This window comes from Cervus elaphus, chromosome 32 (assembly GCF_910594005.1).
Source record: "Cervus elaphus chromosome 32, mCerEla1.1, whole genome shotgun sequence".
In the NCBI taxonomy this organism is placed as follows: domain Eukaryota; kingdom Metazoa; phylum Chordata; class Mammalia; order Artiodactyla; family Cervidae; genus Cervus; species Cervus elaphus.
In genome coordinates, this window is record NC_057846.1 from 42118806 (window position 1) to 42260342 (window position 141537).

Here is a 141537-nt window from a genome sequence, read left to right on the forward strand (position 1 = left end):
AGTTTACTAATCTGTAAAGTAGATTTGGTAGTACGTGGTTCATAAGTAAAGTTACCCATTTTAGAGGTCAATTTTCAAAATATGTTTAATAAACATGGAGGGTTAAACAAATGATACATTAGGTTTTTCTTGAATTTGTTAATATCTGCTACCTTGTTTGTCAAACTTCACGAAATATATATTCTCTGAGTGTCACTGAAGTTTTAAAAAAATTAAACAGTATTTCTTAATGTCACTCAAAGTAATTATAATCTTGGAATATGCTGTTCAAACTACACACAGAACCCTTCAGAGGTTCTGATATGCCTACAGAGTCCTTTCCCCCACTCTACTCATGGCAATCACTGACACATCTGTCTGAAAGTAACTAACTTCTAGTTTTAATAGTTTATGCCCAAGACCCAGTTGTCAAAGTTCCTCAGGGACCAGGTTCCGTCAGAGTGTTTGGGATCAACAAAAACTCTTGTTTATTTCCCTTTTTCTAAAGAAGAGCCAATTTGTCTCTGGGTTTAAAATCAACCTTCTTGTATTCACATGTATGAAAAGAAATTTTTGTGTGTGTGTGTGTGTGTGTGTGTGTGTGTGTGTGTGTGTGAGACATGGTTTTGTGTGTGTGACATGGTTTTGTTTGCCTGTTTGTTTTAACCAGCAGTCTTTAACTGTTTACTCAGCTTTGTGTCAGAGAAAGTCCATGGTAGTGTGGAATTCAACCTCAGAGCAAGGTACTCCCCTATTCCTGAGACAACCAGACAGCAAACTGTGAGGAAGAGATGTTATTCTGAAGCTCCCTGTGTCTTTGACATATTTGGAGCAGTTGTCTCTTTGGTAGCAGTCTCGGCACAGATACTTCAAACAACATTATGGAGCCTCAAAGTCAGAATTTGAAGACAGCACCATTCTTGACTTTAGGAAGATTTCACATTTCTGAAGATTATGGCTTTCTTCTCCCAAATCCTCTGGTAAGGCTAGGGTCTTAGAGCAGGTCAGTATAGTTTTCTTGAGATGCTGGTTTGTGTGTGTGTTTGTTTAATGATGTAGTCATTAAGAGAGATGCAACATAAATGCCAAGTCTGTGATGTGGGATGGATAATACAAATAAGTGCAAGTTGCTCTTTGTGACCCCATGGACTATACAGTCCATGGAATTCTGTAGGCCAGAATACTGGAGTGGATAGCCTATCCCTTTTCTGGGGGATCTTCCCAACCCAGGGATCAAACCCAGGTCTCCCGCATTGCAGGTGGATTCTTTACCAGCTGAGCCACCACGGAAGCCCAAGAATAGTGGAGTGGGTAGCCTATCCCTTCTCCAGTGGGTCTTCCTGGCTCAGGGATTGAACCAGGGTCTCCTACATCGCAGGCGGACTCTTTACCAACAATACAAATGAGGCACAGGGTGATTACCAGCAAAGGCAAGTGACAGCTACCGCAGGGAGAAAGCAAGTGAAATGTTTTAATGTCAGGTTTTTTGTTTGTTTGTTTTTTAAATGGATTGCCGATCATTCCACTGAATTTATGAGCAAATGTGCAGTTATCAAAAAGAGAAAGGGAGAATTAGATAAAGATCAATTATATGATCCCTGGGTCTGGAAGATCCCCTGGAGAAGGGAATGGCTATCCCTCCAGTATCCTTGCCTGGAGAGTCCAGTGGACAGAGGAGCCTGGTGGGCTACCCCAGTTCATGGGGTCACACAGATTCAGACACGACCAAGCGACTAAGCACTAAAGCAAGAAATTCAGTTTATCTTGCCTGGCTAGAGGTAGAGAAAAGAGAACACAGTGGACCTCAGGTGTGCTTGAGGATAGTAGGAGGGATTAGATGTTCACAGATATTGCCGTGAAGAGAAAAGAATCTTTGAGAACAAACTGCAACTATTTCTTGATTGTTCTTAATGCAGTTCCTTTTCAACACTGTTTAATCTTTGAATGTGGTTGAGATCGAAAATGTTAAAACTGGAAGAGTTCTTAGAAACTGAAGACCAGAAGTGGCTTGCCCAAAGTCGTATTACTAGAAAAAGCAGAAGTAGTACCCAGGACTCTTGATTTTTTTTCCCCACTATGTTATAAATAAGGGCCAAGACTACTCAGCTAAAAATCTAGAGATCCAATGTTACAATCACTGCAATCTTTTATTAGATTCAATTTTCCCTTCTATGGACCTAATTGGTGATTTAATCGTGATTAATGATTGACCTAGAATTTAATGAACTTTTATGGAATTCCTACTTCTGAGTGTGATAGAGGAATACAGATGAAGATAGGATCTATTTGCTGATCCCCAATGCTACTCTGTAGAGCTTTTAGTTTTGAAATCAAGTCACAGATCTGCAAGAAACTTGAGCATTAACAGTAATGACTCTAGGGTGTTATAACAGACGACCATTGTGGCCCAGAACACTGGACTGTATTCTCTGACCCTGCCAGTAGGGTGAACAAGAATGTCCATTTGCTAGAGGCCAAAGGGGATTCCAAGATGCAGGATTTTCTATGCTAAGTCAGGAAAGTCCTGAACACACCAGAATACTTGAGTCATCCAAAGTTTTACTTACTAACTCTTGTGACCTAGAATGAATCATCAGCATTGCCTGACCCTCAGTTTTCACAGGCACTGAAAGAGGTTTAGCCCCACCCTTACTGGACTGCTATGGAGCACGGAAGCACTTTCATAAATCCAGTGGAAGACTAGAAGCCAATTTGCCTGACCCTCGGTCCAGAGCCTATTCAAAATTTCATTCTGTGTATATAACTTGATTCAGGCATATTCAGATCATCTCTAATTCACAAGAAAGAGTCAATCTACAGGCCAACACTCTCTTATTGGGATTCAATATATACACTGAACTGAGAAAAATAGTATTAAAATTATTGGGTTGGCCGAAAAGATTTTTCGGGTTTTTCGATAACATTTTGTGTGTGAACACTGAGTGGGGCCACCATGATTGTGTTCCCTTCTTTGTTGTTTCCTTTCTTATAAATAAGAAAACCAGATGAGAAACAATAACAACATCAAGTGGTTGTGACTTTCTGAGACAACACAAGACCCCATCTGCCCTGTGGTCTGGCTCATGCATACTCCTTAGAGGAAATTTCCATTCTGGAGCTCAGATAGAAATTTCCTGGCAAACTGGATCTGTTCTTACAGTCATTTGCCAGAGTTCTAAAGATCGCAAGTCTTTGTTTCACTTTTAGTGTTCCCTCCTAAACACCTCCCTTTCTGGGAAGAGGTAGGGGAAGACGGTTGACACCAGAATCTGTCTCAGGTTACTCAGCTGATCAGAAGATCACCCATCACCCCTGGTGTGATCTTCACCCATCCTCAAATAGCAGTGGTGTCGCAACAGATCACAAATTGAGAAACATCAGCCTGGTTTTGCTAAGGGCTTTGTTTGCTTTTAGGGAAGTGATGGGGTGGCTATTCCGTTATGTCAGTCAGACCAAAGATGCTCTTCCAGCAAGCTTGGTTGTTTACCACAAATACTTACAGCATGTGAGTATAATCATGTACCACAGGTAGTAAATATCACATTATGCTCCAATGATTTTATGGATATTGGACCCATCTATGTGGGATTTCTAATAGCGTTTTTATGTTAAGCTAATAAATACAAGAAATGGTTCTGATTTTTATCAATAACAAAGAAGAGAAGAAAGCACAGTTAAACTAATGAACAAGCAACCATTCTGGCTCTGCAGGAAAGGGCTGACTTGGTTTAACATATGCTACCCTACTGTTTCTATAAACTCTCAAACATCTGTAGGGTCTAACATTTCAGTGAGGAAAATGTGTCTCTTTTAGTCCCACAGGGAAGCCCCCCAAATCACTTGCCAATCATGTAATCTGTGCGTGCCTGTGTTTGGGTGGATGGGTGGGGAGAAATTTTTCTTTAAAGAATATAAGCAAATCAGCTGGGCAGGAAAAAGAGGGACCAAGATAGATGATAGCAGATTAGATTGGGGTGGGACCAAGGGAACTCAAATGTCAGGCTCAGGAATTTGGATTTCACACATCTGGTAAACGACTTATGCATTGACATGTGACTGTATTCCTAGCAGAAAGTTAAGCGCAGGCAAGGTTCTGACAGGGGTTCCTGGATTGTGTACCAAAATTAGCTGGGGAGCCTAAATACTGATGCCAGAAACCCAGCCAGGAGTGAAATAGGAACCTCTAGGCTAATTAGGTCCGTACCTGACAGAATCTATAAAAGACAGTGGAGGTTCACATGAGCAATGAGGGTTTTTGAAGGTTGTTTTTGGAAAGAAATGTGTTCCTAACTATGAGAAACAGTGAGACGGGCTTGTGTGCATACTAAGTTACTTCAGTCGTGTCTGACTCTTTGAGGCCCCATGGACTGCAACCCACCAGGCTCCTCTGTCCATGGCAATTCTCCAGGCAAGAATACTGGAGTGGGTTGCCCTGCCCTTCTCTAGGGGCTCTTCCCGACCCACGGACCAAACCTGGGTCTCTTAGGAAAAATAAATATACATATACTCTCCTGTGAAAATTTAAAGCACTTGCGAGAAGCACTGGACTCCAGCTGTTCTGAAGGAAGAGTAGAAAAATAATTAACACGAGACTATAGTTTTCGAATGGAAAGTAGAGGTAGGAAGAAATCTAATATTTCCTTGAGAAAAAGCTACCATATCTGCTGGTATCTGAGCTATATGCCTGACCATGTCAAATGAGATTTGAGGCAATGATGGTTATATTTAGTTTAGTTCAGTTGCTCAGTCATGTCAGACTCTTTGTGACCCTATGGACTGCAGCATGCCAGGCTTTCCTGTCCATCACCAATTCCCGAAGCTTGCTCAAACACATGTCCATGCTTTATTTTATTTATTACATATTATATTACATACATATACATGGTTTATTACATACTATATGGCCATATAAATGGTTATATTACCAATAGATATATTACTATTAATACATCTGCTGTATTGCAGAGATACACCCAAAGAGATCAGATTTCAGAACACTGAGCGTAGATTAATAAAGAAAGGTGAGTTTGGAGCTGGGGAGGGCTGGACAGGATATGGATTTCCATGCCAAAGTTAAGAAACCAAGAAAAAGGTGAGGCAAGCTGATGGGGAAGTGGTTGGACAATGAGGATAAAAATGGGTAAAAAGCAGCCAAGATGGTCCTAGAAACTGGAATCCGAAACAATGAAACCGCTCAGAGTTTTTCACCCTCAGGGTACCCAAGCTGTAGAAAAGCTTAAGACAACATGGGGAGAGCTGAGCTGAGTGATCTAAGAAAGGATGACAAATCATGCATCAGGGAAATTACATATTTGCTACTCTCAGTCAAAATGAGGCTCTGGAAGTGAATTAATTTCCTAGGACTGGTGTCAAAATTACCAAAAATATGTTGATGGCTTAAAGCAAGAGAAATGTACCTTCTTAGACTTCTGGAGGGAAGAAGTCTGGAATCAGGGTGTTGGCAGCACACTCCTCCCCCCGCAAAGTCTCTCGGGGAGAATCCTTCTTGGCTTCTTCCACCTTCCTGTGGCTCCTGGCATCCTTGCTCTCAGCAGAAGGACTCCACTCTCTGCTCCATCTTCACATGGCCTTCATATCTGCCCTGCAATCTTCCTCCCTCTCTCTCTGTCTTCTCTTATAAGGGCACATGTCATCACATCCAGGCTTCCCAGGTGGCGTTAGTGGTAGAGAACCTGCCTGCCAATGCAGGAGACATAAGAGATGTGGGTTTGATCCCCTGGGTCTGGAAGATCCCTTGGAGGAGGGCATGGCAGTCTGCACACTCCAGTGTTCTCACCTGAAGAATCTCATGGACAGAGGAGCCTGGTGGGCTACCATCCACAGCATCGCAAAAGAGTCAGACACAACTGAAGTGACTTAGCACACATCATCACAACCATGCTAATCCATGGTGTTCTTATCTTGTGGTGACTAACTAAATGGTATCAGCAGAGACCCATTTCCAATTAAGGTCACATTCACAGTTTCCAAGCGGACATGTCTTTTGGGGAGAAAAGGGTTGGCACAAGCCATTCGGCTCACTATAGGAAGTGAGGCAGAAAGATGAACAGCTAGAGAAAGGGAAATCCTGGGCAATGGAAACCAAAGCCTTGTTAATTTTTTTTTTTTAATAATTATTGATTGATTTTTTTTTTTTTTTTTTTTGGCTGCGGTGAGTCTTCACTGCTGTCAGAGCTTTTCTTTAGCTGTGGCAAGTGGGTTTCTCCTTGTGGCGGCCGCTCTTGTTGTGGAACACAGGCTCTAGGGCGCTCAGGCTTCAGTAGTTGCAGCCCACAGCATCTAGAACCCAGGCTCAACAGTTGTGGAGCACAGGCTTAGCTGTGTCACGGCATGTGGGATCTTCCCAGACCAAGGATTGAACCCACGTCTCCCGCATTGGCAGGTTGGATTCTTTACCACTGAGCCAACAGGGAAGCCCCAAAGCTTTGTTTTGCCCTGAGATCCCCAGAGCTGACCAGACAGGAGGGTAAAGGGCAACAAAATGTGAGGGCGCAAAACACGAAATGACCAAGGAACAAGGAAGGGACTGTTAAATATTGATCGGTTTTGTCAGCATATTATTAACTCGTGTTGGATCAACACTCTATGATCTCAAAGTGCTGAGAAAGACTGAAGAATATTCACAGGCTCTGCTGAAAATTGTAGCTTTAAGCTCAGAGAAAAGCTGGAATATGAGAAAACACCTTATGAGCAAAGGGTAGACGGCTGAGCTAGCCCACATGAGCTCAAAGTCCAGTCTTGTTTTTCAACTGTGAGCACAGTATTTACCTGACCAGTTATATGGGAAAGCAGTTTCCATGCCAGCAAATTTGGAAAACTCAGCAGCGGCCACAGGACTGGAAAAGGTCAGTTTTCATTCCAATCCCAAAGAAAGGCAATGCCAAAGGATGCTCAGACTACCGCACAGTTGCACTCATCTCACACGCTAGTAAAGTGATGCCTAAACTTCTCCAAGCCAGGCCTCAGCAAGATGTGAACCATGAACTTCCAGATGTTCAAACTGGTTTTATAAAAGGCAGAGGAAACAGAGATCAAATTGCTAACATCTGTTGGATCATTGAAAAAGCAAGAGAGTTCTAGAAAAACATCTATTTCTGCTTCATTGACTATGCCAAAGCCTTTGACTGTGTGGATCACAAGAAAATGTGGAAAATTCTGAAGGAGATGGGAATACCAGACCACCTGACCTGACTCTTGAGAAACCTGTATGCAGGTCAGGAAGCAACAGTTAGAACTGGACATGGAACAACAGACTGGTTCCAAATAGGGAAAGGAGTACGTCAAGGCTGTATATTGTCACCCTGCTTATCTAACTTATATGCAGAGTACATCATGAGAAGCGCTGGGCTGGAAGAAGCACAAGCTGGAATCAAGATTGCCAGGAGAAATATCAATAACCTCAGATATGCAGATGACACTAGTCTTATGGAAGAAAGTGAAGAAGAACTAAAAAGCCTCTTGATGAAAGTGAAGGAGGAGAGTGAAAAAGCTGGCTTAAAGCTCAACATTCAGAAAACTAAGATCATGGCATCTGGTCCCATCACTTCATGAGAAATAGATGGGGAAACATGGGAAACAGTGACAGACTTTATATTTTGGGGCTCCAAAATCACTGCAGATGGTGACTGTAGCCATGGAATTAAAAGACACTTACTCCTTGGAAGGAAAGTTATGACCAACCTGGATAGCATATTTAAAAGCAGAGACAGTACTTTGCCAACAAAGGTCCTTCTAGTTAAGGCTATGGTTTTTCGAGTAGTCATGTATGGATATGAGAGTTGGACAGTGAAGAAAGCTGAGTGCCAAAGAATGGATGCTTTTGAACTGTGGTGTTGGAGAAGACTCTTGAGAGTCCCTTGGACTGCAAGGAGATCCAACCAGTCCATCCTAAAGGAGCTCAGTCCTGGTGTTCATTGTAAGAACTGATGTTAAAACTGAAACTACAATATTTTGGCCACCTGATGCGAAGAGCTGACTCATTTGAAAAGACCCTGATGTTGGGAAAGATTGAAGGCAGGAGGAGAAGGGGATGACAGAGGATGAGATGGTTAGATAGCATCACTGACTCAATAGACATGAGTTTGGGTAAACTCCCGGAGTTGGTGATGGACAGGGAGGCCTGGGGTGCTGCAGTCCATGGGGTCGCATGGGGATATGACTGAGCGACTGAACTGAACTGTCCTGTATAAATATTGTATTGGAATATAATTGCATTGCAATGTTGTGTTAGTTTCTGCAGTACAATAATTAGCCATATATATGCACATATATATGTATGTATTTATATATATATATGTATATGTATGTATATACATATATATCCCATTCCTTTAGAGCTTCCCTCGCATGCCCCCATCTCACCCCTCTAGGTCATCACAGAACACTGGGTTAGGAACCCTGTGCTATAGAGCAGTTTCCACTAGCTCTCTGTTTTACGCATAGTAATATATATATGTCAGTCGTACTTTCTCAATTTTTCCCATCCTCTCTTTCCTCTGCTGTGTCCATAAGTCCATTCTCTGCATCTGTATCTCTATTCCTTCCCTGCAAATAAGTTCATCAGTACCATTTTTCTAGATTCCATATATACATGTTAATATACTATATTTGTTTTCCTGACTTACTTCACTCTGTATAATAGATTCTGTATTCTTGCATGTCAGTTCTACTGACTCATATTTGTTCCTTTTTATAGCTGATGATATTCCATTGTATATATGTACCAAAGCTTCTCTATCCATTCATCTGTCAATGGACATCTAGGCTGGTTCCATGTCCTGGCTATTGTAAACAGTGCTGCAATGAACATTGGGGTATGCCGGGAGCCGTTATGGGGGGTCCCGCCAGTGACGAGGTCATGAAGAAAATACAGGGCAGGCAAGGCCGTCCGGGACCCCATCCATGACGAGGTCATGAGGAAAAAAACTGACAGGCAAGGCCGTCTAGGATAAGGGACCCTCCAGGTTGGCCTTGGCCTCTGCCCCACCCTGTATCCTCCCCCCTTTTCTGCTGTTGTTCTTGTTTGCCCTGCTGCGGATTCTTGTGTTGCCTGCCGAGAGCTCTCCTGCTTCTCTTTCACTGAATAAAGACCAACTTAAAACCCTAATTAATAAATCTCCTGGACGCTTGTACCCTATGAAGGGGCCAGGGATGAAGGAAATGCTTCAGTTCAAACCCTTTTCTGGCATTCTGGCTTGTTTGATAAATGTGTGCTCTCATTGCACAAAATGCTCTTGATTGTTCTAAACATCCTAAGCACAGTACGCTAACAAAAGAAACTATTAAGCATAGGCCTCTTCGCGGGGTGAGAAAAGCTCCACAAATACGATAGCCACAAATGTGCCTAATAGAAAATATTTTAGATAGAGATTAGCTGGCGACTTCTTGCAGTTAGTTAACTTTTAGACTAAGAGCCTGTTTTGTGCCATATCTGCTGTTTTTGCAGTCCTTCGCATTTCTGTTCTGTAAAAAATGGAATCCTATCTAGTTTCCATAGAGATGACACTTATTAGAAAGAAAATAGATTAATTATAAGAAAAACAGGGTTGGCTGCTGAAGTTGCTTAAGTCACACCAGGTGCAAGGCATAAAATGTTAGCAAGCCTGAAGGCCAAATGATAAGAAAGACTCTTGTGAATGAAAAGTATGTGGGCGACATCCTGTTTCTGTTGCAGGTCAAGTTGCTGTAATGTTTTGAGATGCCCTGTGTGTAAGCAATATGCACTTCCCCCAAAGATGTTGTTAAGGGTATAAAGGGGCCGTGCAAAAATAAACTCCAAACTCAGCCCCGAGCTTTGTCTCACTCACTCTCTCATTTGCCGACACTGTTCATCCTGAGGGTTCCCCTGGATCCTGCTGGGGCTGGACCCCGGCAGGGGTACATATGTCTTTTTGAATTATGATATTCTCCGGGTATATGTTGAATAATGGGATTGCTGGATCATACAGTTGTTTTATTCCTAGTTTTTTAAGGAACCTCCATACTGTTCTGCATTATTGACAGTATCAGTTTACATTCCCACCAACAGGGCAAGAGGGCTCCCTCTTCTCCACATGCTCTCCGGAACTTATTGTTTGCAGATTTTTTGATGATGGTCATTCTGACCAGTGTGAGGTGATACGTCATTGTAGTTGTTCTCATTTCTCATAATGAGCAGTGCACATCTTTTTATGTTTTTGTTGGCCAACTGTATGTCTTCTTTGGAGAAATGTCTGTTTAGGTCTTCCACTCATTTTTTAGTTGGGTTTTTTTGTTTTTCCGATATTGACCTGTATAAATCTAAAAGGATAATCTAGAATCATGTTTCTGAAACTGTGGGTTGTGGAGTAGGGAGATAGAAGAGGAGTAAATATATGCTTCTAAGGATGCATAAGTGCTAAGATGTTTAGTGTTGTGTTTTTAATCTCTGACTAGATATAGAAAGAAATGTTTTATATCACAGAGATAATTTGCAGTGAAAAAACATTTTCCATAAAAAAGATTTTAGTTTCTTTCTTTTTTCCGACTCAGGTCTTTGAATCTTTGGGAAATTATTCTCTGGGATTCATGAAAATTATTCCTCAAAGGCAATTTTTTACATTCCTCTAGTTGAGAAACAGTAGATGATTAACATTACAAATTCTGGTTAACAGCACCGACAACACTATAATAGTCATATTGATTTGAATTTGAAGTCTAGATAAATCTGTTACTAGTTTTAAAATTAGCAAGTCATATTTGCTCTCTTTTTACCTGCTTTACTTGTGTGAGGATAACATGTCATGGGCATATGAGAAGGATCAAATTAAGAAAACCCCTCATAATTCTGATACTCTGTGATTTCAGTCTGAAAATAAAGACTAAGCCAGGCCCAGCTCCAGGTCCTGTTGACAACAGGATAAGTTATTTCTATATAATATAGATTTTCTAAATCATGACCAATTTGAGAAGGAATATCTTATCACATTTCATACCATCATTATGTCAATATTTATTGAATTATGTTCTAATTCGATTTTGAATCATATAATTACCATAATTATCTCTTAACTGCTTTTAATCACAACTTAAGACCCCACTATTGATTAAAAAATTCTTTCAATTATATATAATATCAGGTTAATGTGTACTATAAATTGACCATCCTCTGCTTGAAATCTTACCACAAACTCCTTTTATTGAATATTTATTTTATTATTAATCTTTAGAAATTAGGAGACTACTAAAATTCAGTGGCACATCTTTAGTGACAAGATTTTTTATGAAAAAAAATCTAAATGTTACTATTTTGTTACTAACTTAATAAATTCACATCAAGTTCACATTGGAAGATTCTTAAAAGTAGGAAATTGATTATTCACAACTCTACCATAAAATCAATATGCCTTAGGTATCTGGGGATAATTTATCTAAGGGTGTGTATGTTTAGCTATATATTTGTCTCCATCTGCCCCCAATCCTCCCCAGCATCAGGGTCTTTTCCAATGAGTCAACTCTTCGCATGAGGTGGCCAAAGAATTGAAGTTTCAGCTTCAACATCAGTCCTTCCAATGAACACCCAGGACTGAGCTCCTTTAGGATGGACTGGTTGGATCTCCTTGCAGTCCAAGGGACTCTCAAGAGTCTTCTCCAACACCACAGTTCAAAAGCATCCATTCTTTGGCACTCAGCTTTCTTCACTGTCCAACTCTCATATCCATACATGACTACTCGAAAAACCATAGCCTTAACTAGAAGGACCTTTGTTGGCAAAGTACTGTCTCTGCTTTTAAATATGCTATCCAGGTTCGTCATAACTTTCCTTCCAAGGCTTAAGTGTCTTTTAATTCCATGGCTACAGTCACCATCTGCAGTGATTTTGGAGCCCCAAAATATAAAGTCTGTCACTGTTTCCCATGTTTCCCCATCTATTTCTCATGAAGTGATGGGACCAGATGCCGCGATCTTAGTTTTCTGAATGTTGAGCTTTAAGCCAGCTTTTTCACTCTCCTCCTTCACTTTCATCAAGAGGCTTTTTAGTTCTTCTTCACTTTCTTCCATAAGACTAGTGTCATCTGCATATCTGAGGTTATTGATATTTCTCCTGGCAATCTTGATTCCAGCCTGTGCTTCCTCCAGCCCAGCGTTTCTCATGATGTACTCTGCATATAAGTTAAATAAGCAGGGTGACAATATACAGCCTTGACGTACTCCTTTTCCTATTTGGAACCAGTCTGTTGTTCCATGTCCAGTTCTAGCTGTTGCTTCCTGACCTGCATACAGGTTTCTCAAAAGACAGGTCACTCTCTCTAGTGTCAGAATAATGTACCTCCCCGATTCACTATTTCTTCAATTTTTTTTGGTGGAATTTTTTTTATCATTTCAGTCCACTGCATAATTTTGCACTGCTTTTAATGTTTCAGAACACTTAGTTTACAGATGTGAATTAATGTGAACTCTCTGCTCCCAGCCTAGAAAATAATTTTGATAGAGGATGAGACCAGAACAAAAGATGTAGTTCCCCTAGGTGGATGAATCAATTTGTCATCAATGAAAGTTTTTAACGTTTGTCCAATCTTCATCATAGAAACGCCTGAGCTCTTATTCCAAATGGAGACAGGTGGGTAGAGATGGTGAACCCTTCTCTGTAGCACCTGCTGTCCAAAGCTACAGAACCTCAGTCCCAAATCTGTTTACATCCTCCAGGAAAAAAGACAAGCAAAACGAAACAGTTAGAAAGAAAAAAAGAAAATTTATCATTGCCAAGTTCCACCTTGGAGGGCATTTTAACATCCATTTATTGTTACTTTGGGGCTTCCCTGGTAACACAGATGGTAAAGAAGCCACCTGCAGTGTGTGAGACCTAGATTTGATCCCTGGGTTGGGAAGATTCCCTGGAGAAGGGAATGGCAACCCACTCCAATATTCTTGCCTGGGGAATCCCCATGGCCAGAAGAGCCTGGTGGGCTGCAGTCCATGGGGTTGCAAAGAGTCGGACGTGACTGAGCAACTCAGCACAGCTCATTGTTACTTTGGCATGCCCTCAAACAACTTATCAAAATATTCTTTCTAAACCTTTTCTGTACTCTTTCTTGGCCTTTCTGATTTTATGTTTCATAACAACTTTCCAAGGGCCTCCCTGGCAGCTCAATGGTAAAGAATCCACCTGCGATGCAGGAGACGCAGTTTCAGTCCCTGGGTGGGGAGGATCCCGTGGAAGAGGAAATGATGCTCCACTCTAGTCTTCTTGCCTGGGAAATACCACAGACAAAGGAACTTGGCAGGCTCCAGTTCATGGGGTCGCAAAAGAGTTGGATACGTCTTAGCAACTAAAAGACAACCAAACAACATTTCAATGTCAAAATATACTCACAGTAATGCCAAACATGGGTTGGTCTTTTATACCAATGAATTCAGTTTGATAATATTTTATTTAAGAATTACCTTTTTGTATTCATACACCACAGTAGTGTTACTGTTTCAGGGGTTAGTCCTGAGGGTCTGTTATCTTCACAAATTGCATTAATTGCTTTCTCATCTTCATCTATGCTCTGGAAGAGATAATATATCATAATTCTTAAGAAAGGACAGATTTTAGGTGAAAAGTTTTTAATTATATTTTTCATTTCCTCTTTGCTTTTTGTCTATTTAGATTTAATACTTCTGGGCAAAAAAACAAAAGTTTTTTTTTTGTTGTTGTTGTTTGTTTTTTTTTCAATTGGGGTTCCAATTCAGTTTTTCAATCGGGGTTTCAATTCAGATTTTCAAAGTATTAGCAAAATTTATTGATATCATTCTTCTATATTTCATTAAGAATGGAATATTTTTTTAGTTCCTACAATAACCCCTTTATAATATATAGTTATTTTATAGTAGTTGAGTGACTGAACTGAACTATTGTTTAGTCAGTGTTCACTTTGTTCTAGACCTGTGTTACCCTTAACTACATATTTTGTAATTGAGTCTTGCAGTAATCTTTATTATTCTAATGACTCCTGTGATAATGAATGAATTCATCCCTGTCTCTGAAATCTATCTCTTAGCTGCCCACCTTTCTCTTTTTCACCCTAGTGCAATCCACCACCATTTCTTCCTGGACTGTTGCTTTGTAAACTGTCTTTATTTCCCCTCTTGCCCAACTATAATACACTCCTGCATGGCAATCAGAGTAACCCTTAAGTTAAAAAAATCAAACCACGTAACTCCTCTCTTTAGAAAAAAATCCTATACTTTGGTGTTGCCTCAGAGCCCACTCATGCTGCCTACCCATCTCTTCAAAGTCATCTAATATTTCTGCCTCCTCTTTACTTGGCAGCTATGTCACACCAGCCTCTTTCCATTTTTCCAGTCTTTTATTTCCCTAAAAATCATCTCTTTCAAATTCTACTCAGTCCAATAGATCACATTCTAATTTTTATGATACTAATGTTATCACCCAGCTTTTCCTTATTGACATTTGACTGGTATAATTTCACTTAAACCTTTAAATTTTTTTTTTTTTAGCTTTCTGTACTATTTTCTTAACCAGAAGTTGATTTTGTGAACCAGTATAATACAGTTTGGTATTTCTATAAAATACATGATTTCTATAAAATCTGTTCTTTCTTAGATTATAAATGTATTGAGAAGAACTATCCAAAGCAGAGCAAAAGGAGGGCTGAGTTTTAGTCACTATCACCTGGAGCCCTGTCTAATTAGCAGTCTCACTTTAGGATTACTTAATTACCTTCCTTAAGAACGATGCTCCTTTTTTGACATGCTGCTTACTATTGAGTCAGACTGAATCTCTGAAACTACATGTTAACTTGCAAAATTTTGTTCAAAAGAGCTGCAAGTGATTTCTGTTGAGTAGAAAATATAACCCTAAAGTTTGTGACGGTTGTGCCACATAGGACATTAACCCATTACCATGTTTTTAACTTAGCAATTAATTTTTTAGCATTCATTTTTTAAAAACTCTATAAACACTTCAGTCTATCAAGTGCTTTTGAACTAACTTGGCCATCCTGTTGAGTTCCTCATTAATAAACTAAATTTATTTTGGACATGCATTCCATATTTGCATGAGTCATTTTTCAACTTTTGAAAACTATACTTTGACAGATATAAAAGTCCAGAAAAACAATAATATCAAATAGGAAACTGAAAAAAAAAAATAGAAAAGAAGGCCACAGATTTTATTATTTCTGTCCATCCAATGGTCTTCTGATCATTGGAATAAGGGGAAGAAAAACATGTCAGGCTTCTCTGGACTTCTTATCCCCTTGCACTAAACATCCCCCCACTTGCCATTCTGTGTGTTTACTCTCAGGTGGTGCTGGAAAGTACACTGAACTTTGAGTCAGAAGTGGTTTGACCTGACCGCCAATGATATGGGTAACCTTGGGAAAGTTACTTAATTTCTCTGGCTTGAACTTCCTCTATTTTGAAAGGGCACTAATGAGATAATCTATCCTAACTCACGACACAAGTGTAGATAGATTAAAGAAGTAATCATCAACAGATAAACTAGAAATATTCTAAAAAGAAGTAATATTGGGACAAGAAGAACTTTCTAAGTATAACCAAAAACCCAATGCATAAATGAAAATACTGGCTCATTTGACTACCCCGATGTGAATGGCAGTTTCACACCTGCACCCAAAATGCAATACGACAAAAACATAAGACAAGATATTCAAACTCATCAGTAATCACAGAAATGTAAACAATACAATGATAACATACAAAATTTCTGGAAAACCACAGAAATGTCCAAGGGTCATTACTGCTAGAAGAGAGGATGAGAACAAGAGTAATTTTACTTTCCACCTTCTAAATTCTGTGCTTTTTGACTGTCTTGCCATCAACATTGACTACATTATTTTAATCATCATTTTTGAGAAAGGAATATTTTTGGATGTTTATCTTATTATTGAATATTAAAATAACTATAGAATTTTAGTGCAAAGAATCCAATGTATGTACCTTTAAAAATAACAACAAAAAAGTTTGGTAATGCTCAACCTTGTTAGACTCATAAATAAACTGGCACTCCCATTATATATTACATATTATATAAATGCAACTATCAATTCATGTAACTTTTCTGTAAGAAAATCAAGAAGAGGCTCTCAACCATTCTAGGTGCAAAAATATTTCATTCAGTAAAATCCATATTTATAAATTTGTCCTGCTAATGAGACAACACCTAAATATGCATGTAGAAGAATGACTGTTTCAGATTTGTTAATGATAGCCAAAAATTGTAAGCAATTACCAATATTCATTCACAGCACATTAGGATTGTCTGCAGGTTTTGAAACAGATGAGACAGAGAAGTATTAACTAACACCAAAAGGGATGTTGTGTAGAGAAATACTCATCGGCTGGTCCTGCCCCCCACACTGTAACTTAAAAAAGAATCTGGCAGTCAGAAAGTAATGAACATGATTCATTATTTTATTCAGTTGCTAGAGGAAAAGCCCACAGGAAGGGTGGGTGGTTTTTTTTTTCTTAGAAAGAGTGATTTGTTTATTTAAGTTTTATTTTTGGTTGCTCTGGGTCTTCATTGCTGTGTGTGGGCTTTCTCTAGTTACAGGGAGTGGGGAACTATCCTTCCCTGAAGGGTGCTGGCTTTCTACTGCGGTGGCTTCTATGGTTGCGGAGCACAGATTCTAGGCACCCCGGGCTTCAGCAGTCACAGGGCACCAGCTCAGATGCGGTGGAATATCAGCATGTGGAATATTCCCGGATCAGGAATCAAACCCGTGCCCCCTGCACTGACAGGTGGATTCTCCACCAGGAGACCACCAAGGAAACCTTGGTGGATACATTTCAAATGGATTGTGAACTAGCTTTAAAATCCTTTCTCCCTTCACTTTTGAGGTCCCCACACCAGTGGTTTTCAAACTTTTGGTTACATTAGCTTCAGCTATAGGGCTTGCTAAAGCACAGAAGCTGGGCCCCAGCCCTGAGTTTTGGGTTCAATATGTCTGGGGAAGAGCCCCCCAAATTTGCATATCTAACAAGTTTTCACATCATTCCAATGCTGCCAGATGGGGACTGCACTTGGAGAACCCAGAGGTTCTCAAAGCTCACTGTTTTCTTATATTTGCGGGGTGATACCGGAGTCCACACACTTGAGCTGTTCAAAGAAGGGAGAGGATGAGAAAGAGGAAGAAGGGTAAGAAGCATTGAGGCGTCTAAGGGGAAAGGAGGTATTAAAGAATAGAGGGTGGCTCAGGTTGAGGAACAATGGAGTATTTAAAGATTTCCATGCAAGCCCAGAAACAAAAATCCAGGATGCTGTATATTTATATGTATGCTGTATATATATATATATATTTGGTTGTGCCACGTGGTTTGTGGGATTGTATTTCCCATACCAGGCATTAAACTCAGGCCACCAGTGTGAAAGTACCAAGTCCTAACTACAGAGAATTCCCCAGGGTGCTTTTGTTCTCAGAATACGATCCCTTTTCTAGGTATCAGTGAAAGAAAGCCAGAGGTGATGACTGACTTACAGCTTTTTCTCAAACCCATTTTAAAAAAAAACTGGAAATAGAACTGCCGTATGACCCAGCAATACCACTTCTGGGCATACACACTGAGGAAACCAGATCTGAAAGAGACACATGCACCCCAATGTTCATCACAGCACTGTTTATAATAGCCAGGACATGGAAGCAACCTAGATGCCCATCAGCAGATGAATGGATAAGGAAGCTGTGGTACATATACACCATGGAATATTACTCAGCCATTAAAAAGAATTCATTTGAATCAGTTCTAATGAGATGGATGAAACTGGAGCCCATTATACAGAGTGAAGTAAGCCAGAAAGATAAAGACCATTACAGCATACTAACACATATATATGGAATTTAGAAAGATGGTAACGATAACCCTATATGCAAAACAGAAAAAGAGACACAGAAGTACAGAACAGACTTTTGAACTCTGTGGGAGAAGGTGAGGGTGGGATATTTCGAAAGAACAGCATGTATATTATCTACGGTGAAACAGATCACCAGCCCAGGTGGGATGCATGAGACAAGTGCTCGGGCCTGGTGCACTGGGAAGACCCAGAGGAATCGGGTGGAGAGGGAGGTGGGAGGGGGGATCGGGATGGGGAATACGTGTAACTCCATGGCTGATTCATGTCAATGTATGACAAAACCCACTGAAATATTGTGAAGTAATTAGCCTCCAACTAATAAAAAAAAGGAAAAGATCAGTTAAAAAAAAAAAAAGACCTCCTGAATACTGAGTCTCCTTCTGTGATTTTCTTTGAAAATACTATATTCCCTTGTCTCTGTTACTGCATTCAATTGCTGTTTGTAAAACAGGAGAAAAACAGATTGCTGGTTCAGAGTCAGTTAACCGTAAATCTCTGTGCCTCTGTGAGTGCGAGCATTCTTAACTCTGCCACCACTCTGTAAACCCCCAAACTTGGGTCAGTTACCAGCTTTCTTCAACTCTACTTCACTGCTAGGGAAAATGACCATTATGCTTATAAATGTTTTTTACCCTGGGAGAATAGAGGAGTGTAGTGGACTCTACCTTTGAGAAATTGAGGGACTGGGTGAAGAATATATGAGGAGAAAATGGTATGGTTTCTTCTTTGTGAATACCCATATTGTTGGGGCCCTGGGCAAGTTAACCCTGAATATGCCTCAATCATACTGATTATTTTGTCTTCTGTTCTTTACATTCTTTCTTCTTTTTTTAAATTTTTTTTGATGTGTACTACTTTTAAAGTCTTTCCTTAACTTTGTTACCGTATTGCTTCTGTTTTATGTTTTGTCTCTTTGACTACAAGGCATGTAGGATCTTCGTTTCCCAACAAGGGATTGAACCCATACCACCTGCATTGGAAGGCAAAATCCCAACCACTGGACCAGCAGGGAAGTCCTTCATATTGATTATATTGAACTAAAGTTACTAAAGAAACAGTCAGGGTGGGAAGCAGGAAGGAGGTTCAAGAGGGATGGGACATATATATATATACATATATATCTATGGCTGATTCATGTTGACATATGGCAGAAACCAACGAAATATTGTAAAGCAATTATCCTCCAATTAAAAATAAATAAATTTTTTAAAAATAAAAAGACCATTTAAAACCAGAAAGAAATAGTAAATTCAAAAGGAACTTTGACCCTCTTTTCTGTCTTCCTAGAAGCAGGGAAATAAATCTCTCCTATGAAAGATGTCCTCCTTGCACATGGAGATAGGAAGACACCCTTATCACCATAGGTAGGGAATTTGAGCCGAGAAGCCTGAATAAATAAAACCCTGTTAGTTCTTTAATTGATGACCCCAGGACAAGACTGTATAGATTCTTCACTAAATACATGAAGCCCAAGTTTCATCATCTTGTCCTTTCATCACAGATTTATTGTTTCCTTGTCTAAAAAGAATAAAAGTTGCCCGCTATGGTCACTTCTCAGGTCCCATTTCTGAGGTCACATTTCTAATAGTCTGTATGCACAAGCTATTAATAACATTCCTTTCTTTTTCTCCTCTTAATCTCTTTTGTGTCAATTTATTATAAGTCCAGACTCAAGAACTTAGGAAAGGTAGAGGGGAAATCCCCCCCTGGCAATATCTATATTAAAAAATTTAAATTATGAAATTATAATAATCTGATAAATTTAAGAAAGCTACCAAAGGGTGCCCTAGTTTGTCCTGAATTGATAGAAGATAGAAAGCAGAGGATTAAATGAAGTCTATAATTTTCGCAGGTTGTGCATTGGATGTTAGATTCTTCCAGTTTTATTTTACGTTCTAAGAAATAAGTGACTTATTGGTAACTTATAGACCTACAGCTCTCCAAACTAATTGCTTTCAAATTTCCCTGGGTTTTCTAACTCATGATAATGTGTTATAATATACCTACTATGCATTGTGATATATTTGCATTTTGTGTTTCATTTCCTGTTCCTTCTCCTATAATGAAGATAACACTCACCTCTCTCCTCAAATCATACTACCTGACTCTTCACTACCATTTGCTGAGAAATTAAGTTCATAAGAAATGAATTCCTTCATACTCCAGACTTTCTTATTCTCTTTATTAAAAAAGAAAAAAAATATATATATATGTCTATTTTTATTTTTGGCTGTCCTGGGTCTTCAGTGCTGCACAGGATTTTCCTAGTTGCTGCAAGCAGGGCCTACTATTCCTTGTGCTGCACAGGCTTCTCATTGCGGTGGTTTCTCTGGTTGTGGAGCGCGGGCTCTAGGATGTGTGGCTCAGTAGTTGTGGCTTCCTGGCTCTGGAGCACAGACTCAACACATGGACTTAGTTGCTGTGAGGCATATGGGATCTTCCCAGACCAGGGTTGGAACTGTCTCCTGCATTGACAGGCAGATTCTTTACCACTAACCCACGGGGGCAGCCTTCCTATTTCTTTAAATGTGTTCCATCGGGGCTCTTTCTCTCCTCCTCCCCTTCCTCATGATTCTTTTCTTTTTTATTTCCTCTCTCCTTTTTCTGCAGTCTCTGCCTCTTGAGTAGCAGACTGTAAACCACTCAAATCTTTTATTCTTCAGTGGAAACAGCTCTCAAATACAAACTTTCCCCTTGTTAATGCCTTATCTTGTTGTTTCACCGCTAAGTCATGTCTGACTCTTTTGCAACCCCATGGACTGTAGCCCACCTGACTCCTCTATCCATGGGCTATTCCAGGCAAGAATACTGGAGTGGGTTGCCATTTCCTTCTCGAGGGGATCTTCCTGACCCAGGGATCGAACCTGCGTCTCCTGCACTGGCAGGCGGATTCTTTACCACTGAGCCACCTGGGAAGCCTTAATGCCTTATGGTGCTCCCAAAATAGTAATTCATATATTCAATCTCTACACTCTTACCTCTTCAGCACACTATATTTCAAACCCTGTTTCCATGACCCCAATCTGCATTGCTATATATGTGTTAGTGATGTTTCAGTTTTTATTTTAAAGAGGTAAACTTACTTAAAATGATGCATTTGGCCATTTGATAAATAAATCCCTGTTGCTCACTCACCCAGTCATGTCTGACTCTTTGGACTGCACGCAAGCCAGGCTTCCCTGTCCTTAACCATCTCCCAGAGTTTGCTCAAACTCATGTCCATTGAGTCAATGATACTATCCAACCACCTCATCCTCTGTTGCCTCCTTTACCTCCTGCCTTCAGTCTTTCCCAGCAGGGTCTTTTCCCATGAGTCAGCTGTTCGCACCAGGTGCCCAAAGTATTGGAGCTTCAGCTTCAGCATGAGGCCTTCCAATGACTATTTTCAGGTTGGTTTACTTTAGGATTAACTGGTTTGATCTCCTTGCAATCCCAGGGACTCTCAAGAGTCTTCTCTAGCAACCAGTTCAAAAGCATCAATTCTTTGGTTCTCAGCCTTCTTTATGGTCCAACTCCCACACCCAGAAAAGCCTGACTACTGGAAAAGTCATAGCTTTGACTATACAGACCTTTGTTGGCAAACCAATGCCTCTGCCTTTAATATGCTGTCCAGGTTGATCATAGCTTTTCTTCCAAGGAGCAAGTGTCTTTTAATTTCATGCTTGCAGTCACCATCTGCAGTGATTTTGGAGCCCCGAAAAATAAAGTCTGTCATTGTTTCCATTGTTTCCCCATCTATTTGCCATGAAGTGGTGGACCGGATGCCATGATCTTAGTTTTTGAACGTTGAGTTTTAAGCCAGCTTTTTCACTCTCTTTCACTTTCATCAAGAGGCTCTTTAGCTCCTCTTTGCTTTCTGTCAAAAGGTGGTGTCACCTGCATATCTGAGGTTATTGACGTTTCTCCCAGCAATCTTGATTCCAGCTTCATCGAGCCCAGCATTTCTCATGATGTACCCTGCATATAAGTTAAATAAGCAGGATGACAATATTCAGCCTTGACATACTTCTTTCCCAATTTGGAACTGGGTGCTCCATGTCCGGTTCTAATTGTTGCTTCTTGACCTGCATGCAAATTTCTCAGAAAGCTGGTAAGGTGGTCTGATAGTCCCATCTCTTTAAGAATTTTCCAGAGTTTGTTGTCATCCACAGAGTCAAAGGCTTTCACATAATCAATGAAGCAAAAGTAGGTGCTTTTTTTTAAATTCCCTTGCTTCTTCAGTGAGGAAACAGATATTGACAATTTGACCTCTGGTTCCTCTGCCTTTTCTGAATCTAGCTTGTACCTCTGAAAGTTCTCAGTTTGTGTACTGTTGAAGCCTAGCTTGAAGGATATTGAGCATTACCTTGCTAGCATGTGAAATTAGCACAATTGTAAGGTAGTTTGAATATTCTTTGGGATTGGAATGAGAATTGACCTTTTCCAGTCTATGGCCACTGCTGAGGTTTCCAAAATTGCTGGCATGCTGAGTGCAGCATTTGAACAGCGTCATCTTTTAGGATTTCAAATAGCTCAGCTGGAATTCGATCATCTCCACTAGCTTTGTTCATAGTGATGCTTCCTAAGGCCTGCACACTTGACTTCACACTACAGGATGTCTAGTTCTAGGTGAGCGCTCATGCCACTGTGTCTGTCTGGATCATAAAGATCTTTTTTGTATAGTTCTTCTGCATATTCTTGCCACCTCTTCTTAATATCCTCTGCTTCTGTTACGTCCATACAGTTTCTGTCCTTCATCGTGCCCACCTTTGCATGAAATATTCCCTTGGTATCCCTAATTTTATTGAAGAGATCTCTAGTCTTTCCCATTCTATTGTTTTCCTCTCTGTCTTTGCATTGTTCACTTAAGAAGTCTTAAAAGATGTCTGGCTCTCCAAGAAAACCCTCTAATGTCTTGACTTCCATAGGGTGGTTCTTTTATGGCTCATTGAGCATCTGTGCATGTCTTCATAATCTGAATTGCTGGATTTGTTTCCTCTGCCCGCCTTGTAAGATCCCCGAGTGCACTGATCTAAGCCTTCTCTTTTCACTTTGCAACGTCTCCTGAACTACCTTTGTATACTCTTCGTTTTAACCACAAAGTAGAATTTGCTCTACAGTGATACTCTACAGTTGCACATTTGTAATGTAAATTTTCTCCTGAACTCCCAATTGTATACCCAGCTGCCCAGTATACAGCCATATCTTGACATTCCATGGATATTTTAGGTGACATTCCATGGAATTTTTAGACAGATCTAACAATAAATTCAGTACTGTGTGCCCTGTCTGTGACTTCACCTGTATTTCTGCTTCAGTTCATGGTGTTCTCACCAATTCATCCAGTCACTTGATTCATAAACATGGAAATCATCCTCACTGCCTCTACCTTTTTTCCCCCAATTTCTTTTAAATCGGAGGATAAATGCTTCACAATATTGAGCTGGTTTCAGCTGTAGAGCAGTGTGAATCAGCCATAAGCATACATATATCCCCTCTCTCCTGAACCTCCCTCCCGCCTCCCCCCAATCCCACCCCCTAGGTCATCACAGCATGCCGGGCCGGGCTCCCTGTGTTATACAGAATCTTCCCACTAGCTTTCTATTTTATGCAGAGTAATGTATAAATATCAGTGCTACTCTCTCAGTTCATCCCACCCTCTCCTTCCCCCGCTGTGTCTACAAGTCCATTCTCTGTATCTCGATTCCTGCCCTGCAAATGGGTTCATCAGTACCACCTTTTTAGATTTCTTATATATGCGTTAATATATGGTATCTCTTTTTCTCTTTCTGACTTACCTCATTCTGTATAATAGACTCTAGGTTCATCCACCTCACTAATGAGTGAGTGACTCACATTTGTTATGAGTCATTTGTCGTTAATCTGTCATTTCTCTTAAACTTTAGATTTGAGTAACACTGAATGATCTGTAATCCCAAGAACAGATGATTTATCCATCATCTGCTCTGTTTCACTGCCTTCTCATCTTCAAATTGCCAACCTGAAAAGTCACTTTCAGACCCTAATGGTGGCCCCAAATGTCATGTTTCTATGACCATTTCTCTTTGATCCCCTAGAATAACCGACAGAATTAACCACTCCCTCCTCTGCTAGTTTTTAATGGTGCTGTGCCATGCTAAGTCACTTTAGTAGTGTCCGACTCTTCATGACCCCATGGACTATAACCTCCAGGCTCCCCTGTCTGTGGAAATTCTCCAGACAAGAATACTGGAGTGGGTTGTGACTCCTTTCTCCAAAGGATCTTCCCGACCCAGGGATCACACCCATGTCTCCTGCAGCTCCCGCGTTGTAGGCGGATTCTTTACCGCTAAGCCCCCTGGGGAAGCCCTTTCTTAAGCTTACACACATCTATAATCGAATATATTATACTGCATGGGTTATGTCCGATGACACTATACTTATCCCTTAGTAGTCACACGCTCCTAATCACAAGTACTGTATTTTAGTCACCTGTGTATCTGGAGTGCCTCACATAGGATTCAGCGAATTCTCAATATTTGTTGAATAGAATTGACCTGAATTCTGCCTTAAGGTTGAAATCTGAAAGTAGCATTGAGGCTGCTTCCCAGAGAGGTCTAACATACTGAGACATTTGTATTTTTTGGATGCAGAGAGAACTCCCCGGTCACTATCGTCCTTGGATGGAAATTGCCAACAGACTTCCCCAGTTAATTGAGAACCATCAGCTTCGAGCTCAAGTAGATGAGGTATAACATCTTGTGTTCTCCCTGACCCTTTCTCACGACCCTGTTTTCATCCTCTCACCACTTTTCTTTCTCCACATTGTAGACATGGGTCAGCTGACCACTCACTGAAGGTGGTGACTTTATCCACAGAACTGAAACAATCTCACTCTTGGTGATGAGTGGAATAACACTTGCTTCTTGTATGATGTGTGTTTCCCTAAAATTTCCAGAGCATACACAGAACAATTCCTGGACTATATTATATTAAGCACTCAACAAATATTTGTTTTGTTTTTAAAGAAGGCAATCTGGTTGAGAATTGTCAGGAAATTGATGGATAAGTTGTATCTGGGTCAGGATAGGCATGGAATTCTCACATCAAGCCCCATGGTCAGGGTTCCCTGAGTTGGGAAGAGCCTCTGAAGAAGGGAATAGCTACCCACTCCCAGTTTTCTTGCCTAGAGAATTATATGGACAGAGAAGCCTGTCAGGGTACAGTCCAAGGGGTCTCAAAGAGTCAGATACAACTGAGTGACTAACACTTTCACTTTCACTCATAGACAATTAACAATGTTATCATAGTTTCCGGTTAACAGCAAAGAGACTTAACCATACACATACATGTGTTCATTCCCAAACTCCCCTTCCATCCAGGTGGCAGATTCAAATAAAGAATTACTATACAACCCAGCAATCACATTACTAAATATTTACCCAAGTAAACTGAAATTTTGTGTTCATGGAAAAGCAGATGTGTAAGTGATTATCTAAACCAGAAACCACCAAGATGTCCCTCAACAGGGGAATTTTATTTGTTTATTTTTTAACAGGGGAATTTTAAACTGAGTACAAAGGCCTGAACATTTGTGTGGTTCCCAAATTCATGCATTGAAATCCTCATCCCCAATGTGATAGTGTTAGGAGGCGGAGCCTTTGGAGGTGATTAGTCAGAGATCTGCTGAGAAACAGACTTTTTTTTTTCTATCTATATAGGAAGAGACTTATTAGGAGGGATTGGCACACATGATTACTGAGGCTGAGAGGTCCCACAGTCTGCCACCTGCAAGTTGGAGGAGGCCCAGGAAAGCTGAGAACCCAGGGAGCCAATGGTGCAAGTTCCAGTCTGAATCTGAAGATCTAAGAACTAGGAGTGCTAATGCTACGGGTCAGGGGAAGTGGCTGTCCCAGCTTAAACAGAGCAATGCCTCCCTTTCTCCATTTTGTTCTTTTCAGGCCCTACACAGGGCAGTGATTCCACCTGAGCTGGTGAGGTGAGTTCCTTACTCAGTCCCCACATCTCTTCCAGAACCTCTTCCAGAATCTCTCAGAGACACACCCCAAAATGTTTACCAGCCATCTGGGCTTCTCTTAGCCTAGTCAAACTGACACCTCAAATCAACCAACACCTAAGGTAATTGAGTCATGAGAGAAGAAGGGGATAGTTATAAATGGGATGAGTGCCCTTATCAAAGTGACCCCAGGGCTCTATGACACTCTGTTGTTGTCATGGGAAGATACAGCAAGAAGACAGCAAGACAGTTCTCAATAGAACCCCATCGTGCCGGCACCCTGGTCTTGGACTGCCAGCTTCCAAAACCAAAATAATTAAATTTCCATTGTTCATAAGCCCTCTAGCCTGTGGTACTTTGTTACAACAGTCTGGAAGACACTGAGTTGTCTTCATATGAAGGAATGCTATTCAGTGGCAAAAATGAATAAGCTATTGGTTTATTCAACAATATGGATAAACTCTATGTACATTTTGCTAAATGAAACTTGTCAGAATCGAAAGGCTACATATCCCGATTCCATTCATGTGACATTGCAGAGAAGGTGAACCCTATAAGGACAGAACACAGGTCAATGGTGATGAGAGACTGAAGAGAAAGGATTACTAAAGGGGGATTTTAGGATAACATAACTGGAGTCTATGGTATTCTGGTGGTGGATACGTGATTCTATGCATTTGTGAAACCCATAGAATTGTACATCACATAGTGAAGGGTCCGCAAATTTTAAAATATTAACCAGAATGTTGGGAGATGCTGGAATGGAATGCAGACAATCACACCTAGGTGAATCTAGCTGTCCTACAGATGCATGACATCACTTTAGGAAAGAGGGTAGGGAAAGGGAGATGACCTAGGTTACTCAGAAAAGTGATGCTGTGACTGGTGCTGGGTTAAAAAAGAACCATTTGTAATCACTGCGCTCAAGCTGGTGAATTTGTTTTGCAAAGCAGTACAGTTGAACAATTCTGAAACCATTGTGTGTGTGTGTGTACACACACTAGGCTGAGCAAATAAATAAATGAATTGTGGGTGATATTTCACTGTCAGAGAGGCAAGTTATAACAAGGCAGGAAAATAAGATCAACCTGTGACACCAGGTTAGAGCTGGAGACATCTGATATGTTTAGCATTTTAGCATCATTTATGTGGGTTCTTTGGAGAAGGAAATGGCAACACACTCTCATATTGTTGTCTGGAGAATCCCACGGACAGAGGAACCTGGCAGGCTACAGTCCATGGGGTCACACGAGTCGGACATGACTTAGTGACTAAACCATCACCACCATGTGGGTTCTTTTCCACTAGCGCTACCTGGGATGCCCTTATATACACGTACATGCACACTGATACATAGATGGACAAATAAATTTATGTGGATAAACAGTGTATATAATAGGTGTATGGGCTTGCCAGGTAGCTCAGTGGTAAAGAATCTGCCTGCCAAGCAGGAGATGTGAGTTCTATGCCTAGGTAAGGAAATACCCTGGAGAAGGAAATGGCAGCCTACTTCAGTATTCTTGCCTGGGAAATCCCATTGACAAAGGAGCTTGGCGGGCTGTAGTCCATGGGGTTGCAAGAGGGCTGGACATGGCTTAGGGACTAAACAGCAGCGGCAGCATAACAGGCGTACACACACACATCCTGCTCCTTACTCATCCAGCCGTGTCAGATTCTCTGTGACCACGTGGACTGTAGCCCGCAAGACTCCTCTGTCCAATGGATTCTCTAGGTAAGAATATTGTAGTGGATTCCCATGCCCTCCTCCAGGGGATCTTCCCGACCCAGGGATCGAACTCAGGTCTCTTGCATTGCAGGCGGATTCTTTACCCCTGACCCACCAGGGCATACCCCCACCCCCCATACACATGCACTATTTCCTAACTTGGCCCACTGTGAGGATCTAGAAACAGTGGCATTCCGCTAGCAAAGAGCAAACCCAGTGCCCATTTATTTGAACTCTTTTCCAATCAACGGAAGTAGGGCTCCTTGGAGAAAGAGTTGATTATAAATCCTGAGCTAGGAAAAAATAGAAGGTGACCCCAGAACATCTTGGAACTTTATTCCCTTACCTTGAGGCTGCATGGTAGGTAGCCAGTAGCCACTCATGGCCACTGAGCCCTTGAAATATGACTGGGGACAAATTAACATGTCAGATATCCACTGGATTTTGAAGACTTACTATAAAAGGAGAGTGTAAAATATCTCGATATTTTTAATGTTGATCGTGTGTTAACATTTTGCATATATTAATCTCGATAAAATGTTATTAAAACCAATTCCACTTCAGTGTTTTCTTTTTATCTTTCCTATTTTTAAAATGTGGTTGATAGAATGTAAAATGACACATATGGCTTTCAGATTTTCATCTGGCAGAGAGGACTTTATAGTGCAGGGCAGTGGCCAGCAGAACTGAACTATAACCCTGGCTCAGTACCTCCTGGCTCTGTGACCTTGGGCAAATATCTTACCCTTGCTGATCCTCAGTTATGGCCTGTGAGTCTTGGGAGAAGATGGGATACCAACCTGAGTGAGACGCTTTTAGCATCAAGGCTTGGACATTTTAGTAACTTCCTTAGAATAAATACTGAATAAATAACTCTGGTTGTAATTTTCAGGCTGGTTCTTGTTAAAATGCAATATCTCAGTGGTCCTCCCAACCCCGCCTTTCCCCTCTTCCCTCCCTTCCTCGCCCACACCCCCCTAACGCACAGAACTTTCAAGATTGTATCTCAGTCAATTTTTAGGACAAAATGTGGAATCTGGTACAAAGAGGAAGACAGGGAAAGGCTGTCCATAGAGGACCGCATAGGAAGGAGTCCCATCCCGGAGGCAGAAGCTTCTACGAGGGCGATAGGACCCCTGGTCCCATCCCACTCCTCTCTCAAAGAGATACATGCCATTATCACGGCCGCCCTTCTGGCACTTGGGACCCCAGAGAGGTGCGCCTGGAAGGACCTAGATCAGACTGTGTCTAGAACTGGGGGCAGGATGGCGGAGATGGGGGTTGGGGGGAGGAAACCCAGCCGGGATGTGCAGGGAAATTAGAGCTCAGAGGTGTCATCTGAAGCAGCCAGGGCTATCCTGAACTAAACTGAGAAACTGGTACTATTTGCAGAAGCAGGGCTGTCAGGAATAAAATATTTGTGCACAGGGTGTTGCTTTCAATAGCAACTGTGGCCTCCACACTTCCCTATGACTCATCTTGAGGAGGAAGCCGGTGGAGAAGTGAAAAGACCCACCCAGGGTCACCGGGAGAGTTCGGACAAGGACTGAACAGCCTTTGGGCTCCCCACAACCACCCCCTCGTAGGGAATTTGTTGGGTGGATTCCTAATTCCGTTGGACTTCGTTTACCTTTTCACCTAGGAATTATACTGAGAGAGTCACGCCCGCAGCAGGTGGGCTGATACTGAAGTTCAGTGGTACCCATTAAGCAGAAGGTGTTTGATAAGGCAGGATTGTAAAAGTCGCCCTGGGAGACTCCCTGTTTGATACATGATATCAGTCTTGGGACTACCTTATTCTGTTAATATAACACTCCAATCAAGTTGCCACTTCAATAATGGTGACCAGTGTCCAGACACTACCATGGGGACAATTTGGGGGCTTGCATGGGATGTAGGTATTGGCATTTCATGAACAATATCATGTGAAAGACCTCTCTTACTGCAGTGTCCTGAGATTAGGGCAGAAATGAGTGTGTGAGGATTGCCTTAACTGAAACATAACCCACCAGTTACACCCAAAGGACCCTTCAAGCCACAAAACTCCCATGGCCATTACACCCCCACAACTGGTAACCTCCGGACATTTCTCCTGAACAGATGCCGCTCTTGAACTGCCAGTTCCTCACAGGTTACCGAGAGTGGCGCCTGGCACGCCTCGTCCTGAGCTTTATCACCATGGGGTATGTCTGGCAGGATGGGGAGACGCAGCCCAAAGAGGTAGGGACAAAGGAACTCCTGTCTTCTCATCTGGCAGGTTCTCTGTCCCTGAAGAACACTGTCTACACTGTTTTCCTGGAAAATGGCTCCTTTCACGGTCTTCTTTTGGGTTTGAGATGAAGGAAGCACAAAGGCTTCCCGGGTGGGTCAGTGGTAAAGAATCTGCCTGCAATACAGGAGAGATGAGTTCAATCCCTGGGTCGGGAGGATCTCCTGGAGAAGGAAATGGCAACCCACTCCAGTATTTTTGCCTGAGAAAGCCCATGAACAGAGGAGGCTGGGGGCCTATAGTCCGTGGGGGTCTCAAAGAGTCAGACATGACTTAACTATTACCCAGCAGCAGCAGTAAAATGAAGTGCAAAAGGCCCATTTAAATGAAAGACCATTTCTCCCCACCTGGCCAGGAAGTTAATTTTCTTTAGCACTGGGAGCCCTTTCATTTGTTTTTGAATTGTTTTTCTTTTCTTCTTTCTGACCCGCACTTTCTTCTAGAAATGTTAAACTGGTGCATTTGAAGGCAAGTCATAAGATATCATGAAACCCTGAATGACCCGTTTTACAGCATTTTGTGCTCTTCCTCACATCAGTAACCACAGCATTCACAGTCTCATACGCTTATAGCAATGCTGTACCCATTTTACAGACAGTCAAGGACTACAGAAGTTAAATTTCTGGCCCAAGGCTAGGTAGCAAGTTTGTGGAAAATCCAGGGTCACAACCCAGACCTTCTGATTTCACTAATGCAGCCTTCATTCCCCAGAGACACACATTACCGTTTATAACACTGTGCTTATTTTTTTTTTTTGATGTTGCTTGTTATCTACCAAATGCTGGTCTGTCTCTTAACATTTCATGCAAATCTCTTCTGACTCCTTGCATAACTTTTTACGGTTTCGACCTGAACCTCAGAACATGAAGTCTTTGAGCTTCACTTACCACAGTATAAATTACTATTCGTTTCACTTTTTTATAAATGGACCTTTTACAGAAATCAGGATGTTATCCTTGTTTTGCTTCTGCAAGCTTGAGTGAGCAACCTGTTCTTACTTTGTTTGCCTGGGTTTATTCTACAATTTGTCTATCAAGTAAATAGAGGAGACTCCCAGTGATGAAAGCAAGGCTAAGTGAGATAAGAAATGGGAAGGAAGCAGAGAGCTACTGTGGACTGTTTAAATGTCAGGGCATCTAACTTTAAAGAGTCATGTGTCTGATGTGGAAAAGTTTGAAGTCTAGGCACACATGATGGAACATCCCAATGGATTTTTCCTCCTCTTTCTGTTCTCCAGACCAGCATCCTCGCTTGGGGAAGGGATGAAGTAGGTGACAAGGGAGGGAGACACCAGCTTCCGGTGTGTCTGTGACCTTCCAGATCACCACTGAGCTCCCTACACCCATTCCCACACACCACCTCAAACCATCTCTACTTTCCCTGTATTTCCTCCTTTAACTTTTCTACTGTGGAGACACCTCATTCCTGCACTGCCCTCCTCATCCCCTGCCTCCCAAGGGAAGCTGGCCTTAGGCTTAAATTTGAAAACTATTATTGTTGAGTCGCTGCCACATCTGACTCTCTGTGACCCCATGGACTGCAGCACCCCAGGCTTCTCTGTCCTTCACCATCTCCAGGAGTTTGCTCAAGCTCATGTCCATTGTGTTGGTGATGCCATCCAACCGTCTGGTCTTCTGTCCCTCCCCTCTCATCCTGCCCTCCACCTTTCCCAGAATCAGGGTCTTTTCCAGTGAGTCAGCTCTTCACATCAGGTGGCCAAAGGACTGGAACTTCGGCTTTAGCATCAGTCCTTCCAATGAATATTCAGGACTGATTTCCTTTAGGATGGACTGGTTGGATCTCCTTGCAGTCCAAGGGACTCTAAAGAGTCTTCTCCAGCACCACAGTTTGAAAGCATCTTCAGTGCTCAGCCTTCTTTCTGGTCCAACTTTCATACCCATATATGACTACTGAAAAACCATAACTTTGACTATATGGACCTTTGTTTCAGATTTTTAATACGCTGTCTAGCCTTGTCATAGCTTTCCTTCCAAGGAGCAAATGTCTTTTTAATTTTGTGGCTGAAGCCACTGCAGTGATTTTGGAGCCCAAGAAAAGAAAATCTGTCACTGCTTCCACTTTTTCCCCATCTATTTGCCATGAAGTGATGGAACCAGATGTCATGATCTTAGTTTTATGAATGCTAAGTTTTAAGCCAGCTCTCTTTCATCCTCATCAAGAGGCTCTTTAGCTCCTCTGCACTTTCTGTGAATAGATATTTTTACATTAAGGGGGAAGGAAGTTGGAAGTGGGAGAAAGGAGGCATAAGAATATTCTTTTCAATCTATTTAGCCTTGTTGATGGTTAGAGTCCCCCACTCCCATCCCCATGGGTCCTGGTAATTTTTCTGGATATTTGGACAAAGAGGGTTCTTTAGAGAGGTCCTCAGATTACTCAGGGATTGAATGGGGACTGTCCTAAGGTGACTTACTTGAAGTTGTTATTGGGTGTGATGAAATATTCTAGTCTTCCCATCTGTCTCCCTGAGAAAAGGACAAACACACACATATATACACAAACACATACACATATTTGTTCCTAAAACTAAGACTATGCAGAAAACACTTGTATGCAGGTATCTACATTATCTGTCTGGATATATATAGGAGATATATATATATATATATATATATGTATATATATATATATACATATATACACACACACACACAGAGGGATATTTTCTCACAGCTCATCAACTCAGTCCCCACTTATGCCTCAACATTTGTTCATACTCTTAATTGTACAATTTTTAGAGATTATTTTATACTATATATGTACATGCATGGTCCAATTTTGTACTTTTCACATATATTTCAGACCATACTCATAAATAATATATCCACTAGGTTGTTAAAGAATAAATATGAGAGTGAGGTGTGTATTATATTTATATTAATTATATGGATATGTGTTAATTAATTATATATATTAATTACATGGATTAATTATATGATTACTCATATGAGTGAGTGACTGAAGTCACTCAGTCGTGTCCGACTCTCTGCGACCCCATGGACTGTAGCCCACCAGGCTCCTCCATCCATGGAATTTTCTAGGCAAGAGTACTGGAGTGGGTTGCCATTTCCTTCTCCAGGGGATCTTCCCGACCCAGGGATTGGACCCGGGTCTCCCACATCGCGGGCAGGCGCTTTACCATCTGAGCCACCAGGGAACCCCACTCATATAATTCCATTTTTATTCTCAGGTTATTTCTTTACCACATGATTTTTAGGAATAAAAAACCAATTGACATAGTTGCTCAGTCATGTCCAACTCTTTGAGACCGCATGAGCTGGGGCTCTGTCAGGCTCCTCTGTCCAGGGGATGCTCCGGGCAAGGATACTGGAGTGAGTTGTCATGCCCTCCTCCAGGGGATCTTCCTGACCCAGGGATCGAACCCACATCTCTTATGCCTCCTGCATTGGCAGGCAGGCTCTTTACCCCTAGCACCACCTGGGAAGCTCACACACTACTGATACTATGTATAAAACAGATAACAAATGAGAACCTACTCTATAGCACAGGGAATTCTACTCAGTGCTCTATGGTGACCTAAATGGGGAGGAAATCCAACAAAGAGGGGATATACATATACGTGTATCTGGTTCAATTTTCCACACTAACTACACAGGAACTAATTACACAGAAGCTAACACAGCATTGAAAAACAAATATATGCCAATAATAAAAAAAAGACAAGATTGCTTCCTCCATTGCATTCTTTCTATAATGTGCTAACTGTCTGCATTTATCCGCAAGATTCTGCCAAGAAACCTTGCCCTGCCCTTTGTCGAGGTCTCCAGGAACCTGGGGCTCCCTCCTATCCTCGTTCACTCGGACTTGGTGCTGGCCAACTGGGCTACTAGGAACCCAGGAGGGTAAGACCAGGAGAGGGTGCTTGGGATCTGAACAAATGAAAACTGGGTAAGGGAGAGGTTTGTGATTTCTCTTGTTACAGGAAAAGTCCAAACTTTGTCAGCTCTTTTGGTTGAGAGATGCTCATATTTATTACCTGGGGCCTTCCCTGGTGGCTCAGATAGTAAAGAATCTGCCTGCAATGTGGGAGACCCAGGTTCGATCCCTGAGTCCGGAAGATCCCCTGGAGAAGGAAATGGCACTCCACTTCAGTATTCTAACCTAGGAAATTTTATAAACAGAGGGGCCTGGCAGGCTACCATCCATGTGGTTGCAAAGAGCCGGACACGACTGAGCAACTAACACACTTGTGGTGTCAAAGAAAGGGTGAACTTAAACCCAAGTTCAAAATTCACAGTTCACAGGAGTTTCCTCTCAACCCACTCTGAACATGCGGGGACAGGTTGTTACAAAGATATGAAAGGAACAAGATAAATTGTCTGGATGGCCACAGGCTCAGTGTTTTGGGTCTGATATGTACGTTGAGACTTGGCTCACTCTTTGTTACACCAAGACCTGTAGGGAAGAAAACATTGCCCTTCTTCACATCTAGGCTCCTTGGCTAGTCTAATCATCAAACTGACTTAAGGCAGATGAACAGAGGGGGCTTCCCAGATGGTGCTGGTGGTAAGGAACCTGCCTGCCCGTGCAGGAGATGTAAGGGATGGGAATTCAGTCCCCTGGGTCGGGAAGATCCCCTGGAGGAGGGCATGGCAACCCACTCCAGTATTCTTGCCTGGAGAATCCCGTGGACAGAGGAGCCTGGTCGGCTATGGTCCATAGGGTTACAAAGAGAGAGACACGCCTGAAGCAACTTAGCACTCATGCACGCACAGATGAACAGAAGAAAAACAAATTTAATTTTGTATATGTTGGAACTCCATAAAAATATGAAGCTGAAGATGTGACTGAAGCAGGCAGCTTTTATAACTTCTAGACAAGGAAACAGTACATTTGTAAAAACTTGACAAGACACTGGGGTTTGGGCTTGGGGTAGCTAATTAGGGGAGAGGTAGCAAGGTTTGTTTGTACAAGCTCCTCAGCCCCACATTCCTGTCTCTGGTGATAAGACTCTTTCTCTACCGCCTGGCACAGAGAGGACGTCCTTCACATGGAAGATTTATTTCCTACTTTCAGGGGCACAAAGAGGTCAGGGTGTCCTTTTGGCAACTGCTGTTTCTCAAGTACCTTTAATTCAAAATAATCCATCAAAGTGATATATTTGGGATGATGTATTCTGCTGCCCTCAGGCCCATAGCCTAGTAACAGCCCCTGACATCTAAACTGTGTGTGTGTCTGAAGGTTCATTTGCTCACAGATGCACATGCCTTGTGTACACATGACCCTGGATGGCATATCAAGTTTGCAAACTGATTTGTTCCTTTCTTTTCTTTTTCTTCTGTCAATCACTGAAATTGGACTAGACCCCTGGAAATCAGGTAAGCTATCAGAAATCCTTCACTCACTTTAGTTCAGTTCAGCCGCTCAGTTGTATCTGACCCTTTGTGACCCCATACTCACTTTAGGATTCTCGCTAACTGTAAAAATTTACAATAAAATAAACATACAAAAAAGAAAGCATCCCATATTGCATGTATAATATATAATTTATAGAAATGCATGAAAAAAAAAAAGACTAGAAGAACATATGTTTCAAATCAACAGCCCCAAAGTTAACAGTAGTTGTCTCTGCTATGTGTAAATTAAGGAATTAATTTTCTTTGCTATATTTTCCAATTTGTACATTAAAAAAAAGTAAAAGCCAATGCAATAAGAGCAAACAAATAAACCACTCCTCACCAAAGCTTCACCAGTTCTCTAATTCTCTGTGATTTTTTTTCAAGTCTAATGCTCTAGTGGTAAAGAACCCGCCTCCAATGCAGTAATTCAGGAGAAGTAAGAGACGTGGGTTTGATCCCTGGGCCAGGAAGATCCCCTGGAGGAGCGCATGTCAACCCACTCCAGTACTCTTGCCTGGAGAAACCCACAGACAGAGGAGACTGGTGGGCTACAGTCCATGGGGTTGCACAGAGTTGAACACAACTGAATTGACAGCACACACATGCACGCAAAATCTGAAAAAGATCTCTGGTCTCACCATAACTTCTATGAAAGGACACAGGGCAGGCTGTGGCTGCTACAGCTACAGAATCCCTTTGAAATATTACAGAGACTGGAGCTGGCGGGGCAAATCTGGTTGAGATGTTTTTAGACTCCTCTTTCACTAGAGAGCACAGTTAACCTCTAAGTTGGCATTGCCTCTCTAATCAACAAACCTCAGCTCAATAAGGGGTTCAGCATAAAAGCTTTGGCTCGGAAGATGGAGAGATGAAGGGTGAAGACCCCATTTTGCACAGAAATGTGACTCTGCTGAAATTATGGGAGTCCCTGACTTACTTTTCTTTTGTGTTTTTCATTTCTTCTTGTTTTTAAAATGTTAGAGGCAGAGGTGATTTATGGAATGAAGTTTGCATGCTTCATAGACTGGATTCAGCTCTGGGGTATTTGAATCCATGTGATAACAGGTCATTTAAGAATGATCCTCTATTACAGTCTTCAGCTTTCATTACTATAATAGAGAATTTGGTAGGGGATGGGGGGAGAAACTGATTAGAGAGAGTCCCAGCCTGAGTTATGAAACGGCTCCAGTGACTAAGCAACTGGATGAACTTGGGGAAGTGACTTTGCTTCTTTGGGCTATATTTTTCTGTCTGTAGAAAAGGGGCGTGGAGTTAGCCATGGCCTGGGCCTTCCAGGTGGCTCAGATGGTAAAGAATCTGCCTGCAGTGTGGGAGACTCAGGTTCAGTTCAGTCCCTGGGTTGGGAAGATCCCCTGGAGAAGGGCACGGCTACCTAATCCAGTATTCTTGCCTGGGAAATCCCATGGACAGTGGAGCCCAGCAGGCCACAGTTCATAGAGTCCTGAAGATTCAGACATGACAGAGCAACTATCATCTTATGCTCCCTGTAGCTCTATGACTCTGTGTTCCTAACAGGAAGGGTGTGTGAAGAATCAACCCTACTTGTCCACCCGTGCTGTAGTGGTTTCCTGAGGTTGGAGTGGTGGTCTGGGACCATCAAGGCTGTACCAGACTTTGGGAGTTCAGCTTAGGTGCACTTGGGCTGGAGCAGATGTGTCCCTTTCCTTCCTGTATGCTGCTGAAGAGATGTTTGTCCTAGGCTGCCCTGCGGAGATGAGTAGCTTGGCCGCTGGTTCCACCTTGGACTAGCAGTTACCTGACTGGAGGCCACCCCTGGGCCCTGCATACTCACCGTGCCCAAACCTCTCTAACCACGTGGTCATCTCTCCCTCCCAAGGAACTTGGATACCATTGTCTCATTCCCTGGGGGAGAAAGCCTGCGTGGTTTTATACTGGTGACTGTTTTGGTGGAGAAAGCAGCCGTGCCTGGGATTAAGGTATCTTTCCACCCAAAGCACTTTTTTTTTTTTTTCTCCTAAATGAGAAATCTGTGAGCTTTCTTTCCCACCCACACCCTTTCTCTACAGTGACAGAATCAGTATAGACTCCTGTTTTGGTTAGTTAAGCAAAGAGATTGACGTTCTAGCTCCCATTCCTCAACTACCACAAAGCTTAGAATTGACCATTTGCCCACGGTCAAAACAGAGACGTATTGTTCTAGGCAATGGGAGATCTGGGGGAATAAGAAAGACATTGCTCTGGCTTCCAACTGAGGCTCAGGATCCAGTGGGGGAAGGTGGGTTGATATCGGGTATAACGAGGAAAAGAGTGCTGAGTTTCATGGAAAGACATCTAAAATCTAATTCAGACTCAACAGGTTGGGCAAAACTTCCCATGGGAAATGACAGGTCTGAAAGCTAATCCCTGAGTAATGTAGACAGAGAGACAGAGATAGAGAGACAGAGTCTGATCTCTGGCAGGAGGAGATGCCATACAAAGGCTCTGAGTTCAAATGAACCCTCCTTGAGAACCAACGAAGACCCCCTGTGTAGCACAGGGAACTCTACTCAGTCTTATGTGGCTGCCTGGATGGGAGGGGAGTTTGAGGGGTTAATAGATACACGTGTATGTATGGTTGAATCCCTTTGCTGTCCACCTGAAACCATCACAACATTGTTAATTAGCTATACCTTCAACAGAAAATGAAAAGTTAAAAAAAAAAACTAGCTAAACTAAAAATGTATCATCCTTGAAGTCACCTAGCCCTTGGGGGTTGTAAACTTGTATCCCTTTAAGGCTCAGGCAGGTCCCAGGAAGGTCAGGTGTCCACAGAGCATCCATGTCTTGCCTAGAGATATTGGAGTTAGATTTCTGTCCTTCCTCACCACCTTCCCTGATAAGCATATTTTGGGTGGCTTCCGTATCTAGAGTGGGGTTATTGGGCTACCAGATTGGGCTACTGCTCCTTCCTTCACTCTGAAACTATGTGGTCACTTTACTCCTCATCCGTGTGTTTATTATGGAAACAGGATCAGATACTGGTAAGGGGTTCAGATAAAGTGGAGGCTGCTAATGACAGGACTCTGGAACTGAGCGGTCCACAGATTCTGATTTTCCATCAGACAAGAGTTGAGGAGTGAAGGTGTCCTGATTCAAGACATAGAAGTAGGAAGGATGCTCATGTGTGATAACTCCAGAAGAAGGAAGGAGGGAAATGAGGGAGGGAGGCCCCTGAGAGGGACAAGAAGGAGCAGCCAGGGGAAAGATCCAGAAAGACCTAACCAGGTCCATCCAGCAGTTGACCAGAGAGACTGTCCTCTCAGGAGGACCTCACGGCCAATCTGGTTGAGGACCACTCCCCGGGGGAGCCTCGCCACGCGGTCCAGCAGGCAGAGGGCTGCCCTTCCTGGACTCCCCACCTCAGTGGACCGTAAGTGAATGCTCGTGCACTGAGGGACTGAATCTCGTCTCCAGGCCCTGGTTCAGGCCGTGAACGCCATCTTGCAGCCCAGCCCACACTCCTTGCTTCAAGCCTTGCAGCAACTGAGGGTCTCCATCCAGGACATCACCGGAGCCTTGGGACAAATGCACGGTACATGCGCCTGATGCCTGAGGGCTCTCCTGGTGGGGAAAAGGGCCTGAAGGCTGGGAAGCATCCAGGGGATGGTGCTGCTGTGTTAGCCTGGATTTAAGGTAACTGCCTTTCAGACTGTTGGAAAATGACCTCTCAGTTGGCAGGGATATTTCTGTGCTTTTGGACTCCTTTCCATTTGCTTGCAATTAGGCTGATTTCCTATCTTGGGCGGTCACGTTTCTGTGCATTGAGGTCTCACGTGAAGCTTGGGAAAAGGGGAGGGGCACATATATGGCTTATACCTGCTTTAACCAGCAATGACCCTGGTCCCAGAGAACATGACTGACCTTGGCTTCTTCAGTTCTCCTTTTCTGTGGCCAGCGAAGGGATAGGTTATCCCAGGAGTGGTCACTTAAAGGTCACACCCTTCGCCAACTGGTTAAACATTATTCTGGTGATCACATCACTCGGTAATTTCTTGGCAGCTATTTAACTTCCTCTCTCAGGAGAAACTCCAAAATTAAAATGGAAGAGGGTGTGATCTTTTTAATAAAGGAAAAACAACTGAGTATCCGTTCCTTCTGCAAAACAAAATCGATTCTAGTAAAAGAGAGTGTTTATAGGAAATGGAGCAGGAGGGAGGGAGATGGAAACCAGATGTAGCTCAGTTTTAGCTTTTCATTAAAAGGATAGATTGTCCTCACAGACTCTGCGAAATTCATCTGATTACATACTCTTTTCATTCAAAGGTCTCTTTTTACATGTCAGAATCACATCTCCCCATTTCTCCGAATTTTAATTTTAAAGGCCTCCCGATCACATCAGTAGGTCTCTTGCCAAACCAGCTCTCCCAGCTTAGTGAGATGGATTTCAGTTTTGCCAGGGTGCCCTCAGTGTATTACTCAGGATGTCGGGACAACTAGCGAAGCATCGCAGGTGCCCAGATCATATGAATGAACTGGAGTGAGTGGTTCGGAAGGTCATGGGAGGCCCTCCAGCCTGTCACGGGTATGTCCCGGCAAGGTGGCCTTAGCCCTGTCTGGCTCTCTCACGTTTCCCTAGTTCTCATTCTCAAAGTCACTTCTACAGCCTGGGCCAACTTTTAGCTTTCTTCATCACCCTCTGCAGGAGGTCTGATGGCCTGGGAAGGTGATGGGATGATTTCTCTTGGGTCACCCCAAGGCAAATTTGCCTACACAGACATCCTATGCAGGTGTCTACTATAAAAAGTGACTACTAGTCACTGCAGTGAGAGACATCATGGTCTCAGCCTGCAACTTCCAAAAGCAACCCCAACAGCATCTTCCACCCTCTACACTCCTTAAACATGTGGCCTGGATTCTCCTCTCCTCAAGGGGTGAAGCCTGTGTGATGTATGTGGGCTTGTGACATGCCTGTGACCAGTAGAACTCAGCAGAAGTGACACGGCATGACTTCCCAGGCACGGTTAGAAAACATGATGCATCTGTCACGGTGTGCACTGAGTCATGATGAAAAAAAAGTCCACTGGAGTCACCGGGGCATTGAAGAGGATGTCAGACCACACAGAGAGGCCAAGTGTACCCCATTGGGCACTTGGCACAGGGGTGAATAAGCCCCTGGGAGAGTCTTAAGTTCCCACTGCCCAGGCACCTTCAGCTCCATCTCCTCGGCTGAGGACCCAAGCACTGTGAAGCAGATAGCCATCTCTGCTGGGTCTGGCCCTGATTCCTGCCCTGCAGGGCCGTGCACACAGTACAATGGTTATTCTATGCCACTGAGTCTGAGTGATTTGTTACTTAACCATGGTAACCAGAAAAGTGATATCATAAAAATGATCGATAATAGAAAGTGCAAGGTGTAAGGAATCACATGAATGTTTTAGTCATTGGTTGAATTTCTTTTGTAGTTGAATTTCGTCTGCCTGATAAGTAGAGCTCAGCTTCACTGCTTTCCTCCCCCAAAGGGAGCTTTCCAAGATTCCTTTTTTTTCTGAGCTCAGCTTTAGCACAAGTTGCTTCTTCCTTTTCTCCACAAAGTCCTCTTTTCCAGGAATTTTCTGGCCTGGAGTCACGCCTGAAGCAGTGCCCAAGGCAGGGGAGGAGGCAGGGCCGAGGCAGAGCCTCTTTGCTCCAGAGCTGCAGTTGGCATATGAGAACCGTCCGCGGTGACTTTTATCAGCAGTCTCCTTCCAACGCACACAGGGTTTTCCCTTCACAGTTTTACCCAGTTCTCACTGCTGACTGGAAATCAAACCCAGACAGTCCTATTTCCATATCCTGACTCTCCCCAAGACAGAAGTCCATCACCACGTCACACACATGGACCTTCACACTGCACACTCGCAGGACCCAGGTTCAGCTCTCCTGTTCTGGTGGTGAACAAGCAAATCAACCAGGTCAGAGCTTTGGGCTCCATTGGAAGGCTAAACTATGCTCTGATTTCCAGGCTTCCAAAATATGAGTAAGTCTGGATTTCAAGCCCGTGTGGTTATTAACGGCCCTTGTTCTCCGAGTTTAACTCTCAGAAAAGCTGAGGGATAATTATTCTCTCTGAAAAGCCGTGGAAACTGTTGCCTTGTATTTTCTTCTGACACAACACCACTTCCAGCTTACCCTTTGTCAACTGCAAATTGGCACTTACCAAGAGCATTGCCAGCAAGTAAACAATAAAGGCATTTGCCATCTGCCTCCACGGAGATTGAACCCCATGCTGCTATAGCTGTTGACCTTCAACAACCCCCGAGGGAGTTCAGCGTGGAGTGAGGCACTCTGTGCTCCTGGGAATCCGGTGGGACAGATCTTTAGATAGTTGGATGTTTTTAGGAACAGATTTTATGATCTAAATCCTTGTGTCTCCTCATATCTAGAGAAACTCTAAATCCCTTCGTGATGACATCAGATCCTCATGACTAACAAAAACCTTTCGTAAAATGGGTGCTTCATGGCCTTGAATTCCCCCTTCACCAAAACCTTATATATTGACTTTCCCCCACTGCCGCTTTGGAGCAGCCTCTCAGGTATCTGAAGTGCTGCTTCCCCAGCTGCATTCCTCACTTTGCCCCAAATAAAACTTAACTCACAACTCTCTAGTTGTACATTTTTTTTTAGTCCACACCTTAGTAGATGTAGGGATTGTTCTTTGATTAGTGATGAGGGGGTCAAAATGTTTGCCTCTGACAGTTTGGTACGTGTGAATGCCCTTCACATTACTGATTACTTCTGATTACTTCATTTAGTTCTGTCTAAGATATTTTCCTTCTTAACTTCCGAATTTATTTTTTAAGTTTTTATACTTTAAAATTTTTCTTAATTTTTAAATTAGAGGATAATTGCTTTAGAGTGTGTTATGTTGGTCTCTGCTGTACAACACCACCAATCATTCATAATTATTTATATATAGATATGGGCTTCCCCGCTGGCTTAGCTGTAGAGAATCCATCTGCAATGCAGGAGATGTGGGTTCAAACCCTGGGTCAGAAAGATTCCCTGGAGGAGGAAATGGTAGCCCACTCCAGTATTCTTGCCTGGCTAATCCCACAGCTACAGTCCATGGGGTTGCAGAAGAGTCAGGCACGACTTAACAGCTAACAACAACAGTGTGTGTGCATGCTAAGTCGCTTCAGTCGTGTCTGACTCTGTGCAACCCTATGGACTGTAGCCCACCAGGTTCCACTGTCCATAGGATTCTCCAGGCAAAATACTGGAGTGGGTTGCCATGCCCTCCTCCAGGGGATCTTCCCAACCCAGGGATTGAACCAGTGTCTCTTATGTCTCTTGCATTAGCAGGTGGGTTCTTTACCACTTGGGCTTCCCTGATAGCTCAGTTGGTAAAGAATCCATCTGCAATGCAGGAGACCTGGGTTCAATCCCTGGGTTGGGAAGATCCCCTAGAGAAGGGAATGGCTACCCACTCCAGTACTCTGGCCTGGAGAATTCCATGGACTGTATAGTGCATGGGCTGGCAAAGAGTCAGGCCCTGAGCGATTTTCACTATCACTGATATCACATGTTCTTTTACTTTTTCTTTACCACTAGTGCCACCTGGGAAAGCCGCAACAACAGCCATGTATATATATCCTCTGTCTCTTGAGCCTCCCTCTCCCCGCCCATCCTAGTCCTCTAGGTCGTCAACTTGTGAACTTACTTTGTCTAAATCCAGGTGGAAGAGAATTAACACTGGAAATCTTCTCTTCAAAGAGCATACAATTATATGACCAAGGGACCAAGTTCATGTCTCTAAAGTTGTTTTCACTCATGGACTAGTGACACAGAGTAATCTGAGTAAACCCAAATTATCTGAGCCATCATCTCTTCCCTTAAATATAATTTCATCCTGTGAGTGCAGCACATCTTAAGGCAAGCACACACATATATACACAGGATACTGAAGAGTTTTACAAATCTTCACAGAAGATTTCTTAAGGCTGTAAGCAGAAATATGCATTGCACATCATACATTGAAGATATCTAAAAATCTACAGTGATCATTACTGTTTTATATAGTGAAAGGTCACTCAGATTTGCTTATATATACATTTTAAATTAAAAGAAAAAAAATTTTTTTGGCTGCAATGCATGTGGAATCTCAGTTCCCCGACCAGGGACTCAATCCGAGGCCTCTGCATTGGAAGTGCAGAGCCTTAAACACTGGACTGTATATTTATAACCCTTGCTCTTCACTCCTTTGTATACATTTATTTTTTTGCCTATAAGATTTGCTCTAGTGAGAGTCTCTGTTGCTGGCAAGTTCATCTAAAAATTGCCTTATTTTTCCATTTATTTATGTTTTATTATTTTTATGCTTATTTATATCTTGCATTTTTGCTAAAGGAAATGGCAACCCACCCCAGTGTTCTTGCCTGGAAAATCCCATGGACAGAAGAGCCTGGTAGGCTGCAGTCCATGGGGTCGCAAACAGTTGGACACGACTGAGCGACTTAATTTCATTTTTTTTTCATTTAAATATTCTTCGGTGTTGAGTACATCAGTAGTAGTTCCCTTTGTTGCCTCTGAGAAGTCTGTCTCCTGTCTTCTTCCCTGTCTTGTCGTTTAGTCACTCAGTCACATCCAACTCTTTTTTGCGATCCCGCAGACCGCAGTCCGCCAGGCTCCTCTGTCCATGGAATTCTCCTTGCAAGAGTACTGGAGTGGGTTGCCATTTCCTCCTCAGGGGATCTTCCTGACCCAGGGATTTAACCCCTTGTCTTCTGCTTGGCAGGCAGATTCTTTTCCACTGAGCCACCAGGGAAGAAGCCCTTCTCCCTGTCTACTTGTCTTCTTTAGTCTGCCTATTTTCTGTGTTGTTCAGTTTATTACCCCTTCACAATATTATGCTTCTGTACTTGATAGAATTCATTACCCTAGAAAATCCTCAGCCATGAAACCCTCACAAACTCCCACCTCACTCCCTTTCTGCCTCCTACTGGAACTTTTCTTTTTTTTTTTTTTTTTTAATATATCTAAACAATTTTTAAATGTTGTGTTGTTTCTGCCCTACAACAATGCAAATCACCTACAATTATATTAATACATACATCCCCTCCCTCCCTCCCTAACCTCCCCCACCACCCATCTCATCTCTTCAGGTCCTCACAGAGCACCAGACTGGGCTTCCTGTGTTACACAGTAACTTCCTGTCAGCCATCTTACACCTGATAGAGTATCTCTGTTGATGTTACTTCCTCCATTGTTCCATTCCATCCCTGTGTCCACAAGTCTATTCTCTACATCTACTTCCTACTGGAACTTTAATTCCAGGTGTTAGACCATTCCTCTTTGTCTTCCATTTTCCTAAAAATCTTGCTGCTGTTTTCCATTTCTTTCTTTCTCTGGGCTGCATTTTGGACTACTTCTTCCCATCTAATTAGATTCTTTACTTTTCAAACTGCTTCTGACCTACTACTAAACACACACCCTGAATAGGTTGTTTGATTTTTCATTTCCAGAAGCTGTTATTCTTTTCAACTCTCTTTTCTTTTTGTAATTTTCTGTTTCCTATAAATGCTTTCAAGCTTGCTTAAATGTGGGTGAGTGTGGTTCTTTATAATCGATAGGTGTGGTAAGTATGATAAGTTTAATGTTTGGCACTTGTTTCTGTTTCCTTTCTTTGTTCTCACAGTGGTTGTCATGTCTTTTTTTTTCTATGCGTGACCTGTTTTCTTTTTCTACTTTGTAATGTTGTTCTTGAAATATCATTTGTAGGCAGGCTTTTGGGACTAGGATAGAGAAATATTTGTATTTGGTTCTTTCTGGCTCTTGGGAAAACTAAAATTCTGGATCATCATCTTAGATCAATTTGAGCAAGTAAAGACCCATGTGTCAATCTGTCAGCTGAACCTGGGCTAAAAATATGCAAAAACTATGGTCCCAGCTTCTCAGGAACAGAGTTTTCTTTTTTTTAAGTCCTGTTTTGCTTGGTGCAAAAGTTAGCTCTAATGCTTTCTCCTGTGGCAAGCAGGAGTGAATTGAGGGCCTGACTCATACAGAATTTGAGGGTACAGCATCTGGGTCTCCCTGGATAAGATGAGGAGAGTGTGGAGTAAAATTTCTCACCAAGGCTGGACCCAGGGCTCCTACCATAGCCGCTAAAGCAGAGCCCGGGTGAACCTGAATTGACAGATGCTTTGAGGGAAAAGTGTCTCTCCAGTTCGGTTTTCTGCATCCCTGAGTTTCTCCTTTCTTTGCATTTTTGCTTAGTGACTCCTTGCTGGTTTTTTGGCTCTTTAATTGTCTTTAGGATGCTTTCACATTTATCCAGCTTTTCCTGTTTGTTTGTTTTCAGTGGAAGGATAGGTCCAAGTAAAACACCATTCTGTTATCACAAAGGGAAGTCTCTTTTGGGAGTACTGTTTGTGTCTCTTCCTTCCCTTGTGTTTCTCCATCACTTCCTCTGCACCTGGCTGTCATCATCTCTTGCCAGGACTCCTACAGTAGCCTTCTGCATCCTCTCTCTCAACTGCTTTTTTCCAGTCTAATCCACACTCTATACACAGCCTGAATTGATGTTTAGGAGTGCAAATCAGGTTGTGTCACTTTAGTTCTGAAAACTCTTCAGTTTCTCTCCAAGCACAGTCCAATATGGCAGCCTCTAGCCACCCATGGCCGCTGAACACTTGCTACATGGCCGGTGCAACTGAGGAGTTAAAGTTTTAGCTGCATTTAATTTTAATTCATTGCAATTGAAATTTAAAAAAAAAAAAACTGAATCAGTATAATTACTTTTCTGTTAGACACAACTTTAATGTTAGAAAGATTCACTTTCACTTAATTGTTGAAAATTCAGCATCCAAATTAAAATACACTCTAAGTATAAAATAAAATTTAAGTCTATAAGAATGTACACAGAATTTCAAATAATTATTTTTAGAACCCTCATTAATAATTTTGTGTTGGACACATTTGAAATGATAATATTTTGGATATTTGGAGTTAACTAAAACATGGTATGTTATTAATTTTTCCTTTTTTTTTTTTACCTTTTGAAATATCTCTAGTAGAAAATTTAAAACTGAATGTATCCATCAGGCTTCCCAGGTGGTTCAATGATAAAGATTCCACCTGCCAATGCAGGAGATGTGAGTTCGATCCCTGTGGGAATTACACACACACGAAAAAGATACAGTTCGGATGGATAGTTCAGTTATACATCTATAGGGCTTTGTTTTGGATGTTGGTAACAGGTGCTTTCTTTTCTAAGTTGTTTCAGTCACGTCTGACTCTCTGCAACCCTCTGGACTGTAGCCTGCCAGGCTCCTCTGTCCATGGGATTCTCCAGGCTAGAATACTGGAGTGAATTACCATGTCCTCCTCCAGGGGATCTTCCTGACCCTGGGATTGAACCCATGACTCTTGGGTCTGTCTTTTATGCCTACGTGTCTTGCATTGGCAGGCGAGTTCCTTATCACTAGTGCCACCTGGGAAGCCCCTTACTGACCTGCATGGGACCAGCATGAGCATTAATAATGTCATGTGAAAATGCTGCAGTGATTCTGGGTCTGTGGCTTTTAGTACTGACCCAAAGCAAGGATTTGCTGAATTTTGTTTTGTTTAAAAGCCTCTTCTCAGTATAAAACTCAGATATTCTACCTCTGAAACATAGAAATAGCAAGTTTCCTTTGGTTTTCCAAGCAAAACAAAAATAGGATAAAATTTTCACGAAATGAGTGTGAACTAATCAAGAACAGACATTGCATTTCTCTTCAGATTCACTTAAATGCAAAAGAACAAGATACTCAACCAAAATGGTTTGTGTTTTTCAGAACAACAACAAGGAAAGCTTTGAAAGACATGACCCCCCTTCACTAAACATACCTGAGCTTGGCCATCAGGCAGAAGCTGCCGTCCAAGGGTCATTCTCTGCTCTCCTAGGACGACAGAGGGAAGGACACGGGGGGAGGCTTAACTCAGCTGTGTCCTTGGAGCTTCTGTGCTCCCTGTAGGATAATGTCACTGGCTTTCCGGAACCGGAACTGCCCTTCCTAGTGCAAATGTACACACATATGATCCAGAAGTAAGACTATTTACATGGCTTTCATCCCTCACCAGTCCCATGTTAATAGATGCTCTCTGTCTGGTTTAGAGAGAAATACCATCCATCAGCCTTGGTAGGGATTCTAAGGCTTTTCCACACTGGCTATGGATACACCTGCTCCAGTCTTCTTGCTCCCTCTTGTGGCAGAATTCCTTTAAGCGTTGTGCCTGCCTTCTTTTGATCTCCCAAAGACAGGCCTGGAGCTGATATTCTTCTCTAGGTTCCCTCTGTGCGTGTGTTCCCTCAATGGCTCAGTTGTGTCTGACACTCTGCAGCCCCATGGACTGTAGCCCGCCAGGCTCCTCTGTCCATGGGATTCTCCAGGCAAGGATGCTGGAGTGGATTGCCATTTCCTTCCCAGGGAATCTTTCTCACCCAGGGATCAAATCTGGGTCTCCTGCATTGCAGTGGGATCCTTTACCCACCGAGCCACCTGGGAAGCCCATCTTATCCATGGGTGACTGTCTAAATCAATGTTCTTTGTGGGGAAGAGAGAAGAAAACTCTTATTCAGCCATGAGGATGGCATAACTCTTGCATTTCCCTGATTTGTAATGAGTTAACTCTCTGTGTATCTGGGACGGAGGAGTGGAGAGGCCCATGTTCTTGTGTTTACTGAGCATGTCCCTGTTTTGTGAAATGCATGGCTTTCCTTAATTTTGGAAATGTCTTTTATCCTTAACTCATTGCTTTTAGTCAGCTTTTTGGTACACTCTGGAGGGTGATTGTTGTTAGTTACGTGTTGCAAATGCCTTGGATTGTCTTATTCTGCCTTTTGAAAGCCAACATTCTTCATTTAAATAGCCAGAGTATTTGCCCTTTCTTTACAGCAGTCTATTTTTAGGAAGTCTTATGTAAGATATAAATTCATAATCAGAGGTCATAAATATATTTTTCTATGTTTTCTTCTGAAATTGTTTATCTTTCACCCTTCAGCCCTTAATACACATTTAATGATTATCTCTATAGAGCATGACATAGGAAATACATTCAATTTCCCTTCTGTGAATCATCACTAATCTGCAATATTAGCATCGTCTTACACCAGATTTTCTTAAACAAGTGGATCTCTTTCCAGGCTCCCTATTCTATTTCATTGTTTCTTTGTCTTTCCCCATATCAAAACCATCTGTCATAAGAGAACTGTAGCTTCACAGTATTTCTCATTATCAGGTAAAGAACTGCCCCCCACACACACCTTTGCTCTTCTTCTCCAGGGATGCTTGTCTTACCTTTGACACTTTGCCTTTCATATAATTGTAGAATCAGCTTGTCAGATTCCAATTTTTAAAAAAATCTGTTAAGAACTTTGCTCAAATTGCATTAAATCTATATTCTATAATTTGGAGAAAAATGACATGGTTTTGATGTTCTCTCTGGTCCTTCTGATCAGGGCAAGTGGAGAGATGGAGACTGAACACACGATGTCAGCAGTCCCAACCATTTTGGTATTAAGGAACTGGTTCATGGAAGACAATTTTTACACAGGCCGGGGAGATGCTAGCAATGAGGAGTGGCCATAAATACACGTGAAGCTTCACTGGATCACCTGCCACTTACCTCCTACTATGGAGCCCGGTTCCCAACAGTGTACCGATCTGCACCTGTGGCTCAGCAGTTGGGGACCCCTGCATTAACATGCTCCCCAAATCATATCTTTACATTGCTGGGTATTCCTCTATTGTCACAGGGCCTAAAATTTACCCAGAGAACTCTTCTTCAGATACATTTCTTCTTCTAGATTTTTCTTTAGAAAAATTTTCTTTAAAAACTTCTTCTAGAGTTTTATTTCCCATCAACAAAGACATTTCTTAAACTTCTTTGATTTCTTTCACAATATAAGAGATTTAGATATCTTCTACCTTATGGTTACTCTATGTTTTTGTTTCTAGTGAATATTATCTTTGAATTAGGTATAATATAGTCCATTATATCTACTACTGTGGGCAGGAGTCCCTTAGAAGAAATGGAGTAGCCATCATAGTCAACAAAAGAGTCCGAAATGCAGTACTTGGATGCAGTCTCAAAAAAGACAGAATGATCTCTATTCATTTCCAAGGCAAACCATTCAATATCATGGTAATCCAAGTCTATGTCCCAACCAGTAACAGGGAAGAAACTGAAGTTCAGTGGTTCTATGAAGACCTATAAGACCTTCTAGAACTAACACCCAAAAAAGATGTCCTTTTCATTGTAGGGGACTGGAATGCAAAAGTAGGAAGTCAAGAAACACGTGGAGTAACAGACAAATTTGGCCTTGGAGTACAGAATGAAGCAGGACAAAGGCTAATAGAGTTCTGCCTAGAGAATGCACTGGTCATAGTAACCACCCTCTTCCAACAACACAGGAGAAGACGCTACACATGGACATCACCAGATAACCAACACCAAAATCAGATTGATTATATTTTTTGCAGCCAAAGATGGAGAAGCTCTATACAGTCAGCAAAGACAAGGAGCTGACTGTGGTTCAGATCATGAACTCCTTATTGTCAAATTCAGACTTAAATTGAAGAAAGTGGGGAAAACCACTAGACCATTCAGGTATGACCTAGATCAAATCCTTTATGACTATACAGTGGAAGTGAGAAATAGATTTACGTGACTAAATGTAATAGACAGAGAGCCTGATCAACTATGGATGGAGGTTCATGACACTGTACAGGAAACAGGAATCAAGACCATCCCCAAGAAAAAGAAATGCAAAAAGCAAAATGGCTGTCTGAGGAGACCTTATAAATAGCTGTGAAAAGAAGAGAAGCAAAAAGCAAAGGAGAAAAGGAAAGATATACCCATCTGAATGCAGAGGTCCAAACAATAGCAAAGGGAGATAAGAAAACCCTCCTCAGGGATCGATGCAAAGAAATAGAGGAAAACAATGGAATGGGAAAGACTAGAGTTCTCTTCAAGAAAATTAGAGATACCAAGGAAACATTTCATGGAAAGATGGGCTCAATAAAGGACAGAAATGATAGGGATCTAACAGAAGCATAAGATATTAAGAAGAGGGGGCAAGAATACACAGAAGAACTGTACTAGAAAGATCTTCATGACCCAGATAATCACAATGGTGTTATCACTCACACTCACCTAGAGCCAGACATCCTGGAATGTGAAGTCAAGTGGGCCTTTGGAATCATCACTACAAGCAAAGCTAGTGGAGGTGATGGAATTCCAGTTGAGCTATTTCAAATCCTGAAAGATGATGCTATGAAAGTGCTGCACTCAATATGCCAGCAAATTTGGAAAACTCAGCAGTGGCCACAAGACTGGAAAAGGTCAGTTTTCATTCCAATCCCAAAGAAAGGCAATGCCAAAGAATGCTCAAACTACCACACAATTGCACTCATCTCATACACTAGTAAAGTAAAGCGCAAAATTCTCCAAGCCAGGCTTCAGCAATACATGCACTGGGAACTTCCAGATGTTCCAGCTGGATTTAGAAAAGGCAGAGGAACCAGAGATCAAATTGCCAACATCTGCTGGAGCATCAGAAAAGCAAGAGTTCCAGAAAAACATCTATTTCTGCTTCATTGACTATGCCAAAGCCTTTGACTGTGTAGATCACAATGAATTGTGGAAAATTCTGAAGGAGATGGGAATACCAGACCAACCTGACCTGCCTCTTGAGAAACCTGTATGCAGGTCAGGAAGCAACAGTTAGAACTGGCCATGGAACAACAGACTGGTTCCAAATAGGAAAAGGAGTACATTAAGGCTGTATATTGTCACCCTGCTTATTTAACTTATGTGCAGAGTACATCATGAGAAATGCTGGGCTGGAGGAAGCACAAGCTGGAATCAAGATTGCCAGGAGAAATATGAATAACCTCACATATGCAGATGACACCACCCTTATGGCAGAAAGTGAAGAAGAACTAAAGAACCTCTTGATGAAAGTGAAAGAGGAGAGTGAAAAAGTGGGCTTAAAGCTCAACTTTCAGGAAAGTAAGATCATGGCATCTGGTCCCATCACTTCATGGGAAATAGATGGGGAAACAGTGGAAACAGTGTCAGACTTTATTTTTCTGGGCTCCAAAATCACTGCAGATGGTGACTGCAGCCATGAAATTAAAAGACACTTAATCCTTGGAAGGAAAGTTATGACCAACCTAGACAGCATATTAAAAAGCAGAGACATTTCTTTGTAAACAAAGGTCCATATAGTCAAGGCTATGGTTTTTCCAGTAGTCATGTATGGAAGTGAGAGTTGGACTATAAAGAAAGCTGAGCGCAGAAGAATGGATACTTTTGAATTGTGGTGTTGGAGAAGACTCTTGAGAGTCCTTTGGACTGCAAGGAGATCCAACCAGTCCATCCTAAAGGAGATCAGTCCTGAGTGTTCATTGGAAGGACTGATGTTGAAGCTGAAACTCCAGTACTTTGGCCACCTGATGCGAAGAGCTGACTCATTTGAAAAGACCCTGATGCTGGGAGGGATTAGGGGCAGGAGGAGAAGAGGACGACAGAGGATGAGATGTTTGGATGGCATCACCAACTCAATGGACATGGGCTTGGGTGGACTCCGGGAGTTGGTGATGAACAGTGAGGCCTGGCATGCTGTGGTTCTTGGGGTTGCGAAGAGTCAGACACGGCTGAGCAACTGAACTAAACTGAACTGATAGTATCGTTGGATCTCTCTTTGTTCCTGGTTTCGGATGAAGTTGATATTTAATATGAAGCTTGAATCTTGCACTTTGATAACCACTAATTAATTCTAATAATGATTTGTTGACTATCTGGGTTTTCTATGTAGAAATCACATTATTTGAGAATAACATTGTTTTGTTATTTCATTTACCATCCTCATAATCTTTTTTTTTTAAAATGTTTTATTGATTTTTAGTTACTTATTTATTTTGGTTGCATTGGGACTTCATTGCTGCATGTGGGCTACTCTCTAGCTGCGGTGCATGGGGTTTCGTTGCGACGGCTTCTCTTGCTGTGAGCACGGGCTCTAGGGCGCGCAGGCTCAGTAGTTGCGTCTCCCAGGCTCTAGAGCACAGGCTCAGCAGCTGTGGCACACAGGCTCAGTTGCCCTGTAGCATGTGGAATCTTCCCAGACCAGGGATCGAACCCATGACCCCTGCATTGGCAGTCGGACTCTCAACCACTGGACCACCAGGGAAGTCCTCATAATCTTTCTTTATTTTAATTTTTGTTCTTATTCTTCAGGCGAGGTGTTGCCTAACATAGTGTTGAATGGAAGTACCGTACTTGGTTTTGGCTCACATTTTAAAAGGCACTTTTAATATCTCACTATTAAGTATAGTATGTCCTGAAGGCTTTCTGTGGATTCCTTTCATCAGTTTAAGGAGGACTTTCCTGCCTATTCCAAATTAGCTAATTTTTTGTTTGTTTGTTTTAATCATGAAGGGACTATTTATATCTATTGAAAATTTTAATATTAAAATTATCTCACATTTGGATTTACCTAATGATCCAGTGGCTAGGACTCTGTGTTTTCACAGCAGAGGACATACGCTCCATCCCTGGTCTGGGAACTAAGATTTTACAAGCTGCGGGGCATAGTCAGAAACAGAAAAACAAATTATCTCAGGTTATTGAAATACTCATTTGACTTTCCCTCCTTAAATATGATAAGATGGGTAACACATTAAACTGCCTCCAGTCATTATTGCTTAGCAAAAAATTGTACGTAGTACTCAGAGGATCTGTGGGAACAGAGCACCAAATGGAGAAGACCCAGAAATAGGGCCCAGAGAAGAGTCCAGCACGTGGAACCTTGCTGCAGATGAGCAGGGGGGCTGTGGCAGCCCTCCGAGGCCCTGGGAAGCCCCGAGGCTGATGCAAGACATGAGTTACCTGGGCCCAAGGGGCTTCAGAGAAAATGGAGATAGAGGACCAGAGACCAGGTGTGACAGTGGAAAAGGCAAATTGATGATATACAGATGTCATTGATCTACAGATGACCCAAACTGATGTCATTATTTGGGTTTCATAAAAAAAAAAAGTTCCTTTTTTTTTTTTTTTTTTTTTGCTCAGAAACAAAGAAACATAGACAGGAATCTGGATAACAGAAACAGAGAAAGAAACAAGTCAGATCCCAGAGGGTAACAAGCATGAAGAAGAGAGAGTAAGGGTCAAAAGAGGATGGACAAAGCGGACTTCCCTGGCGGTCTAGTGGTTAAGATTTCGCTTTCCAGTGCAGCGGGTGCAGGTGCCCTGGTTAGGGAGCTAAGATCTTATAAATCTCTCTCGGCCAAACAAAAAACAAAAAAACCAACGCATAAACCAGAAGCAATATTGCAGCAATCCGCACAGACTTTAAAAATGGTCCGCATAAAAATAAAGTGGATAAAAAAGAAACCCGAAGGAGCTCAGTATAAATGTGAGGATGTGCTTCCTTGCATACCAGTTAATGAACTAGTTAAATCAGTGAGCCCCACTCCCTGACTTAGGTTCAGAGCAAACTGCACAGACTAGGGAATATAGGTCGGCGAGCCTGTGTCTGTCCAGGTGTGGCGGAGCCTGGGTGGAACACCCTCCACGCTCTGTCCAGACACGGAGGGGTCAGAGGGCAGGTCCTCTCTGCTTTTCTCCTTTCCGCTTCCCATGTTCTCTCAAATATCATGTCTCTTTAAAAATATAACACTAAATTTTTTAAAGATGGGCTTGACCTCCCTTTTTGGTTGTTGTTCAGAACACGGAAGAACCACAGATGGAAAAGGCCAGTTGTGCAGCTGTTTAACACTCCCGGAAGCACCAGCGAGGGGGCGACAGAAGGGGACATTCCTCCCGCTCCTGCTGCGGGGCTCCTTCCAGATTTCTCTGCAGATCAGATAGGGGAGGGGCCCGGGAGGGCTTCGGAGCCCGAGCACATGGAACCTATTGCTTTCGTTGCCTGTAGTAAAGTTCACATTTTGATTGCTTCTCTAGATTACGTAGATCCAGACATATTTTATGCAGTCATCCGGATCTTCCTCTCTGGGTAAGTACAGTTCAGCTCCTCTCTGGCTTGAGACATCTGTAGCCTTTCCCAGACTTATGAGGGGGAGAAACAGGCAGAAACTTGCCAGAGAAAGAGACATCAAGTAACAAAAGAATCACCCGGGGATCCACTCTTGGGTCAAAGCAATGGGGTGCCATCTGCGCGACAAATGACACTGAAAGGTGACTATTTAGAGTGATTGTCTTGAGGCCATCCCTTTAGATTCGATTTGTATTCACCTTTCTTAGAAAACCACCTGGAGGAAGGAGGGAGAAAAAGCTCAATGTGCCACCCACAAAGCTCGACTATTTATATCCCTTTTCCCACTGCCCTCCACCCGCCCCCCCCCCCCGCCCCATTATCCAAGCTGGTGAAGGCAAAGGCCTTAGCTGAAAAGCTTTCTTCTAACATTCCTGGAATAGCTACCCCATGACAGGTTTTTCATATTCCTGGTATTCTTCAAGATGAGATACATTTCTTACTTATATCAGCCATAATTTGACATATTTTAATGAGATGGCTTCCTATTCACATCAACTGAGAGGAATGAAGATTTTGTTTCAAGGATGAAGAGTGAAAGGGGGGAACAGTGGACGAAAGAGGTGAACGTGAAATAGTCATCACCTAGCAACCAGTCCATCCTAAAGGAGATCAGTCCTAGGTATTCATTGGAAGGACTGATGCTGAATCTGAAACTCCAATACTTTGGCCACCTCAGGCAAAGAGGTGACTCATTGGAAAAGACCCTGATGCTGGGGGGGATTGGGGGTAGGAGGAGAAGGGGATGATAGAGGATGAGTTGGCTGGATGGCATCACTGACTCGATGGGCATGAGTTTGAGTAAACTCCAGGAGTTGGTGATGGACAGGGAGACCTGGTGTGCTGCGATTCATGGGGTCCCAAAGAGTCAGACATGACTGAGCAACTGAACTGAACTAAACTGAGAGACCATCTTGATAACTAGAAGGTGCTTGAAGCACTGTTGGTAGAAAGTATGTTAAGCTGTGTCTGGATGTAGCAAGAGTCATACCTAATACCAACATCAGTAGATGTACTGATTCATCAATAGCTTTAGTGCATGGAGTCACCATGTGCATTAAGTATTTTCTCTAGATCACGTGAGTGTGTGGTGTGAGACAGTTTCAGGGAAGGCCAGCCTGGGTGTGGACCCCTCACTGTAGGGACAGAGAGTGGGAGCAGCTTTTCCAGAGAATAACTTGACAGTAATGGATACCTGGATTATGGGGGAAAGAGAAGGACAGGGGAAGAGCAAAGGAATGGAATTGAGAGTGTATCTCAGAATTTAGACATTTCCTGTGTACCCTTCACTCCTGAAACCCCCACAAAGGGATTATCCATCCTGTGAAAGTGTTAGCTGCTCAGTCGTGTCTAACTCTTTGTGACCCCATGGATTGTAGCCAGGCTCCACTGTCCATGGGATTCTCCAGGCCAGAATACTGGAGCAGGTTGCCATTTCCTTCTCCAGGGGATCATCCCAACCCAGGGATCAAACCCAGGTCTCCAATATTGCAGTGAGATTCTTTACCATCTGAGCCACTGCAAACCCTTAAACTATGAAAGGTTGTTGCTGAATGATAAGACGCCAGGATTCTTGGCCTCTGGAGGAGACAAATTCAATCCAGGGCCAGAGACAAGGCTGGATCACTCAGAGCTTTTGTGTAATAAAGTTGCATTAAAGTATAAAGGAGATAGAGAAAGCTTCTGACATAGACATCAGAAGGGGGCCGAAAGAGTACCCCTCTACTAGTCTTCAGCTGTATGTTATATAGTCACTAGCAGTCTGTTAATGAAAAGAAAGCAATGTCTTAAAACTCAGAATGGCACCAGGCCCCTCATCCATAAGATGCATTTTGGGCTAATCTTGGCACCAGACGATTCATCCCAGGCCATAAAATGATTGACTTGAATCTTGTAGAAAGGCAGATAACCATACAAATAGTTTTGTTTACATAGATTAGGGGAACAATATCTGAGTATAATGTACTGGTTTGTCAAGTAGGTTCTGAGTCATTAGGCAGAACCGACTTGAAGACAGAGTCTGGGGTAAATGCATAGCACAGTAACATAGCTTAAGACAAACAGTTCCATAAGAAAAATGTATTGGTTAACTCAAGGTTTGAGAGTAGTTAGCTTCAGGTGAAACCAGGTGTCATTATGGCAACACAGTATTTTAAGAGAAACCTCCTTTTAAATTTGTATAGAGAAGGAAAAAAATATTGCTAGTTTGTTTCCTCCTGCTGCTTAAAAGAGATAAAAATGTCTGACACTTGCAGCCTATTTCCTCCATTTGGAGACCCCTGGCCTTCCTGCCTGTTACCCTCTCAACTACGTCTTAAAGAGGTCACAGGGGCAGTCGGCCCTGGGTGGGCTCAAACCACCAGTCTCTTGGTTAACAGCTGAAGACTCTTCTTGCTCTCCATCTTTAGCATGTAGCATTATCAGGGAGGCTTCCTGGGTGGCACTTGTGGTTAAGAAGTCACCTGCCAATGTAGGAAGAGACTCAGGTTTGATCTCTGGATCAGGAAGATCTCCTGGAGTAGGAAATGGCAACCCACTCCAGTATTCTTGCCTGGAAAATCCTATAAGCAGAGAAGCCTGGTAGGTTAATTCTATGAAGTTGCAAAGAGTTGGACATGACTGAGTGACCAAGTACACACACACAAAGGTTAAGACAAAGATCTGATTGTAGAATAGATTCTAGCAACAAATATTAAGCAAAACATGTAGAGAAGTGTTGGTAGGATTAGAAGGGAGAAGAAAGGGCCATAAAAAAAATTTTTTTTGAAATAGCCTGGGATTTAGGAAGATCTAATTCTGGAAAATCTCTTTGTGCTTCACTTTTCCCTTTGAGTTTTTGTTAGTCTCCACCATTCCCTAACAAATTATCACAACTGAGCAAGGCTCTCTTATGATCTCACCTTCCATTGGGTCACAAGGCCAGGTAGGCTTGGCTTGCTTCTCTGCTTGGGACCTCAAAAGTCAGAGGGTCTGCTGGGCTTGAGCCCTGATCCTAAGAATCTGGGGAAGATTCCCTTCCAAACTCATTCAAGTGTTCAGCAGAATCAGCTCATGGTGGTTTGGGAACTAAGGTCTCTTTCTCTCCTGGCAGACTCTGCTCTCAGCTTCTAGAAGCCTCCAGAGTCCCTTTCACACACGTGTGTTTTTGTGCCTACTGAGTCACTCAGTTGTGTCCGACTCTTTGCAACCCCATGGACTGTATCCCACTGGGCTCTTCTGTCCACTGAATTTTCCAGGCAAGAACACTGGAGTGGATTGCCATTTCCTTCTTCAGGGGAATCTCCCCGACCCAGGGATTGAACCCTCATCTCCTACATCTCCTGTATTGACAGGCGGATTCTTTACCACTGTGCCTCCTGGGAAGTGGCAAAGTTCAGTTCAGTTCAGCCACTCAGACGTGTCCAACTCTTTGCAATCGCATGAATTGCAGTACGCCAGGCCTCCCTGTCCATCGCCAACTCCCGGAGCTTACTCAAACTCATGTCCATCGAGTTGGTGATGCCATCCAGCCATCTCATCCTCTGTCCTCCTGCCCCTAATCCCTCCCAGCATCAGGGTCTTTTCCAGTGAGTCAACTCTTCACATGAGGTGGCCAAAGGATTGAAGTTTCAGCTTCAGCATCAGTCCTTCCAATGAACACTCAGGACTGATCTCCTTTAGGATGGATTGGTTGGATCTCTTTGCAGTCCAAGGGACTCTCAAGAGTCTTCTCCAACACCACACTTCAAAAGCATCAATTCTTCGGTGCTCAGCTTTCTTCACAGTCCAACCCTCACATCCATACATGACTACTGGAAAAACCATAGCCTTGACTAGACGGACCTTTGTTGGCAAAGTATGTCTCTGTTTTTTAATATGCTGTCTAGGTTGATCATAACTTTCCTTCCAAGGAGTAAGCATCTTTTAATTTCATGGCTGCAATCACCATCTGCAGTGATTTTGGAGCCCAGAAAAATAAAGTCTGACACTCTTTCCACTGTCTCCCCATCCATTTCCCATGAAGTGATGGGACCAGATGTCATGATCTTAGTTTTCTGAATGTTGAGCTTTAAGTCAACTTTTTCACTCTCCTCTTTCACTTTCATCAAGAGACTTTTTAGTTCCTCTTCACTTTCTGCCATAAGGGTGGTGTCATCTGCATATCTGAGGTTATTGATATTTCTCCTGGCAATCTTGATTCCAGCCTGTGCTTCCTCCAGCCCAGCATTTCTCATGATGTACTCTGCATATAAGTTAAATAAGCAGGGTGACAATATACAGCCTTGACGTACTCGTTTTTCTATTTGGAACCAGTCTATTGGTCCATGTCCAGTTCTAACTGTTGCTTCTTGACCTGCATACAGGTTTCTCAAGAGGTGGGTCAGGTGGTCTGGTATGCCCATCTCTTTCAGAAGTGGCAAAAGGCCCCTGCTATTCAGCAATGGCACTCCTGACTCTTCTTATAATTCAGACCTCTTAGAGGTCTCCTTCTGCCACCAGCCAGAGAAAACTCCCTGCTTTTAAGGTCTTGTGTGATTAATTTTCTCTAGGTAATACAGGATAACAGCCTATATTAAGGTTATTAATTAGTGACCTTAATTACACCTTCAAGATTCCTTTCGCTTGCCATGTATCATATCCACAGGCATGCTGTCTTATAATATTAACAGTTCTTGGAGTTAGAATGGGAATCTTGGGGCAATGTTTTTAGAATTCCATCTCCAGTAAGTCCCTTACATATGAATGAGTCCATTCTGAGAGTCCATTTTTTTCCTAAGTCCAACAAAGTTTACCTAGGTACCCAATTAACACCATCCAATATATGGTACTGTACTGAATAGGTTTATAATACTTTTCACACAGATAATACATAACAAACACATACACACACAAATTAAAAAAAAAAAAAACAACACTTTTAATCTTACAGTACACTACCTTGAAAAATACAGTAGTACAGTTGGCATCCAGGGGCTGGCATCCAGTGAACAGGTAAGAAGAGTTACTGACTGGGGGAAAGAGAGGAAGTAGGGGATGGTAGAGCTGAAGGGTCATCAGCAAATAGGAAACAGAGGGCAAGCTGTAGCATCTTTGAAAGTTTGTAACTGGAAGGTTCCTATGTTGGGGACTTCCTGTGTCATGATTAAATGGACACCAGAGGGTAACTTCATTTTCATTAAAATAAGTTTCTGGGCCGCTGATATACTTTATCTCTGATCTACATAAATACCTGCTTTCTGTTTGTGAACCTCAAAATTATTTCCCACATAGCTAAATAAACCAAGTGGCCAGTAGCCATACCTAAACATGTTGGTGGCCAAAAACATCTGGATTGTTGAACGTTCCCAGTAGACTTGTCTTGAAAAATCTAAATCTGTCCCTGTGTTCTTGATTTGTTCTATGCATGATTTATTATTTCTGTTGACTTAAAAAATTTTTTTACTTACGAGTTTTGAGAGATTCCATCTGTAAATGAAACAGTTCCCTTTATTTCTCATTCACTTTAAATTTCTCAGGGACGTTATCAGTCCCCTTGGAAAAAAAAATGGCATCGCATTTCTTTTTTCCTTTTTCTGTTTAAACATCCCCCTTTCTGAGGTTTACTAGAAATATGCTACAAAAAAGGCTAAAAACAAACTTGCCTATAGAGACTTGAAAGGAAAATAATTCCTTTTCTTCACAAAGAACAATTTGGGCCTAAGAATGCATGGGAGCAATTCTTGGGCTATTGAGAGGAACCCAATTTTTCTTCCTCAGATTAATCTCATCATAGATGGGGAATATGGGGTTTTGAAAATAGATGCCTTCTTTTTATTTTTAACTTTCACACTGTTTTTCTTTTCTCTATTATTTTCTGTTAAGCTGGCCAGATCCTTTCAAGAAGTACACTTGGATTTACATATTCTGGGGCTTCCCTGGTGGTTCATAAGATAAAGAATCTGCCTGCAGTGCAGGAGACCCAGGTTCAATCCCTGTGTCAGGAAGATCCCCTGGAGAAGGGAATGGCAACCCACTCCAGTATTCTTGCCTGGAGAATCCCATGGACAGAGGAACCTGGTGGGCTGGGCTGTATAGTCCATGGGATCACAAAGAGTCAAACACGACTGAGTGAATAACATTTTACATATTCTAGATATTTAATGCTTAATTATATAAAGTTATTTTTTCATCCCTTCATTGATCAAATACTTAGTGAGGGCTAAGTCAATGCGAGGCACAGTTCTATTAATAGGTGCTGGGAATGAAGCAGTAAAACAAACAACCAGTTCATTCCTGTGGAGCTTACATGTTAATCATAGCACATATTTATTAATATATGAATAATTAATGAACAAATTATAATTTATTATAATTATAAATAAATTTATATTTAATGAATAAAATAAACATTTTATTAATATAAATTAATGAATAAATAAATATAAGGAAGGCAAGTATCATACTCTATGTGTTACAACAATAAAAGCTATAGAAAAATTTAAAGTAGGATAAAAGCATTACAGAATGTTATGAGTGGTGGCCGAAGTTCTTATTTATTTATTGTGGTCTGTGAATGCCATGTTTCTAAAGCGTGTTTAAGAAGATACGCGAAGGAAGTGAGGAGTAAGCTACTCAGATACCTGCTCCATGCAAAAGGAGCAACATCACAGTGACCCAGGCATGGGAAGACTTTTGAAGGAAAAGCTGCCCTGAGCCCAGAAGTGCTCTCAAGGAGGAAAGGAGGGGAGAATAAGGAATACAAGTGATGTGGGGGTGGGGGGCAGACCGTGTAGAGGTTCCTTGATTTCCTTTCTGAGTGTGATGAACAGCACGGACAAGTTCTGAGAAGAGTGGCATAAGCTGTCTTAAGTTTTGGGTCATCACTCTTATCTTCTGAGTGGGGGACTAGAATGGACCCAGGAAAGCACTTAGGAAGCTCTGACTGCAAGATAGGGTGGTGGCCTGGGCTTGGATGGGAGCAGTAGAGACACTGAGAAATGGTCAGTTCTGAATAGATATGGATTGAAGGTAAGGTTGACAGGACCTGCTCTTGGATTGCACATAGAATGGAAGAGAAAGAGGTCCATCAGCGAGGACTCTAGGTTTGTGGCTGGACCCATGGAAAGAATGGAGCTGCCATTGGCTTTTCTCCGAGGGTAGAGACATGGGAGGAGCCACCCTGGCAAAAGGAAGGGGGAATGGAAAGGTCAGTTTGGGGTGAAGCCCTTCCTATGGAGATGTCTAGTAGGCAGTTGAATACACGTATCTGGAATATAAGGAAGAGACTGAGGTCCAGGTGCACATTTGTCAATAGTCCCAGTAGAGCTGGCTTTGAAATCCACGAGGTGAGATGAGATGATGAGGGAGTGAGAGTAGTGACAGATGCAAGGACTAAGTCCTGAGAGTGTCCAGCACTTAGAAGTGGTCATTAAGGGAGGGAGCTAGGGAAGGAGCCCAGAATGACCAAACAAGACCATCAGCAGGATTACAGAGAACAATCCAAACCCATACTGCCAATGTTTGGTCCACTTATCACACAATAGCAGTCTGGTCTTCAACATTTCTGCCCCATAAAATGTTGTTTAGAAGTTTTATTGGACCAGTGTCCTGAACTCTGATGAGTCATCAGACCTTTCTGGAATGCACTTGATGCTTTCAGCAGCTCTAGGTACTAGGTACAAGTCAGGAGGAACTTCACAGGTGGCTTAGTGGTAAAGAATCCACCTGCCAAGGCAGGAGACGCAGGAGATGTGGGTTCCATCCCTGTATCAGGAAGATCCTCTGGAGGAGGAAATGGCAACCCACTCCAGTATTCTTGCCTGGAAAATCCCATGGACTGAGGAGCTGGGTAGGCTACAATCCATAGGGTCGCAAAGAGTCCAGCACTGAGTGACTGAGCTTGTATGCACAGGTCAGGAGAACTGAGACTAAGAAGGGCTTGTATAAAGTCACCAAAAAATGAAAGGGGGGAGCTGAGCTTACAATTCAGTGTGAATAGTATGATAAAATGCCTAATATTTATTGAACACGATATTTTTCAGACACCGAGCAGGTATTATTTTAATTAGTTCTCCCAACAACCCCCATAAGATTGATGCTAATATTATTCCGATGAAGAAACTGAGGCTTTGGAAAGTGAATTAACTCAGCCAAGGCTCAGAGTTACTAAATATCAAAGCTGAGATTCAATTCCACATCTGCCTAAGACAGAGTCCTCTCTCCTAAGAGCCACGGCAGGTTTTGATCTTAGACTCAGAGCCTCCCTGGGCTCCTCCCGTTCACACCCGGCTCTTCTGTCTGTGTGTCATCTCCTGTGTGGTGAGATTTCTCCAACTGCAAAGGCCACTGTGATATTCATCCAGCAAAACCGCAGAACAGCCAATGCAAAATGGTCCCCAAAGAAAATAAGAGCATTTCCTACTCAAGGAGGTATTTGAAAAAGGTCATGGATGCCAGCTGAGGCCATCTGTCTGAGGTTTCTGTATGTGCATGATGTGTGTGTTTCCCTTCTCTTGAGCAAAATGATCTTTAGAATTACCGGAAGGACGGGAGACATCAACGTAAGTCTGCTATCTGCTATTTAAAGCATCAACAACAGGGTTCCCAGCAATAAGAGGAGAATATTTTGTTGTCAGCAAAAGAAATTAACATGTGGGTGGGTGGGGTCTTGGGAAGTGAAACTAGAGAATTACAAATCTAGGGGTCAAGTTCTAGTTGCTTCACTAAGAATGGTAGTCCTGGAGACAGCCTCTTGAGACTGTTTCTCTATTAAATGGGTTTTAAAATGCCTGCCTGGATCTACTCCAGGAAGAATAAATCAGAAAATGTAGGTGAATGTGATATACAAACTATATTCTCCCCTGGAGAATTCCATGGAAAAAGGAGCCCGGCAGGCTACAGACCATGGAGTTGCAGAGTTGGACATGCCTGAGTGACTAACCACACACACACACACACACACACGGTGTATTCTTGGGGTTGCTGATTCTGTCTCATTGTGGAATTACCCACATACACCCCGAGAGCGTTCAAGACCCTCTAAAATATCAGAGAGTGAAATGAGTAAAATGGCTGGGGGACTCAGAATGAGGGAGACTCAGACAAAAAGATGAGGACATGGAATCAGGGGTGACAGAAGAGGAGAGAAAAGATAGGAGAGGAACGTGTGTTTTCTTTCTTGCTTGATCTATATCCTGATCAGAAAAGACACCCTTAAATCCTAGTATGCACTTCCGTCTGACTTTGTTCTTACCTAGATGGAAGGATAACCCAGCACTGCCTGTGGGCTTGGTATACGAAGGTGTCTCCAAAGAGCCCCTGAGTTACTCTGGTGGAAGCGCTGCTCAGAGCACGATACTGCATGCCTTTGATGAGTTCTTGGGCGTCCGTCACAGCAAGCAGAGTGGTAAATCAGACATTTTTCTTTTTTCTTGTTTTTTTTTTCCTTATCAGAGAGGAAGAGCGGAGCTGTTTTTACCAACTGATAAGTCCAACTATAAGTCAGAAAGTCTATACTCCTCCCGATTAACCAGGAGACTGTGTGCCTACCATCTGTGATTTTATCAAGCCAGTTGGTATCAGAGCTCAGCGGAATGTTGGGTTTTACTTCCAAACTTTAAAACATTGCTGAATTTCCCATAGTCTCCTGTCACTTTATTTGGATCCTTAGGCAGTAGATTGCTTTTTCTAGAGTGGGGGAGTGTTCTGGAGACTGAGGATCAGACACTAGCTGCCAAGTCAGGATGTAGCTGCTGACAGAAATGGGTTCCTCCACTGAAGCCTCTTCCCATAAAAACAGTGCAGCCTCAACCCACATCCCTTTAGACCAGGACAGGGTTCTGCCATCTTGCAAGCTTGAAAAGGTGCCTTTCCTTACCTGCCATCATCAAGCCAAATGCTCAACAGCTGCAAAAAGACATTTCCTAGCATGAAGTTTCTAAACTGGATTAAGAAACAGGAAAAAGATAAAACCAACTAGAATTTGGTCATAGAATCTAGTCTCACCCACAAAAGGCAATTCTCTAGAACTATGATCAATTTTCATGGGTTTCTTTTTTTTTGCGGGGGGGGAGTACAATTGCTTTACGATGTCATGTTAGTTTCAGCTGTACAATGAAGTAATTCAGGCATATACACACATATATCCACTTCCTCTTGGACTTCCCCATCCCCTGCCCCATCCCACCTCTAGGTCATCACAGAGCACCGAGTTGAGCCCCCTGTGCTACAGCAGGTTCCCATTAGCTATCTATTTTGTACCCAGTAATCTACATATGTCAGTCCTACCCTCCCAATGTGTCCACATGTCTGTGTCTCCCCTCCTGCCCTGAAAACAGGCTTGTCTGTACCATTTTTCTAGATTCCATATATATGTGTTAATATATATTGTTTTTCTCATTCTGACTTATTTCACTCTGTGTGACAGACTCAGAGCCCATCCACATCTCTGCAAATGATCTAATATTGTTTCTTTTTCATGACTGAGTAATATTCCATGGGCTTCTGATTTGGTGATGTTAATCATGTACCATGATTAATATTAATACCATAATGAATTTCCTATAAATGATCTCTCTTCTATCTATATTTCCCATAAATATCTATTGACCCGATTTTTCAGCAGTTTGACTTTGAGGCTATTACTAAAACAATTATTCATTCTTTATCTTCTTGCCCTCAGAAACTTTTATCACTGTCCTCTTCCTTAGCACTCCCTCTAAAATAAAGCACTTGAGAAACAAAATTTAGCGGAATAAATAGCTCCTCCGTTTAAGGGTCTGTGCCTTACCTTTGTGGATACACCTCATGTGACTAGTGAGATATTTTGCCCACATTTCAGAGATGATAACTATTTATACATTGGCTGGTAGAGCTGGTTCCAGGTTAGTTATCTGAAATGGGGCTTGCTTCTTTTCCCTTCCTCATTTCCAATCAACATTTGGAGGCTTTGGGAATTCCCTGGTGGTCCAGTGATTAAGACCCTGTGCTTCCTATAGGGCGGGTGGAGCTTCAGTCTCTGGTCAGGGAACTAATTTCTCACATGCTGAGTGAGGGAGCCAAAATATTTTTTTAAAAAAATAAAAAAGAGAAAAAGCTTTGGAGGATGTGATGTCTGTAAGCGAAAGAGCCGGCCAAATGGACTGGATACTGTTAGGATGAGTAGTGAGGATCAGGGCGCCATAATGTCTTAACAGACAGACAGGTTTGCTCGTCTTTCCACGGGGAGTTACAGCCTTGTCCCGCCATCTTTCTTTCAGCTGAGTTTCTGCACAGGATGAGGGATTACATGCCTCCTTCGCACAGGGCCTTCGTAGAAGAAATTCGCGTGGCTCCTTCCGTGAGGGCCCACGTCCTCTCCTCTGGGAACGGCCAGCTTCTGACGGCCTATAACCAGTGTGTGGAGAGCCTGGCAGCGCTGCGCACCCACCACCTGGCCCTGGTGACCAAGTACCTCATCACGGCCGCATCCAAAGCAAAGGCCCGGAGGACGAGCCACCTCCCGAGGCCCCCTCGGGCCCTCGAGGCGAGGGGCACCGGGGGGACGGCCGTCGTGAGCTTCCTGAAGAGCGTCAGGGATAAGACGCTGGAGGCACGGCTCCACCCGAGCGGCTAAGCGAGCGCCCTCTCCCCGGAAACGCCAACCCAGCAATGGCGGGAGGTCTCCCCTTGGCCTCCTCTGGCGGCACAGCGGGCGGGCCTGGAGAATGGGGCCAAGGCTCTGTCTGGAATAGTCTGAAAGGAACCTCAGTGCCGTTGTTCATGTCCTTGCTCCCCAGAACACTGCCTTCTCCTTTACTGAGACCTGTTCTCAGAAGAGAGTTTTCATGGCCTGAAACTTATCTTTCCCTCTCTAGTTACTGTTTTATAGCAAACAGCTCTGGATTACCCCTTTAGAACCAACCACCACCCCTCGCCCTAACCGGGAGCAAGTATACTCCTATTCTGTTTGTCCAACTATAGAAACCCAATCTACATTTCACTAATCAAATAAAATTGCTTATGCATGGATCACCTTGCTGATTTCTCAAAAAACAAAATCAAAACTTGCCTGCCTCCATTCATGTACTCACCAGCTTATTAAGTTCCTACCGAGTCCTGGCTTAGGGGCTGTGCTGCGCTGCGCTTAGTCGCTCAGTCGTGTCCGACTCTTTGCAAGGCCACAGACTGCAGCCCACCAGGCTCCTCTGGCCATGGGATTCTCCAGGCAAGAATACTGGAGTAGGTTGCCATGCCCTCCTGCAGGGGATCTTCCCAACCCAGGGATCGAACCCAGGTCTCTCACATTATGAGCAGATTCTTTACCATCTGAGCCACCAGGAAAGCCCATTAATACTGCAGTGGGTAGCCATTCCCTTCTCCAGGGGATCTTCCCAACCCAGGAATCAAGCCAGGGTCTCCTGCATTGCAGGCAGATTCTTTACCAGCTGAGCTACCAGGGAAGTCTGGCTTTGGTGGTTGCAGAAAGGCTTTTCCAGGCCCCAGGCTACCACTCTCCCCCTGCATGTGCGGAACTTGGGGGCAGAAAGTTGGAAACACTCCAGGGGAGGTGAAGAGGGAAGAGGAAGTGGAGGACAAGACTCTGAAATCACCAGCGTGGAAACGGGTACTTAATGTTACGGGAACAGATAAGGCATAGCCACACAGTTCAGAAGTTCGTAATTTCTATTTCAGTTTCCTTCTTTATTTTTAGAAGAATGATTCTTTCTTCTTATGCTGAAAGTCTGTATTTGTAAAATGGATGAATTGATCTTTCTGGACTCTCCTCAATGCCCAAGACCCTTGATAAGAAACCAGTACAATTTTTGGGGTGCCAGGAAGGCCCTACATCCTCTGAGGACTTGGTCTTGCCAAAAATAAAAAATAAAAAGGGAAGGTGTGGATGATGCAGCCAAGAGCACGTGGTCTGAGTGGACCAAGAAAAACTCTGATGGTGTCCTCTCTGTCTACAGTTTAGGTCAGAGTCTAAGCTCAGAAGGCAGAGGCTCTCATCACTCATAAAGCCTTTTCTATCCATGTACCATCCTTGTGTTTGACAAGTCAATTGTAAAACTTAAGAAATGTGCTTGGATATATTTATTTCTCTTTGATTTGCTCTCCTAACTGCTCTAACTTGGTATCAATAAACCCAGACCGCTTGTACACCAGGTCCAAGGAGGCGGATCAAGTAGAAACACCATAGCTGGTGATTCAAAACATCGCCCATCATTGCTGTCATTCTTGTTCAAAAAGAACATAACATTTAAGATACGTTTGAATTCTGACTTTGAATTCTGACTTCTCCATTTTGAAAATTTATTTTGCTTAATTGATGTAGAGTTGATTTGCAATATTGTGTTAGTTTCAGGTGTACAACAATGTGATTTTGTTATACATATAGCTATGGATGAATATAGATACATTGACCAAATTCAGAATATCCTTTATTCTCAGCTTCCTGTTTTTTTTTTAATGCACTTTCTTTCCTTAAAAAAAATATTTATTTATTTTAATTGGAGGATACTTGCTTTCCAAAATTATGATGGCTTTTGCCATACCCATACATCAGCATGAATCAGCCATAGGCATGCATGTGTTCCCCTCATCCTGAAGTCCCCTCCAACCCTCTCCCCACCCCATCCCTCTAGGTTGTCACAGAGCACTGGCTTTGGGTTCCGTGCATCATACATCAAACTCCCACTGGCGATCTATTTTACATATGGTAATTATATGTTTCAATGCTTTTCTCTCAAATCATCCCACCCTCTCCTTCTCCCATGGAGTCCAAAAGTCTGTCCTTTAAGTCTGTCTCCTTTGCTGCCCTGCGTGTAGGACCATTGGTACCATATATAAGCATATTTCTAGGTTTCATATATAAGCATTAGTGTACGGTATTTGTCTTTCTCACTTACTTCATTCTGTATAATAGGCTCTAGGTTCATCCACCTCATTAGAACTGACTCAAATGTGTTCCTTTTTACAGCTGAGTAATATAGTCCATTGTGTATAAGCACCACAACTTCCTTATCCACTCATCTGCTGATGGACATCTAAGTTGCTTCCATATCCTAGCTGTTGTAAATAGTCTCAATTTCTGTTTCTTATAGTCAAGATGACCTTTCATAATCAAGATTGGTCTCAGGGTGGTTATAAGTCACAAACGTTATAGTTCTTGTCATGGAGGAAACATTAATGAAAGTTTGGTTGTGGGGTGAGGTTGAGAGCATCGTACAGACACCAGTACAAGAGAGAACACTGTATTCCTCCAGCTTCTTGGATTCACGGAGCCTGCTTGGCAATAAAAAATGACCATTTATCATTTATCATTTGGGGATCCTAGGAAGTAGAAAGTGACCAAAGTGTGGATTTAAAGAGAGGAAAAAACCTGGGTCCATATTCCAGTTTTGTCACATTTCATGACAGGCGAATTATTTAATCTTTCAGAGCCATAGTTCACTCACTTGAGGGGAGCTAAACTAGAGAGTGAGTGAAAAACTGGTGGTTATGGTATTTTATTATGTGACCTTGAACTAGGGGGAGCAGTGTCTATGGCTTCCTGAGAACTAGAAGGAAAGTTGGACCTGTCTCTATCCTGCACTTGGTAAAGAAAACAGGTACATGGCCTCAAAACAGGCAAGCAAAGTGAGACAGAACCTGGAATTTTCTTGAAATAAGTAGGCCTGAGTTGGGAGTTATGAAGGGCTTTGAGAACTTAAAAAAGAATGCCAGTTCAGTCTAGGTTTTAAATTTAGGCTTATATCAATGAAAAAATGTTTTTCCACTGAGAGCGACCAGATTCACAAAGAATCGTCTTCCCTGGAATCCTTTCAACAGATCCAAGCCCACACAAAGAGACCACAAGGATTGACTCTGAGCAGGTTTTCAGTAAATGTTGAATAACTAGAAAACCAGGTAGACTGAAGAAAGCTGGAAGGGAAGTGAGCAAAGTGTGGCCTCTCGAAGCTTTCAGAATGTTTTGTTTGTTTTCATTATAAAAGGATGAAATCAGTGCAAACCAGAGTTTCTTTGCCAAGGAACCAACTCCTAATTCATGTCCAAGCTTTGATTTCTAGGGCCAAGTGAGTTCCATTTTCAGCTTTATGGCAGAGTAGGGAAAACAAAGCTTCCATAATAATAATAAAAAAAAAAAACACATTTCCCCCCAAGAATTCTAGAGATAAAGGGTGTACACATCAGTGGGGGAAAATGACTTACTGTATGGTTGAAATGATGTGGTGATGATGATGGTATGAGGAAGTTAGCACAAGCTTGAATAAAAAGTAGAAGTATAGGCTTGACATGTAGGCTCAGAAACTCTGTATCTGTATGTATCTATACTTATGTCTATACCTACATCTACATCCATACCTATCCCAAGAGGAAGACCCAGGGAGAACCAATGCTGTGGTTCAAGTCTGAAAGCAGTCTGCTGGAGAATTCTTTCCTTCTCAGGGGAGGATGAACCAAAAGTTCTATTAAGACCTTCACCTGATTAGATGAGACCCACCCACCTAGGTGGGGCTTCGTAGGTGGCACTAGTGGCAAAGAACCCGCCTGCCAATGCAGGAGATGTAAAAGACACAGGTTCAGTCCCTGGGTTGGGAAGATCCCCTGGAGGAGGGCATGGCAACTCACTCCAGTATTCTTGCCTGGAGAATCCCATGGACAGAGGAACCTAGTGGGTTACAGTGCATGGGGTCACAAAGAGGCAACTTAGCACATGCCCACCCTCATCTAGGGTGGGGCAATCTGTTTTACTCAAAGTCCACAGACTTAAATGTTAATTTCATCCCCAACGCCCTCACAGCAACATCCATAAAATAGTGTTTGACCAAATATCTGGGCATCTGGCCAAGGGGATCAATTAAATTAGTCATCCCAGACTTCCTTGAGAAATTGTGAAGTCTAACACACACTCTCCCCATGCTCTGTAATAGCAGAAGAATTTTCCTTTGTAATGATGGAGAGGAGGCAAAAAAATGGCACAAGGTTGAGCCATCGTCTAAGAGAGGCAGGGAAAGCATGCAGTAGTGGAGTGAGCAGACAGCACCAGGAAAATCAAGGAGCCCCACCCAGAAAAAGCTGACCTCGTTCACATCTGAAAGCTCATTATGCTGGGGATCCATGTGCAAAGGAACCACTGTCTCTCTTAATGGCAATCAAACCCTCTCGGCTCTGAGGCCGAGAATGTAGGACAAGTCTTCCTTCCTACACTGGTTTCTTTACCAAGGAAGAAGTTCCTCTTCCTTCTGAGAAGGTGGAACAAGGTGTTAAGGTCCGAAACCCTGTAGATTCACCTTCTCCTTGGGGGCCCCCCAACCACCCACCCCTGTTGGTGACAGCATGGAGTCCTTCCTATTCTCTGCTCTTGTCCAGCTAGGATGAGTTTAGTAATTTTTCCAAGAATTTTAAAGATTCAGGCTTTCAGACTACAGGAAGTTTTATCTCCCAGAAAAAAAATTTTTTAAAGTTGGTTATTTATTTATTTTTGTCTTGACAGTTTTATTTTTATTTTTGAAAAATGAGTGTCTTTATTTAGACAAGGCCTTAGGGCTTCCCTGCTGGCCCAGATGGTTAAGAAACCACCTGCTATGCGGGAGGCCTGGGTTTGATCCCTGGGTTGGGAAGATCCCCTGGAGAAAGGAAAGGCTACCCACTCTGGTATTCTTGCCTAGAGAATCCCCATGGACAGAGGAGCCTGGTTGGCTATATGGTCCACGGGGTCATGAAGAGTTGGCCAGGACTGAGCGACTAAGCACAATTGGAGCTTGATGGATTAGTCACTGTTTTACTCAAAATGATGCATTTATCCGGGGCAAGACTTAGTTTTCTTCACCTTCTACAGAAGAAAGAGCTGCAACAGTGCCTTAAAAGTTGGGGAGGACTTAAAAACTTGGATGATTTTAAAAGAAGACAAACAAAAAGTGCAAAGGAAAAACCTGGAGATTGCAGAACTAACGTGTCATGCTCTCCCTGTAGGCTTGCAAGCCTCACACCATCCTGATCCCCAAGCCTCCTTCAGGTCAAACCTGGACACAAAGACCTCTCAGTTTACACGACATCAACCACACAGGAGCTCAGAGACGGAGTTCCCCTTTCCTCACTATTAGTCGTATTTCACTTTCTGTAGTTTACAAACCAGGGTTAAAGTCAAAATGAAACTAAACCACCACAACAAAAGCATGCTTAAAACCTATGAGATCTTATCCAATTTAAGATTTGGGACAGAAAACTTTCTGTACCTACAAACCATTTATTCCTTCCATGACACTGGATTGCACCCACCAAATTGTGTGTTTCATTTCCTTGCGCACAGATGTTCTCTTTGCTTTGCTAATGGAAGAAATGTTATTCTCTTTCTTTGTTCACTTAACAGTAAACTTAATAAAGAAGTTGGATATCATCGCTTTCTGAAATGCCTTTGCTAGTTAATTTTTGCAGTTTAGCATCTGTTTGCCAGCAACATTAAAAAACTGAGTTCTTGAATACGAGCATCGTCAAAAATAAATGATTTTGTTTTGTTGCAAGGTCATTTCCTTTGTAAACTCACAAATCTGTTGGTTCACATGGTTCTATAGCTGTGTATAGATTCCAAACCAAGCTCAATTATGTATTTTCCTTTCATTGTCTATAACTAGTTTTCTTTTTTTTCTTCCTAAAGGTATCAGTCAGAGATTGGGCTGCTGTCTTTTGGGGAAGCATTTTCAGTATAACATGAGATTTCACTTTGACCCTTCACTGGCCGCCTCCCGCCTCACAAGAAATTAGAACTGGAATAATCATGTTTGGCCTTCAGGGTAACCAAATATCTAGAGAATCAAATGGGCAACCCATTCGGGTCACCCTAGTTGCACCCCAAGAACCCACCACCATATACCTGACAGCCACCTTCTAGATCATGCTCTGGGTAGTTGGAGCCCAGAATTCTTGCATAAATGGTCCCCAGATGGCCTCTGAAACCTGCACAGCCCTCTCTCCATGTACTAGAGAGAGGAGGGTACATTTTTCTGCCTGGCTCTCTATTATTTTTGTTTCCCATGGGGCCAAATTCAAACTAACTTCCAGCCCATTGGCAGTCATTCAGAAAGCTAGATTCCATTCCTTGCCATGATTTATGGTGTTTGATTTATGATGTTTCATCAGACAAGATAACAACAGTGATAAAAAAACTAATAATGAAAATAAATAATAATTATCCACACAGTGTTATTAATTTATCACTGAAATATTAAAACATAAATCTCTACTTGAAATTATAGTTTTATATTTGGCTTTACTTTTCTGTTACACAAATGCTATTATTTCAATAAAACAATTGACTAGTTAACCCTGGCATTAGTAGTGGTTAAGAACAGGACTAAGTAAACCAATACTGTGTACTTGTCTTCAATCTAATTATCTGAACTTTTCAAAAGGGGTCGGTTAGCATGATCGCAGTAGTCACAAGGTGAAAAATCAAACTCTCACCATCTCCATACAAAGAAAGCACCATAGTCAACCCACAGGTAAAGTTGGAGAGATTGTGAACTTGGGAGTAAAAGGCAGTCCTTGGGGTGAGCATCAGTGGGGGACCCGTTCCTGTGAACCACAAACCAGTTGCCAACATCGGCGACTAGTGGCCATGACTATGGAAGAGAGGTAATCTATATTAGATCTATTTTTTTAAAAAAGTTGGTTACTTTTTTACATACACCCCAAGGTGTATGTAATCTTAGTACCGCATTCAGGGATCCAACCCACGCCTCTTGCTTTGGAAGGCAGAGTTTTAACAAGCGGACCACTCGGGAAATCCTGTTTTACATCCATTTGCCATTGAAAACACTATTACTTTCAGCTCCTGTTTGGGGGTCTGTCATGAGGATTTTGCACTTTTTTAGTCATCTATGAACACAAGATTGAAAAGTGAGATCTTTTATGTCCTAATGAAGGGTTTCCCAGGACATGGAACTTGTCCTTTGCTGAGAGCAGGACAGAATGCAGCAACCCAGTGGGGTCACCCTAACTAACCCCCCAAGAGCCCACACCACCTCCACCACCACCACCTTCTAGATCTTTCTCTGGGTACTCGGAGCCTGGAATCCTTGCATAAATGGTCCCAAGATGGCTTCTGAAACCTACACAGCCCTCTCTCCTGGAGTCGCTCCTGGAGCCAGCGCTGTTTATTCCCTGGGCCCACAGCAAGTATGCGGGGAGCAGGGGCTTGTTGTTGCAGAGCCGGAACGCTGACGGTGCTCTGCCAGGAGACTGGGGTGTTGTGGGCAGGAGGGCATGGTCCCCGGAGGTGTGCAACAGAGCAGACCTGGAAACTGAGAGCTATGCCTGAGTCCCTCTGTTTCCAGGCCTCCACTTTCATACAAGATTCTCAGGGGTCTGGGAATTTTAACCTGAAGATGGGCTTCCAGGTTATTACAAAAGTTTTTTTTTTTTCCTATGTGGGATGATGGAACACCTTTATATTTAATAATTTGTTATCTTGATTTATCACTTTTAAATATGTGTAGACATGGCAATTGGATGTCCATTTACAAGGAAAGGTCCTGGCAGAATCAGGGGGTAGGGATTGCTTCAGACCTGAAGTTGTTTTGTTTTTGTTTTTGTTTTTGCTTTTTTTGCTGTTTTGTTTTCTTTACCTCTTCACCTGTAATCTTTTTGTTTTTTTCACTCTCCCAGTCAAGAATATCATGAGGCTATAACTTAGAGTTCATGATTGAGTGACCGGGTCTCAGTGAATCTCCTAAAATTATTTGCAGAACTTGCATAAGAAGACATACCTTTTTTCTGGAGAGGAGGGGTCATAATTTGAGCAGATTCATGAGTTTTCATGATACACAAAACATTAAATAGCACATCATAAAAAGAAAAGTTGTATTGCAGAACACTTCTTTTTCATGTTTTACCTTAGCTTGCAAGTCTGCTCTGTCACCACTAGAGGGCAACAGTGACCTGCAAGATAGCTCCCGCCAAAGCAAAATCACTGCAGATGGTGACCGCAGCCATGAGGTTAAAAGACGCTTTACTCCTTGGAAGGAAAGTTATGACCAACCTAGACAGCATATTAAAAAGCAGAGACATTACTTTGCCTACAAAGGTCTGTCTGGTCAAGGCTATGGTTTTTCCAGTGGTCATGTATGGATGTGAGAGTTGGACTGTGAAGAAAGCTGAGGGCCGAAGAATTGATGCTTTTGAACTGTGATGTTGGAGAAGACTCTTGAGAGTCCTTTGGACTGCAAGGAGATCCAACCAGTCCATCCTGAAGGAGATAAGTCCTGGGTGTTCATTGGAAGGACTGATGCTGAAGCTGAAACTCCAATCCTTTGGCTACCTCATGCGAAGAGTTGACTCATTGGAAAAGACCCTCATGCTGGGAGGGTTTGGGGGCAGGAGGAGAAGGGGAAGACAGAGGATGAAATGGCTGGATGGCATCACTGACTCGATGGACATGTGTTTGAGTAAACTCCGGGAGTTTGTGATGGACAGGGAGGCCTGGTGTGCTGCGATTCATGGGGTCGCAAAGAGTCGGACACGACTGAGCGACTGAACTGAACTGAACTGAACTGAACTGAACTGAAGCAAGATGTAGCTTCCCAATCATCTCCCAGGTCAAATGATTTTTCTGCTTTCCAGAATTGTCTCTCTAGTGGTGTGATTCCTGCTCATTTTTTTAAATTTAATTTAATTTTATTTGGTTGCACCACTTGGCTTACAGGATCTTAGTTCTTTTACCAAGGATTGAACATGGGGGCCTCAGCAGTGAAAGTACAGAGCCCTAACCACTGGACTGCTGGGGAATTACTGATTGCTTCCCTGGGAGAAATGTCGAATTTTTCTACATAAATGACACAGTATTAATAAAAGTATTTTGGTGAGTAAAAGAAATAGAATTGTCTCTTTCTTTGTGGTAGGACTGAGGAATGTTGGGAGGTTATCACCCAGGAAGAGGTTATCACTCTTCCTCCAGACAGAATCACAGTAATCCATCCTGATAGATCTGTCCGTGTGCAAAAGCAAATTCTGTTTTATTTGTAAATGTTAATAAGGATATTTTGGGTGGTAGAGCTGTGGATAACTTGTATTCCTCTTCTTCAGAGCTTTCATTATTAAAAAGAAAAACACTGATCCCTGTTGTTTTAAAAAGTTGAAGAGGAATTCTTCCTCCTGCCTCAATGACCAGTGTTATCTGGGAATCTTTACTGTCAGGGATGCTTAAATGCTGGCCAAATGTGAAAGGAAGATTGGTAACAGAACTTGAGATCGAAAAGAAGGAGCATGTAAATACTACAAACAGGAAAGGACAAACACTGCCTTGGGCTTAGAAAGACATTAGCTGGGGCTTCACCTGGAAGAAAAGACAGATGTCATCACTGATAAATAGTTCTGTCCTCATGGCCCCCTGCACCTCCACTCAGAGCTACTGCATCCTGACCGGTGAGTGACTCCTATGGAATTCCTGCCATGGGAAGAGGTTAGTGGTGGAGTCCATACTTACAAATAGATGGTCCGCATAAAGATGTCCTACTAGGGCAACCGCTGAAGTCATATTCAAAATTGGAAGGGGAGCGTTCTGGTGAACGGGGGCATGAGAAAGAACAGGCAATGTGACCATCTGCTCAACATCACCACTTTCAACATTCTTCTAAAATACAAAACAAGCCCGAAAAGAAAACAAACATAAAGCACCTTTATTTATCATCTCCCTAGTCTGTTAATTTCCAATACAGAAATTAAAACAGAGAATAAAAAACCCCCGATATGAAACGAATGAAAACAATAAATGTAGACTCTACATTGCAAAAATGCCCTGTAGCCACGTATTACACACATTCGGGATTAGTGCTCTCAACACAGAGCAAGAAGCCCGCAGAAATCTACTCATAGCACCCTCCCTTCTATGTCACTGGTCTGGGTACAAATCCCAGTTCTTCTAGTCAATACACTTGTGACATTTCTGTGGGTCATTTTCAGTGTGATAATGATACTCACCTTACAGGGTATGATGATTACATGAGCTAATGTAAAAACATATACATCATTTAGACCAGTAACTACAAAGATCAAACACTATGCAACTATTTATTGCTGTGATTGTTGCTATCGGTCATTTCCAGAGATTGGTAGAAACACAATTGAACAGTGTGGAAGGAAATTTCTTTTTTTTTTTTTAATTTTTATTTTTTATTGAAGTATAGTTGCTTTACAATGTTGTGTTAGGTTCTGCTGTACAGCAAAGTGAATATGTGTGTGTGTGTGTATCTACCTGTCTATCTATCTTTGCCCTCTCTTTGGGGTTTCCTCCCCATATAGGTCACCACAGAAGAAGACATATCTTCTACAGCAGAGTCCCCTGTGCTGTAGATTAGATTTTCATTAGTTATCTTTTTTACACATAGTAGTGTATGAAATTTCAGTCACGCATTCCTAAACCTAAGGCATAGAGTCAAGAAGAGTTCGGCTCATTTCTGTCCTCTCAGGCTTCACCTAGAAGGGAATTTATGCTCTAAGAACCCCAGAGGAAGGCCATGGGGAAAACTGAGAAATTTCTATGGTATTACGTGGTCATCTTCTTAGAGAAATATTTTTCTGACTTTGCTTGATTACTACCTTGTTCACAAAAAAAAAAAAAAAGAAAGAAAAGAAAAACTTCTCCAATTCTAGATTCTAAACACTATAAAGTGACAAGTTTTAAAATATATAACTAAAATCATATCATTGTTGCTGTGAAACTTTATAATACTCTTTGAAAGAAATGGAGATACTATAGATTTCAGACAAAAACTGGAACTAAAGACTCACTAAAGACTCATAAGTGCGTTGGGAAGCAGGGTAACTCTCTGGAAGAAAGCTGTATTATCCTGCTGCTTGACAGGATTGGTTAAGCTGTAAAGTGGGGAAGGTTTAGCTCCCACACTTCTGATCTCCTCTTTCTGTGCTTTCCACCCCATCTTGGTGCCATCTCTTCTATCAGGAGAATGTTGCACTTTATATAATAAAAAAAAGAAAATGCCAAAGAAAGATGCTTGTTTCTCTCTCATATTTTAAAATGTCTGGGAATAGAAAGGTGGTTCCCAACAGTCATCAATGACTCAAGTTGTTCTCTCTCTCAGCCCTGACATCTCAGTAAGTTTCTTCTACCTCATGACTTAATATGGCTGCTGGAGCTCCAGCCTTTATATCTGCCTTCCAGGCGATGGGAAGATAAGGGGAAATACAGACAATCTTGTTTTTATTTTAGAAGGTTTACAAACAGTTTTCTTCATATCTTCTAGTTTCTACTTACTATATCTTAATTACATAGCCTTCCTAGCTACAATGGAGGCAGAATTGCCATGAAAGTGAAAGTGAAAGTGAAGTCGCTCAGTCGTGTCTGACTCTTTGCGACCCCGTGGACTGTAGCCTACCAGGCTTCTCCATCCATGAGATTTTCCCAGCAAGGGTACTGGAGTGGCTTGCCATTTCCTTCTCCAGGGGATCTTCCCAACCCAGGAATTGAACCCAGGTCTCCCACATTGCAGGCAGATGCTTTACCCTCTGAGCCACCAGGGAAACCCCTAGCAAAAAGTAGGGTTCTGTTAAAAAAAAAAAAAAAAGAAGAAGACCATGTATGCATTTTGAGGTAGGCAACAAAACAAATTTTTATTGTACCTTCCTTAAATAGTCTAATTTTCTCAGTGTCTTTCATGGTTCTCAAAACTTTTCCTCCAAAAGGAACTCAAAACTCAGTCCATTGTATAAGAGATTGATAAAGGATGGAAGTATTAACCTGCCTAAGGCATTTGAAGTATAATAGGATTAAATCCTTAAGTATAGTTATTAAGCATTATTAGTGAAATTTCAAGCAGGGGAGAGGCAAATGCAGGGAGCAGAGGCTGATGGGAGCGGAGTATAAGATCACATCACACAGGCAACTTACTCCTCACCTTGTGCAGGGCAGCCTGCCCTAAATGCTATGTTATCTTCAACTTGCAGCCACAGTGATATGGAAACAGTCCTGCCTCGGTAAAAACAGCTGCTCTCAGACTGGAAGAAATTCGACCTGTTCTCATAGTCAGTAGTAAATTCTTAAATGGGTTGCATTCCTTAAGTTTCCAGCAATCTATATCTCAAACTTTACGCTTATATCAGAATTATCTGGATTTTAACAAAACACAGGTTGGAGGACTCCCAGAATTTCCGATTTGTAGAATTCAGGGTTGACCTGAACATTTGCTTTTCCAGCAAGTTCCCAGGTGATGGCATTACAAGCTAAAGGTTGAGATCCACTGGTTCATGGCATTTTCTTCTTTCTCTTATTAACAAGGATACCATGAGATATTACCTATAATTCACCTTGCATTCAATGAAAAAGAGCTTTGCTTTCTGGAGGGGAAAACTTAAGCTCTTTATTGTCATCTGAATATGAAGCAAAAAAAGTCTAAGGCTGTTTTGAAGGCCTGCCTACCCATCCCTCTCCAAACACTTGCGTAAAATTGTTTGTCTTTATTACAAAGGGAAATACTTCTTTTTGATCATTCTCTTGCATCAGTAAGTTTCAACTGAAATAGAACACAAATTCAGGTTTTAGGAGAAAAAACAACATTACTGTTAAACAAAGGACATACTAAAAAATTTAGGATAGTTTGGGCCAAAAGACACAGGAAAGGAGACAGATGGCAAAATTCCAAACAGGCTGCTGACTAACCAGGATTTTATCTGAGGGGAGACTGTTTCTGGGACTTGAAACTAGTTTGGTGTGGTTTTTTTTTGTTTTTCTTTTTAATTTTTATTGAAATATAGTTGATTTACTATGTTGCATGGTTTTGCGTATTTCTAAGTGATGCTAACATTAACGGGTAAAATATTCCTTCAAAAGTTCAAAGACAAAGAGCATGTGATTTCACTCATATGTGGCATCTAAAAAATTATACAAATGAACTTATTTACAAAACTGAAAAAGACTCACAGACACAGAAAAAAAAACTCATGCTTGCCAAAGAGGAAAGGTAGGGAGGGATAAATTAGGAGATTGGAGTTAACATATATACACACTGCTATATATAAAATAATCTTCAAGGACACACTATAGATCACAGGGAACTCTGCTCAATACTCTGTGATAACCGATATGGGAAAAGAATCTGAAAAAAAAAAATGTATATGTCTAATTGGGATTTCCCTAGTGGCTCAGTCTGTAAAGAATCCACCTGCAATGCGGGAGATCTGTCAAAAAGAGTCAGACATAACTGAGCGACTTTGACTTTCACATGTCTAACTGAATCACTTGGCTGTACACTTGGAAAAAAGTGAAAGTCACGTTCGACTCTTTGTGGCCCCAAGAACTACACCATCCATGGAATTCTCCAGGCCAGAGTACAGGAGTGGGTAGCCAGTTCCCTTCTCCAGGGGATCTTTTCAACCCAGGGATCAAACCCAGGTCTCCTGCATTGCAGGTGGATTTTTTAGCAGCTGAGACACCAGGGAGAACACTTGAAACAAAGGCAGCATTATAAATTAACTATACTCCAACATCAAATAATTTTTTTAAAAGTTCGTGAGAAAAGAGAGCACTGGAAAAAAGTTTCATACAAATCTGGATTCTTCTGCAAACAAATATAAACGCAATGGTGGGATGGTTGCGTTCCTTTCCTCTGCCTGCCCATCGCAGACAGTTCACACCTCCTCACTGAAACTCAGAATCTTCAGTCTTGAAGACAGTGAGCTGGGCTGGAGGCTCTTCGAGATTTCTTTCTTTTCTAATTTTCAGTGATCCGCTGATGAGTGTGCAGTTGATGAGTCAGTGCTGAGTACACGTGGAATTAACTCTCTTTCTGCGATCAGTCGGCACCTATTCAAAGCTGTTGCTATTTGGGCTGGCCTCTGCCTGTTTGCAATAAACACAGGCGATATCTATCACAAATAGCCTGTGAAATAATAGACCAATTAATCCTATCTGAACAGCAAAAGGTGCCCGAGAAACCCATTTTTTTTTTTCTTACCCGAAATTGCCCACCCGCACGACCACCAGCTCCATGGAATAAGCCCTCCCTGGACCATGGCTGTCCACCTTTTCCAAACAATATCAGAACACGTAGGTGTGGTTATTGCTATTTTAAATCACATTATCCGAACTCCTCATAATTTAGGATGGTTAACAAAGTCATTCTGCTCCACATAGTGGGAGAGACTGGCACTCCCTGGATACCTCCCCTCCTGTCTCTTCCTGATAAGGTCCTACAAACCCTGAGACTTAATCAGCTACCAGCTCTTATTCCCCTGCCTCCTCTGCTCCACCAGCCTATGTGTTGTTTAACCCCTTGGGTTTGCCTCCATGCTGGATTTGCTTGTAATTTTCTGTGCTACAGCTGCTTCTGAGGCAGGAGGTCGATTCTGACCCCTTCCCCCTGCCCCCCATGGTAAAGTGATTGGAGATTTGTCCCCTGTGACGGAAACTCCAAGAAGAGAATAGCAGGACAATTGGGGGAGGAGGCTGGGCCCTGCCTAGATCACATGTTTCACATTCTTGAAGTCAGACACATGCGCAGAAAAGTTACACAGAGGTCAAAGGTGGGTGATGTTAACTAATGCCGGGCTACCCATAGCCCTTTGTGGTAGAATCCGTCTTGGCTAAGAGAGGCATGGGCACCCACACATGGAGTGCCCTGAGAGATGCTAAACACAGACTGTGAACCAGGCAAATCAAAATGATTGGCCAAAGGAAACCTGGAAAACTTATCCCCAGGGAAGCGATTTAAACTACCACTGGGGCGTGACCCAGGGACTCTCCCTCTGGGTCTGCCCATGTGCCTATCCACAGGTACTGCATCTTTCTCCTCTGAATAAATGCTTTACTCGCTTCACTACCTTCCGTCTTCATGGAAATTCTTTTCTGCAAAGCCCAAGGGCTGGCGCTCGTCACTGACCACTGGTCTAGTGGCCAGGATTTGGTGTTCTCACCAAATTGATTGGATTCTCAATCTCTGGCTGAGAACCCAAGCCCTGCTACAAGCCAAGGCCACCTGAGATCATATCCTCCTCTCCACTATGAGCTCCATGAATTCACCTCTGTGTCCCCCAAGCCCCTACTCTTGAAATGAATGAAGGAAGGAATGAAGAAGCTCAGAGAGGGTGTAGAGAGAGCCCACACGAGGCAGCCAGCAATGCAAACACAGTCTGAACATCTGGTCTAAAAGCGAAAATGCCCTTCCCAGAAACAGGAGTCTACTTATCATTCTAGAATCTGTATCTTGGGGCAAATTACTTTGTGAGTCTTTCTCTCCATACACGTTCAAATCCATCAAATCTGACTTGAATTTGTACCAAGCAAAGCTTTGAACAAGGTGAGGGCTTAGGTTAGAAGTCTTCGGGGTATACAGCAATGATGATAACGTGGGTGTGATTCCTGAGATGCCTTCACAAACATTCTTTCACTGAGTTTTGACCACAGACTGGTAAGGTGGATGCTACTGTTTTCCCAGTTTGAGTAGTAAAGAAAAGGCCGCTCAAAGGAGTTAATCAAGCTACCTTGGTGGCTCAGAGTAAAGAACCCGCTTGCAATGCAGGAGACCTAGGCAGTCCCTGGGTTGGGAAGATCCGCTGGAGAAGGGAATGTCAGTCTACTCCGGTATTCTTACCTGGAGAATCTCATGGACAGAGGAGCCTGGCAGGCTACAATTGATGGGGTCGCAAAGAGCTGGACATGACTGAGCGACTCACATTTTCACTTTTCAAGCTCTGATTGAACCGGAAGCTCAACCCAGGTTTTCTGGCTCCAAATGCAATGGTCTCTGTATGGTTCTTTCATGAAGTAGTTCTTTCATGAAAGAGAAGCGATTTCAAAAACTGGATGTATGTTGTCTGGGGGTTGGGGAAGGTTGAGGGGAGAGTGAGCTGTGAACCAGTCTGACTCCTTCCTTCTAAATGGTCACCAGACTCAGTCCTTTAGCCTCAGCTTTCTGTAGCTTTCTCCTATCCCAGTGTCCTTCCCTGAGAGTCTGCTGCTTTGGCTGCAGAAGCACAAAGACACAGGTCCCAACATGATGGCCCCAATTGATGACTCCGCACTAAGCGCTTTGGGGAGTGAGTCCCCTGCAGTGAGTCACCTGTCAATCATCAGTGAGTCAGGCCACTCAACTCCATCTCTAATTCATGCTCCATAAACAGCACCAGTCACTTCGGAAGTCTTTCATTAAAAAGCCAGCAACAATGGCAGGAGCAAAGCCAGGAGCGATGGCAACACCAATTGCCAGAAGTCCCCTCACAGAGAGAAAAGAGAACAGGAAATGGATGCAGAGGTCCCTTTTTGTTCTCACTGAAGATCACCGTTAATATAGCATCTTCTCCATCATGCGCATCCTCACGGTCACCTCCAGGACTCCTCGATGGTGAGAGAGGGAGTAACGCAAAATGCATTTGCAATCTGTCCTCCTAGCTCTGGATGTACCCAGGGGCAGGGATCGTCATCAATCACCATTTATTGAAGCAGGGACAGAGGAATTCCACAGATGTGGCTTTGAAATATCTTCCCCAGCTTTCAGCAGAGCTGCCCTGGGTAGAGAAAGCAGAAGAGGATTTGGTTTGGGGCTTCTTTATGATGCCAAAAACTCAGCCTCTGCACACCGGTGCCAAATTGAATCTTGGAGACAGAGTTTTGGGTGAAGCAGAAAAGAAGAGTTTTAAGGCTTTGCCAGGCAAAGGGGGACACAGTGGGCTGGTGCTTCTCAAAACCGTGTGCCTCCAAACCCAGGAGGATTTGGTGAGATTTATAGCAATGGTGACTCAGATGGTAAAGAGTCTGCCAGCAATGCGGGAGATTTGACTTCGATCCCTGAGTCAGGAAGATCCCCTGGAGATTGAAACGACAGCTCACTCCAGTATCCTTGCCTGGAAAATCCCATGGACAGAGGAGCCTGGCGGGCTACATTCCTGGTGTCGCAGAAGAGTAGGACCTGACTAAATGATTTCACTGATACATAAAATAATAGCAATGGTTCAAGGACAGGTTGCTGATAGGGATCTGGGTGTGCACAAGGCTGACAGCCTTTTGATCTGGCCTCAGGTGGCCTCCTGAAGCATCCCTTGAGGTTAACAAACTATGACCTTGTCTCTAAAACATCTTCCATTCGTTTTCAGTAATGTCCAACTCTTTGTGATCCCACGGATTGTGGCTGCCAGGCTTCTCCATCCAAGGGATTCCTCAGGCAAGAATACTACAGTGGGTTTCCATGCTCTCCTCCAGGGGATTTTCCCAACTCAGGGATCAAACCCAGATCTCCTTCTTGGCAGGAAGATTCTTAACCATTTGAGCCACCAGGGACACCCTTTAAGATCAGTTCAGTTGCTCAGTCATGTCCGACTCTGTGACCCCATGGACTGCAGCACGCCATGCCTCCCTGTCCGTCACCAACTCCCAGAGCTTGCTCAAACTCATGTCCATTGAGTCGGTGATTCCATCCAACCATCTCATCCTCTGTCGTCCCCTTCTCCTCCTGCCTTCAATCTTTCCCAGCATCAGGGTCTTTTCCAATGAGTCAGTTCTTCAAATCAGGTGGCCAAAGTATTGGAGCTTCAGCTTCAGTATCCGTCCTTTCAATGAATATTCAGGATTGATTTCTTTGAGGATTGACTGGTTTGATAGTTCTGTAAAAAAAAAAAAAAAACTCAAAGATACCATTATGCGTGTCCCTTGGGTGGAACGAGGATCCTGCCCCCAAGGCCGCACTGTTGTTCCTTGGCTGCCTCTCCTCTGTCTCTGCATCCCCGCCCTCCCTTCCCTGATTAGCAACAGCTTGAAAGTCTTGCGTGCCCAGAAGCCCAACAGGGTCATGCTTGGTTTCATTTAGTGCTCATTTCTGAAACCCTAAAGTATTAGTTAATATTTTGAAATACTTTGCAAAAGTGTTTTTGAAAAGCTACATACCTTGATTTTTTTGTCCAAAGAGGAAAGAACGTCTCGATTTCCTGTCCTGAGCACAGAAGGATAGATCCTGGACTGAATTCTCAGCAACACAGTCGAAGAGCTGTCTGATGGGGGCGCTGCTTACAGCTAAGGGGCTGAATCAGAGTCAGCATATAATCTTTCATAGCCAGTAAAATCATTTAGTGACTTCAGAACGGGATAAAAGCAATAGACACTAGATTTTATGCTTCCAAACCAAGGACACACTTCAGATTCCTGCCTTTAAAAGAGTATTCACTTCTAAACCATCTTATGATAATTTTTAGAGCAAATTTCATATGTCAGGCACTAGATTATGTACATTCTATACTCTATACATACACAATGGTCTCAAGACATGTCTGCAAAGCATTGTGATCCTACCAGAAAGTCAGATGAAGACTGTGGATCAACTACAAGTGTTATGGGGCACCTTTCAAAACAAGAACTAACTCTGTCCTTCGCCAAGTATCTAGAGACCATGAGTTTCAGGCATAAAATGACATTTTAGCCTATGGCGCTGCTACCAGATGAAAAGCTTTAAAACATCCATCAATCTATAATACTTAAGTATTTTAATAGGACTTTCTTTATGAGCTATATCCCTGGCCTGTTGCTATGCTATTTCTCCTCATGTTTTAAGCACAGCTTAAAGCTACTGGGGCTTCCCTCATAGCTCAGCTGGTAAATCATCTGCCTGCAGTGCAGGAGACCCAGGTTTGAGTTGGTGATGGACAGGGTCTGGCGTGCTGCAGTCCATGGGGTCGCAAAGAGTCAGACACGACTGAGCAACTGAACTGAGCTGAATTGGGGCTTCCCTCATAGCTCAGTTGGTAAATCATCTGCCTGCAGTGCAGGAGACCCGGGTTCGATTCCTGGGTCGGGAAGGTCCCCTAGAGAAGGAAATGGCAATCCACTCCAGTATTCTTGCCTAGAGAATTCCATGGACAGAGGAGCCTGGCAGGCTACAGTCCAGGGGCTCACAAGAATTGGACATGACTTAGCGACTAAACCACCAACACCAAAAGCTATCCCAGGGCCCAGATTTTCCACTTTTTTCACTCAAGTGCTGAGGAGGATTCCAGGCTGGCTTAGCATATCCATTTTCCATTTCTTCCTGAGTTACATGACTTTTGCTCCACTTAAGCACTCCCTAGGGACAACTGTTAAGTGCAGAGACAGCCTGGTGTAGATACAGGGAAATTCAGGAGCTCCCATGTTTCCCCTTTTGACGTTCTGTGTCACTATGCCAACGTAGCATCTGTATGTTAAAATTGTTCCATGTGTGGTCTCCTCCCAGGCACATCTTTTCTGACAAAACTCTGAAGTAAATGCTTCTTGTCTGCACCAACCTCCTGCATCTATGTTTACTTTTATGCCATCCTTCAAGCATGCAAATGCTTTTATGCCCAAGTCCTAATTCCTCACATGCGTAGCTCATCTTACCTGTAAGAGTACCTTCCAGTCATCTGAGTCCTTTAGGGTCAAGGTGAGAATGGCTTTTTTTCCATTTCAGATATTGCAGTGGGTCCAGTTCCAATTCTTCTGCTCACAAGGTGGGTAGGTGACATCATCACATTTAAACAGAGGGCTTTGTTACCCTAGCCACGGGGATAAATAAGGGACCACAGGGTCAATGGACTCTTGTTTCAGATATCTGGGTGCTGAGAGAAATCCATAGGAAAGTCTGTTTAGGGATGACTGTGGAAAAAGTCTAATCTGAGGACAAAACCAACGGAAACAGGGAGAGGAGTTGAGAGTGGGAGGGGCAGGTCGTGGAAGAGTGGGGAGGGCAAGAGAACCAGCTCAGAAAACACCCTCCAAGATAGAGCCACTGAGGCGAGCTCTGCTATTGGGCTTTCCTGTTACCTAAGCCAATAAATTGCATTAAATTAAAAGGAAAAAAAAAAAGAGCCTAGACACAATGAACTGTTGTCTATGACCATTTGCCCTCATCTTGTTACCTGTTCTGGAATGTGAACCTGGCTAGATGTGACCTCAAATCTTTCAACAGAATTTCACACTCACAGATTTCCAAATAAGGTTTTATACCTTCCCTGGTGGAAGGCAAAGAGGAACTAAAGAGCCCCTTGATGAAGGTGAAAGAGGAGAGTGATAAAGCTGACTTAAAACTCAACATTCAGAAAACTAAGATTATGGCATCCGGTCTCATCTCTTCATGGCAGATAGATGCGGAAACAATGGAAACAGTGAGAGACTCTATTTTTATTGGGCTCCAAAATCACTGCAGATGGTGACTGCAGCCATGAAATTAAAAGACACTTGCTCCTTGGAAGAAAAGCTATGACCAACCTAGACAACATATTAAAAAGCAGAGACATTGCTTTGCCAACAAAGGTCCATTTAGTCAAAGCTATGGTTTTTCCAGTAGTCAGGTGTAGATGTGAGAGTTGGACCATAAAGAAAGCTGAGCACCGAGGAATTGATGGTTTTGAATTGTGGTGTTGGAGAAGGCTCTTGAGAGTCCCTTAGACTGCAAGGAGATCCAACCAGTCAATCCTAAAGGAAATCAGTCCTGAATATTCACTGAAACGGCTGATGTTGAAGGTCTATTACTTTGGCCACCTGATGCAAAGAGCTGACTCATTTGAAAAGACCCTGATGCTGGGAAAGATTGAAGGCAGGAGGAGAAGGAAAAGACAGAGGATGAGATGGCTGAGTGGCATCACCGACTCCATGGACGTGAGTTTGAGCAAGCTCCTGAAGTTGGTGATGTACACGAAAGCCTAGCGTGCTGTAGTCCATGGGGCCGCAAAGAACTGCACACGACTGAGTGACTGAACTGAACTGAACATGTGGTAAGCAGGATTCTCCTGCTGACCATGCCCCTGGCTTTGATTTTGCTTCATAAGTAAATTTTACAGTCTCACTCATCCCCGTGACCTCAGCCCATTTAAGCCCACCAGTGTATCCACATTCTGTCTCATCCTAATTTTCTTTGCCTTTCCTACTTGTCCTGAAAACACACAGATCATATCTGTACAGACAGATGGGATTGAACCCCCATGCAGTGTATCAGGTAACCCTCAAAAAGAAAATACCCTAATGGAAGGGGTATGTCTATATTAGTACTTTAGCCAGACGTCTGCATTCTGAAACCCAAGATGTGTTACACTGGAAAGGAATGGAGATGAGATATCAAACAGTGAGACGGGTCAGCAGATTTGGAAGCTTTCCCAGGCTCTGCCAGGCAAAGCCACGTTCACGATATCAAGTCATTTCCTGCTCGGTTCACATTCCCTTCTAAGGAAATCTGCTCCACCTACCACCTACTGTCCCCCCTACAAATGGGCCATGTTTTACACTGTGTTACTCTGTCCTCTTGGGATCCAGAGTCCAACAGGTGACGGCAAAAAAACCAGAGAGAAACACCTGCATTTTCAACAGTTGACTCAGGCTGAAGGAGGAACACTGGACTATTTCAAAGAAAGTCCATGATAAACCACTTGGAGTCAAAACATGCAGTTTGTAGATCCTGATTTTGAATAATTATGGAAAGCCCTTTTCCCAAACCACTCTACACGAAAGAAATTAATATTCCCCACTAAATTCCTGGTGCTTACCTGGCTTGGTGACTTTCTACCCCTGGCAAACATGTATTCATATGTTCAGTAAGTGCAATAAAATTAGTGGGGAAAAAAAGCGTAGGGTCTCCTTACCAAATGTAATGATGACTCGACTCTGATTTTCAGAACAGATGAAGAAGGGTGGCACTTGATGGGATTTGGTGGTGAGGGCGTGTGTGTAAAATGTATCATTGTATTTAGCAGAAAGAACACAAGTCAAACTTAACACAACCTGGCTTAGAAGACATTAAAGAAAGAGGATTTCTGATCCCTTTGTCCAATGCATATCTTCTTAGAAACCTTTTTCTTACCTCTCTTCCAAGGGTAAGATGGATTATTTACATAAATTTGCACATCAGGATAATTTGGATGAAAGCAAGGCATGCTATATTAAGCAGAAGAGGGATTTATTAAAAGGATATTATGAACTTGTGAAACTAAGGAAGGGTAGATAACCAGCATTGTCAAAACTTTATTTATATACTTGCAGATTTGCATAAAGTTGCAAAGGTGGTACAGAAAGGGTCTATGTAACCTACAACCAGTTTCCTTCAATGGTTATATCTTATGTAATTAATAGCACAATATAGTGAAACAGAAAGTTGAAATTGGCATATTAGTGTGTATACTATGTAAATTAAAGTAACCATCTCTTCAATTAAAATACAGAACTATTCACTCACCATCAAGGCATCCCTTTTATTTTTTTTTTCATGATCCCATTCATTTCCCCCTCCCCAAAGCCCTAGTCCCCTGAAGTCACTTACCTATCTTCCATCTCTGTAATTTTGTCTTTCAGAACTTGATATATAAATGGAATCACACAGCGTGTGACTTTGTAAGAATGGCCTTTTTCACTCAGAATAATGCTCTTGAGATCCATCAAAAGTTGCTGTTTGTCAAAAACTTATTTATTTGGATTTCTGATTAGTGTTCCATTATATAAGGACTTCCCTTTAGCTCAAACAGTAAAGAATCTGCCTTCAATGCAGGAGACCAGGGCTCGATCCCTGGGTAGGGAAGATCCTCTAGAGAAGGGTATGGCAATCCACTCCAGCATTCTTGCCTGGAGAATCCCATGGGCAGAGGAGCCTGGCAGAATCACAAAGAATCGGACACGACTGAGCGACTAACATGCACATTTCATTATATTGATGGAGCACAGTTTGTTTAATCATCCACTCATCGTGGGACATGTTAACTGTTCCCAGTTCTCGGTTATTACAAATAAAGTTGCTAGGAACCATCCTTGTACAGTTTCTATAGTTTGAGGGATTTGATTTTGTTTTTTTTTTTTTTTTGATATAGGCTTTGTCTAGTTTTGGTATTGGTTAATATTAGCTTTATAAATTAATTGAGTAGTGTTCCCTCTTATTTGATTTTCTGGAGCAGAGTAGGTAGGAATTAAACCTTTAAATATCTGACAGAATTATCTGGTAAAAACTTCAGGGCCTTAATGTTTCTATTTAAGTGGTTTGGTTTTGTCTTTGGTAGCAATTAGATTTCTTCAATAGTCATATTCAGTCATCCCTGAAACAAACTTTATGTTGGATAAGTTGTGGTGGTTTATGTTTTTCAAGTAACTAGAGTTTGTTCAAGAGTGTATTGAGCAAACTGGGGTGACCAGCAAAGTAACTTTAGTACCAAGCATGTTTGTCCACCTGATTATTAAGATTCCCTTTTGGACTGCTGGTGATAATGCATATGAAATAGAAGGCTGAGTTTATTTAGGCTATCAAATCATCTACCTAAAAAAATAAAGCTCTGCTTCCTAGCTGGCATTGTGTCTAAGCGTAGCCATGTAGCTAAACTCTGGCCAAAGAGATGTAAGTGGAAGTACCATATGGAATGTTCAGGAAGATTGCAGACTTAGCTGAGAGGTGCTCCCCTTTTTGCTTCTGTCTTCCTGTCTTCCTGACATGATAGGTGGAGTTCCAGCAGATATCTTGGACCAGGAAGTAACCAGGATAGCCATGGAGTGGTTCTATCAGTCCTTGATACACAGCTACAACTTCTTTTACGTGTGAACAGAAAACAAAGCAAACCAAAAAATGACTTTGCACCTTGTTTGGTTACTGTTCTGTAGGATTTTCTGTTGTAGTCAGCTGAAACTAGTCCTAAATATGTATATATGAGGATCCATTCATCAGGATTCATCCACACACTTCTCTAAACATCCTTGTCATCAATTCCTTCATCAGGACTCTTCTAAGAGCCTCATCCTCGAAGCGGACTATCTGCCGCTGCCCAGGATGAAGGGAAAGTCTTGTCTCTGACCGTCTTTCCTAAGCAAAGGTGGTGAAATGCGCTCTTTAGAATTCGACTCATGAAAGAAGTTTCTTTCTTCATTACGCTTCAGAACTATGCCTGAGTGAGGTTAGAGTGATGTGGGAATTACAAGAATAATCTCATAGCAGGGGAACCTCATGGAAGAGACTGAGATTAACAGATTCCAATCACATCTCCTCCACCTGCCTCAGATCGTCAGCATTCAAGTGACAAGCTAGAGAAGCGAGATGGGGTGGGGGGCGGTGGGAAGGAGGCCCAGGAGGGAGGGGATGCATGAATACTTATGGTGGATTCATGTTATGTATGGAAAAAACCAACACAATATTGTAAAGCCATTATCCTCCAATTAAAAAAAAAAGGATTCAAGTTCCTGAAAAAAATAAATGTACTCTAATTGTCAAGTTAGATGGTTGGTCCGCATTTTGTCAACATGAGTCAACTGAAGGTAAAATCTGATCCCTGTAGTTTCTTTAGTAAAAGGTAGAAACATGGGGTTCACTATCCCAATTCCAGACACAAGAGAAGAGGCAATCCCTCCCAATCCCTCCCCCCAAATAATGCCAAATCAAGATGTTGATAAGAAGGGGGAACCAGATGCTATGCAAACAAAGTAATGGTAGACTTATATCAGCCACTTTGGCAGTTTCCACCTTATTAGATGCAATAGAGTGTTAGCGTGTTGTGCAGCTAGCTGCAAGCTCAGACAGAGAGGGTGTTGGTCAGAGTTCTACCACCTAGTTTCTGATTGTCTATAGCAAATCACATGACCTTTAGGAGCTCCGATTTTCTCATCTGTATAAAGGGGCTAGCATACCTAACTTATTAGGTACACAGCCTAAATTTTACATGAGACAACTTATATTTCAACACATTATCTTAATATAGCTGCTATTAGTCCAAGTCTCAGTTTTTAAAATGATGGTCCTAATTTCAGCCTTCTGTAGAGTATTCCTTCATGCATGCTAGTAAAGTAATTAAGAGCAAAGCATGTGAATCAAACAGACTTCTATTTACCATCTATAAGATACTGATCAAATTACTTACCTCTCTAAATTCCATTTTTTGGACATAAACTGAAAATAATAAATGCTTCAAAAACTTAATTCAAGGAATAAATAAGATTATGCATATAAAGCATTTAGTACAGAGTCTAACACTTATAAGGCTTCCTAGGTAGTAAAGTGGTGAAGAATCTGCCTACCAATGCAGGAGACACGGGTTTGATCCCTGGGCCAGGAAGATCTCCTGGAGTAGGAAATGGCAACCCACTCCAATATTCTTGCCTGGGAAATCCCATAGACAGAGAAGCCTGGTGGGCTATATATAGACTACTGGATGGCAAAGAGTCTGACATGACGGAGCATGGTTACATATATGTACACTAACAGATAGAAAATGCTCAAAGATGGCAGCTATTCTCACTATTATTATATTATTATTATTATTACATAAGAGATGTTGACTCAAGCTATAGAACTTCCTGGATATAGTGTTATATGAGAGTAGGAAAATTTGTCTCAGTTCTATAATATAATTCTAAAGTGAAAAAGTAAGCTTTATTTGATGCAGCACTTTGAAACAACTCTAAATGGATAAAGATAACAATGACTGATTGTCCCTATTACTCTATTATGGTCTTATAAAATGTATTGCGTGCCCACAGTGTACTATAGATAACAGAGCTGATACTTGCCCATGGGGACTAATTGCCTACACTTAAGATCACAAACTCTTACTCAATTATGGAATTTGTCTGGAACCTAATTATAACCCTGATCTTCTCCCCCAGTATCTAATTCTCCCTAGATGCCTCAAAAGACTAATATAAAACAGAATATGGGAAAAGGGCATATGCCAAAAGCAAAAGCCCAATTGAAATGATGCCTTACCAGCCTCAAGAGTGCAAACTGCCACAAAAATCACTTCTAGGAGACTACACTCTCTTAGGGATTATGGCATAAAATCTACCAACAGCAAGGTGGGGGGCAGATCCTCTGGCTTCCATAGAGATTTATTCTTCTCTAGGCACATTATTGATCCATTAATTCACATTTATAGAGCATCCAGTACACACAAAGCTAATTATTCAGGAAAGATATGCATCGCATTAGCCTCAGTCCTTCAAACTGAAAGAATTAGGCGTACATTCATTAATCCATTCCTTGTGCATCCACAGACTCAATGAGAATTTAATGAGCATCTCCTAAGTGCCAGACCGTCTACTTAGAAAAGGGATATGAAGATAAATAAGAGAAAGTTACTCAGATGCCCAAAGTCTGATCCAGTGTAACCGACTGCCTGTGAAACACGTTTGCTTCTTGGCATGTGTGAGTTCTTCCTGTTGGGGTGGTGGGAGAGGATTCCGGGGGGCTAAGGTCGTAGAGAACGGGGAAAAGACTTAAGTCATGCCCAACCACCCTTCTCCCGGGGGAGAGCTGAGAGGACTCGAATCAGAAGCACACATTTCAGGGCAGAGGTGGCACTGACATGCATCAGTGGAACTGACCTTTGGAATTTAGAGACATGCCCCTTGAACAAACATTTCAGCAACTCAGGGAGAACGGGTATCAGAAACCCGTTGTGCAACAGCTGACCCGGGGCGGTTGGCGTGCCGGTCCTGGGCGTTTCGCTGTGTGGGACCGTTTTTTCTCCCGCAGTCTCCACTCTTGTTCACAGACTGTCTGCAATTACATGTGCACGTCTGGAAGTTAACGCTGTCTTGTGCTGCTGGCTCTGTCTGCCCCAGTGACGGCCGAGGTTGTTTGCAATGTCTATCCTCCCTTCGGGGCTTCTAGGCGGTAATTCCAGCCAGTTCTGATAAACAAAGGACACAGCGAACTGCACAGAGGTTGGAAACCGCATGCTCTGTCCCAGTTACCAGGCTACCGCAGGTCAGTCCCCTGAGCGGCTGTAAGAACCCGGCATTGGGAAGGACAGTTTTCTCCAAGCTTGGCATTTGGTGGACGAAGTGGGGAGTGCCCGGGGTAGCATGGGTGACTCCTTGGAGAGGAAAGGGACCCTGAGGGGTCATTGGGTGAGGAGGCAGGTGGGGAACAGGGCAGGAGAGTGGCTTCCTTTCCCTGGCTTTTCCTACTTGTTATGGGTTTGTCAATACCTTCTCCGAAAGAAGCGCCCAAGACAAAAACTCAGGTGGGAGCAATTTACCTGTGAGGTCGTCTCTCCATGCACAAAGGAGAGTGATGACGGTGGATCAGGCAGGGAGGAAATCCATCCCAAGGGGTGCTCCTGAGCAGCCCAGCTCTGCAGGAAGCTGGGGCTCCACCCCAGCGATGGAGACCCTGCGAGGAGCTGTGAGGAGGGACCCTACCCCCTACCTGTGCTGCCAGAGAGCGTGGTGTGACTCCTCCAGCAGCCTCCGTCCCCATTAACCGGGGACTGCTTCCCAGGTCATCGAAACCCCCTCCGCACACTGCTGGGTTGCGCTGGCGTGCAGGGGAGCAGGTACAGGTCGCGCGGAGAAAACCCAGAGCAGAGGGGAAGAGGTATGGCGGGGCTTTTCTCTTCTTACATTAGTTTTTATTGCAGTATAGTTGCTCTACAATGTGTTAGCTTCTGCAGCACAGCAACGTGAATCAGCAGGAAGTATATATATTTATGCCGAGCTGCACTAAGTCACCTCAGTCCTGTCCGACTCTTTGCGACCCCACAGACTGTAGCCCGCCAGGCTCCTCTGTCCATGGGGATTCTCCAGGCAAGAATGCTGGAGCGGGTTGCCGTGCCCCCCTCCAGGGATTCTTCCCAACCCAGGGGTCGAACCCGCGTCTCCCATGTCTTCTGCATTGGCAGGCAGGTTCTTTACCACTAGAGCCACTTGGGAAGCGTATACATATATTTATATCCCCTCCTTTTGGGATTTCCTTCCCTTGTATGTCCCTGCAGAGAATTGAGTCGAGTTTCGTGTTCCGTGCAGTAGGTTCTCATTAGTTGTATGTTTTATACATAGCAGTATACACATGTCAATCCCGATCTCCTGATTCATCCCACCCTCCTGGAGGAGCTTGAGGTCGAAAGTTCCCCACGTGCTGGAAGCTGTCTATTGGCACCACAGGCAGACTCAGGGGTGGACCATGCGGACAAGGGATAGGGCATCAGCCATGTCAGGGACAGTCAGCGGACACAATGTTTGCATTTGGAAAGAAATCAATGAAGAGATACCTAGAGAGAAGGAATCTCCTTCATATGAAAGAGGAAGCCAAGATGTGAGGGCTTGCGACATCACCAAAGGCTCCAACAAGAGGTCACCCCATCACTTTCTTTCTTTATGGCCCTCCATGGTTGCCTGAATTTTTAGAGATCTCAATCTGCATTTCTGTGAAACAAAATCTGTAAGATCGGTCTATGTAAGTTTTAAAGAGAACAAAATGAGAAAGTGCTTATGCAGATATTTACATAGAACCAAATGTTGGCTCATGGTAAAGAATCTGACTGCAATGCTGGAGGATTTCTGGGTCAGGAAGATCCCCTGGAAGAGGGCATGGCAGTCCACTCCAGTATTCTTGCCTGGAAAATCCCGTGGACAGAGAAGCCTGACGGGGTAGCAAAGGGTCGGACACAACTGAGAAACTAACACGAAAAGAGTATTATACGCTGAATTTCTTTATTCCACCAGCATTATCAGATGCCTGCATACTGGAGATCAAGACCTATGCTAAGCATTAAAGATAGCACAGTGAATAAGACCAATAATGTTCCTGTTCTCACAGAGCTAGTAGTCTATTGAGGGATATAAGAAAAAAAAAAGAAGTTTAATGAAGTGTAGTGATAGTGGGAGTGTAGCCACCATAAAGTACAAGGTGCTATAGGAATGCAAATAGGAGCATAAAGGAGGCTTCAGAAATCAGTCCTGAATGTCCATTGGAAGGACTGATGTTGAAACTGAAACTCCAATAATTTGGCCACCTGATACGAAGAGCCGACTCATTTGAAAAGACCCTGATGCTGGGAAAGATTGAGGGCAGGAGGAGAAGGGGATGACAGAGGATGAGATAGTTGGATGGCATCACCGACTCAATGGACATGGGTTTTAGTAAGCTCTGGAAGTTGGTGATGGACAGGGATACCTGGCATGCTGCGGTCCGTGGGGTTGCAAAGAGTCGGACGTGACTGAGCGACTGAACTGAACTGAACTGACTAAAGGGAGCTCAAGAAAAGCTTCCTGGAGGATGTGATGTCTAGGCAGAGTCCTGGAGGAAGATAAAGGGTTAGCCTGGTGCTGGGACTTCCCAGGTGGTCTAGTGGTTAAGACTCTGCACTCCCAGTGCAGGGGACCTGGGTTTCATCCTTGGTCAGGAACTACATTCCCACATGCTACAATGAAGAGTTCGAATTCCACAACTGAAAGAACCCACATGCTGCAATGAAGATAGAGACCCTGCTGACGCCACTCAGACCCACTGCAGACAACCTGGTGAATGGGGAGAGGAGTGTTTCAATAAGGGCTGATACAGAGCCATGGGGAGAAAGGGGTGTGAAGGAGGTAAGGGCCCAACAGAGGTCTAAATGAATGAGGAATGACAGAGGATCTGAACACAGTCCAGGAGGGCTGGAGTGAGAAGTTAGGGAGTGAGGGGTGGCAAAGGCAGGAATCAGAGGTCCCTGGGGTTCCAACGACAGATCTTGGAGCTCTGTTAGGGGCTGTGACTTCATCTGGAGGGAATAGGGACTCAAGGTTATGTTTTAGAGAGAGGAGGTGTGATCATGTCTGGCAGTGCAGAAAGATCAGCCTGGCTGCTGGCAAAGGAAAGGCTGATTCTGGATGTGACTGTCCTGGTCCTAGAGCTTTGTACCAAAGCCCCTACTGGAACCGGAGAAGCACAGACCACAACCATCTCCTGCCAAGGGTCTCCTCCAACATCGGGCCCCTGCCCCCTCCAGCCTCTACAGCCCTCTCACCAACCCAGATCTTTGCCTTTCCTGTATGAGCTCAATTTTTTTTTTTTAATTATGGTACAATACACACATCATGTTTACCATCTTAACCATTTTTAACTGTATATTGTATAACGATCACCACCATCAATCCATAGATCTCTTTTCATCCCGCAAAACCGAAATTCTCTGCAGAAAGTCCCCTACATCCAACTGAGTTCTATACCAAGAGAATCTTGGTACAGAAGTCCAACTTGTTGGTAAGTCCAACAACTTAGCCTAGGTACCCAACTAATACAATCAGCTATATAGCACTATACTGTGATAAGTTTATAATACTTTTCACACAAATAATACACGAAAGCAAAAAATGAAATAATTTTAATCTTACTGTACAGTTCCCTCACCAGGACGGTAGTACAGGACAGCAGCTGGCATACAGACCTGGCATCAAATGAATAGGCGAGAAGAGTTATGGACTTGAGGAGGGGAAAGGAGATGGGAGATGGTACAGCTGAGGGATGGTCAGCAATAGGAGGGCAAGCTGGAATCTCACTCATGCCCGATATTGACGGAACGCACGTTCGCACCTTCAAAAGTTCAGAACTTGAAGGTTTGTATGTGGGGGACTTACTGTACCTATGAAACAACAGCTCCCCGTTCCCCCCGCCCCCAGGTCCTTCCTGTCTTTATGACTGTAATTACTCACATGGGTGAAATCATCCAGTATTTGTTCTTTCATGACTGATTTATTGCACTTAGCATGGCAAGGTTTGCCCGTGCTGTGGCGCTTGTCAAACTTCCCCTCCTTAGAGAGGCTGAGTACGATCCCATCGTGTGCACAGACCATGTTTTGATTATCCATTTGTCTACTCGTCAGTTCAGAGACAGCTTTTACTCTCACCTTTGGTGGCTGGGAAAGGTGCCACTGCGAACATGGGTGTACAAATATCTCTTTGAGTCCCTGCTTCCAATTCTGAAGCTTTGATCTCTTGCCATTGGTCATTTTTGACCAGCTTCCACATGCGATTGCACATATTTTCTTCTTTACTGGAGAGTATGGAGAATCTCGCAGTAGACAGATTTCTCTTCCTGTTGGGAGTAATCATCAAACCCCCTGTCCATCCTGTTTTCCCAGCAGGCATGTAGAATAAGGAGAGTGTAGATGACTCCTGCTTCCAGTTCTAATGCTTCCACTTATTAACTGTGTAGAGAACTAAGCAAATCATCTTACTGTTCAAGTCTCAGGTTCTTAGTCACTCTGTCCTGTCCGACGCTGTGTGACCACATGGACTGAAGCCTGCCCGGCTCCTCTGTCCATGAAATTCTCCAGGCAGCAATGCTGGAGTGGGTTGCCATTCCTTTCTCCAGGGGATCTTCCAGACCCAGGGATTGAACCAGGATCTCCTGCATTGCAGGCAGATTTTTTACCATCTGAGCCACCAGGGAAGTCTCAGCTTATCGTTCTTTACAATCAGGAGGAGGTAACTAACCTCGGGGTTTCCCAGGTGGTGCTAGTGATCAAGAACCCTCCTGCCAACACAGGAGACATAAGAGACATGGGTTCCATCCCTGGGTCAGGAAGATCCCCTGGAGGAGGGCATGGCAACCCACTCCAGTATTCTGGTCTGGAGAATCCCGTGGACAGCAGAGCCTGATGGGCTCCAGTCCATAGCGCCACACAGAGTCGGACATGACTGAGTGGCTTAGCAGGCAACACCGATACACAACAGAAATTACACAATGTGTTTATAACCAACATAGCTTAGGAACTCAACACCTAAACAGTGATGCTAAAAAAAACAGTGACTATAGGCGTTTAGTGAGATATTTTGAACTCACAAGTGTAGGAGTCAGCAAGGAAATGAGTAAGGTGGCTGGAACATCAGGACTGAGCCAACTGGGGGCATTCTGACCCCCCTGACCCGAGGCAGAGAAAACACGGCTGGGAAAGGGGCCCCACCCACCTTGCTACAGGCATAACCGAGGTCCGGATGACTCAGGACTCACGTGGCACCTTCTCACACAGCCTCCCAAAGTCATCTCATTAGTTTGGGACACATATTTGGGGTGGGGAGGAAGAGACACAGAAGGTGACCCTTCCCATAGTCCTGCCTTATGGGAGAGGGGTTTTCAGAGATCCTGCCTCATTTCTGTACAGATTTTTTAGCCAAGACACATTCCCCTCCCCCATAACCCACAAGACTGTCTTCTAACTCTCCCCACAAGCTCAATCTTATATTCCTATCAAAACTTTCCCTTGCAATTTGGCAAATGGCTTGAATCTTTCATGGAATGAGGCACAGTACAGACACCAGCATTTAACCATAGTACCTGGTTGTCAGAATATAAAATACATGATTTTAATTGGAGATGGGCATCCTGCAAACTCGATGCCGTAATAGTTTAAAAATACTTTCAGGCTCTAGAAAACATTTGTCTACTTTCTGTCAATGTTTGATGGAACCAGAAAACACCATCACACAACCAATATGTGTGGGTTATGAACTTTCTCAAAAGGTTAGCAAATCTTAGTCTCTAAGGTAAGAAACAAATCAAGGGGAGCTTTGTTCAACTCTTGGGAAATAACTTTGCAAGGCGGAAACATGTGGTCACTTTGTCACTCCAACTTCAACATTAAAAAAAATAAAAAAGACATCAAACCCACAGCCCTGGAATCTAGAAGTCAGTGTACCAGAAACTGTAACAGGTCGTTAGAGTGTTTAGTCCAAGGCGTATTTTCTTCAAAGTTTCGAGAGCAAGCAATCTCCAAAACAAACATCAAAGGTTTCTGCAAATGAAGGCACTTGTCTGCAGCCACTTACTTCCTTTTAGAAAGTGCAAATAGCAGGTGACTCAGCCTGGTGATTCTGCCACCAGAGTGCCTTTCACTTCAGGAAGGGCCAGCTAACTGTGATATTCGTTCAGGGAAGCATAGGGCTTTCCATTCCCAGACCTCAGTAGAGGCACTTAGAAAGGGAAAAGGAATGTCAGATATCTTCCTGAAGTCTTAAAAAGGAAAATGCCCCGTTCCCTCAAAATTTCCTCTTCTGAGCACAGAATTGTAATATATTGCGGCAATATACGACATGCAATGAAGCATGCCAATAGTTCCAGGCTCTGAAAAACAGCCAAGTAAGGAAGAACAAAGGGTGGTGAGACTTGGAAACGATTCTCTCCTCCCACAATTCCAGATGAGGCTTCTTTTAGCAACAGATGTGACAAGTCATTTGTTAGAGAGTTTTATGATATCTCCTAGGTTGTAGCCCGTGGATGAAAGATGAATCAGCTGATCTAAGAAAGAAATGAGAAATTTTACTTGAGCCAAATTTGAGGATTATAACCCAGGGAGAGCATCTCCGAAGGCTCTGAGAACTGTTCTGCCCATTATATAAGTGTTTTGAGACAGAGGACTGTGCATAAAACAATGTATTATTGACAGTTCACATAACATAGACCTAAGCATCAAGGTGGTGGGTCATGTGACCCCCTCCTTACAAGCTCAAGAAGGAGTGTTATCTTTAAGGAGTTGTCTTGGTGATGGCGGGAGAATGTTGTTCTTTATGAGTGAGCAAATATTTCTGCCAAAGGGTGAGGTTTGGTGATGCCTAATACGGATACATTATGTACAGTAGGGTGAAAGGCGGCCACAGGGCAGAGATCTTTTTATATGTTTGAATTATACTTGTTTTGCCATAAGATATGAATTTTATTTTACAAGCCTTTTTTAGATGCTTGTCCTACGTGTATATACTGTGTGAATGCGTAGGCAGCTAGGACAGGGCCTGGATTAGAATACTGGGCAGCGTCCTAAAGTCAAGGGTCATGAACCTTTGAGTCAGATCCCTCTCTGTTCAAATCCCACCATGCAATCAGCTGCTCTGAGGCTCAGCTGTCTCATCTGGTATTGTTTTCCTCATTTTTCAGATGTTAACACTGAAAACAAAAACATCCAGCACCCTATTTAACTCACAGTTAGCTGGAGTAAGTGGAGGAAATAAAAGGAGTGCATGAAATTCTACATAAAATGACTGATACATGGGCAATACTCAAGACGTGAAAATGTTGTTGTTGGTATTAGTAGTAGCAGCACAGTCTCTCTGGGCTTGCTGATCTAATGTATAATTCATTGTGATCTTTTAAGCTTTTTTGGTTTTCAGCAGTTTATTTTTTGAATTGATTTGGCTGTTTCAGGTCTTGTAGCAGCATGCGGGATCTTCCATTGCAGCACGTTGAGTCTCTAGTTGTGGCCCTCAAGCTCAGTAGTTAGGGTACACGAGCTTAGTTGCCCCATGGCACATGGGACCCTAGTTCCGTGACCAAGGATCCGATCTGCATCCCCTGCTTTGCAAGGCAGAGTCTTAACCACTGGACCACCAGGGACATTCCATCTCTTCAGTTTTATAATGTGATTCACCCTCGGTCAGCAGTAGAGTCGCGGAATCAGGAAGTTATCCCCCAGGCTCCTCTGAGAGCTCTCTCTAGGACAATATGTATCAGAATAACGCAAGATTAGGGATTCTGGTGTGCACATCCCAGACCATCATTAAAGGTCAAGGTGACAGGTTCAAAAGTAACGGTGAGAAAGCAAGATTTCTAGAAATGAAAAGCTAGATAATCAGCAGTTTAATGGTTCAACTTGACTTTTGAAGTCAGCTATCTTATGTATTAAATTATTTTGCCATTCATCTGGTCATATTATTTATTAACTACCTAATACGATGTTGGGCTCTGTGTAAATAATGATGCATGAAGTAGACATTTCCCCTAATAAATGGGACTGACATTTTAAAAAGAAAGGAGACACAGAGTTGCCTATTGTGTGATACACAATGAAGATACAGATTTTAGAGTTCGTTCATCAGATCGGAGAGGGCATCTCTGAGGAAGGTGTGGTGAAGCGGATGTTGGAGAACTAAGTGGGAGTTAGTGTGCAAAGGAAAGCGGGAAAAGCATTCCAGACCCAGGAACCCACGTCCTGAGGACCTCGAGGAAGGAAAAAGCATGAGAACCTAAAAGATGACTGGAGTGGCATGCGAAGAGCAGCCTTACTGTAAATCTGGGGAGAGGAGGAGAAGTTGGAGTGGGGGGGGGGGGGCGGTCAGCAAAGGCAAAGCCCATGAGTGATGCTCTGGTGGCCGGGAGGGAACTGAATCCAGAGATGAGTTAATCTTGGCGCTGGGACAATGGTACCTGACTAGCCAAGGGGTTCCTGACTTCAGGCATGTTTGAAAAAGCCGTATGTCTTTCAGACTCCTGCATAAAGTCCAGAACAGGGGAGGACTGACTGACTGCTCACTGACTGAAAGGAAAACTAAAACATATCCATCCTTAAAGGAACAAAGATCCTGACTACTTTCTGGAAATATAATACTGGGAAAAAATACTCTGGGAAATGGAAGCCCTAATCTATGCTCTAGAAAAAAATGGGAGAAAAAGCTAGCATAAATATTGGTCCCATAAAGATATACTACGATCTTGATTTAAGCAGATAATTAAAGTGAAAGTGAAGTCCCTCAGTCATGTCCGACTCTTTGCAACCCCATGGATTATAGCCCACCAGGCTCCTCAGTCCATGGGATTCTCCGGGCAAGAACACTGGAGTGGGTTGCCATTTCCTTCTCCAGGGGATCTTCCCAACTCCGGGATCGAACCAAGGTCTCCTGCATTGTAGGAAGACGCTTTACTGTCTGAGCTACAATTTGGCCCCAAAAGGTAGCTAAAGCAGATAACTAAACCAATTGTTATTTGGGAGGATTTTTCTCCCAGCCTGAATATTCGAACACACACACACATACATACATACATACATCTCAGCTAAATGAATAGGAAACACACAAAAATTACAAACCACTCAGGAAAATAATCTATCCTGAAGGGGAATCTGCTTAAAAAGTAATACTAGGAATAAATTTTCAAGAGTTACAAGAAATAGAAAAACCATAAAGTATGCTTAAAATTGTTAAAGATTTAAAGATATAATAAAATTATAATAAAGGGCAACATTTCAAAAATAATGTTTTCTGAAAGAAAAACAAAACTAATTTTAAGAAACAAAAATACAATCAGCAAAATCAGATGTCCAAAGTTTTGGTTAAACATCATGTTGAACACAATTAAATAAAGAATCTTGAACACAAATGATTAAAGAATCAGTGAACTGAAAAAATAGTCTGCAGCAATTACTACAGGAAATAATAACTCAGTGGGATATGTAAAACGTAAAGATGGAACGTCATGGCAGGTAAAATAAAAGTAATTGTATCTAATTAGAACTCCAGAAGAAAAAGAATAAGGAAAAAACTGAGTAAAAACATTAGTGCTCAGTTATGTATGACTCTTTGTGACCCTATGGACTGTAACCTGCCAAGCTCCTCGTCCTTAGAATTTTCTAGGCAAGAATACTGGAGTGGGTTGCCATGCCCTCCTCCAGGGGATCTTCCCCACCCAGGAATTAAACATGCATCTCCTATGTCTTCTGCATTAACAGGCAGATTTCTTTTTTACCACTGAGCCACCTGGGATGGCCCAAATCAACTATACTCTATCATAAAATAAAAATAAAAGTAAAGTTGAAAAAAAAGAATAAGTTGGAGATGAGGAAGTAAAGTCAGCAAAAAAAAAAATGCTTGAGAAATGTTTGTGTGTTTTTTTAATGAGGCTGCAGGAGGTTGAGAACTAGAAAAGTTCCTTTACAACTTACGTTCACATTTTTCTTCTTCTGAATAAAGACTAATGTGCCAGGTAATGTGATAAAATTACCCACCACAACATATTCTTAAACATGCACATCAAACTTGGGTTCTTACCGCAGGCACCTACTGATTGTGCGTTGTGGGCCCTTTTCGGTAAATACTTTTTATTGAGCCATTTACAATCTGGTGTTAAAGCATTATCAACCAGATCAAACTGTATTAATTCAGAAAATGCCTAAGAGGTGTTCCTTTAGTTACAAAATTGATTTCCTGGGTGTTGCATTAGGAAAAGAAAGCTGGTGGCCTTCATTTCACTCTGCATGTGTGTGTGCTGAGTCATCCCAGTTACATCTGACTCTTTGTGACCCTAGAGGTGTGTAGCCCGCCAGGCTCCTCTGTCCATGGGAATCTCCAGGCAAGAATACTGGATGGGTTTCCATGCCCTCCTTCAAGGGATCTTCCCGACCCAGGGATCAAACCAGCGTCTCATGTCTCCTGCATTGGCAGACAGGTTCTTCACCACTAGTACCACCTGGGAAGCCCTCTTTTCACTCTACCTGGTAGCAAAATGGATGAGAAAGTTTGCACAAATTGAGCTTTAAAAAAGCTTCCTTTGAAAAGTCTGGGATGTTTGCTGATTCTAGGCATTTCTCTCTCTCGACTCACACGCTGAGCTAATATTTCTCTCCAACCAGCTCTGCCTGACCTTGGATGCCCTTCCCCCTGCTGAGAATTCCACAAAGCAAAATTTCCTTTTCAAGCGTAATCCAGGGCTTCTGAAATGGTCCCTACCACTTACACTAGCTGTCTGGTCCTCAGAGTGATTCCATTTGCTTTCTTCAGGGTATTCCAGGGTCCCTGAAGCTAGTCTGCACAAAACAAAGACATCTTCCTGCTTCTCTTTTTCACTTGTAGATTCATGATTATGTGAAAATGAACTGGGTTGAAAACACTTGGATTGGAGATGCTTCCTGTTTTTAACTGTTTCTATCACATTTGGTTAATTTCCTGGAACCAGATTGTGTGGATGCACCAGATGATTCTGGCCTTATTGTTGGTTTGTCTCTCAACTTAAAAAAAGTGCACAATGTGAGAGCTGCTGGTTAAGTCTTCCCTGGGGCAAAATGAGGACTGCAGCCTGAGAGAGGACACCGCAGAGAGCTCTGAGAAACTGCTCCAAAGAGACAGGGGGGAAGGATAGTATATATGTGATTTTGGTGAAGGGCAAGCACATGCAATCAAGCAGAAAGTTTCTGCTCTTCTCATGAGGCTCCCTGTTAGTCACAAGGAACAGTCGTCACTGTGAAGGATTTTAATGCTTTTCTAGATATGAGGAGATACAAGGATTGGGCTCATAAAATCAGCTCCTGAAAATACCTGACTATCTAAAGGCCTGTTCTGCCAGTTTTTCCCAGAGCACAGAATGCCTCATTTCTGCTCTCCACCCTGAATTGCTTTCAGGGAGTGTTGAAGGTCAGCAGCTTCAGAGGCACCTGATTGAATTTTTGTAGAGGCAGAAGGCATGAATTTTTGTAGAGGCAGAAGGCAAACGCCTACAGCAAGTGCCAACATTCTAGTTGGAGTCTTTCAGCAAATTGTACAGAGAATATCTCTGCCCTAGCTTATGTCAGGTGAGCTTTCATACATACTCTCACTGCTAGGATGTCTTTAAATTAATCAATATGCTATTTAGTCTTTCTTCTTGATGTTTGACCTGTACGCGAATCAAAAAGCAACAGTTAGAATCGGACATGGAACAGTGGACTGGTTCAAAACTGGGAAAGGAGTTCATCAAGGCTGTATGTTGTCACCCTGCTTATTTAACTTACACGCAGAGTACACCATACAAAATGACAAGCTGGATCAATCCTAAGCTGGAATCAAGATTGTTGGGAGAAATATCAAAAAGCTCAGATATGCAGATGACACCACCCTTATGGCAGAAAGCCAAGAGAACTAAAGAACCTCTTGATGAGGCTGAAAGAGGAGAGTGAAAAGGCTGGCTTAAAAGTCAGCGTTCAAAAAGCTAAGATCATGGCATCCAGTACCATCATTTCATAGCAAACAGAAGGGGGAAAAGTGGAAACAGTGACAGATTTTGTTTTCTTAGTTCCAAAAATCACTGTGGATGGTTACTGCAGCCATAAAATTCAAAGACTCTCTCCTTGGAAGGAAAGCTCTGACAAACTTAGACAGCATATTAAAAAGCAGAGATATCACTTTGCCAACAGAGGTCCGTATAATCAAAGCTATGATTTTTCCAGTAATCATATATGGATGTGAGAGTTGGATCACAAAGAAGGCTGAACACTGAAGAATTGATTCTTTTGAACTGTGATGTTGGAGAAGACTCTTGAGAGTCCTTTGGACAAGAAGGAGATCCAACCTGTCAATCCTTAAGGAAATCAACCCTGAATATTCATTGGAAGAACTGATGCTGAATTTTTGGCCACCTGATGCGAAGAGCCAACTCATTGGAAAAGGCCCTGATGCTGTGAAAGATTGAAGGCAGGAGGAGATGAGGAGGCAGAGGATGAGATGATTGGATGGCCTCACTGACTCAATGAACATGAATTTGAGCAAGCTGCAGGACATAGTGAAGGACAGTGAAGCCTGGTGCATTGCAGTCCATGGGATTGAAAAGAGTTGGATGTGAGTTAGCAAATAAACAACAGCAATTCGATGACTGAAAGACTTCCAGTTGTGAAAATACTCCTTGGGAAACCAGGGTTCGATCCCTGGGTTGGGAAGTTCCTCTGGAGAAGGGAATGGCAATCCACTCCAGTATTCTTGCCTGGAGAATTCTATGGACAGAGAAGCCTGGCAGGCTACAGTCTATGGGATCACAAAGAGTTGGACATGACTAATTAACTAACACACACACACACAGACATTCCTGAGGTATCTTATGTCATCCTTAAATTACTTGATTTGCTCTCTTGACTAATGGTTTATCCAAAGAAACTTTGCTCAGAATCAATATGTTACTATTATTTCCCTCTGCAAGTCATTAGTACCATTAGTTCTGAATCTTAAGTTTAAGTTCTCCTATTTGGCTTGCTTCACTGGAAATCTCTTCTGTTTCAGTTCAGCTCAGGCCAGTTGCTCAGTCGTGTCTGACTCTTTGCAACCCCATAGACTGCAGCACACCAGGCCTCCCTGTCCATCACCAACTCCCGGAGCTTGCTCAAACTCATGTCCATCGAGTCGGTGATGCCATCCAACCATCTCGTCCTCTGTCATCCCCTTCTCCTCCTGCCTTCAATCTTTCCAGCTTCAGGATCTTTTCCATGGAGTCAGTTCTTCGCATCAGGTGGCCAAAGTATTGGAGCTTCAACTTCAGCATCAGTCCTTCCAATGAATATTCAGGACTGATTTCCTTTAAGATTGACTAGTTGGATCTCCCTGCAGTCCAAGGGACTCTCAAGAGTCTTTTCCAACACCACAGTTCAAAAGCATCAATTCTTTGGTGTTCAGCTTTCTTTATGGTCCAATTTTCACATCCATACATAACTACTGGAATGACTACATGACTCTTCTGCTTATACCTGTTTTGAATCTACTTATGATTTTGACTACCAAAACTCCATTAAAGTGGCAACCATTGAAGGCTATAATATCTGCAAAGATGTATTTATAAAAAGAGTCCAGAGACTGGACCTTGTGGGATCCAGTGCTAAGACTCCATGCTCCCAATGTAGGGGGCCCAGGTTCAAACCCTGGTCAGGGGACTATAAATAGATTCCACATGCAGCAACTAATGATCCCGCATGCCACAACCAAAGGTCCCGCATGCTCTACCTATGACCCACTGCACAAAAATAAATAAAAATAAATATTTTTAAAAAGAGTCCAAGTCAAAGAATGCCCAAGTGTGTCAACTCTGTAACTTCCTATATTGTCATTTCTCGTGTCTACATTACATCTTCTTCCTTTGAGAATGCAGAGTGTCTCTATAAAACATTATCTTCATACCCAAAGAGACTTAGAGTGCTTGTACAATTTTTTTGAAATTGTGCATATTTCTTTTTCTGTGTGTATGTTGCAAACAGACTTCTGCCCTCACACTTTCCCCACTTTTCTTTTCCCAAGCACTTGTTATGTTCTCTTGCCCAACCACTGTACTCAATGGTGATGTCCAAAAAGAAAGGTCAAAGTTTGATATAATGTACTACCTACTTTCAGGAACTCATAATCTACTTAGAGAGAGAGAGAGATGTGTAACAAATAGCTATAATGTACTATATTCTATAAGAGAATTTTGGTCAATATATATGGTTAACTTTGCCTCTAGGTGCCAAGAAAGGCAGTATAGAGATAAGAGTTAGCATCTGAGCTTGGTCTGAGGTAGTATCACATAGCGGTAAGGGCTTAAGAGTCAACAGAGGGTCTATGTGACGTCTCAAGTATTAATAGCTGTGTGATGCTAGGTGAGTTTTTTCCTTATTTCTGATGCTGGGAGGGATTGGGGGCAGGAGGAGAAGGGGACGACAGAGGATGAGATGGCTGGATGGCATAACCAACTCGATGGGCATGAGTTTGAGTAAACTCCAGGAGTTTGTGATGGACGGGGAGGCCCTGCGTGCTGTGATTCATGGGGTCACAAAGAGTCGGACATGACTGAGTGACTGAAGTGAACTGAAGCATCAGTTTCTTCACTGTCCAATTCCCTTAATGATAGTTGACTCAGAAGGTTGTGGGAATTAAAAAATAGGATATATATGTATATATGTATGTATGTATGTATGTATGTATAGCACATTGCCTGGGACATAGTAGACACTTAATAAATAGCTGTAGTAGGCTGATGTTCTGTTTTGTCCTAGGTAGGGTACCTTCCAGGCGTCCTAGGTGGGCTAGTGGTAAAGAATCCATCCGCCAACGCAGGAGACATGAGACTAGGCTTTGATGCCTGGATCCAGAAGATCCTCTGGAGGAGGGCATGGCAACCCACTCCAATGTTCTTGCCTGGAGAAGCCCCATGGACAGAGGAGCCCGGGGGGCTACAGTCTGTAGGGCCTCAAAGGGTCAGACAGGACTGTAGCAACTTAACACAACACACACAGGACACCTTTAGGATAGGTCTTTGCTAAAGGAATAGTATTTCCAGTGACAGAATTTACACACATTTATCACATGCTGAAGAAAAAGCAGTAAGTGATGCAGTAAATTTAGTGCATGGCCTAAATGAGTTAAAATGAATTAAAATTTCACTGAACAATGTAAGTGGACGCAGATAAAGTTTCCTTTAGCCTGCTGAGGAGTCTAAGTTGATTGATTTATCTGAAACAAAATGTTTTTTTAGTAGGAAAGCAGCTTAGTCTGCTTTGCCTGCATTGGGCTGTAACAGAAAGATTGCAAGGTAGAAGAGGAGATTTGGAGTCCAGTTAGCCAGCGATGGACATTGTATAAGCAAAAGATACTGAGTTTCCGAATTAAGCCCCCAGAATTGGACAATAAGTGAGTGTGAGGTGTGAAAGTGATGGAATCAGTAGCCTTTGAAAAGAACTAAATGCCTATGCATATGTGTGTACATGATATCCTCCACTTGGCTACCAAGAAATGAGTTTAGTTACACACACTCCAGAATGGTATGTCTTTAGTCCAAACTATTGATACAGATTTCATTCAATTATCAGTCCTTTCACATTTGTTTTTCCACTTAATAACAATTTATTGACATTACTGGTAGAGGAATGTAAAAATAAGATTTTGTTTACTCCTGTCTCCCAGAATTTTTTGCTGATAGTGAGAAAAGAGAGAAAATCCATTTTTCTAATGTTAAACCACAAAGACTTGTTAAGTCAAAAAACATCCAAGAACTTAACCCTTGTTATTTTGAGATTTGACTAGTGTTTTGCTTTCCCCATCTTCCCAGCTCAGTGGGTTATAGGAAGTCCCTGTCCACATGACCCGCTGAACAGAAGGTTAAATTAGTTATTTTTGGATAACTATGAAAATGTCACAGAGCAGCTTGAGCTAAATCCCATATTGCCAGTTCCTTCCCTAGACAAGCTCCCACAGATAGCCATCACCTGCATTTTCTCCTTCTAATTCACTTCTCCTAGACATCGCTCTGTGTGTGCCCCTGCTAAGTCACTTCAGTCACATCCCACTGTGTGCGACCCTATGGACTGTAGCCCGCCGGGTTCCTCTGTCCATGGAATTCTCCAGGCGAGAATAATGGGGTGGGTTGCCATGTCCTCCTCCAGGGGATCTTTCCAACTCTGGGATTGGACTCTCATCTCTTATGCCTCCTGCATTGGCAGGTGGATTCTTAACCACTAGCACCACCAGGGAAGCCCAAGACATCTCTCTGAATCTTCTCTTAAAAAAAAGAAAAAGTAACTATAGGGACGTCCCTGGTAATCCAGTGGTTAAGAATCTGATTTCCAATGCAGGGGACACCTGTTTGATCCCTGGTCAGAGAACTAAGATCCCACATGCCCCAGTGCACTCCAGCATGTCACAGCTAGAGTCTGAATACAACTAGAGATAAGCCCGCATGCAGCAACTACAGCCTGACACAGGCAAAGGCAAATATTTAATAAATTAATTAATCAAAGGAATAACCATATAGGTAATATTCAATTATGTAAGCCCTTTGTGATGGCAAGATTATGATCCATGAAAGGGAAAAAGAGGAAAGCAATAGAATGGGAAAGAAGAGATCACTTTATGGAAATTGGAGATATCAAAGGAATATGTCATGCAAGGATGGGCATGATAAAGAACAGGAACAATAATGATCTAACAGAAGCAGAAGAGATTAAGAAAAGGTGGCAAGAATACACAGAAGAGCTATGCAAAAAAGTCTTAATGCCCCAGCTAACCACAATGGTATGGTCACCCAGCTAGAGTTGGGCATCCTGGAGTGTGAAGTCAAGTGGGCCTTAGGAAGTATTATACAGACAAAGCTAGTGGAGGTGATGGAATTTGAGCTGAGCTATTTCAAATCCTAAAAGACTATACTGTTAAATGCTGCAGTCAATACATCAGCAAATTTGGAAAACTCAGCAGTGGCCACAGAACTGGGAAAAGCCAGTTTTCATTCCAATCCCAAAGAAGGGCAATGCCAAAGAATGTTCAAACCACAGTATAATTGCACTAATTTCATATGCTAGTAAGATTATACTCAAAACCCTTCAAGCTAGGCTTTAGCAGTATGTGAACCAAGAACTTCTAGCTGTACAAGCTGGGTTTAGAAAAGGTAGAGGAACCAGAGATCAAATTGTCAACACTAGCTGGATCATAGGGAAAGCAAGGAAATTCCAGAAAAACATCTACTTCTGCTTCATTGGCTATGCTAAAGCCTTTGACTGTGTGGATACAACCAAATGTGGAAAATTCTTAAAGACATGGGAATACCACACCATCTTACCTGTCTCCTGAGAAACCTGTATGCAGGTCAAGAAGCAGCAGTTAGAACTGGACATGGAACAATTGACTGGTTCAGAATTGGGGAAGGAGTAAGTCAAGGCGGTATATTTAATTTAATTTCTCATTTACTTTCTGTGCAGAGATTATCATGTGAAATGCCAGGTTGGATGAATCACAAGCTGGAATCAAGATTGCCAGGAGAAATATCAACAACCTGAGACATGAAGATGATACCACTCTAATGGCAGAAGGTGAAGAGGAACTACAGAGCCTCTTGGTAACAGTGAAAGAGGAGAGAAAAAGCTGGCTTGAAACTTAACACTCATAAAACTAAGATCATGGCATCCATTCCCATCACTTCATGGCAAATAGATGAGGGGAAAATGGAAGTAAGTGACAAATTTTATTTTCTTGGGTTCCAAAATCACTGCAGGTGGTGACTGCAGCCATGAAATTCAAAGATTCTTTCTCCTTGGGAGAAAAGCTATGACAAACCTAGAAAGTGTATTAAAAAGCAGAGACATCACTTTGCCAACAGAGGTCCTTATAGTCAAAGCTATGGTTTTCCCAGTAGTCATGTATAGTCATGTACAGATGAGAGAGCTGGACCATAAAGAAGGCTGAATGCCAAGACATTGATGCTCTCTAATTATGGTGCTGTAGAAGATTTTTGGATATTTTCTGAAAGGGCTGATGTTGAAGCTGAAGCTCCAATATTTTGGCCACCTGATTCGAAGAACTGATTTATTGGGAAAGACCCTGATGCTGAGAAAGATTGAAAGCAGGAGCAGAAGGGGACGACAGAGGATAAGATGGTTGGATGGCATCACCTACTTGATGGACATGAGTTTGAGCAACTCCAGGAGTTGGTGATGAACAGGGAAGCTTGGCCTGCTGCAGTCCATGGGGTTGCAAAGACTCAGACACGACTGAGGGACTGAACTGAATTGAGAAGATTCTTGAGAGTCCCTTGGACAGCAAAGAGATCAAGCCATTAAATCCTCTGGTCCAAATTGGGGATTTCTTGATGCAGAGATTTAGGAGGCAGAAAGCAAACCTGTCTGACCTTTCTCAACACATGCAGCCAATATGCAGGAGAAGAAGAGGAGCAGGAAAGCAGACTAAGTTCTGCTTTTCTGAGAGAGGAAAAATGGGAAACACATAGTTGGCAGAGGTCTGCAGAAATTCCTAAATGCCAAGGGGAGAATATATTTAGAGGTCCCCTATCTGGGGAGTGTGGAATGTTTGGAATGTTCCTTGATTAGGTTCCAAGGAGTAGCTTGGGCTCCCTTCACCTTTGTCCTCTGTGGTCCTCTAAAAGTTTTGTTTTCATTATTCTCCCTGACTGATAATGAAAAAAGCTTAGGGAATTCAACCCTATTTAGGGACTGAGAAGATTTTTGGTTTTGGCTCCACTTCTTGCCCAGAAACTGCTGGATCATATAAGGGTTAATTTAAAACAAACAGACAGTTGAGGATTAACATATACACATTATTATATATTAAACCCTGGTCTTCCCTGGTAACTCAGGATACAGAATCCACCTGCAATGCAGGAGACCACCTGCAGCACAGGACACTCAAGTTTGATCTCTGTTTCGGGAAGATCCCCTGAAGAAGGAAATGGCAAACCCCTCCAGTATTCTTGCCTGGAAAGTCCCACGGACAGAGGAACCTGGCAGGTTGCAGTCCGTGGGGTTACAAAAGAGTCAGACATGACTGAGTGATTGAAAAAACAAATATAACAATATATAAATACAACAGGTAATCAACAGGGACCTACTCTATAGCACAGGGAACTCCACTCAATATTCTGTAAAAATCTATATGGAAAAATAATTTGAAAAAGAATGGACAGATGTATGTGTATAACTGAATGACTTTGCAATACACCTGAAACTAACAGAACATTGTAAATCAACTATGAAAATGAAAGTGTTAGTCACTCAGTCATTTCAGACACTGCAAACCCATGAACTGTAGCCCACCAGGTTCCTCTGTCCTTGGAATTCTCCAGGCAAGGATACTGGAGTGGGTAGCCTTTCCCTTTTCCAATATAAAATTTAAAATAAACAAAAAAAAATGAATAGACACAGTCTCCTTTAGTCCAAGCAGATGAGTCTCTTGACCACAGAATTCAAACAAAAGTCATTTTAGAGCTTTGTCAATTGACTTTTGAGCTTTCAGAACCGTCCTAAGCTCCATTAAATATGGAGTGTCTGGTTGCAGTTATGTGTACCTGTCATCAATAGATAAATATTAAAGAAACTGCAGAGTTTTTTCCCCTTGAACAAATCTCAGGATGCTTTTATCTATATTAAATTTCATATTCTTATATGTCTTTCTGAATGAATATTATACTGGGACCATCTTTTTTTTTTCAAATGGCTATGAAAATTTCTCTTCATGTATATATTTTACTTTATTTACTCTGACTGCCCTTGCTTTCAAATTGTATATCTGGTTTCATTTATTATCTCTTCCCTTTTCAAAAGGTATGTTGGGATTGGCTTCAAATATATAATTTCACTCCTTGTTGTTCTACCAATAACCCCTAACGGGCCTTATCTGGCCCTCAACAACCCATCAGCAACAAGAGGCAGTGACAGCCCCTAAAACACATGTAAAAGGACCTTCTTTTCCATGACACAGATTTATCATTGATTTCTTGAGAGAAGTGGCATTTCCAAGTGATCTTGGGAAGCCAGATGATCTGAAAAAAATGGTACAAATAAATTCTGTCATCCCTCAGAGATACAGAGTCACTCATAATATGGACTATCACTATAATAATAATGATTTATCAAGTTTATCTCTTTTGAAATTCCTCAATGGGAGACAAACTTTTATGAGTGCACCTGTCTCTCTTCCAGGCTTTGGGAAAAAATTGGTAAAAATAAAAATGTCTCTGTCTTCATTGTGGAGCCTAAACTCTGATGGGAGAAGACAAGCTGTCAGCAAATAGATAAGGAAAATAAATCATATGCAAGCATATATTGCTTGCTGTTGGCTTTACTTTTTAAAAATTTTATGGATTTCAAAATAATTCTTGGATAGTTGATGGTGGTGGAGGGGAATCTTGTGTGGGACTCATAAATACAAGAGAGCTTGTAAAACTAATACATTTAAACTGAGGTATGAGGTGACTGAGTTTCTTACTGGTGATGCCATCCCTCATTTCTTCTTGAATACAGACCTTCACTAAAATCTGCTACATGGTAAATGAAACTTTACGATACCTTAATATATGGGGCTTCCCTCGTGGCTCAGATGATAGAGAATCCACCTGCAATGCAAGAGACCTGCGTTCAATCCCAGGGTTGGGAAAATGATCTGAAGAGGGAATGGCAACCCACTCCAGTATTCTTGCCTAGAGATTCCCATGGACAGAGGAGCCTAGCGGGCTTCAGTCCACGGGGTCGCAAACACAAGTCAGACACAACTGAGCGACTAAGCACACACATGCACACCTTAATCCATTCCCAGGTTTTACAACTGTGTGAGATGTATTCTTAAAAAAATTTCTGTATATTGACATGTATCTGTTTGATCCATAAAATTTGTATTGGTTGAATTATTCTTGAAGTAGATTATTATATATTTCACTCTGAAATTTGCTTTTTTTTTTTTTCCACTAAACAATATACCTTAAAGATACATGTTAACTGTATATAGTGTTTGATAGCAATTCTCATATTGATGAACACTGGATTTTTCTGATATTTCCTTACAACAATAAATCTGCATTTGATATCGCAGTATATCAATACAAATAACAAATATTGATATTTGTTATCGGAACATTGCAAATAATTCTCTTGAAAGTGAAATTGCTGAGACTTAAGATATACATTTTTTTCTTTTAGTACTGTTAAATTTTCAATAAAAAGGCCATGCCAGTGTCCCACCTATGGCAACCAGTTTCCAAGGATCTACCAATGTGATCTGCTGGTTTGGTCAAAAAGTTTGTTTCAGTTTTTCATAACATCTTATGGGAAAACCCAAAGAAAACTTTTAGCCAACCCAATATTATCAAACTTCATATGTTGCCATACTGTTGGGTGGAAAATGTTCATTTCTATTTTCATTTGCATTTTTTCTTGATTACTAGAGAGGCTAAACTTTTTTTTTTTTTTAGTTTTTATGTGTTTAATGACCATTTATGTTTTTTTCCTTTTGAATTTCTTCTTAATATAGATTGTTAGTTTTCCTATGAATTGCACATTGTTTAATTTTTGTATTTGTAAGAAAATAATTTTTATTACAGTACTGCAACCAATATTTCCTATAGTCTATGACTAACAGTTCTTTTATTTTTGCCTTGTGTTTTATCTTACAAAACTTGAAGTTTTACTGAACTCAACAGTTTTCAGGTGGGAGGGGTGTTCAGAATGGGGAACACATGTAAATCCATGGCTGATTCATGTCAATGTATGGCAAAAACCACTACAATATTGTAAAGTAATTAGCTTCCAACTAATGAAAATAATTGGGAAAAAATAAAATAAAATAGTTTTCATTATAGCAATTGCTTTATGTACCCAATTTAAGGACAACCATGCCCTATGTTGGTAAATATATTATTTCACATTTTTTCTTGTATTTGCATACTTTCTTACATGAAGGTCTAAAATCCATATAAAATATATTTCTGTGAATGTTGAAAACAACTGATTAATATTTTCTCAGATGTGTAACTAGTTTTTACAATACAATCTAATATGTTAGAATTTCTCTTCAATATAAAGACAGCATTTATCATGTAAGAAAATCCCTTGTATACATAATTGCTGCTTCTGGGCTCTCTGATATTTTTTTCTATTGGCCCACTTGTGTTTATTTGTTCAACTGACACACTGCTTTGATATTTAAAAGCGTATACTTCAGTTCAGTTCAGTCGCTCAGTCCTGTCCGACTCTTTGCAACCCCATGACCCACAGCACGCCAGGCCTCCCTGTCCAGTACCAACTCCTAGAGTTTACCTAACCCATGTCCATTGAGTCGGTGATGCCATCCAACCATCTCATCCTCTGTCGTCCCCTTCTCCTCCCACCTTCAATCTTTCCCAGCATCAGGGTCTTTTCAAATGAGTCAGCTCTTCACATCAGGTGGCCAAAGTATTGGAGTTTCAGCTTCAACATCAGGCCCTCCAATGACACTCAGGACTGACCTCCTTTAGAATGGACTGATTGGATCTCCTTGCAGTCCAAGGGACTCTCAAGAGTCCTCTCCAACACCACAGTTCAAAAACATCAATTCTTCGGCGCTCAGCTTTCTTTATAGTCCAACTCTCACATCCATGCATGACTACTGGAAAAACCACAGCCTTGACTAGATGGACCTTTGTTGGCAAAGTAATGTCTCTGCTTTTTAATATGCTGTCTAGGTTGGTCATAGGTTTCCTTCCAAGGAGCAAGCGTCTTTTAATCTCATGACTGCAATCACCATCCACAGTGATTTTGGAGCCCAGAAAAATAAAGTCAGCCACTGTTTCCACTGTTTCCCCATCTAAAAGCTTATAATACATCATGATATTTGTTAGGACAAGAAATCCTCTCTTGCTCTCTCTCTCTCTTTTTCTTTTTTCAAAGTTGTCTTAATTATCCTTACACATTTCTCTTTCACTTGAATTTGAGAAATAGTGTCCCAAGTTCCATGAAAATTCCCCTTTTATTCATGATTTTTTTTCTCTCTTTTGATCACAGTTGCCAAAGATTTGTTCATATTATTAACCTTGAAAGTACATATCTTTTCTGGGTATGGAACTTCAAGCCCAAATAACTTCTTTTTAAAATCTAATTATATTCTTATTTTTCCTGGTATTGTATCAAATTTCATTTTGAGTTTCTAATTCATGTGCTGAAACATTCTAATTGATATGAATTGAACTGAACATTTTAAAAAATGAACATTTCATTTATCTTGCTTGGGATTCTTTGGGACTTGGATTTAGAGAACTCATATTTTGGATTGAAAATGAGGTTATTGGTTAGAACTCAGTTTTTGAAGTATAATACATAGATTTTTAAATAAATATAGATGAAAATTTGTGTATACACACACATACATCTTTCTTAACCCTGTCCACTGAGAGTTTCTTAGAACAGTTACATTGCCAATTAGCACATTTAGCTCCAGATCTTGGATTTTAAGTACTGCTTACTAATAAAAATATTAAGTCCCCTTATGTTGTATTGTGCGTGCAGCCACTCAGTCATGTTCGACTCTTTGCAGCCTCATGGATTGCAGGCCCTCAGGTTGCTTCTGTCCATGGAATTTTCCAGGCAAGAATATTGGAGTGAGTTGCCATTCCCTTCTCCAGGGGGTCTTCCTGACCCAGAGATCAAAGCTGTGTCTCTTGCATCTCCTGCATTGATAGGTGGATTCTTTACCACTGGGCCACCTGAGAAGCCCCTGAGGTCCCTTGGAACCTGTTCAAGAGGCTCCTGTGTCCTTCTAGTACATCTATTATTCTTCGAGCACTTCCTTACTTTTTGGTAAAAAAATATATTCCAAACTTATCTTTAATAAGTTTGGTATTTTATACTGTGAAATGGAATCTCCTGCCATATCAGAGAGTGAGGATGTAATGGGCATCAGAGATTTTGGGTGTCCAGAAATGAATGGAGCTTCCTCAAAGGGAAAATGGTACCTGGGATCTGGCAGATGGCACTGTCCCCCTCAGTCCACACCACCTGTCTCCAGGGTGATTGCTGAGGAGCTTGGGGTGGGGGAGTATGTGAGAAACCAAAAAACCGGATGCTGGCCCCAGATAGCTGAGATACATATCAAAAGAATGACTTCAATAATCCCAGACTCTTGTATTTTCCCATACATAGAAGAATACTAAATTCCTTAAGTTGATATCTGGCTTTCCTTACTTAAAATAATTTTTGATGTCCCTGGTGGCTCAGATGGTAGTGAATCTACCTGCAATGTGAGAAAACTCAGTTTCGATACCTGGGCTGGGAGGATCCTCTACCCAAATGGCAACCCACTCCAGTATTCTGGGCTGGAGAATCCCATGGACAGAAGAGCCTGGCAGACTACAATCCATGAGGTTGAAAGAGAGTCACACACGACTGGGTGTCTAACATTTGATGTTCAGACTGCCTGCCCGCTTTGTTACAAACTTGTATATAGCCTGGGCTTCCCTAGTGGCTCAGATGGTAAAGAATCTGCCTGCAATGCAGGAGAAATGGGTTCGATCCCTGGCTTGGGAAGGTCCCCTGGAGGAGGGCATGGCAACCCACTCCAGTATTCTTGCCTGGAGAATCCACATGGACAGAGGAGCCTGGTGGGCCACAGTCCATGGGGTCACAAAGAATCGGAATTGACTAAGCACACACATATAATCTGACTCCCTCTCCCACCTCCTCAGAGCAGTCTCTCAGGGCTACCTAAGTCCTAAGATTTTCCAATAAAGCACTCTCTACTTTGAGGGTGTGACTAATTTTTAAGTCGACAATATCAAAAAGTAGGAAGTGCTCAAAGAATAATGGGATTATCAGAAGGACGCAGGAGCCTGCTTGAACAGGTTCCAACCAAATCCGACATGATTTGGGTGTCAAATAATAATTTGGTTTTGACACGAAAAATGGGAAGTCACAAATCCATATTAAATATGAATGTTAATACGTACACTGGTAATACACAAACAAGAGGGGAAAACCATCTGTTAACTGTTTATTTTTTATCGGAGCATAGCTGATTAACAATGCTTTGATAGTTCCAGGTTGACGGGAAAGTCCTTCTTAAAAGTAGAAAGGCAAATAACAAATATAGATGGCATGATAAAGTCAGAAAACCCCTATTTGACACCATGGTAATAATTGTTTGAGTCAAGACTCATCAGTGGATACTAAACCAGTAGGTGAAAATTTGATGAAAAACCTTAACAAGGTGAATGAAATTAGCATCACCATTAATGAGACAAGTAGATACCTGCTGATGGGTGTTCTGCCAGTCTAAACATAGAGAGGCTTCAGAAAATTCCCAGTAAATAAATAAATAGCCACTACTCTTCAAAACTATTAGAGTCATGAAAGACCATGAAAGGCTAGGAACTATTTTGAATTATAGAGCATAAAGACACAACTAAACCAAAAGGGGTTCCTAAATCCAGTTTGAAAACTCTTAAAGAGATGGGAATACCAGACCACCTTACCTGCCTCCTGAGAAATCTATATGCAGGTTAAGAAGCAACAGTTAGAACCGGACATGGAACAACGAACTGGTTCCAAATTGGGAAAGTAGTATATCAAGGCTGTATATTGTCACCCTGCTTAGTTAACTGATATGCAGAGTACACCATGCGAAATGCCTGGCTGGATGAATTAAAGATGAATCAAGATTGCCAAGAGAAATATCAGTAACTTCAGATATGCAGATGACACCATCCTTACAGAAGAAAGTGAAGAAGAATTGAAGAGCCCCTTGATGAAAGTGAAAGATGAGTGAAAAAGCTGGCTTAAAACTCAACATTCAGAAAACTAAACTCATGGTATCTGGTTCGATCACTTCATGGCAAATAGATGGGGAGACAATGGAAGCAGTAACAGACTTTATTTTTCTCGGCTCCAAAGTCACTGCACATGGTGACTGCAGCCATGAAATTAAAAGGCAATTGTTCCTTGGAAGAAAAGTTATGACCAACCTAGACATCATATTAAAAAACAGAGACATTACTTTACCAACAAAGGTGTGTCTAGTCAAAGTTATGGTTTTTCCAGTAGTCGTGTATGGATGTGAGAGTTGGACCGTAAAGAAAGCTGAGCGCTGAATAGTGGTGCTGGAGAAGACTCTTGAGAGTCCCCTGGACTGCAAGAAGATCAAACCAGTCAATCATAAAGGAAATCAGTCCTGAATATTCTTTGGAAGGACTGATGGTGAAGCTAAAACTCCAATACTTTGGCCACCTGATGTGAAGAACTGACTCACTGGAAAAGACCCTGATGCTGGGAAAGATTGAAAGTGGGAAGAGAAGGGGATAGCAGAGGATGAGATGGTTGGATGACATCACAGACTTGATGAACATGAGTTTGAGCAAGCTCCTGGAGTTGGTGCTGGACAGGAAATCCTGGCATGCTGCAGTCCATGGGGTCACAAAGAGTCAGACACAACTGAGCAACTGAACTGAACTGAAACCAAAAACAACATTAATCGTACCTTGACTCCTGGACCAGGAAAAAAGTATAAACTCCTTGTGCTATAAAGTAGTAAGACAAATGATAAAACTTGCCGAAGGCCTGAAGATTATATAACAGAGATGCACTGATGTAAATTTCCTGATTTCAAAAACTGTACATACTCTAGATTTGTAAGAGAATGCTCTTGTTTTTAGGAATACAGCCTGAGGGAAAAGGACATTGTTTTTGCAACTTACTCTCAAATGGCTGAAAAAAGAATTTACATACACACATTAGGAGGGAGAGAATGATAAAACATGGAGCAAGTATAAAGTTATTTCCAAACAAAAGAGATAAGACGAATTCCTTCAAAAATGCATTGTTGGTAAAGAATCATGTAATCTCTCTGGGCACAGAAAGCAGAAGGATGCATGTTATAAATGTTCTGTCTTGAGCAAATTACTAGAATTACATACTGTCCCCATCCTCTGAAGGATGGAGTCAGTGGGAACAACAGCCAGCTTTAGATGATACTATCTCTACAGTGCGTTGGCAGAACAAGAATATAGTTTGAACAAATGCATAGTTTTGGCATTTGCCAGCTGAAAGCAGGCAATGAACAAATGCCATGTAAATAGTTATTAATCTTGGTTCAGTTTACAGCAAAGAAGGTCACTAACAGGGCACCCAGGCAGAAAGACTTGCTTCAGAAAACTGAACCTGTCCAGGGACTTCCCTGGCATTGCAGTGGTTAAGATTCCCCTTCCAATGCAGGTGGGTGAAGTCAGGAAACTAAGATCCTGAATGCCACGGGGTGTGACGAAAAAGTAAAACAAACAGACTGTACCTGCCCAAGTCCAGGGATCACTCACACAGACGCCAGGCGGAACTTTACAGTATGTTTTCCAAAACCCTTAGACACGGAACAAGATGAAATATCAGGCAAGTGCAATCTTTCCCCTTGTGAAACTGCAGGACACAAAGAAAACATGAGATTTGCCTCATCTGATCTTCGGGTGACCAGTGGTGACATTAACGAATTATACTTTGAAAGAATAGGGCATTGGTGAGTGGGTGATACCTTTAATGAGAAGGTCAACAAGATGAATGTTTTTCCCTGCTTCCAGTGACAAAAAATTTTTACACAAACAGGAAATGGAGTCGTTTGAGCTCCTCATTCCTAGGAATGTAGACTTAATTAAAGAAAGATGTTCAAGAGTTATTTTTCTCTTGGGCTCTGGGAAAAGAAACTTATTTTAGATTCACCTCCGGTGACTTTTTTATTGTCCATAAAGGGCTGTTAATGTGAGGATCCATGTTTATGGAATCATTCATATTTCCTTTGAAGTCCCCTCACTTGCTTGGCCATGACGAGTTCGAAACAACTGAGTTTTTCAAGTATATTTAAATTTTTTTTTTATTCTATTTATTTATGGCACTGCTGGGTCTTCTTTGCTGCACCTGGGCTTTCTCTGACTGTGGTGCGCGGGGTCTCCCCTCCGTTGTGCTGCTTCATTGGGTTCTCACTGCCGTGGTTTCTGCTGTTGCAGGGCACAGGCTCTAGAATCAGGGGCTCAGTAGTTATGACCTTAGTTGCTCTGCAGCACATGGGACCTCCCCGGACCAGGGATCACATCGCTGTCCCCTGCACTGGCAGGGGGACTCTTAACTACTGGTCACCAGGGAACCACCCCCCACCCCCCAAAAAAAACCCTGAGTTTTGATCTCTAAAGAAAGCTGAGCACTCTGTGGGAAGGAGCATGCTGGGCCAGGCAAAAGCTCCTGCTCAGATTCTTTGCTGTGCATCCTCATGCTTCTTGCCTTTATGTGCAACTGTTAGCTCAGGGCACCCTTTCATGTGTTCGTTAATTCATTAACCTATATGTTCACCCAGCAGGGGTTCACAGAGCAGGTGTGCACGGGGTCCAGCACAGCTGTAAACGTTGAAACATAAAGGGCTTGCAAGACATTGCACTTTCAGTTCAGTTCAGTCGCTCAGTCGTGTCTGACTCTTTGTGACCCCATGAACCACAGCACACCAGGCCTCCCTGTCCATCACCAACTCCCGGAGTCCACCCAAACCCATGTCCATTGAGTCAGTGATGCCATCCAACCATCTCATCCTCTGTCGTCCCCTTCTCCTCCTGCCCTCAACCCAGCATCAGGGTCCTTTCAAGTAAGTCAGCTCTTCGCATCAGGTAGCCAAAGTATTGGAGCTTCAGCTTCAGCATCAGTCCTTCTAATGACCACCCAGGACTGAGCGACTGGTTGGATCTCCTTGCAGTCCAAGGGACTCTCAAGAGTCTTCTCCAACACCACAGTTCAAAAGCATCAATTCTTCGGTGCTCTGCTTTCTTTATAGTCCAACTCTCACATCCATACATGTCCACTGGGAAAACCATAGTACTTCCGTGAACATCTATATAACACACACAGAAAAGATCATGTCCCGTCTATTTGTTGCTCCTCAGTTTCCAAGTAAGTTATGCAGACTGTGCATGCTCAGTCGCTTCAGTCACGTCTAACTCTTTGCAACCTCATAGACTGTAGCATGCGAGGCTCCTCTGTCCATGGAATTTTCCAGGCATAAATACTGGAGTGGGTTGCCATTTCCTCTCCAGGGGAACTTCCCGACCCAGAGATGGAACCTGTGCCTCCTGCATCTCTGCATCGCAGGTGAATCCTTGACTACTGAGCCACTGGGGAAGCCCCTGTGCAGACTAAAAGGGGTCAAAATTCAGACAAGTTTATTTCCTAAACCCACTTTTTGGAAGGGCTAGAGAAGACGATACTAGAGTGGGTGGGAAATATTTGGAAAGGGACCATTCAACTGGGCCCTGAAAATAGGTGGAATTCAGAAAGTTAGACTGAAAAGGCAATGGCAGGAGATCAGATGAAGGACAGTGTTTAGGGAACAGTGATGAGGTTATTCCTGGAGAAGACTAGTGTGGAAAAAAGTGGGAAAACGTCTTGTCACGGCCACAACCCTGGGCCCCCCCGGCCATATCAAGAGTGTAACACACGTCCTTCCATCCCCTCTTTTTGCTTCCGCCTCTCCTCCTTCCGGCATTTTCTCCTTTCCAACAGAATCCTGTTGGTAGAATAAGATAAGCCTTCATATTACTATTCTAAAAACGTGGGAATTCAGCCTATAAAATGTATGGATGGTGATGCATAAATTCCTAACATACCCTTCACTGTCTTTATCAGTTCCTGGATGATTTTATAACTGAAGAATCACCTTATTCTTTTTTAAAAATTTTTTACTGGAGTATAGTTGATTTACAATGCTGTGTTATTTTCAGGGCTATAGCACAGTGAATCAGTTGTACATATACATGTCCACTCTTATTTTAGATTCTTTTCCCATATAGGCCGTTATTGAGGAGTAGAGTTCCCTGTGCTATACAGTAGGTCCTTATTAGTTTTCTTCATAATTTGAAAAGATACGTGCACCCCAGTGTTCATTGCAGCATTATTCACAGTAGCCAGGACATGGAAGCAATGTAAATGTCCACCAACAGAGGAATAGGTAAAGAATACGTACATAAATACCATGGAATAATACTCAGCCATAAAAGGAACAAAAGAATGCCATTTATAGTAACATGGATGGGTCTAGAGATTATAATAATGAGCTAAGTAACTCAGATAGAAAAAGACAAATATCATGCTATCGCTTATATGTGAAATCTAAAAGAGTACAAATGAACTTCTTTACAAAACAGAAGTAGAGTCACAGATACAGAAAACACGCTTGTGGTTACCAGGGGGTAAAAAGGGAGGAGGGATAAATTGGGAGGTTGAGATTGACATATACACCTGACTATAAACAAAATAGATAACTAATTAGTCCCATTATTCTTTTAAAGAGGTTTCTGGGGTCAGAGGGGGTTCATTTCCACCAACAAAAGCAGGCACAAATTACATGTCAGGTGGTATTACTTAGAAGTTGAGAAAATGTCCTCTCTCTCCTCTTCTTCCCTTAAATCGACAGAAATGTTGAAACTCACCAACTCTGGGCTCTTACCCAAGGCATACGGTAAGCTGGGAAGAAAAGTCAGAAATAGGATTATGCGCATGGCTGTTTGAACATTTATTTCCCAATGAATTCTTAATGTCTTCTTGGTAAAGCCCAGAGAGTCCTGTTTTGTTTCATGGTGAGATTGCATGATGTTGTCAAAAGAGAACTCAGTGGTCAATTTGCAAAAAGTCATTTTGCCAATAGATCAGGGTTGTTTTTTTTTTAAAATCCTATTTGCCAGTTATTGAGAGTATTTCAAAGTTTTGATATTGTTCCAGCCCTTATCTGGGCTTCCCAGGTGGAGCAGTGGTAAAGAATCCCCCTGCCAATGCAGGAGACCCAAGAGATATGGGTTCAATCCCTGAGTCGAGACAATCCCTTGAGGTAGGACATGGTAACCTGCTTCAGTGTGCTTGCCTGGAAAATTCCGTGGACAGAAGAGCCTGGCAAGTAACAGTCTGTGGGTTGCAAAGAGTCAGACATGACTGAGTGCCTTAGCATACACGCACGTGCACACACACACACACACACATGCACACTCACATACAGCCCCTATCCAGCACTTGCCTCAACATCGTCTCTTGTTCCTGTTCTTGTTGTTTTATTTGTCAATGGAGAGCCTTTCCTCTTGTGCTTATCAGTCTGCTTATTTTTGTAGATTTGCGTCCTGCCACTGCCTTCGATTCTGTACTTACCTTAGCCCGAGAGGTTTTTAGAAACTTTACACTTGTATAGGATCTGGTACTATGCCATAACTTTTTCTGTGCCAGTGATTAAAGGAAAATCCCTCTACCTTCATAAAAAATTAATAGACTGGAGTAGAAGCAGATGCAGGTGAGCATTGCTGGAAAGGATTGCGGAAGTCAGGGGCAAGGGTTCAAGTTAAAGGAAAACTTTGAAAAATACTTTATTGAATAGTTAACTACTAAATTAACTATTAAATATTTATTTAACTGTTAAATAATTAATTAAATTATTTGTTAAATTGAATAATTTGTTAAATAAGTTGATCATTCACTTGGATTCATTCTCAGGACCCGACTTTTAAGAAAATTGACCTGAATAAGTGTAAAGCCATAAAGCTCCATGATGAAAATGTCGCCCTGAATGCTGACTTTCACCCCTCCTCTTTTATGAGTCTTCATTTATTTTTCCAGGCCTCTAATATAGACATATGACTCAAGTGATACAAAAATGGTCTTCAAGGTCACTTCTGGAAAGGGGCATATACTTTTCCTGTTAGTACTTACTATGCTTTCTTTTTGGAGTTTATTTTAAATATTGTCATAGAAAAATTATTTGAATTCTTGCAACTGCATGAATACAATTAAGATAGGTTTCTGCTTTAACCTTTTTTTTTTTTTTAATTGCTGTTTGTTTCACAAAGCTTAATGCAAGCAAGAAAATCTAGTACCTTCCAAGTTGCTTTTTGGACTGGACTAAGTGGGAGGAGGTGGGGACAGAGTTAGGTGTATTTATTCTGTCCTGGGCCTTCTCAACAATGCAATGCCCTTATTCTCTTTCAACAATTCTATCTCCCCATTGTTTCTGAGCATCGTGGGCTGCAGCCCCCTGCCATCCCTTTTCTGTGGAACAATTCGCTGTTGTTTTCAAAATTTCACTCTACTGAAACCCATGGTCCATAAATTAAACTTAATAAAGAAAAGAGTGGGCAGATAACTAAGTTCCTTTTTCTAAATACTTGGAACAGGCTGGCTATCGCAGCCTCCAGACTATTCATCACCAAACCTGGCAGGATTTTAATGTTACCCTTTTTAAGCAGACACGTATAGATTCCTAACTCGTCAACCTAGTCATCGAGAAGACAGTCAACAGGACAGTTGTGCACATGGTGAAGATACTCTTTTGAGTTTTGTCAACACTTTTTTTTTTATGTTTTCAAAACTTTTGTCAACATTTTTTTATTTGAACCCTTTTCAAAATAAACTTTTTATTTCAGAACAGTTTTAAAGTTACAAAATTATTATGATGGTAGTACAGACAGGTCCCATAGACTCCAACCTGTTTTCCATTATGGTTATGATATCTTATTGGTATGGTGCCTCTGTCACAATTAATGAGCTGATGTTGATACATTGTTATTAATTATGGAAAATGCTTAATTCAGACGTCCTCAGTTCTTCCCTCATGTCCTTTTACTATTGCAGGATCTCACGCAGGATATTCATTGTATTGAATAGTCCAATCTCCAACAGACTGGGCTAATTCCTAGAAAGATCATGGAGATAAAGTGCCCTTCTCATCACGTCAAGTGAATATGATGTTGATGTTAAATTAATCTTGATCAACTGGGCTTCCCTAGTAGCTCAGATGGTAAAGCATGCACCTGCAATGCAGGAACCCAGATTCAACCCCTGGGTCAGGAAGATCTTACGGAGAAGGAAATGGAAACCTATTCCAGTATCATTGCCTGGAAAAGTCCACGGACAGAGGACCCTGGCAGGCTATAGTCCATGGGGTCGCAAAGAGTTGGACACGACTGAGTGACTAACACGCACACAAGTCGTGGCTGCCAGTTTCTTTGTTCTAAAGTTTTTCTTTTTCTCTTCCAGTTTTATTGAGAAATAATTGACATATATCCCTGCATAAAGTTCCAGTGTACAGAATGATGGCTTGATTTGCATATATTATTAAATGTTATCTCAGTAGGCTTAGTTAGCATCCATTGTCTCATGTAAATACAATAAAAAGGAAAGAGAAGAAGACTTTTTTCTCTGTGTTATAGGAACTTTAGGATCTATTCTCTTAACAGCTTTTCTACATATCATTCAGGAGTGTTAACTGTAGTTATCATGTGGTATATTACACCCTTAGTACTTACCTTATAGCTGGAAATTTGTAGTTTTTGACCACCTTCTCCAACCCTCCCTTTCTTCACTCCTCCCACACCTCTGGTAATCACAAATCTGATATCTTTTTCTATGTTTTTGTTTAAGACTCACATAAAAGTCCAAACATACCAATATTCATCTCTGTCCATTTGACTTATTTCATTTAGCATAATGTTCTCAAGGTTCATTTGCATTGCCACAAACAGTAGGATTTTCTCATTTTTTTATGACTGAAAAATACTACATTACATATTCTTTATCCAGTCATTCATTGATGGACACTTAGATTTTTTCTGTGTCTTAGCTATTGTGGCAAATATGAGGGTGCACATATCTTTTCCAGTCAGTGTTTGTCTTTCCTTTGGATGTATTCCCAGAAGTAGAATTGCTGGATCATATGCTAGCTCTATTTTTAATTTTTTAAGGAACACCCATGCTGTCTTACACAGTGGCTTCAACAACTTACATTCCCACCAACAGTGTACAAGGACTTTCTTTTATCCATACCCATGTCAGCATTTATCATCTCTTGTCTTTTAGATAATGGCCATTCTAACAATCGGGAGGTGATATCTTATTGTGGTTTTAATTTGCAGTTCCCTAATAATTAGTGATGTTGAGCATCATTCTTTCATGTACCTATTGGTCATTTGTATATCTTCTATGTAAAAATGTCTATTCAGGTCCTTTGCTCAGTCTTTAATTAGGAGGTTTTTTTTTGTTGTTGTTGTTATCTGCTATTAAGTTGTGTGAACTCTTTATATATTTTGGACATTAACCACTTATCAGATATATGATTTATAAATATGGTTTACAAATCAGATATATGGTTTACAAATACACCTTTCCATTCTGTAAATTGTCTTTTCACAATTGATATAAGGCAGGTTTTAAGGTTCATTCTTTTACATGTGAATATCCAATTTTCCCAGTACCATTTATTGAAGGACTGTCATTTCCCACTGAATATTCTTGGCTCTCTCATAAAATATTAGTTGATTGTATATACTTGGGTTTACTTCTAGGCATTCAATTCTGTTCTATTGGTCTATTTGTCAGGTTTTATGTCAGTACCACACTGTTTTAATTAATATAACTTTGTAGTATAGCTTGAAATCAGGAAACGTGATGCCTCCTCCTTTGTTCTTCTTTCTCAGGATTTCTTTAGCTGCTCAGGGTATACATTTTAGGAGTGCTTTTATTTATTTATTTTTCATTTCTGTTGAAAATGCCACTGGAAGCCTGATAGTGATCATATTGAAATTATAGATGGCTTTTGGTAGTGTTGACATTTTAACAATATTAATTCTTCCAATCCATGAACATAGGATCTCTTTCTATTTACTAATTTTTTTTTTTATTTCTTTCATCATTGTCAAGTTACTCTTTTTTTTTTCCTATCTCTTTCTATACTATCCTCCTTGGAAATAAATTGCTCTTGAAAACCACACTTAAGGAGCGAAGAGGTATAGTACATTGTTTGTTGGTGGGGTATTTCTCTTAGTGTTTGGAATTTCTCTGCATAGGAAACATCTATTCTCTCCATTTATTTATTTATTCACCCACTTATTTAAATAAGTATGAACTCATGGACATTTATTTTATACTTTTTTGACTATAATCCAATACAACTTTATTTGGGCTTTCCCCGATGGCTCATGGTAAATAATCCATCTGTAACACAAGAGACAAAGGAGATGTGGGTTCAGTCCCCAGAGTCAGGAAGATCCCCAGAGGAGGAAATGGCAACCCGCTCCAGTATTCGCTTGGAGAATTTCATGGACAGAGGAGCCTGACGGTCTATCGCCCATGGGGTTGCACACAGTAGGACATGACTGAATGACTACGCACACACAAACTACATTATTTATTCTGCTGCTCAAACTGTTCTAGCTTTGACGGTTGAGAGTTCTTTGCTTTGGCACTCATCTTCCTTCCACATACCTCCATCACTTTGGACTTCTTAACTTCTGAGCAGTTTTTTACTTTCTGAAACTGTAAGATGACCCAGACTCATCTTGTACATTTCCCTCCTTAATCCAATAATCAGCCTTCTCTCCAGGGATCTTTTGTTTCTTTGGCTGGAGAAAGATATTATAAAACAGGATCTGGGTGCTAGGTGTGACCCTTGCTATTGTTATTCATGTGAACATTTAAAATCTGAGTTACATCTGGAACATTGCCACTAATCAACTAAAAATGAAAACTTGTTTAATAATCATCCTTCAGAAGACTACTAATTCTAGGACGATGAGATAGCATAAGCACTTCATTAACACCAATTTCTAGAAATTCTTCAAATAGCATGAAAATCAAGCCTAGTCTTGGGAATGGAGGAAAATAAAAGGAAATTTGAGGTGATAGTATAAGAAAGTATAAGAAATGTGGGAATTATTTAAGAAGTATGCATATTCAATTATAAGATAAGACAAATGCCTTCCTCTTCATTAAAAAGAAAAGGGGGAAATAAAACCTACTTACTTTGTATAGTGGAATTTGCTTTCTGAACTGTTTCCTGGATTGATTGTTCATTCTAGGGCAAAAGTAAGGCAAACTCCAGAAATAAGTGGAGAATACCATTGGTGTACTGCCCCCAGATTCTGCCATCTAGTTTCTCAGCTTTTATTCTTTTATTCAATAAAATATTACTTGAGCACCTTCTGTGGAGGACAAATTTTGAAAGTCTGGTGTGCTGGGGGACTTACCTCACGGTCCAGTGGTTAAGACTCCATACTTCTACAGGCGTTGTGTGTTTGATCCCTGGTTGGGAAACCACATGCCACATGCCATGCACGATGTGGCCAAAAAGAGAAAAAAGGCAAGAAAGAAGTAAAAGAAGGGAAGAAAGAAAAGAGTCTGGTGTTCTGGTTACTATTGCTGCACAAGAAGTTGTCCCCAAACAAAACAGGATAGCAGCCATTTAATTGTGCTAGTCTGTGAATTGACTATTGAGGAAGAACCCAGCAGAGGCAGGTAGTAGCCGTGCTAAGAGCATCAGTAGGCTGAAAACAACCATCGTTGCTGCTTAAACAAAGCTAACGGGCACTGGAAACAGGAAGAATTGCCTTCTTCCTTCCCTCTTCCATTCTGTCTCCCAGTGCTTCCCACTGTCAGATCCTCATCAGAAGCAAAATGGCAAGGGAAACCCTGGCTCCAACATCATAGACCGGAGGGCAGAGGATGCGCTTGGAAATGACAGCAAATAAATAGCACAGACAAACTTATGACCTATTGAAGACTTCTTTAAACACCAAGCTTTGAATTGTATCCATCTTAAATAAAATTTTTAAATTGCACTCTTTTTCACAGAAGATTCTAAGTTTAATTTTTCTTGGTATCTTACGATGGGCATTTCAGTTCAGTTCAGTCGCTCAGTTGTGTCTGACTCTTTGCGACTCCATGAACTGCACTATGCCAGACCTCCCTAATGATGGGCAGGGTTTTGTGCTATTTATAACACATTGTTTCCTCAGCATCTATATTTCTGGATAAGATCCCTGTCTGTCCCCCAATATCACATGTTCTGTGTTATTTGAGATACTACTGATTTGTGTAGTTTTTCTCTTTGTCTGTCAAATAGGTTCAAATGAGTTATGTCATTGTGGAAACTGGGGCATGACTTTATCCTAAGGTCTGTATTTTAAGCTGATATTGGCTCAGCTTTCAAATATGAAAATGTATTTAACATGGTATAAAATAACAATAAGTAGGCTTGAATAAATGCCCAAAAGTTTTGTGTAAATTGTGTACAAGTCAAGTGGTTAAATCTCAGTAGAGGCACCATCCTTTACAGTTACATAGGAGCTTTGCTTCCAAGTTCTCAGCATGTAACTATGTTGGACAACTGATTTCTGACTTGGGATAGTGTTAAGTATAACTTGTTTTCAGTATTTCTTTCTCTCTTTTCCTTCTTTTTTTTCTATTCAGAAAAAAAGTTAGGTTTTAACCTTGAAGACAGCTGCTTGTCTAGTATATGTCTAGCCTAAGTCTAGTCTGATGCCTTTAGGTGGGTGGGTGTTTAGAAGAGCCACAGTGAAAATTTTACCTTCTTATTTACCTGGTCTCCAGGTGTCTCCATGCAGCTGATCTTAGAGATGACAGGGGGAAATTGTTGAGCCAGGTACCCTGGGCGCTTCCCTGATAGCTCAGCTTGGTAAAGAATCCACCTGCTATGCAGGAGACCCCTGTTCGATTCCTGGGTCAGGAAGTTCATCTGGAGAAGGGATGGGCTACCCATTCCAGTATTCTTGGGCTTCGGTGGTGCTCTGATGGTAAAAAAAAATCCACCTGCAATGCGGGAGAACTGGGTTGGGAAGATCATCTGCAGGAGGGCATGGCAACCCACTCCAGTATTCTTGTCTGAGGAATCCCCATGGTCAGAGGAGCCTGGCAGGCTACAGTCCATAGAGTTGCAAAGAGTTGGACATGCCTGAGCGACTAAGCACAGCACAGCACAAAGTACCTTGGATGCCAAGTCTCCATGCCTGAGGTGTCCAACTGTGCCCCCCACAGCAGTGGCCTGCTTATTTTTTGTCTTTCTTGCTCTCTAGGGCTACAGAATAACTTAAAAACATATTTACTTATAACTTGCAGCTCACTGCAAAGCTTGCAATGTGAAGCTCAAAGTGTAACTAACACATTTTTTATCAAAGAAAATGCTTTGACTTAGCAGAAGTTATTCAAACAAAATAAAAATCATTTCTCTTTGATGAATGGCATATTTGATTTTTGCTGGATCATTATCAACCAATTCTTTATCCTTCCCATCACGAAAAGCTATTCCATTTCAGAGAGTTTTAGTAAGTTTGGGTATGTCTTCTGTAACACAGAAATATGTCCAGATGACATTTCTTATATTGGAGTTATTTTTAGAATATGTCCCTCCTCCCTATGGATTTGAGTGCCCTGAAAAGTTGTCTAACTATGCAATTGAAGACTATTTACACTGAAGAAGTCCTATGGATGGTCTAGAAGAGATCTGTGATCTCTGAGATAATTCAGTGAAACATCAGATGTTTGTTTTTGTAATAGATGTTTTATATTGAACACACAGGAATTGTCCTGGTTACAAAGTAAGTGAGCCTGAACTAGTACTGTGCAAAATGCATTTTCCATAGCAATTAGGAATAAACTACAAGTAATTCACTGAAAGATTACCTAAAGCTTCAAACTATACAGAATTACAAGTGATGGGCAAATATCTATACAGCATTGTTCTGGGGTTAACTGCAATATTTTCTATTGTGTTCTCATGAAGGTATCAATGAGGCAGCTGAAAATTTCACATTAGGGATGTTAAAACTACAAGGGAAAATGAGATCTCTGTATAAAGGGTGCCCAGTGTGAAGACAACACAGAATGGAATTCTGGGGACAAAAGAAAGAAAACTGAGGATGTCTTAGATATTTAGGAGGAGAATATAAGACAGTGAGACCACAAAGCCAAGGGGATAGTTTCAAGTAAAAGAGAATGCTCAATCAAAAGGTCAGGGCCTTCCCTTGTGGTCCAGTGGTTAAGCTGTCACCTTCCAATGCAGACGATGTGGGTTCGATCCCTGGTTGGGGGATTAAGATGTCCCAAGTCTCGTGGTCAAAAAAACCAGAAACATAAAACAGAAGCAGTACTGTAATAAATTCAATAAAGACTTAAAAAAACAAAACAGAATGCTTTTAAAAAGTATATATATGGCTCTTTAAAAATAAACTGTATTTTTTAAAAAACAAAAAGGTCAAAGAGAATGAGAACTGATTACCAACTACTGGTATCTCTCTCATCTGAATCTAGACAAATAAAATATAGTTTTTCAATATAAACTTGTGTGTCTAGTTCCATAACCTGTGGTCTTTCCGCCATTCCATGCTACTTTCTATTAAAATACACAAACCTGAGATGCTAAAAAGACAAGTCAAATACCTACAGGCATAGAAATACTTGCACTAATTATGTGTTTATTCCATGGTCATTAGATTCTGCAATGATCTAGACACTGGGCAGAGACTGGTCAGGAGTGTAGATATGTCTGTCCTTTGTGGAGCTTCTGATCTTGTGAAGTTGCTAAGTATTAAACAAACAGTCATATTTAACAAGCGCTAATGCAGGTCAGGAAGCAACAGTTAGAACTGGACATGGAACAACAGACTGGTTCCAAATAGGAAAAGGAGTATGTCAAGGCTGTATGTTGTCACCCTGCTTATTTAACTTATATGCAGAGTATATCATGAGAAAATCTGGGCTGGAAGAAGCACAAGCTGGAATCAAGATTGCTGGGAGAAATATCAATAACCTCAGATACGCAGATGACACCACCCTTATGGCAGAAAGTGAAGAGGAACTAAAAATCCTCTTGATGAAAGTGAAAGAGGAGAGTGAAAAAGTTGACTTAAAGCTTAACATTCAGAAAACTAAGATCATGGCATCTGGTCCCATCACCTCATGGGAAATAGATGGGGAGACAGTGGAAACAGTGTCAGACTTTATTTTTCTGGGTTCCAAAATCACTGGAGATGGTGACTGCAGCCATGAAATTAAAAAACACTTACTCCTTGGAAGGAAAGCTATGATCAACCTAGATAGCATATTAAAAAGCAGAGACATTACTTTGCCAACAAAGATCTGTCTGGTCAAGGCTATGGTTTTTCCAGTGGTCATGTATGGATGTGAGAGTTGGATTGTGAAGAAAGCTGAGCACTGAAAAATTGATGCTTTTGAACTGTGGTGTTGGAGAAGACTCTGAGAGTCCCTTGGACTGCAAGGAGATCCAACCAGTCCATCCTAAAGGAGATCAGTCTTGGGTGTTCATTGGAAGGACTGATGCTGAAGCTGAAACTCCAATCCTTTGGCTACCTCATGCGAAGAGTTGACTCATTGGAAAAGACCCTGATGCTGGGATGGATTGAGGGCAGGAGGAGAAGGGGACGACAGAGGATGAAATGGCTGGATGGCATCACCAACTCAATGGGCATGAGTTTGAGTAAACTCCGGGAGTTTGTGATGGACATGGAGGCCTGGCGTGCTGTGGTTCATGGGGTCACAAAGAATCACTGAGTGACTGAACTGAACTGAACTGAAGAAAGAAAATTAACATTGGGTTCTAAAAGGATATAAGCAGAAGGACCTTACTTGGTATAACTTTCAATTGTGGCATCATCAATTCAGTTCAGTCGCTCAGTTGTATCTGACACTGTGCAACCCCATGGACTGCAGCACGCCAGGCCTCCCTGTCCGTCACCAACTCCTGGAGCTTGCTCAAACTCATGTGCATTGAGTCAGTGATGCCATCCAACCATCTCATCCTCTGCTGTCCCCTTCTCCTCCTGCCTTCAATCTTTCCCAGAATCAGGGTCTTTCCCAAGGACTCAGCTCATAGTATATGTGACATCATATTGGAGCTGAAATCTCCAGAATGATAGAAATTGGTGAGATGGGATGGGCTGGGGTGGGGGACAGGTGATGACGGGAGCATCTCTATTCAGGGCTGAGAGACCAGGGGTGTCCAGGAGAGGTCAGCAAGGGCCAGATTATGCAACAAAAAAAGCAAAAGCCATGTTTGTAGGTCTTTGTTTAAGGTCTCTTGTGTAAGGAGAAGACTTTACAGAGTGTTTATTTTACATTTAATTCCTACACCCTCCTGAGACCATAAGCAAGGAATAGCACTGCTTCAAACAGGAAAATCAACATTATTACTTCTCCTGGTAGCAGCATGCCATTATTGTTTTTCTTTTTTTCCCCTTTCTTCCTCATCACTAAGCCAATCTAGAAATCACTGAACTTAACTTTATAACACTCACATCATAATAATAGCCATGACTGACACAAATCTGAGAGCTAGTTGCTGGGAGAACACTGCTGGTACAATTCTACCAGATTGCATTCTACAAATGCCATATTAGAACAGAGAGGAGAGTAGAAGATATCAGAATGGAAGCGACTACAAGCTTCCTTTGATTTTGTGTGTATGTGTGTGCTCAGTCACTCAGTCTGACTCTTTGTGACTGTGTGGACCATAACCTGCCAGGCCTCTGTCCATGGAATTTTCCAGGTGAGAATAGGGGAGTGGGTTGCCATTTTCTACTCCAGGGCACCTTCTAGACCCAGAGATTGAACCTGCATCTCCTATGTCTTCTGTATTGGCAGATGGATTCTTTACCACTCTCACAACCCGGGAAGCCTTTGATTTCAAGATGCAACAACCCCACACATTTGTCTTAGGAGAAAGCAGTGCCAGTCTTGTTCCAGTAAGATTTCAGGTGACAGTCACATACCTAACATCTCTCTTGTAGTCCAGGAACTCACCACATCCATTTGCTTTATGAGTCTTTTCCTGGGAACATGGTGTAGCTTGACTGAGTAATGGTCCTGAAGCCCACACAGTGGGGCAGAGACTGGAAACTCCTCTGATAGATGCTGTTTAAATTGCAAGTTTAGTAATGACTTAGCTCATTCTCTGAGTTATTTCCTGGACCCACCTAGATTCACTGGATCCCAAATCTTATCTGAGAAACTCCTATGTTTATTTATACACAGACACACACACACATATATTTTCTATTACAAGCTGGTTGGTATGTAAGACTATACGTCTCATGGTGTCATCCACCCTTTTTTTATATAGTTAGAAAGTTAAACATGACTTTATCAGTAACTGATTAATCTGCAAAAGAAAACGTTCAGTGAGCATATGGAAAATTTGAATAGTATGACTAGCAAACCTGATGAAGATGTCATGGTTACAATCCTACAAGCCAAAGCTATAGAGTGTATAGAACATTTGCAAAAGAAGATCATGTTATCTTTAAGAAAAATCTCAACAAATTTCAAAGAATATCGTGTGGAAAATTTTTTCTGATTTTAATAAAATGCAACTAGAGATGGATTTGAAGATGGTTTTGGGACTTCCTTGGGTTTCCCTGGTAGCTCAGCTGGTAAAGAATCCGCCTGCAATGCAGGAGACCCCGGTTCAATTCCTGGGTCTGGAAGATACGCTGGAGAAGGGGTAGGCTACCCACTCCAGTATTCTTGGGCTTGCTTTGTGGCTTAGCTGGTAAAGAATCCACCTGCAATGTGGGATACCTGGGTTCAATCCTGGGTTGGGAAGATCCCCTGGAGAAGGGAAAGGCTATCCACTCCAGTATCCTGGCCTGGAGAATACCAAGGACTGTATAGTTCATGGTTTCGCAAAGAGTCGGACACTACTGAGTGACTTTCACTTGGATATCCAATGGTTAGGGCTCCATGCTTCCACTGCAGTGAAAGTAGTTTCACTCCCTGGTCAGGGAACTAAGATCCTTCACTCTGCACAGCATAGCAGGAAAAAAGATGCTTTTAAAGTCCATAAATCATAGACAGTTTTGTAAAATGTAAAATAAGCTTTATTATTACATTTTATTTATATTATAAAACCCTTTCTATCATGTAACAAAATCATTTGTATCATTTATTTTTTAGATTCCATATGTAAGTGATGTCATATTATATTTTTCTTTGACCGACATCACTTGGTATAAATAATCTCTGGGTCCGTCCATGTTGTTGCAAATGGCATTATTTCATTGTATTTTATGGCTGAGTAGTGTTCCATTGTATATATTAACCCACTCTTATGTTCTTCAAATCACTCTTCAGCTTGGTCCTTTTCCCCATGTTATAATCTTAAATTTCCAGATTCTTGTGGAATATGTGTTGGAATAGCCATCTCCCATAGGCAGAATTGTGCCTCCCTCTAAATTCATAGGTTAAAGTCTTAACCTCCAATACATTCAGATTATGACTGCATTTAGAGACAGGGCATGTAAAGTGATAATTAAGGTAAAATGAAGTCCTAAGGGTGGTGTCCTTATACATATGGATGTTTTTCTAGTACCATATGACTGATATTCTTATAAAAAGAGGAAATTAGAACACAGACCAACACAGAGGGAAGACCTTGCAAAGACACGGAAAAGACGACCCTTTGAACCCAATTACAGAGGCTTCTGAAGAAACCAAACCTGTCAACGCCTGGCTCTTGGAGTTCTGCCTTCGAGAACTGTAAGAAAATTGATGTCTGTCCTTTTAGCTGCTTAGTCTGTGGTACTTTAGCCTGAAATATACTGAAGCCTGAAATACACCCTTCTTGCCTCAAAATCGTTTCACAAAACTGAGCACATCACCTTCCCCTAAAAGTGATTCCTCTTTCTCAAGAAAGAAAACTTCAAGTTCATTCTTTCGTTCTTATACTCGGTATTTACTGGGAAGTCACTAAGTGATGGGAACTGGGATACAAAGATCACTTGGTCACAGTTCCAAACCTCAGAGCTCCCACAGTCCATGCACCCCCACGCTAGCTTATTCCTGTCACTGACACTCCATCCCTGTCTGCCAACTTTGGGTCATTTTCCACTTCTCCTTTTTTCAATTTTCACTTCTGGTCAGTCCTAGATTTCCGATGAATCTTTCATGGCCGTATTTTTTCCCATCTATTCTGAGTGCCAGGTCTTCCCTGGATTCCTGGCAGTGTCTTCTGCTGGGCTGTTCCTTTTCTAGTTCTTGGCCTCACTCACATCCTATCCATCTCACAGGTCAGAAAACATCAACTTTCATTAGGTTTCCCGCTATTCCTTCCTGGAGAATCTCTTTCTTGCAGGAAATGTAAATGCACGGTATGTGAATCTGGGTCATTTAAGGAGTACAGTTTATATCTGATGTTCGGTACAGGTGGAATTTCACTCATGAGCAATCATCTGAGGTTTCTTTTATTGATGAACAGTCTATCTTTCCATAAGGTTCTTATACTGTCTACTTAGGTGAGCCAGGGATATTCAAATTTTGACTTGGGTAAATGCTTCAACTGTGAATTGCTTTGACTGATGAATTTCTTCTCCAAAAGTTCTCCAAAGTTGTGTATATATATGACCAGTTCTCTAGAGCACAGAAATAATTTAAATCAGTAATAAACGTTTGCCTTTACCACTTTAAGCTTCACTGACTACAAATTTTCTTACATCTTAAACTTCTAAATTGATTATATTTATTCATGTTATTTATGTCTTCATGATAAAGAAAGAACCTCAGATTTACCATGAACAGTATCAAGGATGGAAGCATAGGTCCAGACTTCCTGGGCTCAAATACAGGTGGTGACAGCTATTCCGCTGGCTTACTTCGGTGAGTCCTAACCTTTCTGGGCCCCAGTTTGTCTCTCAGAGGATTGTTATGAGGATTCAATGAGCTGAAGAATACAGGGTGCATATACCAATATGCATGTATACCAATGCTATTATTATATATACCAGTATAACACACCAATGCTAATTATTCTTCTAAAGAGAATGAGGAAGGAATTCTTTCCCCTCGTTTCACCTGCCCCCTCTCTCAAGCTGCGCACCAGTAACCACAGGTCTCATTTCCAGTCTCCAACATCTGCACTTCTCTCAACGCTCACCCTCCGCCGACCTCTCAAATGACATCACCCTAACTAAAGAGGCTTGGCACACCTGAACAAACAGTTAGTGGTGATGTAAGGCTCTTGGAAAATGAGTGTGGAGAAAGTTTCAAAGGATGGGTGTGAGGTTTATGGTATTGCATTGGAACAGGTAGAACTCCAGACAGATATAAATCCATGCTAAAAATGAAAGGCCAAACTAGTGCTTGGGAGAGATGAGTGAAGAATGCAGTGCTTCCTGCTTTCAGGAAATACCAGAACTTCTTTCAGAGCTACAGGAAAGGTCCCCAGAGGCCAGAATGAAGCAGTCTTTCTATTAGACAAAATTCCATATTTCTGACCTAACCTATATATCACAGGCTGTAGTGAAACCTCGCTCTCTTTCTCTCAGTTGCTATAGGACTTCGTGTAAAAGTAATCTCTACCAGAAGTAAAAGAGAGACATTCAGTGAAAATCACTCTTCTATCTTATCCTCCAGATCTTCTCATCTGTTTCTACCTTTGGTCTCTATTTTCTAATCTATAAAAGGAGAAGCTCAGTTTAATGATTCCTAAAATGTTATCCACGTATTGTCATCAAAGTTCCAAAGTGCTTGATGGTGTGTCAGGAGTCAGGAAGAATATTAAAAGTCCTCCCCTCTGGGGACATTCAGGCTAAACTGGGAAGATAGTAAATAGGATGAAAATGAGAAGCTGTGTGTATTTTACCTAGGTAACGTATTTTGCCACTAATGGCAAACGATGTGGAGAAAAAAAATATATAGACGCGGGGTAGAAGAGAGGATAACCAAGGGATTGCGAGCTGTTGTTTAGTCACTGAGAGGGTAACAGGCAGGAAGGCCAGGGGTCTCCAAACGGAAGAAATAGGCTGCAAGTGCCAGACATGCTTATCTCTCTTAAGCAGCAGGAAGAAACAAACTAGAGATATTTGTTTTCCTTCTCTATACAAATTTAAAAGGAGGTTTCTCTTAAAATGCTGTGTTGCCGTGACACCTGGTTTCACCTGAAGCTAACTATTCTCAAACCTTGAGTTAACCAAGACATTTTTCTTATGGAAATGTTTATCTTAAAGCTATGTTAATGTGCTATGCATTTACCCCAGACTCTAAGTTCCTCCAAATGGCTCAAACTACTTGACAAACCAGTATGTTATACTCAGATATTGTTCCCCTAATCTATGTAAATGAAACTATTTGTGTGGTAATCTGCCCTTCTACAAGATTCTAGTCAATCATTTTATGGCCTGGGATGAATTATCTGGTGCCAAAATTATCACAAAATGCAATTTATGGATGAGGGGCCTGGTGCCATTCTGAGTTTTAAGACATTCCTTTCTTTTCATTAACAGACTTCTAGTGACTATATAACATCCATCTGAAGACTAGCAGAGGGGTACTCTTTCGGCCCCCTTCTGATGTCTATGTCAGAAGCTTTCTCTATCTCCTTTATACTTTAATAGAACTTTATTACACAAAAGCTCTGAGCGATCCAGCCTCGTCTCTGGCCCTGGATTGAATTTGTCTCCTCCGGAGGCCAAGAATCCTGGCGTCTTATCGTTCAGCAACAACCTTTCATCACTACCTATCTGACTGTTTGTGGCTCCATGGACTGTAGCCCCGCCAGGCTCCTCTGTCCATGGGATTTCCCAGGCAAGAATACCAGAGTGGGCTGCCATTTTTATTCTTCAGGGTTATCTTACCAATCCAGTGATCGAACCCGTGTCTCCTGCATCGGCAGGCAGATTCTTTACCGCTGAGCCACCAGGGAATGGGGCTGAATTGGGAGAACCTGAAGTGAAGAAGAAGAAAGAGAGTCCTGGGAGGAACGCTGGTTGAGGCATGTGTAGAGCATGACGTGATATCCAGTGAGCGGGTGGATGGCCGGCTGGTGATCAGATTTCACTCAGAAGGGTGGCGGAGAAAGTTCCAAGAGGAATATTGAGACCGCCTTATTCACAGTTTTCAGTACCAGGCTGGGAGTCTGTCCTCTACTCTTAGGCTAATGCCTCTCAAAATTTTCCACAGAAGGATCCCCAAAGCCAATGAGAATATGAGGAATGCTTCTGTCAACTGGTAAAAAAAAAAAAAAAAAATCACAACCTAAAAGTAGGTTGAGAATTATGGTTTTATTAGGCAGACTTTCTGAGGACTTAAGCCCAAGCCACTTACATAACTCTGAGGGACTACTCCAAAGAGGTAGGGGAGGAGCCAGGATATATAGGAGTTTTTGCAACAAAAACCAGGCAGTGGGAACATCAAAAGATGACTGTTTATTAAAGAAAACCAGACATCTCATCCCTGTTGGCTCAGGCAGTAAAGAATCTGCCTGCAATGTAGAAGACTCTGGAAACATGGGTTCCATCCCTGGTTCAGGAAAATCTCCTGGAGGAGGAAACGGTTCCCTACTCCAGTATTCCTGCCTGGAAAATTCCATGGGCAGAGGAGCGTGGATGGCTACAGTTCACCGGGTCGCAAAAGGCTGGACACGACTGAGCACACATGCATGCTTGTTACCTTTATAAAATCAAAAGTCCCAAGGAGGTCAGTCTTCCATAAAAACAGGTTGTCATTTCCCCGCATGTAGACATCTCTAGCTAAGCAATTTGGAACTTTTCTATATGAGGGAAGATGCAAGAGTCTGGGCTCATGGAAATTATTCCTTTGATCTGTAAATCAGCTATCTGGAACCTATATCCTGTTCTTTCCCATCCTGAGTCCCTGCAGGGGGCATCGCTGGGCATGACTGCAGAGACTGACGGCTTGGCATTGGGCAGCCTGTTTTGTCTCCATCCTGAGTCCCCTCAAGGCTCACCATTGCCAGTCGCAGGGACTGAGGGCTGGATGACCTCCCATCCTTTGTTTGCTGATAGGGCAGGCAATATTTTTCATTCACACTTCTGTTCTCCTTTGGTTATAAAGGGAAACATTTTGAAGTTTTATGATACCAATTTCTATGGATAATTTTCAAAATGTCCACCTCTATAATATCTGGTTTCATTTTGTGATAATAATTATGACATTCTTTTATTAAGCCTTCCAGCAAATCCAACCTGTCGGCAAATATTTTATTTTAGAACTTTGTTAGTGTCTCAGTCATGTTCAAGTCTTTGTAATCCCATAGGCTGTAGGCTGCCAGGCTCCTCATCCATGGAATTTACCAGGGAAGAATACTGGAGTGGGTTGCTAGTCCCTTCTCCAGGCATCTTCCAGACACAGGGATCAAACTGGAGTCTCCTGCATTGCAGGCAGATTCTCTACCATCTGAGTCAAAGGGGATGCCCTAGAACTTTAAATACCAAACTTTAGGTAAGACCATTCCAACTAAAAAGCTTAAGCTTTATCCTACAGAAAGCCATCGCAAATGTTTTGAAAAGAGAATCACACGCTATTTCAGAGCATTGCATATATTAAAAAGAAACAAACGCTGCAGGCAAATGCAAACTCCTTCTGTTCTAGGAGACCCTTGATTTTTCTGAACTCTTCCTCACAGCCTGAGGACTTTGCAGAAAAGAAGACTATCACTATCTTTCCTAAAGCTCAGGCAGTCTTGATCTCTTCAAAGCACTTGCACATACATTATTTCATTTTTATCTCAGCATATTCTTCCAAGAATGGCTTAGAGGCCAATAACAGACTACAAAGAGCTAGAGAGCTAGCCACTAGGAAAATACATGGATTTTGCCCTTCATTTGAGCACACTCTTTTCTTAAAAATTAAAAAGTCAAAACTTTATTTAAGAAAGTTTCTACTTTAGGAAATACTAAATTTCTGATGTGGTTTCCCATAGTTTATTTGTATGTACAAGGACTGATCTCCTTTAGGATGGACTGGTTGGATCTCCTTGCAGTCCAAGGGACTCTCTAGAATCTTCTCCAACACCACAGTTCAACACCATATTGTCACTGAGATTCTGTGCATGCTGGGGAGTCTTGGTTCTTCGGAGCTGGGCAGAGATTCTTTCTTGGAGGGATATCTGTTCTTGCAACTATTGAGAGGAATTCACTATCAAAACTGGGTGCTTCCCTCCCACCCCCTGTTGTGGTGATTCACAAACTTCATTTGCTTGTGTCTTGATGTCTGGCTATCCTATCTTTCCATGATTTACAATTGTGGATGTAATAGGTTACTGGAGTGAGCATGTTTCTTCTTATGAATGAAAAGTTTAGTTCAGTTCAGTTGCTCAGTTTTGTCCAACTGTTTGTGGCCCCATGGA

The 141537-nt window shown here is 42.1% G+C and overlaps 1 protein-coding gene and 1 long non-coding RNA gene across 6 annotated transcripts; one reads left to right on the forward strand and one right to left on the reverse strand.

Moving 5' to 3' along the window:
• The first annotated feature begins 717 nt into the window (after positions 1 to 717).
• On the forward strand, positions 718 to 66188 carry IDO2 (indoleamine 2,3-dioxygenase 2). Of its 5 annotated transcripts, XM_043893865.1 has the most exons (10): positions 719 to 959; positions 24448 to 24543; positions 29638 to 29757; positions 33569 to 33687; positions 35149 to 35163; positions 37043 to 37142; positions 38620 to 38737; positions 54130 to 54181; positions 63436 to 63584; positions 65437 to 66188. In XM_043893865.1, the coding sequence occupies exons 1-10, from the start codon at positions 861 to 863 to the stop codon at positions 65790 to 65792; spliced, it is 1224 nt and encodes a 407-aa protein (XP_043749800.1). In that variant the 5' UTR covers positions 719 to 860; the 3' UTR covers positions 65793 to 66188. The 5 variants fall into 5 exon arrangements, with proteins under 5 accessions (XP_043749801.1, XP_043749803.1, XP_043749802.1 ...); XM_043893866.1 differs by lacking the exon at positions 35149 to 35163 and having other exon boundaries at positions 718 to 959; XM_043893868.1 differs by lacking the exon at positions 29638 to 29757 and having other exon boundaries at positions 718 to 959.
• On the reverse strand, positions 13228 to 47587 carry LOC122688056. The gene is made up of 3 exons (XR_006339317.1): positions 47011 to 47587; positions 13402 to 13508; positions 13228 to 13286 (listed from the first exon to the last, which is right to left on the reverse strand). It is a non-coding gene; the product is annotated as an uncharacterized LOC122688056 (long non-coding RNA).
• Positions 66189 to 141537: the final 75349 nt, after the last annotated feature.

Excerpts from the sequence above, each read along its gene's own strand:
- IDO2 (XM_043893865.1), top strand. The coding sequence starts at position 861 with ATGGAGCCTCAAAGTCAGAATTTGAAGACAGCACCATTCTTGACTTTA. Across the intron at positions 960-24,447 it reads TTCTTCTCCCAAATCCTCTG|AGAGAACTCCCCGGTCACTA; the intron begins GTAAGGCTAGGG and ends TTTTGGATGCAG. Across the intron at positions 37,143-38,619 it reads CAGCCGTGCCTGGGATTAAG|GCCCTGGTTCAGGCCGTGAA; the intron begins GTATCTTTCCAC and ends TCTCGTCTCCAG.